The sequence below is a fragment of the Lissotriton helveticus genome, chromosome 3_1 (assembly GCF_964261635.1).
Source record: "Lissotriton helveticus chromosome 3_1, aLisHel1.1, whole genome shotgun sequence".
Taxonomy (NCBI): Eukaryota; Metazoa; Chordata; class Amphibia; order Caudata; family Salamandridae; genus Lissotriton; species Lissotriton helveticus.
This window is the reverse complement of record NC_136061.1, coordinates 187,028,377-187,172,555: the sequence shown is the minus strand read 5'-3', so window position 1 is coordinate 187,172,555 and position 144,179 is coordinate 187,028,377. Positions and strand designations below refer to the sequence as shown.

General features: G+C 45.8%; 1 protein-coding gene across 2 annotated transcripts; it reads right to left on the bottom strand.

Moving 5' to 3' along the window:
* Window positions 1–26,379: 26,379 nt before the first annotated feature.
* On the bottom strand, window positions 26,380–100,158 carry BCL7B (BAF chromatin remodeling complex subunit BCL7B). 2 transcript variants are annotated; one of them, XM_078679574.1, is made up of 6 exons: window positions 99,959–100,158; window positions 75,218–75,293; window positions 73,027–73,129; window positions 72,643–72,813; window positions 65,197–65,282; window positions 26,380–27,803 (listed from the first exon to the last, which is right to left on the bottom strand). In XM_078679574.1, the coding sequence occupies exons 1-6, from the start codon at window positions 100,048–100,050 to the stop codon at window positions 27,708–27,710; spliced, it is 624 nt and encodes a 207-aa protein (XP_078535700.1). In that variant the 5' UTR covers window positions 100,051–100,158; the 3' UTR covers window positions 26,380–27,707. The 2 variants fall into 2 exon arrangements, with proteins under 2 accessions (XP_078535700.1, XP_078535701.1); XM_078679575.1 differs by lacking the exon at window positions 99,959–100,158 and adding an exon at window positions 99,541–99,598.
* Window positions 100,159–144,179: the final 44,021 nt, after the last annotated feature.

The window sequence follows — 144,179 nt, the reverse complement described above, 5'->3', positions numbered from 1 at the left end:
TAATCGTTCGCTTTCCAATTCATGCATATTATCTTCCCACTCAACTAATGCTTCAAACTGAGTTGGTCTTGGTCTCGGCTCAAGCTGCATCATTCTTTCTCTCAAATTTCTCCAAATTGCCACATCAAAAGATCCTCCTTCTGGAAAAGCTAACACACCATCATTTCTGGTATATCGTGTCCAATTCTCCAACCAAACGCATGTATGGTAACCATATTTTGACAGCATTTAAGAAGCAGGCGTTTTTGGCGAAGGAAGTATTTTTCCCTCCCTTGTGACTATCTCTTTGTCCTTTACAAACATATTCTTCAATTTCTTAAACCATTAAGGTTTTTTCTTGTCTTCATCTAAATAATAATAAGCCATTTTTCTATAGATTTCCTGTCTTACAAAATATCGCATACTATTCTGTTGCTGTTCTGTAACACCAACCTCGCTCAGCGCGGTTCACACTAACGCACCAATTAGAATAAGATACGTCTAGGTAGTACTTAACCAATAGCTTTCTCTGCTTTCCGTGATGCACCAATCAGTCTTTTCCCTGTATCGGTCACGCGGACCAATCCCAGCGCAACACTTTTGACGGCACCAGCGCTCCGGCTTCTGCAGCGCCGACTGACCCCTCCTTTACAGGATTTTTCAAGAAGCCGTATATACAAGATATTTCGACGAAATCAGTTAGTAACTCACAAAAAACAACTCCATTCGTCTATTTCGCTAAATAAAGTGATAGAATTTTTCTCAATCACGCAAGTATTCCGTATTTCCAGTAGACATCGCATACCTCTTCTCTACCACAGAATTTTTACACTCGCCAATAAAGTAGCACCACTTCCTCTACTTTACCCTTCTCTCAAACTCGGGTTAAGCTATATTACTCTACCAGCAGTAAGTTTTAAACCAGTCCTCACTATACATTTATCCTTTCACACGGAAAGTACCTAAACCAGTGATGTGTGACAACACCACTTGTGATATACGACGATACCACCGCAGTATACGACAATGCTACTTTTTGAAACAGACTATGTGATGTGCGACTTCATTGCCACACTTCCTCTGCCTGCAGACAGAGTGACCAGCTTCACGCAATACTCTGAAGCCTTTTCTGGACCACATATAACGTAATACAAGCTCCACATATGTTAGTCATAATTCTGTACACCAAAACCCTTATATAGCACTTTATACATAATCCTAGCTAATTTCTATAGCAACCACTACTCTGCTACCAAGCTTATAACTGATGCAGCGCTACTCCCAAAAAAATTCTGAAACCATATCACTTATCCCTGAAACACCAGACAAACATTCACTCAGCATTGGGGCCCATATCACTGTGAGCTACGTACACACAATCTTCTACCTCACTCTAGGGATCAGTGAATTTCAATGGAGAGCTGCTGTATCATAGCGAAATGTCTAAATTAAAACTAAATGTTTATACTATTTACATCTGCAGTTTTATCGAGTTTACCATGGTTTTATCATCAGAAAATATACATTTAGACATATCGCCATATGGGTCGGCTAGTAAAAATTAGGCGTAAGAAAACACAAGACCAGTTTAATTCTTCATTTATCTAGTTTTTATTTAAGCAAATTTAAAATGTCTAAAAGTTTCTTCTCTTTAGTTACTTATTTAGTCTTCAAATGACTTTTAAACGAAAGCTTAGTTCAAAACGGTTAATTTCATTTATTTTAGAAAATTTCAGAAATAACATGAACATTTTTTGGTTCAGAACGCAAGTATTAGCAAATAGACAGATAGTTCCCAAAATCCATTCTCCTAACTCCCTAACTAAAATCCCTCTCTAAAGTACCATTCCTGCAAAGAAAAATTATAAGTCAGAAAGAATCTTACATCACAGGAACATCAGCAATTCAGCAGCATCTCTGGTAGAAATCAAGAAGAAGTTTTTTACTCAGTAAAATCAGCACTTTTATACCTTTTTCACTAGCTCTATCTATCTATCTAAAAGAGTAACTTTTAGAGAAAAGTCGGGTCCTCATTGGTCAGTTTGGGGATGGATGAGCATAACCTCATCATTACATTATACATTTTCTTCCTGCCTGGGGTTTTTAATGACCCAATTGTCTTTCATAGTCAGGCCTAGTCGAGTTTCCTTAATTTGCAACTTCAAATAAAGTTCCCACGTTCCGAACCATTGCTCTCATCACTTGGCAGCCATCTAAACTTCTAGGCCACAGCAGCCTTTAACCGCCTTCCGTACAGGCCCAGGCAGCTCGCATTCATTCTCATCTCTTCTGCTGCGCACGCGCTCTGCCTTTTGGTGTCACAGTAAACCAGTGACTCCATTTTGTTGTAGGTCTCTCGAGTCAGAATGGGAACTATCATAGAAACAAACACAAATAAACGTTAATTTAAGAAAAGTAGCCTTTCTGTTTACCTCCCCCTCACTAAAGTTTTCCCTATTAGTAATTACCTAGAAAATAAGCGACATTTATGCGCGGTATACTCACTTAGGTCCAAATTTGTGGCCACAAATACATAGACAAAAGCACGTCTATGCTTCATTCCATTATATCAGTGCAGCATATTAGTACAGGACACAACAAAATTACATAGTTAGTTAGTTATAATTGCAACATAAGCAGAGATTAATTCCCACGTGTATGTGTATGTCCAACTTTTTATTCTAGGTTGATTAGTCTCATGCACCACTCCATTAGTTCAGATTACATGTTATCGAAGTGTGATTTCACAAGGGTTACACAAAATTTTGTTTCTCCACCATGCTCCATCAACCTCACCACCCTTCACTTCACAGGTTCAACCAGTAATGTGTAGGGTACTGCACAGATTCTAAATTTCACCCCCCTTTTGAAATCTCTGTCAGGTTGCTTGCTGTCCTTATCTATTACCATCATGGACTGCATGGCTATATGTGTGTGTATAACATCCAGTTCTACTCAAACAAGGTAATCGCAAAGACGTTACAATACTTACTGGATATTCAGCACTAAATGGGAAGGCTTTGGCATAAACCCAAATCAGACATGGTAAATACTGAAGCAGTGCTTGCAGCAATTATATTTTGGTCCTTATGGTTTGGCCTTCACATATAAAAGTCTACTCATCCACATCAAGTCAGTAAAAAAAATAGACTGGATGCAGAACGGATGTAACCTATGTTTTGCATCCCAGATCAAGACCTGTTTCAGTAGTAATTGCAATCATTGGCTCACAACGTTGTCAAGAAAACAAGCTATATCTGGGAACACCAAAGTACTCAACTGGATATGGTTCACAATTTGGCAGCCTGTCCCCTAATGGGGGAATGTGACCTGTCCCTTTCGGGATTTACAGGTGTTCCCAAATGAGTAGTGAATATCATCCAATGTGGTGTGCTTATGCAGTATGCCATTTACAACAGGTTCTGTTTAGTTTGTAAAGGATATAAAAGACAATTAGATACTCCATTCAAGGAGACTGAATAAACTACAATTAAGTCTGCTAGCAAGGATGCTGGGCACTGTGTAGGTCGTGGCCAGATATGTTACTTTTAAATGGGCTCAGCTCCAAGCTGTCGAACCAGTTAATAAAGGGAGATCGGATGGAGTCTACTTTTCTCATTCAGTACAGAGCTGGCAGGTCAGTGTGGAATACCTCCTGGGTTTTCCTTAGTATTAGTAGGATGTTGATCAGTGGCACAAAAGCAATCTTTAGGTTAAATAGCATAATTTAAGATAATTGTTTTCAGTTTGATTTTGCTGAAAAGGAAACCATAGTCTCAGCTCCATCCAAAATCACAGTTTGTGTTTACCAATATGTGTTATGCAAGAGACAGCCCAAATAGACAAAGAGTTATGATAATGATAAAGCTGGTTCTAAACCAATGGACAAACTTGGATAGATGTCACCCCGAGGTAAGCATGTGGGACAATGTTCACACTAGAGGCGTGCAATTACAGGCATCTTTGGTAAAGTCATGGAGAGGCCTGCGGGTGAAGCGGCATATGATGAATTGCGTCTTTGAGTGCAGAGATGTTTTTGGATGGAAGACAGACTGTGGGTTAGGTTGTTGGCCAGAATGGCAACGATAAACTAGACTCTTCAAAATGGTGCTAGTTAGGATTTCAGAAGAACCCACAGATGAAACAGATAGAGAATAAGTTGCACAATGGACAAGCCTAACTTTTGAGGGGGAGCGTTAACCAATCAATCATCTACACATGGGCAGTTACGCCCTTCTGATACCAGAGAAAGGTAGCTATTGGAAGTACCATCCACCTTAGTTCCTCTCCCTGGCTCTGTTCAATAACCTTTGCTTCCGCCATATACATTTAGATGCTTTTGGTTTCTCCTTTCCTATAGTAACCCCCTATGTGGAACAGTCTACCTGTCACCTTTCCCTCAGTTTCAGCCACCTGGCCACCTGGAAATAACTAAAAGCATTCCATTCAACAATACACTCTATTTTTATTGCATTATTTGATGGTTTGGTCTGGACTGAAGACGAGAGGCTTTGCCATTGATGTTGAATTAAATTTGATGGTGGTTTTGTGCACCGTGGAGGGAGGGAGGACAATGACAGGGGCATGGTTCAAAGGTCAGATGGGATGTGAGGCGTGTTAGATGTGAGTCAATTTGATTGTAACCTATTTCTTCCTAGTGCAGATCCACATCACCTAACGGGATATCACTACAGTATTTAACAATACATTTTTGTTTCATTAAATATTTTTTATTGTTGGAAAAAAAAAGAAAAACATAAAGCAGCAATAAAGCAGTAGGGGAGTCCACAGTATACATTTACATATTTCAAAGCTGGTGTCTCCTGGGAATCACAGTACAAACCCCCATGTATAATCACATTGGTATTATCAGACATGTCTCGTAATAATAATTCACACACATTAGATCAAGATTGCAAGGCAGATACTTGCGCCACTTAGTACTCGATATGCAAGTAAGCGCATTATTAATATCAGATACATCCATTAGCTTAAGTCGTTCACGGTGCAATTCAACTGTAGGGGATAGGCAGATGTCGCCTCTGTATCTTTTCCAATCCCCTCCCCCCCCCCCACATTTGCGGTCCCATATTTTAGGGCATCCCCTGTGTTTGAAGTTATCCTTTTCGGCAATCATTGCCCTGTCCATGTTAACTGCCCAGTCGCGTACAGTCGGGACCATCCCTATCCCCCATTTTTGTGCAATATTGCGTTTTGCAATGGCCCATCCCAATGAGGCCCATGTTTTTTCGGTTTGTGTTAGGTCAGTGGCTTTCCAGATATTCAGGAGACATAGTTGAGGGATTTACCAATACATTTGAGTGAATATGTCAGAGTAGAGCAGTATTGGGATCCAAATCCGCATGAACCAGAACAATTCAACAATTCCGTGTGCTTGTGAGAACTGGTGGGAGGGCGTTCACCTTCCCCTGGTCTGGGGGGCCCACAGCAAAGCCCACCCAAGCAAAGCATCCAGCAAAGTCTTTGATACACCTAATGTCAGTACAAGAATACAAGAGACTGTAAAACTGTCCCCTTACTTGCTCCCACTTTGTACAGAGGCTGGCCTGTTTGTATGCTCTCCAAGGTATTGTCACTTATTGGAACTAATACCCTGTAGCTGTAACAATTAGTCTAAGGTCACACATTGGTTTTAAATGAGGAAGTCAGGACTAGCACTCATGTATCCTGGTTTCACAGTTTTTTATTGCATTATATTTAAGAACTTCTGGGGCATGGAAGTGGCATGCTGGTAAACGCCCACTGTACAATTTTATGTAATTTAAACACGTTGAAATCTAAATGGAGACTATTGAGAACAATAGGGTGAAATACAAATGTTTCAGATGTGAAAGAAGAACATAATTTCAGTGTAAAACAAGAGTAACAGAATACAGTAAAAAGAAAGTAGAACACAAACTGACTATTCACGTCTGAATCCCAACAACTGAATATGTACTAAAACATCAACTATATTTCTCAGGTTGTCCTGGAGACAAAGCCTTTGTGTAAAGTGATGTTTCTCACAGCAGAAAGCATTAGGGTTGACGCTAAATTGGACCATCCACAACATGAGATGACGAAATGTGAGATCTCCATGAAGTAGTAGTCTGGGACAGACAAACGGCAAGACCAGCCTAGAAATGTCCTCTCCTAGAAAAACCAAAACTGTAATCCCACCCCTAACTCCTGCCATCCACTAAATGATAGTGCTCAGAAAGACTAATCTGAATCTCTTTGTTAAAAAAAGGTCTTATGAAATTTCTAAAGGTAGCCCTATCTCCCCCTCCTCACTCCAGTGTATCGGTCTGGGTACAGAAATGTAGGCAATACACTCCACTGTCTGAGAAGCTACCTTCACCCCATCCTCACCACCCCTCTCGCCCTGTACCATGCTAAACCAGACGCATCTCAAGGGATCCCACTTTGCTTTTGGTTGCTTTGGATACCAAGCAAACTTTAAGGGTAAACATCAAGATATCCGGCTCCAGCATTTGCAGAATCTCCTTTCAATATTTGCATTCAATATTTGCATTACTTGCCGTGTATTTTCTCTCATGTTGCTTCATCATTCTGTTATTACTTTATTCAAGCTCAGTCCATAGCTCTCAATATTTTGCTATATATGATTAAGGCCACTACTTTACACTTTCAACCCAGGAGCTGATCAGCTCTCCTATTGAAGCCTGATAGTGGGCCGTCAGTACGCCTGATTGCAGGGTCGGTCAAAAATGACCTAACATAGTATTATTTCACATGGAAATGGTGTTTCCTTCTTCAGACTGCAGGATATCTCAAACGTCTATGCGATGCTCCGAGAACCCTGTATGAAAATGTTGACTTTGTCTTAACACGTCCGATGTGTACAGCCTACTCTAAGTCTTGTGCATGCCTAACTCCTACTAATTGTTGCTTACATGTTCGATACATTTTATAGAGTCCAAGGCAACTCAGCAAAGACCCCTAACTTTTGCATGTTTCTGAGGACATCCCCATTACAAGTGTATAGGTTCTTCGTGTTTCATGCAGCAGTCCATTCCAGACCATCATTTAAATAAAGAGGGAGGACCTGCAGAGTTCCAGTGTTTGGCAAGCTCTCTTTTAGAAATCACCCTTCCTACTCCCTTGGGGGTGCGGTCTCTGCGGTCATCCCCCATATTGTTGAGGAAACCTAAATGTGCAATTTGTGGCAATGATTCTATCAATCTCCCATGGACCATGGAAAGCGTGGTCAAAACTCACTGCTAAAACTGGGCATCCCCATACCACATGGAAAAAATCCCCATTGTAGTTGTGGCAACAAAAGCATTTAAGGTTCAGGGAGCATGTAGGCCCGCCACAGCCATCAGGTTGTAAAATAGGTAAGATAGAGGAATTTAGGGCCATACGTATCAAGTAAAATTGCATTCTCAAATGCTGAAATTCGCAGAATTTCGGCGTTTGCGAATGCAATTTTGCCAAATGGTATGTATTAAGGCAAAATAAGGAATCGCAAAATTTGCGATTCCTTATTTTGCGATTGCATTTAAGGAATTGTAAATTTTGCGATTCCTTAAATGCAATGTAAGAAGCACCAAAAAAGTGCAATTTGGCCTTAAGGAATCGCAATTTACCACCAATTTCAAGTTGGAGGTAATTTGAGATTTCTTTGAAAAATTAACTTTTTTGCATTTTTCAAAGTGCAATGTGAAGCACATAAATGCCCTTAGGGACTGTATGTGCGCCACATGTGCACCCATGCTTATTTCAGGGTTGCAACAGGGTGTCCTTTTGACACCCCTGCACCCTTGAAATTATTCTCAATTTGCGATTCTCAAATTGTGAATCGCAAATTGAGAATAACTTCCCATTCATTCCTATGGGCATCCTGGCCCATAGAAATGAATGGGAAAGTATTCCTTAATTGCGATTCGTAATTTACTAATCGCAATTAAGGAATATTGGGGCATATGCATCAAAAATCGGTATTACATGTCCTTAATAGCGAAAAATAAGGAATCGCTATTAAGGACATGCAAACCGCGATGCATCAATGAATTCGGTATTAATTACCGAATCGGTAAAAATCGGTATTAAATAGCGAAACAACGTCAGCGAGACTAGCAAATACCGAATTAGCAAATACCGAATCGGTATTAGTGAATCCGGTAATTGCGAAATCGGTAATAGCGAAAACGGCAAAAATACGCGATGCATCGGAAGCAGGTTGATGACATCACTACCAGGAAGTAGGACAGTCCATGCTCCATTCTGTGCCCGAGGAGCTCAGAGGAGGAGGCAGAGCACAGGAGCGGAGGAGCCAGACTGAACCAGCAGCAACCAGGACTAGGCAAGCAGGTCAAGATGGAGAAGGAGGCCCCCCAGCAGGGAAAGGACACACACAGAAAGAGGAAGCGCAAGTTCTCAGACAAGGAACTCGAAATCCTGATAGAGTGTGTGACCAGCAACAATGACAAACTGTTTGGGAAGTTGTCGCTGAAGGTGCCTGAGGCTGAAAAACGAAAGATGTGGCTGCGCATCAAGGACAAGGTCAATGCCTGCGGAGTCACCCACCGCAGCATCGACGATTTAAAAAACGCTGGTATGACCTGCGGAAAAGGGCCAAGGAGAGGATTGCGCAGAGGGTCAAGGATGCTGCAGGCACAGGTGGGGGCACATCCAGTGTGACACATAACACAGCCCTGGAGGACCTAGTGGAGTCTACCATAGAGCCGGAAGCTGTTGTGGGGGTCACCCATCTGGACACCTCAGGTGCTGCGGAAGGAGGACAAGGTAAGAAGCATGGCAGCGTAGCAATGCAGCGTGTAGTCAATCCCTGCCCACTCCCCCATGGCAGACCCAGTGCACATGTAGCCGTGCCTCAAACACATAGCCTCACCACAGTGTTGCACCATGGGAGTTGTAGTCAATACATGAATGAGTGCATGTCTGACCCCAGAGGTGAATGAAATGAATACAGCAGCAAAGGGCCATATGTCTGTCCAAAAAACTGCTTTATTTAGAGACAACAATGCTATATCCACATAGAATATATTTATATTAACTATGCACTGTTTCACACACAGATGCATCCCCCATGGATTCTGACGGCAGTGACCGCCTCGTCATCTCGGAGTCACCAGTGCTGACCGATGCGGAGTGCTCACAGGGACATGAAGCCATGTCCTCCCCTTCACCACCACCGCGGACAACACCTCCACCATCCATGCGGAAAAAGACACCACCACCACCGCCATCCTCACGGAAAAAGACACCACCACCACCACCACCACCACCAGTGCGGTCAACTCCGCAGAGCCGCAGGGCAGATGTTCCCTCCCTGGTCGAGATGGAGTCGGAGCAGAGTTCAGCACCCCAAAATGTCCCACGCCAGGCTGTCGTCACTCCAACCACCCAAACTGCAGCACGTCAGTGGGTCAGACAGAGGGCTGTGCCCCTGGTCAGGGCAGCAGCAAGACAAGTGGATCCGTCCGAAGGGTACGGAGCTGTGGAAGCCCGGATGCTGCATGTCCAGCGCCTGCAGGGGAGACACATGGTTGCAATGAAACTCTCCATGACAAAACTGTGCAACAAAATAGGCAACATGACTGACGCTGTGCGTGAGCACACCACTGCTGTTGCTGCTGGCAACAATGAGATCAAGCTTTGCCTGCAGGAAATGACACGTGCCATAGTCACAGGCCAACAAAGTGAGCGCCGGCGTCACAAGCAGGTCATGCTCGCTTTGAATTCTACCAACAAGGCCATCAATAAGCTGTGCAACAGCACAGCTGTGCTGTCCCGCATGTCCCTGTCCCTGCAAGTGGACCTAGGGCATTATTGTGGGGATGTGGCAAAGGCCCTTGAGAGGGTGACCACTGCAGTGGAGCAACTGCAGCCTGGGTCAGCCAGTGTCAGCAGTGTGGGAGTGGATGAGGGGAGTGAGGCAGCCTCCAGTGTGAGCAGCGTCTCCCTGTCGGAGACTAGCGGGAGGCGGCGCAGTGTGCGCAGCGCAACTGCCACTGACACCCATCGTAGAGAAGCAGAGGAGTCACAGGACAAGAGACTGGGGGTACGCGGCAAACGCAAGTAGACATGTGGCAAAGTCAGACTATCCATGGTGACGTAACCATGGCCCAATTATAGTGCCACATGCATCACCCGTGTTGAGAAGGGACAATTTAAGTTTTACTTCTACTGCAGCTGCATCATGTTTGAGTTACATATTTCTGCACCTGTCAGGTGTTCATTTCCATTAAACTCTTCCAAATCAAATACTGTTGTCAAGGCACTCTCTTACCTGTCTCAGAAATGATGCTGTGTGATGTATGTCCGCCTCCGTTGCCCTTCTGCTGTGTTGGGCACATGCACCTGTTGGTGTTGGGGGGGGGGGTTGCTGTGCACGTAGTTCATCCTCTCCGTCCACCTCTATGGGTATCCCCCTGCGGGTGGCGATGTTGTGCAGGATGGAACAGACTGCTATGATCTGGCAGCAGGTCACTGGGTTGTACTGCAAGGCACCTCCAGTCTTGTGCAGTATTTGGAAGCGACTTTTGAGGATGCCGAAAGTACGCTCAACCACATTGCATGTGCTGATGTGTGCTCTGTTGTAGCGCTGCTCTTGCGGTGTAGCTGGGTTGAGGTAGGGAGTCAGTAGATATTCACGCAATGCGTAAGCGCTGTCACCTGCAGGATGGGGAGAGATAGGTCATCAGCATGAATGCAATGATACATGTGGGGATGGAGTGGACGAAGATGCATTAATATGTACCTAGTAAGTGTCCCTCTCCAAATTCACCGTTGATCAGGCGCCTGTGGAGGCCACAGTGACGGAATATGTAAGCGTTGTGTGTGCTCCCGGGGAATTGTGCTACAAGGTCCGTAATTATGTACTTAGCATTGCACACAACCTGCACATTAATAGAATGATATGACTTCCGGTTGCGGTATATGTATTCAGTGGCTGATGGAGGACAGATGGGGACATGCGTGCAGTCAACACACCCTATCACATGGGGGAATTGTGCCACCTGGTAGAATTCCCGTTTGGTGCGGGTCAGCTGCTGGGGGGTTGTGGGGAATGTGATGTGGCGATTCATGAATGTCAGCATGGCCTCTAGGAACCGGTGGAAGAAGCGTGATAATGCGCTTTGCGACACGCCTCCAGTCTCAGCTATTACCCCCTGGAAGCTTCCAGACGCCAGCAGGTGCAGGCAGCATAGGACCTGGACATGGGCTGGTATGGCGTTGGTCCTACGGGTCTCATGCTGCAGTAATGGTTCCAGATCTGCTATTAGGCGCATGATCATGGCACGGTTGAGTCTGTACTTATCGTACACCTGTTCCTCGGTCTGCCCCAGCAAAGTGATTCGCACCCTGAAGACCCTGTCCTGGATCATCCTCCTGCGCTGAGCCTGGGCGTTGATCCTCCTCCTCCTAGCAAGCACGTAGAGGGCAGCCATTTTGGATGACTTGTGGGGTTTCCCAGGGCATATGTGAAGGGTTACTGATTGTCAGCACCTGATGAGATAATTAATTTTTTTTTTTCTATCCTTCAAATAACTTTACCTCCTGATTCAGATTCCCCTTATTTGGTCATGCTAAATAGCGATTTTTGCGTTTTTCGGTATTAGCGATTGTTCATGCATTCCATTGCGATTCTTTAATAGCGATTCGGTATTACCGAGGTCAGCTTTGGTGTTCGTTATTTCCGATTGTCTTACTAGCGATTCGGTAATTTACCGAGGGGATGTTGTTAGCGATTCTTTATTTTTTACCGATTTTTGGTTGATGCATGGCATTTTCAGGTTTAGCGTTCGGTAACGGCCTGTTTTAGCGATTCGGTATTTTACCGGGAGGTATTTTGCTTGATGCATCTGCCAGATTAAGAAATCGCAATTTTTTTTTGATTTTTTACATACATCCCTATTTGTAATTCTCAAATAGCGATTTCTAAAAAATCGCTATTTGAGAATCGCAAATCAGGATGTTGATACATATGGCCCTTAATTTGGATGAGCCACAATGTTGACAAGATGACAACAGTATGCCGGGCCATACAAGAATCACACCAGTCATCCAAGGGGTCCGCCACCCTTCCCAGCGTTGTCTTCAGTCCCTGCATTAGATCAGGTGAACTGATAACCAGCCTTTTATAGATCCGGGATACCACCCAGTCCCCAGTGGTCCCATAAGGATCTTGTCTGGAAGTTAGCTGCATTCAGGTATATTTAGCAAGAGATTCCTGGTGGTATGTGAGAGCCTGACAACTGTAAGTAGTGGTAGAGATTTGCACAAGGCAAACTCCCTGGAAGTATTGTAAGGATTTAATCCGAGCCCCTTCCCAGATGTATCCTGATAATGTTCCACCCTTGAATATCCTCTAGGCAAGTGGAGTGTGCCAGTCAATGGCCTTTCCAAAGGGGCGAACAAAGCGATACAAAAGGGGATGATGGACGGAGCATTTGTACAAATCAAACACTCACCCCCAGTCAACTGATCTGGGTTTAATCCATCACCATTCTTTAGTTCACTCAGCCACCCCAGTTCAGACATGGCTATATGCAAATCAGTCTGACCCTGTGCCTTCTGGGAACAGTCCAGCCCGAACTGCCAAGCCATGTCTTCCCTGGACCGGAAACAAGCATCCTGGGACTGGTTTCGGATTCATAATCCTCATCAGCCAGGCTATCTTGAATCCAGTGGCCAAGTGAACAAGGGACTCACGTCTGAGCATACCCTGCCACACTTAGGGCGAACAAAGCGATACAAAAGGGGATGATGGACGGAGCATTTGTACAAATCAAACACTCACCCCCAGTCAACTGATCTGGGTTTAATCCATCACCATTCTTTAGTTCACTCAGCCACCCCAGTTCAGACATGGCTATATGCAAATCAGTCTGACCCTGTGCCTTCTGGGAACAGTCCAGCCCGAACTGCCAAGCCATGTCTTCCCTGGACCGGAAACAAGCATCCTGGGACCGGTTTCGGATTCATAATCCTCATCAGCCAGGCTATCTTGAATCCAGTGGCCAAGTGAACAAGGGACTCACGTCTGAGCATACCCTGCCACACTTAGGGCGAACAAAGCGATACAAAAGGGGATGATGGACGGAGCATTTGTACAAATCAAACACTCACCCCCAGTCAACTGATCTGGGTTTAATCCATCACCATTCTTTAGTTCACTCAGCCCCCCCAGTTCAGACATGGCTATATGCAAATCAGTCTGACCCTGTGCCTTCTGGGAACAGTCCAGCCCGAACTGCCAAGCCATGTCTTCCCTGGACCGGAAACAAGCATCCTGGGACCGGTTTCGGATTCATAATCCTCATCAGCCAGGCTATCTTGAATCCAGTGGCCAAGTGAACAAGGGACTCACGTCTGAGCATACCCTGCCACACTTAGGGCGAACAAAGCGATACAAAAGGGGATGATGGACGGAGCATTTGTTCAAATCAAACACTCACCCCCAGTCAACTGATCTGGGTTTAATCCATCACCATTCTTTAGTTCACTCAGCCACCCCAGTTCAGACATGGCTATATGCAAATCAGTCTGACCCTGTGCCTTCTGGGAACAGTCCAGCCCGAACTGCCAAGCCATGTCTTCCCTGGACCGGAAACAAGCATCCTGGGACCGGTTTCGGATTCATAATCCTCATCAGCCAGGCTATCTTGAATCCAGTGGCCAAGTGAACAAGGGACTCACGTCTGAGCATACCCTGCCACACTTAGGGCGAACAAAGCTCACTTGGCCACTGGATTCAAGATAGCCTGGCTGATGAGGATTATGAATCCGAAACCGGTCCCAGGATGCTTGTTTCCGGTCCAGGGAAGACATGGCTTGGCAGTTCGGGCTGGACTGTTCCCATGAGGCACAGGGTCGGGCTGATTTGCATATAGCCATGTCTGAACTGGGGTGGCCAAGTGAGCTAAAGAATGGTGATGGAATAAACCCAGATCAGTTGACTGGGGGTGAGTGTTTGATTTGCTCAAACGCTCCGTCCATCATCCCCTTTTGTATCGCTTTGTTCGCCCTAAGTGTGGCAGGGTATGCTCAGACGTGAGTCCCTTGCTCACTTGGCCACTGGATTCAAGATAGCCTGGCTGATGAGGATTATGAATCCGAAACCGGTCCCAGGATGCATGTTTCCGGTCCAGGGAAGACATGGCTTGGCAGTTCGGGCTGGACTGTTCCCATGAGGCTCAGGGTCAGGCTGATTTGCATATAGCCATGTCTGAACTGGGGTGGCCAAGTGAGCTAAAGAATGGTGATGGATTAAACCCAGATCAGTTGACTGGGGGTGAGTGTTTGATTTGCTCAAACGCTCTGTCCATCATCCCCTTTTGTATCGCTTTGTTCGCCCTAAGTGTGGCAGGGTATGCTCAGACGTGAGTCCCTTGCTCACTTGACCACTGGATTCAAGATAGCCTGGCTGATGAGGATTATGAATCCGAAACCGGTCCCAGGATGCTTGTTTCCGGTCCAGGGAAGACATGGCTTGGCAGTTCGGGCTGGACTGTTCCCATGAGGCACAGGGTCGGGCTGATTTGCATATAGCCATGTCTGAACTGGGGTGGCCAAGTGAGCTAAAGAATGGTGATGGATTAAACCCAGATCAGTTGACTGGGGGTGAGTGTTTGATTTGCTCAAACGCTCCGTCCATCATCCCCTTTTGTATCGCTTTGTTCGCCCTAAGTGTGGCAGGGTATGCTCAGACGTGAGTCCCTTGCTCACTTGGCCACTGGATTTAAGATAGCCTGGCTGATGAGGATTATGAATCCGAAACCGGTCCCAGGATGCTTGTTTCCGGTCCAGGGAAGACATGGCTTGGCAGTTCGGGCTGGACTGTTCCCATGAGGCACAGGGTCGGGCTGATTTGCATATAGCCATGTCCGAACTGGGGTGGCCAAGTGAGCTAAAGAATGGTGATGGATTAAACCCAGATCAGTTGACGGGGGTGAGTGTTTGATTTGCTCAAACGCTCCGTCCATCATCCCCTTTTGTATCGCTTTGTTCGCCCTAAGTGTGGCAGGGTATGCTCAGACGTGAGTCCCTTGCTCACTTGGCCACTGGATTCAAGATAGCCTGGCTGATGAGGATTATGAATCCGAAACCGGTCCCAGGATGCATGTTTCCGGTCCAGGGAAGACATGGCTTGACAGTTCGGGCTGGACTGTTCCCATGAGGCACAGGGTCAGGCTGATTTGCATATAGCCATGTCTGAACTGGGGTGGCCAAGTGAGCTAAAGAATGGTGATGGATTAAACCCAGATCAGTTGACTGGGGGTGAGTGTTTGATTTGCTCAAACGCTCCGTCCATCATCCCCTTTTGTATCGCTTTGTTCGCCCTAAGTGTGGCAGGGTATGCTCAGACGTGAGTCCCTTGCTCACTTGGCCACTGGATTCAAGATAGCCTGGCTGATGAGGATTATGAATCCGAAACCGGTCTCAGGATGCTTGTTTCCGGTCCAGGGAAGACATGGCTTGGCAGTTCGGGCTGGACTGTTCCCATGAGGCACAGGGTCAGGCTGATTTGCATATAGCCATGTCTGAACTGGGGTGGCCAAGTGAGCTAAAGAATGGTGATGGATTAAACCCAGATCAGTTGACTGGGGGTGAGTGTTTGATTTGCTCAAACGCTCCGTCCATCATCCCCTTTTGTATCGCTTTGTTCGCCCTAAGTGTGGCAGGGTATGCTCAGACGTGAGTCCCTTGCTCACTTGGCCACTGGATTCAAGATAGCCTGGCTGATGAGGATTATGAATCCGAAACCGGTCCCAGGATGCTTGTTTCCGGTCCAGGGAAGACATGGCTTGGCAGTTCGGGCTGGACTGTTCCCATGAGGCACAGGGTCAGGCTGATTTGCATATAGCCATGTCTGAACTGGGGTGGCCAAGTGAGCTAAAGAATGGTGATGGATTAAACCCAGATCAGTTGACTGGGGGTGAGTGTTTGATTTGCTCAAACGCTCCGTCCATCATCCCCTTTTGTATCGCTTTCCAAAGGGGCGTCTCCAATGTTACCCTGCAATCCCAACCAATCCACTGCAGCGTCAACTTCCACGTGAGAAGGACCACTCTGGTGACTTCCGGGAGAGCCCGGGGATAGGGTCGCCATAAATAGTGCGCCTCAACGTGCAACTCGCTGCTCTCCCACTGAACTCCCAAGGAGTATACAAATGCTATTAATGTGGTTTAACCAAGGGCGTAGCCGTTTATTCACATAGTCACATAGCATCAGTGAGGTATAATAACCATAGTTAAGCATATGTTATTGTAATGAGAATAAAGGACATCAGATCGGCTTAAGACATTGTTATGAGAATACAGGGCGCAAGATCAGTAAAACAACTCAAACATTGCACAAGCAATAAAACAGTTGACAACACTTTGGAATGTAAAAGTGCCAGCAGGCTCCTTTTCCATATCCATTGCCCACACCCTCAACCAAGGGCATACAGGGCATAACTTAGTGACAACTTGCCCTCCATCACTCAGAGGGATGGGCTATACCCACAGTTCCACATACACCAGGGCACCGCATGGTGCTCCATCCCTGCCAGGGTACCTGTCACTAGGCAAACCTCCAAAATGTTCAACTTCAGGAATCCCCAGGTAGGGCAGGAAGGTCCAGGACCACCAGCAGGTCAGTCCCCCCTCCTGCCTGCCCAATGCTCACACAAAACACCCCTCCAAGGAGCAAGTTCAGTAAATCAGTCCAAATTTTAGGTAGCCTCCTTTTTCAGCTGCCAGAAATCCCGCCACAGGTCACTGGCGATCTCGCCCTCCCCCAACCACCGCCAGGGGGCCTCAGTAATAGCCTCTTAGATAGTGCGACTGTCAATGCATCCTTAATTCAACCTGACTTGCCCTGTGTCACCGTCTACCCCTTGAAAATTGTCAGAACAGGAATATTAATTCCGCCTGGAGCTGTGGGAACTCCTGCTCAGGCTATAAAGAGTCCCCGCCTTGCTGGGTTTACAGAAAATAGTCAGCCTCGCAACCTGACTGAGGCAACTCTTTATGTGGGAGGTGGAGCTTTTGCCCTACCACAGGTAAGATTCATTACCAGAGGTCCCTCCAAGCTATCAAAATGTCTGACCCCCCGTATGATGATGTAGTGCAGGTTATCTAAAACATCCAGCACCTGAGGTGCAGTCTGAAAATTGTAACTCCCTGCTGACTCCAACACAAACCACTCCTTAGACGCTGGACCACCTGTCCAACCTAAAACTTATACTGACACATCCAGTTATCAAGTTCAAGACTAACTGACTCATTGTGGGCCTTGCTAAGTCATCCACCTTGTCCACTATGTTAAGTTCTAATGCGTGGGGGTCTGCAGACCCCCAGTTCGTCTTCTACGCATATTATCCCCTACCTACCCTATCCCAAGTCATGGTCCTTAAAATGAAAAACAGACTTGAACCCCCCGACTTGTTAGCTGGACGAGTATGAGCAAACTGGACATTGTCCTCCCAGCCCACTTGGCATATTAAAATATGTAACTAACTCCTGCAACACATGCTTCCTAAGTTACTCATTGTGAGCACCCTACTTGCATAATGTGGCCCTTTTTGCATGCATAGTTAGTCAACCTTGCTAAGAATTTGGTATTTCTCCGTCCAGTCAGCGGCCCCGGATAAGTGACCCCCTCAGGCTCCGCCCTTCTGGCCTTAACAACAAGAGACTTCAGTGCATCCCGCACTGGATCTGCAGACTTCACTGCATTCGTAGGACCATGAGAACCAGAGAGACCCTCTCTCCTTGCCATAATCTATCCACTCTCCCTGTCACCTCCTCACCGTGGTTAGATGCAAGCCATGATGTGTAAGTGATAGAATGTAGGTGTTCCCAGGACTTGATAGAGCGAAGGTTTCCGGATAACCGTGATGCGACAAAATTGACAACTGGTTGCTTATCAGAGGATTATTGCTCGAGAGCCTGGCCCTGTGTGAAACAATTATGGCTTACTGCCCTATCTGCATCTTCCTGCACTTTGCAACCAATAGTCATCATCGCCACTGGTGGGAAGACAGGGACCGAACGAACCCTAAATAACTGTGACCACCAGATGATCTGATTAGCCCTTGAGTGCCAGGCCTTGTGGGAATTAGTGATCAATCTCCACGATTACTGCAGTCACTTTCTCTTGGGGAAATAGCCATCCTTGCCCCTGCAGGAGGATTTGCCTGGACTTAATTTAGATCAACGTGACCCACAGCTGATCGGAGGGCAGCATGGGATGCGCCACAAACCTTCTGTAACATGGCAGACTCCATAGTTACTGGCAGGTATACCTGTGTTGGTGTTGGGGGATGTCAGGGCCTGAACTGCCTGAATTCAGGAAATGCTGCACTGCCTGAATTTATGAAAAACCCCTTGAAGCCCCTGTGGTCATGCCTCTCGCTGGCTAGCACCTGAATATTGTTGGCATCCCCCAGGCTCTGCATGAGAGCCACAAAATTGTTTGACATGTGTCATGCCCATAGAAGTCAATAATAGAGGAACTGATAGGGACTCTAGGAGGAGTACCCGGCAAGATCCAATGTAGGTAAAGCCGACAAATGAGACACTGGGGACCAATCAACCATTTGGGGGGACGCCTGGCTATTATAGGCCGACAGGGCCATGGGCTTCTGTACAATCCCAGTGTTGGCTATAGAGGATGCCAGCGACAGACACCCGCCTCATGTACCCGACTCCGACCAAAATTAGGGCCCTGGAGGTCTATGAAATAACAGCATATACCAAGGATAAATGTATCCATGTCCATGGAGGCCTGATAAATACCTTCCTGCTAAATGTAAATTCAGATTGCCTTACCCATACAAACTGAAAAACAATGTGTGACCTGGGAGCTTTTTACCCATGCACGCTGCCACCTCGATGTTCTTCCGAGTGTACTCGCCATGCTTGGTGCCGCAGCGCGCCATAGCCCTCTCCGATTTTCTGATACATCTTCTTGTGGTCATGCTGCTGCCATCTTATCCCAGTGGAGAAGTGTGGCTCAATGGTTAGAGCGGCAGACCCTGATGCAGAGGTCTAGCCCGGGACCAGGGTTCAATTCCCCGCCTCGGCGGGTCTTGGGCTAAAAAAAAAAAAATCCACGGACCTGATAATTCTCGCCTCGGTTCCTATTCCAATCACTCTGCAACTCTGGGCAATAGCTTGCTTAATCTCCACAACGGCCCCCACAACGCTAAGGATGCCTGGCCTCCACCTTGGGGGTACCCAGGAGTGGACACCTCACAGGGAAAGCCACAGCGGTATTCGTACAAGCACCTTGAGACCCCTGCGGGTGAGTAGTGCGCTATACGAGTATCAATTTACATTTACATTTAATGCAGCACTACGAAATTGCATCTTCTATCAATGCATCTTGGCTGGTACCGATGCTCAGGTCACTGATTTAATGTCTAAACGCACCATGGGGCGCTGTACCACATTAGGGGTGGTGCAGGAAGTTGCCATCGAGGGTTTCCTTCGCCATAGACACTCTGTTCACTCCATTACACTGCTATTAGGGTCTTATGGCGAGAGGTCAGGGACTTAAGACTCCTGACATGGAATGTCAACGGTCTAGGGGACAAAATCAAGCGTAGTATAGTGCTACAATATATTCACTGTCAGGGACTGGATATAGTGATGTTCCAAGAAACTCACCTAATAGGTAACTCCTGTAAGGCCCTGGATAGGAAGGGTTATCGTATGGTAGCACACTCGGGTTTTACCTCGGGGTCCAGGGGAGTGGGGATCCTCCATCGAAAAAGCTGCCCCTATGTGATACAAAATACGTTGACTGACCCTAAGGGCAGATATGTGGCTTGCTCAGGCATATGGGAGGGCAGAGTCCTCAATGTTGTCTCGGGGTATGTCCCACCGGGTCTTCAACGCATGACTCTAGCCGACATTGGGGTGCTATTATTGAACTTACCCGTGGGTGCACTGGTGATGGGTGGCGACTTTAACCTGACGATGGATGGCCAAATAGACCGATCCCCGCCCAGACGTGACGCTGGACATGGCTCGCACCTACATGACTTTATTAATACCCTGGGGATGGTGGACATCTGGAGATGGTCACACCCCCATGACACACTCTTCACGTTTCAATCTGGCGTACAAGGCAGCCAATCATGACTAGACTACCTATTTACCCATGCACAGCACATTCGAGACTTCACAGATTCCGCTTGCCTTGCGAGGGGAGTGACAGATCATTGCCGGGTCACAGCAGTCTTCGGAGCTCACCGCACAGTGAAATCAGGCCCCATCATGATCCAGCCCTGGGTGCTAAAGATTCCACACCTTAGAGATACTTTGCGGAAGGACACGGACTACTACTTTGAGGAGAATATAGGGTCTGTTAATTCAGTGATAACGCTCTGGGGTGCATACCGGGCAGTGATAAAGGGGAGAGCATTGTCTATGATGGTGGGCCACAGGGCGAAGCGCAACCAGCGAGTGAGTGAATTGGAAACAGAGATTTTAAATCTTCAACGAGCCACCTCGCAGAACCCTGATCAGGATACCCAACATAACCTCAATGTTAAGAGACAGGATTATAGACAACTGCTTTTAGAGGATGCCAACAGGCGTGCTCTCGCCACCAGTCATAGAATATATGAGCAGGGCGAGCGTACCGGCAAACTATTGGCGTGGCTGGAACGCAATGAACAGTCAGTGAGGTGGGTGAGCGCGATTAAAGGGCCTGATGACGTTCTGATCACTGACCCTCAGGGCATTGCGGAGACGTTCGCAAAACACTATGAGCAAATTTACACCACAACACTCACAAGCATCATGGGCGGCAGACCTCCTCGCTACTATCGAGGTAACATGTGTCTCCCAACAAGACAGAGAAGTCCTAGACGTAGATATCTCGGTCGAAGAGATTCAGAAAGACATCCGTGCTGGTAAGGCGATGGGCCCAAATGGGCTTCCGATTGAACTAATGAAACCTATGTCTATGAAGCTTGCTCCCCACTTACTGAATCTATACAAAGAATGCTACAAGTCTGACCTGCTTCCGGCCGATATCCGCGCGGCCACAATTGTGGTCATCTGCAAGCCCGGTAAGCCGGAGGACGAGTGCACATCACATTGACCCATTTCCCTCATAACGGTGGAGGCCAAAATCCTGGCTAAACTTTTGGCCAACCGTCTACTTCCGTACTTCACTGACCTGGTCCACCCCGACCAGTCTGGATTTATGCCGGGTCGCAATACGTGTTTGGGTCCCATGCTGATCCCAACTTCCACACTGATCTGTGGTTAATGGGGAAGGGAGGCTAAACAGAGCGCTGTACTCGAACCCCAAGAAACTAGGTTTGACTGGCCCCATGGCCCGTACAGTAGAGGTGTGGCACGGGGTCCAACGAAGGATGGGATGGCGTGGGCGATTGACAAAGGCTACCCCCCTGTGGGAACCCGACATCTTGTGACGACAGTGCTTATGCAGGGTTCGACAAGTAGGACATGATCGGCATTTCTATGGTGGGGGATGTGTGGATTAAGGGCAAGAAGGCGTCATTTGCAGATCTCCAACTCAAATATCAGCTAGCACCATCAGAGCACTTCCGATACCTTCAAATTAGTCATGCCATAGACTCTGCCCTCCCTGCAGACACCCCCCTCCCGGACTCCTCACCTCTGGAGGATAGGTTGTTGCTGGACCAATGGACCGCAAGGCCGTCTCGTTAACATAAAAGAAATTGATTAATAACCGGGCTGATCCAATGCAGAAACTGCGAGCTAGCTGGGAGGTGGATCTGGGGGCAATGACCGACCAGGACTGGATTGAAGCGCTGGCTCCCCCCCCCCCCCCCCACCCCCCCGAGAGGTAGCAATCCCGATGAGACTCCGGCTCGTCCAGCTTAAGATTCTACATTGTGTATACTTTGATGCTAAACTGTTATTTAAATTAGGAAGGAAACCAGACAATCTCTGTCTTCGACACTGCAACCAGACAGGTCCATTTATACAAGTCCTATGGGCATGCCCCCACATTCAACACTACTGGATAGACGTCACCCAACAAATGGCGAGGTCTATTGGTAAACCCATACATCCATCTTCCCGACTATGCCTACTTAATACCTGGGAGGCAACAGACCTCACTCAAGCTGAGCAATCGTGGGCCACCATGAGGTGGAGTATAGCGAAAAGAAACGCTGCCCAGAAGTGGGGGGTGGACAATGTACCTCATTTGCGAGATTGGACTAAGGATATGGACCACGCTATGGTAGCGGAGAAAACGGTGTAGAGGCTGCCCACGAAAAGTGGGAAAGCTGGAATAAACACAGGGGAAACATCTGTATTTCTCCCACGGTGGAAATGAGACAGGAGAGACATGCACTATTGGAGGCGGCAGGTGCAGACAGGTTGACATAAGGCGCCAGGCCAACAAGTATAGTGAATACGAGGGGTGTTCCCGGACCCGGAGACGCAATTGTAACCCTCTTTATATTGACCAGCCTTTCGCTCCGTGTTATCCTTGGTGCCCCCGATGGACTGTATGCTAAATTGTAATACTTAAATGCATGTACCTCCAGCCGAGATGGCTATGTAATGTCTTTACTGCTGCTGTGTTGTTTCCAATAAAAACTGTTTAAAAAAAAAGTCAGGATTTGAGCCGCCCAATCATGCCCATTGCACCATCAAATGTTCATGGCAGACATTGTTGTGAACGTATCTAGGACCCTATTTAAATATTCCCGATTCATGCCCTTATGCGGTTATAACGAATAATATCCTTATAAAGGCATAAGAATCATATCCATATTTAGTCATAGCCAATGCAGTCCAAATACAGCAAGGCTACTCCCAAAGACTCCTACTGAGTATCCATCTGGTCCCTATGTCTTACCAGGATTCATATCCTTGAGGGCCTCTTCTATCTCTTCCAGTGAGAGGTTATTTGAGGTTCACTATCTCGGTGGAAAACAGGCAGGGTAACGGAAGGTCCGCAATGAATGAAAATTAACGGTCACAAGCAGGACATCCCCTTCGAGAACCATGACTCCCTGTGGCAGTTCCAATAGCAACCCCAAGAGCCTGGAAGGTAGACCCAGTGAGAAAAGGAGGAACATATACTCTCAGGAAGTTACAATAAGTGCCTTCCAAGGATTACCCAATAGCCACTTATCACCCAAGCAGATCAGTGAGGTTAGGGAAACCACAAAGGGGAGAGACCTATGGAGAAGCACCACCATGGAACCTCACGTATACGCTGTCATACCCATAGCGAGATATGAAGGGACAATTGGCTCCCAAAAGGTGAATCTCTTAGAGTAGTAGTACCTCCGGCACATGGTGTCTAGCAAATTGGAGGACGGCCCCACTTTTAATCCCATCAGTCCACCCATTAACATTCCAACTCATAACAGGTGCAAAGGGGTTGCTCTATGGAGGATACTAGTGGTGGTCATGTAACTTACAATTGCCAAAGATGACCTCCGGGTCAGTCACAGGATCTATAAATGTAAGTAATGATGTGTGCGAAGGACCTCGGTCGATGTTAGGGTGGACGGTGAGTGCATACCAAAGCTAACAAAAACTGGAACAGTCAAAGCAAACCCCGTACACCCAATTCCATCGCTCCCCATACCTCCTCCCTATAAGCAACGGTCACCCACAAAAAACTAGAAACACATACTAGGCAGAAATCTTCACTCTTCCCCAGGTTACAGCTCCTGCACATACAGTATGCAAAAGGGGTACTGCTCCGTCAACCAATCTCATGCCGCCTCAAGTGAGTCAAAGAAACAGATTTACAGTTGTGAACAATTCATAACTTCACTAAGTATAAAAGCACATATTGAAGCTTCATGGCACAACGTTTCTGATTGACCTAGTCATGATATTTTGGTTGCTGCTGTACTGCTCATGTGTAATCCAGGAAGATCATGATGTGGCTGGACTGGAACGAGAGCCGACTCAGGCTCTGAACTTTCAAAAGTGTGTCTCTGTGTCTGTAGTTTAACGACTTAGCAAGCATAGGACGCAGAGGTGCACCTGGCAGAGCTTTCTATGCAAGCGACCTGCGATAGTTGATCAATGGGCCTCCATACCTGGAACCACTGCTCAAGGAACCTCACTAGTGATGAACCCTCCAACACCTCCCGGAAGCCAACAAAGTGAAGATTCCTTCTGCGGTCTCTGTTCTCTGCATCCTCCACCTGATCTGACAGAGTCTTGGATGTCGCCAACAAGTGGGAAACCTCAGCCCCCAGCTCTCGCGCCGTGTCTTGGAGTTCCCAGATATGACCCTCTATTTCCAAAAACCTATCCATGGCGTTCTGGAGATTCTGCTGCAGCAGAGCAACATCAATATGCAACTCTCCGATCTGGAATTCAAGTGCGGTTTTAGAATCTTGAATAACCTGATGAATCACGTTGGCGTCTCTGGGTTGTGGGGAATGAGCAGGCTGGACCCATCCTCCTGTGGCCCCATTAAGGCCTGTCACAGGGGCCATGAATCTGTCCATCTTAGTTTGTGTTCGGAAGGAGGACGAGTCGTGCCCCATGGTTCCAAGAAAGAATCCAAGGCTCTCAGAACTCTGGGATGGGGCACACCTTAGTGTCAGAACCACAGTTATCTATTTACTCAGAGACAAAAAGGTTGTCAAGGTCCAGGATATTAAAGCCCCCTTTCATGTTGCCTGTCCAGTTGCAGTGATTGTCAGGTCTTGACATAAGGGACGGTGTAAAGGCAGCTTCAGTCCCAGTCCCAGTCCCAGATGGACATGCTTACACCACTGAGGTGGTCGTGGGCAGCACGAGCAGTCAGTCGCTCTCCCAGAAGGAGCTGATCGGTGGCAGTGGCTGGACTCCCCTTATCTTTGGAGGGCCATTAAGGGTGACAACAAAACGACAGGGGAATGGTAGGGGGCAAGCAAGGAGGAGGGTGAGGGAAGGGGCAAAACGACCCATGCCCCTTTCGAGGGTTGTGGACACAGAACCCATGCCAATAACGGAGTCGAGTCCTGTCCAGATATCAGCGATCGGTGACAGGCCGTACTAGCCTGCAGGGAAAGCTCTACACCCAGGCACGGGTAAGCTGGACCCAACTATCAGGAAGAGGGTGAGTACGGCTCATGGGAGGGGTCTCCAGCCACCTTCCTCCTGCGCCTGGGCTCCTCAGGGGCCGCCAGCAATCATCCACCACTCACTGCACTTATTCAGCTGGGCTCCTTCGGCACCACGTCTAACTCAGTCCAATCTCGCCACAGAAGCATGTGGGCAAAAAAAGGCCCGAGTTCGCACCCAGACAGGGTTCAGTTTATCAATCCCAAGTCTCCCGACTCACTGCCTGGTGTGATCAGGGCCGTTATCGCCGGGCAGCTGCATTTCTCAGGCACCTCCACAGCTTGGACTCGGCCAGTTGTGCACCAAGAGCCCGCACAGTTCCGGGCTACCCACCAGAGCCACTGGTGCCGCACATACTGCAAGCCCTGGGTTCAGGTGACTTGGCCCACCCGGTAGAGAGCACTAGGCCTCGGGTAAAATCTTGCTGTAGTTGCACAGTGGCCTTGGGTCCAAGTCTGCCCAGGGGGTGTTAAGTAAGGGACAAAAATAGTATCCAGTGGCGCTCTGGGGCCACAGGGAAGAAACAGTTGGTTGCCAGCAGGAAGGGTTAATGACGATTAAGCAGGGACGAATTAGAGCTTAGCTCCAAGCGCCCGTTATCTTGGCCATGCCCTCCAACTCCTACTAGTTTAAACCTTCCACCTCAAAGAAAACACTGGAGTAAATGCATGGAATAGTCTCCTTTAGAGTGCAAGACTAATAACAATAACCAAGAGCAACCAATACCCACTGGATTAATCACTAACCTTGGGATCTGAAGCAGTGTGCTCTCCGGCGTAAAGTGCTTCAATATTTCATTAAGGGTAGTAAGCGCTATATAAATGCATTTACAATACAATACAATATTTGCACTGTTCACAAGTTCTCTGAGAGGAAACTACAGGACAAGAGGGTGCTCTGTAGTTTTTTAACCCTATCTTCAAGTGGAGATCTTTCAGTGGATCAGAATTATTTCTAAAAGATTATTTCTAAGCCCAAAATCAAACCTTTTGTTTGGCGACTGGGAGACCAAAAAGTTGTTTAACTTGACATCCAATGGAGAATGTATGAGGTAGGCTGGTGGGATGTAGACAAGAATCCGTTCAAGGCTGCGTCCAATAAACTTGCTTGGCTAAAGGCTTAACGATCTGAACAACGTTCACTGTTGGTCTGCATATATTTTCAGAACTGTGCATTATCCTTGGGCTCACAAAACCTGTATATCTGTGTACGTAAAATGGCGTGTCTGCATTCAACAGAAACTCAGTTGGCTGTTGTATGGCTCTTAACATGGTTATGTAGCTACAGTAATGTGGTGCTCGGCACAGATAGACAATGTAGATTATTAAATAGTAATATTTTATTTTTTAAATTATCTATACAAAAATATCTGTTCACTTAGAAGGCCAGTTAAATTTAACAGTTCAAAAAGCAACAAAATACATCATTAGAGTCTACATGCAGGTGTTAAAGAAGCAATGAGGAAATGGGGAAGTCCTAAAGAGGTCTGTTCCATGACTCAAGGCATCAAAGTACAAATCAGAGGAATTTAAAGTAACATCCGTTATGTGCCTTCCTGATTTCCCAGTTGCAATGGAAAAATCATCAGGCAGCAGAGGATTAGACTCCAAGCAAAAAGGGAAATTCATAACACGGCACTCGAGGTCCTTCTTAAGGTCCCAAGATGAACAAGAATTAAAACAGGTGTTTCCAAGGGAAACAGAAACTAGATCACACAGTAAAATTGTGAATAGGAAATGCATCATTCATGAGGGTCCCCTGTCTTGATCATGTATGTAATAAAATGCTTAACACATTCCAAGATTCAATGACTCCAAGATGAACGTCAGCTTGGCTGTTGTCTCTCCAAGAGACTAGAGGAAAGGCAAATATTTAGATTTTTCATGAAAAAAATGAGCAAGTGGGAGTCTCCACACACCACTAGGTAGAAAAGTTAAGGAGAGGCAGAAGAATGTGCTTGCCCTTGGGAGCACAGGAGAGAAGAGATGGGAGAGAGTATGTGTACTTCGGTCCACTTACAAATCACTTATCTTGCCTCATGATTTTGGCTGTAGGGACCCAATTGGATCAATGACAACTGGCACAACCATCTTTTCAAATTTTCAGCCACCATCTCCTACTGATCACTTACTGCCTACGGGCTTGCCTTGAATTCACTAGCAATCAGCCAGTTTGTGCCTGGTACCTAATACAGATCACTGATGAGTGTTCATGGCATTCTCGATGGATCATTTCTCCACTAGATGCTTGTCCAGGCAGTGGTATTAAGCACAGACCATAATTTTCAGAACTTTAGCCATCACAAACTGGTCCACAGAGCTGCATCAACAATCAAGTTCTCTCTCATTAACAAACTGGACTTGCATGATATACCCACCAAACAAAGATAAGTACAAGACTGTGAAAGAATGCAGGCTTGCAGTTGTGCCAATCCTGAATGCTTGTCCTATAAACTCCTCTACAGTGGCATGTACATTGTACAGTGAGCCGAACACTTCTAGACTTCCCAACATGCAGGTTAGAGAGAAAAAACGATTCTCTCTTCACTTTAGGAGATATATTGGTACTAAGCGATGAGCTTCTCTGTACATTGCATCACTGTTTAAAGTCACAAATGTCACTGTGTGGCAAAGGCCTCAAAGATGGGGGCTAGCTCTCCGAAGCTGTTTGGAAATGAGAGTTCATTTCTTTTCGTATTCTTTTCAAGGGCACAACGAGCGCCTCTTCTTTGTCAACTTCCATTACCTGTCAAAAAAGAATAAAAGATATAGTAAAAAAACATAGTAAGTGACATGTGATATACTGTCTAGGCAACAGGAACACTAGTCGAACCTTTTTATTACAATGAGGGCCCAGTCATTGCTCTATTAACAGTGCCCTCTAGGTTCTACATTACACCAATCTTATTTCCAGCAATACAGTTTCCTTTGATTTTGCTATCCATTTTTGCTAAAGACAATTTCTCAATTTTAGTCACACTCAAAACATACGTACCCATCCACTGTTAATCACAATTCTTTATTTCACAAACACACAATACTGGTAAATTCAATAAATATACGCAAATATTTGATAGAAAAGTATAGCTGATTATAGCTGCTTCATTTCAGAACCAAACTGAAGTAGACATTTGGTGGACAATTAATTACTTTTTTTCACTACATAGTCATTATTTCCAGAATGGGAATGAATGAACCCTGAATAGTTCTACTTACGTGAACAATATACAAGATAATAACCTTTTTATTTTTTTTATTATCCATACTCCCTCCAATGGTACCATATAACCCTTAAAATCATTAAGACAAACGGCTCTGAACCATCCTACTGCTTCTTTTTTTTAAACTGATTTAGGAAACAAAGTGAGCAAATGGGTAGCTTAGCTTTGAAGAAATAGATGCTCCACTGTGCCTTTAAACTACCAGGTTGAACAGCTTCTTCACAAGGGCACAGCTTTGGTACACAACTAATAGTTCATTTTGGAGCTCAAAAGCATTAGAATGTTATATGGAAAAGGCCACCTGCATTCACTTTCCTGGTTTCAGGTTTAGGCATGCGGGTTGTTAAAAAAATGTAGTGACGTTTACCATGATGAAGGACAAGCATTACAACTAACATTTACTTCTCTGTCGTGGGATCTTAACTGATACTCTCCAACATTCAAGGGAAAGCAAGTCCATCCCCCTTTGAAGCAGGAAGTGATCGAGCACTAGGAAAGTGGACAATCATAACAAACGGCAACAAGAGATTTTTCAGATAAACTCGGGGCACTTGGGCACCTGTTCCGGAAATTCTATGACTAACCCACAAGTAGCAGCAATGAGAGTTTCAAGGAAAAGCTGTAGTTGTCACTTTTGCCTTTTCATTTTCAATGGAATTTTATTACATATGTATATAAACAAAATTACATTACTCTTCATGATTAGGGAAAAAAGCAAAACACTGTATTTTCTCAAGCATAAATAAACTTTACCACTGTAGGAAGTGTGGAAAAGGAAAAGGAAAAAATGCACCAAATAACTATAACTTTTGCCATTGTGCACCACCTCATCTGCCCATGGATAAGGATGAGCTGCACTCTTCCTACCAGTATCCACATTCCTCAGCTAACAGCACACACCCCTTCTATAATCCACAAACTTTGTGTTGCACAGAGAAGGGCCATGCTCAGCCTTCCTACACTGCTTATCAGGTCCCTTTGAGGTTTTTTTGGTATTAATATTATCTTCCACCTCTGGAATTTAATGCAATGCCAAAGTGGAGCAGGAATAGGAAGTGTGGCACTGGGAGCTTAAGAAGAAGCATCTATCTTCCCTCCTAGTTTTGCCTCCTCATCTTCCCCATGCCATCTGTTAGACAAAATCCTAGGTCTTCCTGAACAGATTTGTTTGCGTTTAGGAAGAAATGTGATTTACAGTATAAAATCCACCAGACTGTGGAATATTGTTAGGTTGCCAGATGTGAGTAAAATTGACAAACAACTGCTGCTTAGATTTCTTAATCTCGTTTCGCTTTGTCTAAATAGTACAGAAGTATGAGGTACTGACCTTCAGTAACAATGTATCTGGTAGAGACGATTCTGGCCGCAGATTTCTTCACGTAGAATTTTCCCCAGGCGTGAGACTGGATCCGGAAAACTTTTTTTTTTTTGCCCAGCATCCCTTTGTGCCAGGGGGGCGGCATCACGCGACTCCGCCCAGGTGTCGTCCGCAACGCGGAGCCATCAGACAAAACTGTGGGAGCATGGGAACAGTGTGCTAAAGAGCAGAAAAGGGAATAGTGACGAACAACACCATAAGGAGCAGTGCCAACACTGAAGCACCCAAGGCAGGGAAAGAAGAAAGAACAGAGCTCAGCCCTGAGCAGCCACCCTGTCAGCATGTAGACAGGCCCCTTCCCCGAGACAAGCAACATATGCAAAATGTCATGACAACATGTAGCAGGACTATAACCCCAACCAGGAGCTGCGAATGGGGAACCAGTTCCAAGACAAACAGGGAACGACAAACTTTCAAGACACCCCCAGCACAGAGTGCGACAACCCCCCAAGAACAAAGGGCAAGGGCACGGCCAGATGACCCCAACCCAGAGGGTATTAGAGGGGCCAGGACCCTCAGTAACAAGGAGGGAAGGAGGGAGGGAGGGGAGGGACTGGAGGAAAGGCAAGCCTCAATTCTGGAGCAACCAGAGGGGCACAGGAGTACCCAGAAACCCATCCTCCCAAGTGCCAAAGAGAAGGAAAGGAACAAGGCAAATCATCCTGTCAACAAGAATGAAAGAATGCACTCACAGAAGACATAGCCACCCACTGGGAGGCGAGTGCAGAAGACCATGCCAAGGGTCCTTGCAGAACGGGGTTGAAGGGTGGGCCGTGAAGGAATCTGCGGCTAGAATCGTCTCTACCAGATACTTAGTTACCGAAGGTAAGTAACTCGTACATCTGATAGTGACTACTAGCCGCAGATTCCTTCACGTAGAATAGATACCCTAGCCATACCGACGGGGACGGAGGGCCTGCGAAAGAGCCCTACCAGCCTGGACAGAACAGAGGGTCCCACAGGGGACCATTCTACGGACAGGGCGAGGAGCCCCGTCCCCCCAGGCAAGGGGTACCCCTACAGGCAGAACACCACCGACCCCAAGAGGGGTATGGGATGAAGAAAAGAAGAAGAAAGAGGAAACAGAGGAAAGAAGGTCACGGCCAGGAGAGGCCGAAGAACCCCCATGCCCTTACAAGGGGCAGGAAAGTGGAAGAAGAACAACCTAGAGGGCCCAAGGAGACGAGGGAAAATAAGGCAAGCTCCCCACAGTCGGAAGTCAACAGACCCGACAGAACGGCGTCGACAGCAATAAGCAGTCGGAAGCAGGAAGAATAGCCCGGGGCCCCAGGAAGACCGGGCAGGCTGCGTCTGAAAGAAGGAGGAACACAAAACCATCACCGCCCCCAGGACAGAGGACAGAAAGGCGAAGAAGGGCCAGGACACACCTCAGGGACGGGCCGCACACCGGACACAAAAAGAGGAGGAACCAGAGCCATGACGCCAGGCCGCAAACAGCAGGTCAGACGCCCCGGGGCATCACCAAGGCATTCCAGACCAGCAAAAGGGAATTGCACCTGCAAAACACATAAATGCCATGGAGAGCAGAGGCCCGAAGGCAACCACAACTCCCCAGCACAGCATAAGCTATATAACAGCTACCACTACCCCACATAGCGTAAGTTAAGTCCCAAGACATGGGAACCCTCTTTGGAAGAAACTTTCGCAGCAGAGGACAACAGAAAGAGCCGCGGGGAGAAAAAAAACCCGCAGAAGGCTTGTCAAGCAGCCCAAGAGAAAAACAATCTAAGGGCCAACCTGGTGCAGATAACCCAAAGCAAAATCACTTAGTGAAGAAGGGCTGTCCAGCAGCCAACAGAACCACAGTCTCAACAAGGAGGACTCGAGTGGCCATAAAGCACACAGAACAACAACAACGAGGGCGACTCTCCCAAAAGGATGAGCATCATCAAGAGCTAGCCCAACTCACAGGTCACTGAGGGGGAGAAGGAGGAGGAGGAAGAGGAGGAGGAGGAGGAGGAGGAGGAGGAGGAGGAGGAGGAGAAGTGGCCGAAGCCCTGCCAAGAACCTCCGGATGGCCGAGTCTGCTGGGGCATGGAACACCAGAATGCCATCGAAGAGAAGGTCAGCCAGCCGTTCCCTAACATTTTTTGGGAATACACTGTCCCGAAGCCAAGCATAGCGGCGAAGGGCAACCGAAGAAGCCATGGCACGACCAAGCACCTCCGATATGTCCAGAGCAGAGCGAAGAATAAACCCCGCCAACTCCCGGCCATCCAACGCATGGTGCTGCAAATCAACCCGAGCATCCTCATGTGATGCAGCGGACCCCAGGGACTCAGCCAAGTCCCACAAATAAGAAGTGGCCCTAGCTAACATACATAAAGTGTTAAGGGGCCGCAGAGCTGCACTGGTGGAAGCAAACATGTTGTGCCCCTAAGAGTCAAGCCAGTGGGCCTCCTGTGATGGTGGAGACAACAGTGGTGGCAGGGAGGGAGGGAAAGGCAGTCCTGAAAAGGGGGCTCGAGGCAGAGGAGTGGAGGGAAAGACACGCCGGGTCACGAGGCGCTGGAAGGTGCCGATGCAAAAGGTGTTGGGGCACCGGGTCCCCCGTGGTGGAACGTCCCCAAGTCCCCATCAGGGAAGAAAGGAGCGAACCCTCAAAGGGAAGCAGCAACTCCCTCCCACCAGAGCCCTGGTGGAGAACTTCCAGAAGGTGATCCGCGGGGAAATGGGCCACCGGATCACCCAAGTCCCCATCAGGGAAGAAAGGAGCGAACCCTCAAAGGGAAGCAGCAACTCCCTCCCACCAGAGCCCTGGTGGAGAACTTCCAGAAGGTGATCCGCGGGGAAATGGGCAACCGGATCACCCATGTGCAAAATACCCACAGCCGTGGACACAGCGTTATTGAAGGCTGCACCCGCCTCCGTAGGGCCCCGCGGTGGGGAAAGCAGCTCTGTCATGGGTGACAGCTGCAAGCTAAGGCGGCCGTCCCCAAAGCCCACCAGAGCGGGCAAAGGCCAAGTCCGGAAACGCGAAAGAGGGACCGAGGAGTGGGTGACCTGTGGCTCCTCCGGTGAAAACCGCATCCACGGTGAGGAGCCACCCTTTGATGACGTCGGGGAAAAAGCCACGACGCGGCGGCCCGTCACCGGCGAGGACAGCACCAGCAGGCATGCAACCTACGAGAAGAGGGGGCATCTGAAGACGAGACCGCGACCCGACGCCTGTCCGGCGCCGTAGATTCCACAGGCAGGAAGCCGTCATCGTCCGGCGCCGACTCGACCTCCGACAAGGCAGCCGCCTGCGTGGAGGAACGAAAGGGACCCGGGGGATGACAAGGAGCCCCCGCCAGCCTCGGCCCATAATCGGGCGAGGTGGGGCTGCCGACCCATGTGGTGGTGCCGCCAAGGCCGACTCAGCCACCGACGAGGCAGCAGCCTGTGTGGAGGGACGAAAGGGGGTCCGGGGGAGGATGAGGGGTCCCCCGCCGGCCTCAACCCATGACAAGACGAGGGGGGTCCGTCGACCCGTGTGGCGCCGCCATGACCACGATCTGACGGTGCTGTAGCGGCGTCACCTCAGGCAAGGCCACCGCCTGTCCAGAGGGTCGAGGGGGGCTTGGGGATGCAACCCGAGCCCCGGCGACCTCCCGCGACACCACAGGGACTCCCACAGGAGTTTGCAGCAAGGCAGAGGCGCTATGGTCTGAAGGAGGGACCCCCCGAAGGGACGCACCCCAACGGCACCACATCCTCCAAGCCTGGAGCCGAGCCAGCCAGGGCTGGAGTCGCCGGCGACGCTGCGGAGGACCCCGCCCAACGCAAGGGATCCGCCGACGTCCCAGGAGGGGAAGGAGGAGAAGCTAGCGAGGCCTGCAAAGCCGCCGCATATGTCTCCATCTGGGCTCTTGACGCCCCCTCACCGGGAAACAGCGGATAGGGGGACAATACGCGGGGCTGCATCACCAGCGGACAGGCCAGAAACCAGCCCTCGGGGACAAACTGCGACACTTACCAATCGGGAAGCGAAGCTCTTGCGGCATAGGAGAGGGAAGGGCAAGACAGCGACGATGGCTGCTTCGAGATCCCTCAGCAGAAGCTGATCGAGGTGACGAAGCCGACCTGGACAGACGAGCTGAGAGAAGTTTCATCCGGCGCTCCTGCCGTGACTTCGGCTTCAACTGTTGGCACGCCTCGCAATCAGTGGAGCTGTGATCTTCCCCAAATACAATATGCAAATGAGGTGAGGGTCCGTCGCTGACATAAGGCGCCCACATGACGAGCAGGTATTAAAGCCCGAAGACATCCGCACACTGTTCCCACAGATACATGCAATAGTGAAGGAAAAGGCCTTAACAGGCCCGGAGCATGAACCGGATCCGCGTTGCACACGGAAAAGGAAAAAAACTGACGTAGGTGCACCGGGGTGGGACTTATTGGACCTCGCTGACGTCACGTACATGGACGACGCCTGGGCGGAGTTGCATGATGCCGTCCCCCCAGCGTGCAGGGATGCTGGGGGAAAAAAAAGTTTTCCGGATCCAGTCTCACGCCTGGGGATAATTGTACGTGAAGGAATCTGGGCTAGTAGTCTCTATCAGATGAAACATTATGAAATCAAGGGCATCAAGGATTTCTTTCGGAGGGGAAGAAGGATTTGGAAAGAGAATGTGAGAAAAACATGCATGGTTTCAGGGAGGATGGTAAGATGGAGTTGCCGGCGACGCTGCGGAGGGCCCCGCACAACTCAAGGGATCCGCCGACGTCCCAGCGTACAACTTATAGAATATCGCATATGGCTCGACCGAGCAGAGGCCATGAACCTTGCTTAATAGCTTCAGGACAATGGACATAAGGGTACTAGAGAAGCAATCTTCTAGGAAAGATGATCCACGTTGACTTTGTGCATTATGTAAGAAAGCTGAAAAATGGCCTGTGCTAAAAGTAGAAGATATAGTAATAGTGTATTGTTAGTAGAGGGTACTTATTTTATTTGGGTTATAACACAAGGGTTGGATCCTTGAAGTTCAGCAAGGTTGGACCATACATTTATAGAATGAAGAAAAATGCCTAGCCTGAATCTGTTCGAAACCACTGATTACTCATATGAACAAGAATTTAATTTGCATGATCACATTGATTAATTAATATTAATTATCATCTTGTTCATCACTTTGTTATATTGAAGAGGTCGTTAGCATATCATACACCTCAAGACAAAATATGCTTAAACATTTACAATGCACCCTAGGCCCACAAACTACATTTTTGAAAACTTAGACCACAAAGTGCCAAATGTTAAAAACTCAATCAATTATCATGAGCATTACTTCAATCCAGTACAATTCATTGAAACAAAATAGTGGGTCGAAACGTGTCGGCATTTCTAACTAGGAAGCTGAATAAATGAAATTGCACGAGGAGTGAATCCTTGAAAATTTGGGTCTCTCTTTACATGAAGGACGTGTTTCACCTGTGGTGCTTTGTTAAAAAAAAGCAAAAAGAAAATGGAGTACCGACAGTAGAAATGAAAAATTCACTCAGTACGATTTTGTTTCAATTATTAAACTGGATTGGAGTAAGGCTCATGATAATTTGATTGAATTTTAACAGTTGGCACTTAGTGGTGTAGGTTTTGCACAAATTTAGGTTCTGTGGGCCTACTGTGTATTGTAAATGTTTAATCATGTTTTGTCTTGGTGAGTATGATATGCTAAAGACCTCTTATGTAAAAAAAGTGATTAACAAGATGACAACTAATGTTGATTAATCAATGTGATCATGCTAAATACATTTTTGATTGTATAAGTAATCTGCAGCTTCAAAGTGATCGAGACAATCAGCGACTTCAGGGTGATTAAGACAAGGTATTTTTCTTCATTGTATATTTTGTTTGGGTGGCATCAATTGAACTTTCCATTTACCAGATACACTTGAACGTAAATGGGGAAACTGGGGAAACCTTTTAAAATATTCTTACTACCTGGTGGTGGATGCCCTTTCTAGGGGGGATGCAGCAGCCAGGCCTCATGTTAAGAGATTACAAGTTGTAGTACTGTATCCAGCTTAGGATGCTGTATAACATTGCGGTTGCTGTGAAGCAAATTACTCAACCAATGTTGACAAGGTGATTCTGGGGCAATCAAGATCATTCTGGTCTTGACCCATTATATTTTGATGGTCCCTTTCATACTCCGGGGGAAGAGTAGATGGAACAGCACAGAAAACTCTTTTATCTGTTCATCAAAAGCAAATCCCCTTAGATAAAGAGTTTTCGAATCTGGATGGGAAATGTTGGCATTTTGCATTTTCAATTGAAATCAAATCAAAAGATCCAAGGCTTCTCATATGGCTAAAGGCTTTGCAATGTATTGTCCGTATGCATCACCACCAAGTTGTTTTGGGTGAAAGAGTTCAGCTTGAGCATATTTATTTAGCTTCATTCCATGGATTTGGCATGCTCCAAAGTTGGCGCCACACTTCAGTAGAGAGGCATTTGTCACAATGCTCTGAGTCGGGAGTGGTTAGTGGAATAATACTTGTTTCATCATGTTCATCATCCTCGGACCTTTGGCATGACAGGGACTCGGTACTCTAAAAACATATACAGATCTCACATATAGCCTTGTGTACAAAGTCATTAATGCAAAGGGAGGTTAAATATTCAGCTGTTGAATAAGGATTTCTAAGCAGAGATTGATGTCTAGATGGAAATTGATCTCTCCTCCTAAGGATACACTTTACTTCATATATGGATGTGGTTACCCCCACTTTTTGCCAGCTGTTATGCTGTTTCTGACTCGTCTGACTGAGATCCTGCTAATCAGGACCCCAGTCTCTGCTTTCTCCCCTAAATTGAATATGGTGAGTACTTAGGTACACCCAGATTGGCCACTGGTGTACACTTGTTAGTCCCTAGTATATGGTACCAAGATACCTAGGGCATAGGTACACCAGGGGTCTCCCATGGGCTGAAGCATGTATTGTGCCACCCAATGGAGACCACTCAAATTGTGACTACAGGCCTGCCATTGCAGCCTATGTAAACTAGTGCTAGCACCACCACGTACGACAGATATAGGTTTCCCTATATCGGAGGTTACTATACTTAAAACCTGAAGGCAGGGATGAGTGCCCCTGCATGAGCAGGGCACCCTGACAATCTTCCGAGTCCATTCTCCGGGTTGTAAGAGCATCAGCCATAATGACATATAGAGCGGCTTATGCGTCACTACACGATGGCCATCTCTAAACTGGCTGTAACGAACCTGGTCATGTTTGGTATCAAACATGTTGGATTCATACCGTTGTATGATTCCATGTACTGAAAAGCTCTTCCAGAAGGCCCTCAGTGCTCCTGGTACCAGTCTTTCAGAACTGGACAGCAAGCGAGGGCTGCTGCCGAACAGAGACATGTTTCTGCCCTCCTGCTGCTAAGCCATGCTCGAGCAGGGCAAGGTAGAACAATAGATATCCTGTCACAGGGAGGTGTGACTACCTCCCAGACAGGGTTTAGTGTGTTGGGGCAGGGTAGGGGTGCTTGCCAGTGCCACTGAAACTGCTTGAAAGGCAAACTTGGTGCCCTCCTTACATACTCCAGTTCAAACCAGCTCCCGGACTGGCACAAAATTGGACAAAGTACATGGGAGTATCCTTCCTAATGTCCAGCCCCTCCTCTGGGAGGGATCCGTGAATCGTCCTAAACCTTTCCTTAGGGTACTTAAGGGCTTACCTGTGGGTGGGTCCCTACTTTCGTCGTGGGACAAGATTCAGATCAGACACCACTTCATCTGCGACTATCTGGGCACTTTGGAGTTCGCTGGACTTTGCTCTGGACACCGAGGCTGCAACTGGGAAGACTCCTGCTGCACCTGGCCTCGTCGTCCAGCTAGTCTGCTGCAACGTTTGTGCCCATGCTGCATACAGGATCCTCACAAGGCCTGTGGACAACCAAGAGCCCTGAAGAGCCCTGAAGAAATCTTGCTTGAAGTGAAGGAGTCACTTCCCTTCATCTGCAGGCACCGCAAAACAGTTGACCGGCCTGCTGATCCTGGGGTCCGATGGACTCGAAAGACTCAGCAACACAGTTGGTGGTTCTGCAACTCCCTCGAGGCATAAACTGTCTCCTCACTTAGTTTGAGGCCAGTATCCTTTGTCGGAACTGAACCCCAGAGCACAGCGTCGACTTGCTGTTGCCAAGTTTTGTTGACTCTCTTCCTCAGAGATCGTCGGGCTCCAAGAAGCTTCAACCTCAAGCATCTCCTGCAGCCAAGATCGTTGCCCTCAAAGCATCCCATACACCGTGGGCCTGCATCTTTGGTAGGCTGCTTGAGGTCCTCTTGTGAATCCTGAGCCTCCGTCCTGTGAGTCCTCTCGAGGGACTTCTCTGACTTCAGTGGGTTTCGCTGATTGCTCAGGGCCTACTCTGACGATCCTCCTTGTGATGAGTCACTTGGCCCTTGCTAGTCCCGACACTGCACCTTTATCGCTTGCCACGTTGTTTGCAGTTGCCAAGGCTTGTTGGTGCTTCCAACTGACACCGACCCCTCAACTCTCGCCATCTGATGTGGGACAGCTCGTGAACGTCTCCTGGTCTTCCACAGCGTCACCTGGTCCACACAGCTGCAGCTCCAAGGTCATCCGCGACTTTCCTGCATCACCCGACATTGGTGGCCATTCGTCTTCCCTGCCTCCTGGTCCCTCCGGAGGGGCATAGACCCTCTGCTTGCAGGTACTTCTCATCTTGAATCCACCTTTGGGTTCCACAGGACATTTTTAACCTTCTTCGTCATTAGCATCTTCCTGTAGTCCTCCATTGAGTTAGACGGTGGTTTCCGAGGCTACTTCGCACCTATGCACCCAGCTTCCCTGGTGTAGGTATCCTGGTTCCTAATGTATCCACGGGTAGGGTGGCTCTCCAACCTTCTGTCTTCCACAGGGTCTCTTCAGGGTCCAATACACTATTACTTTGGTATTTTTTAACTTTATTATAGTCAGTCCGGTTAGTATCCAGTTTTTGGTGCCTAATTATATGAATACTACAAACGCCTCTATTTTGGTTTTATAAAAGCATTCCTTTATGCTATTTCAGTCGAGGTGACAAATGTATTACCTTCGACTTTTAAAGATGGCCGCCGTTTTCACACAAACATATGGGGCATTCAAGCACCTTTTTTTAATAAATAGCGACGTACTTTTTTTGTATATTATGATGGTGATTTTACCTGTCTTATTGTATGTCTAGATGCGTGTGGCATATAATTAGCTTGTTCTGAATTATTTGTAACTTTGAACAGGCTGATTAACATCTTAATATTTCAGTACTGGATAATTTCATTAGAAACGCGACGGGCCACGATCTGTTTTGATTTCTATATTAACTAATATCTAATGTTATTATTTTTTCGGTGGTGGAATTACTCACTTTTATTATGTTGAAGTGTATATTTTCACCTAATGATTCTTGGACCCTGTAAGATGGCCGCTAGTTTTGCATAATAAACATGGCCTTCTAACTACTTTATTTTCAAATCAGCCCAGCATATTCTGAACAGCTCAACTTTAGTTTATACTGTTCATTGTTTTGTCTACTTTAATCTTCAAATTATTCTCGTAAACGGGTGTCCCGTATAATATAAGAATTTTCGAAGATAGCCATTTACTTTCATGCTTAAAACTGCCAACTCACTCTAAATAGTTCTTAACACCTTATACAGTTGCGCTCTAATGTCGTTGCATTTTGGGCTTTTGAGTATCTTAATCTTTGAAGTCCATAAACTTAAATACTCAGTAATAAAACTTTGTTCAGACTTATACTGTTTTAACTATCATGTTACAAGATGGCCGCCGCCGGTTATGTTCGATACACTAAATATCACGGATTTACTCAAGAATTGTTCATGACGCGAATAATTTCACGTTCTATTTTGATGCATTCTATAGGTTTTAGGCTCCGGTTTATCTTTAATTTTGAGCCTAAACACTTAAATTAATAAGAATAGAACTCTGTATAGATATATACACCGGTATATCTTTCTTGTTATAAGATGGCCGCCGCCTGTCTTGTTTGATTTACGGTCTCCTTTTTGGCGCCAAATAGGATTATAATTAAACTCAGGTGCAACCTATTACACCTTAGCCCAGGGTATATAAGACAGGGGCTTGGACAGCTCATTTAGTTGCTGCCCTACCGTTGATGTGGAACTTCTGCTGGTTACCATACCTTTCTTAGTAAGTGTAGATGGTTAGGTTAATTATGTCTAGCTTGTTTAAATAGGCTGGTGAACTCTATCTAAGTTAACTTTTGCTGAATGGTTTTTTACTAATCTTTCTTCAGCATTTTATCTTTTCAGTTCTATTAATGATCAGCTTTAGCAAAGCTATATATTTTATTTTAATTCTTTTTATATTAATGTATCAGATAGTGGCCTTATAAATGGTTCCTTTATCCCTGTAATATCATTGTTTTAGAGGGAACTAAGGACTAGCATACTCTAAGCAAATCATGGTGAATGATAAAATCATGTCCAATGTCAGCACTTATCAAAGTCTATGTTATATATTATGCACAGATCGACATTTTTGATGTTGGAAAGTTTCTGTACAGATACTAGGTGCTAGTTTAGGTAATCTGTGAAATTGCCATTGTTTAGGCTAGATATTGAGATCAATTCCGAAAAACTTCAGATCTAAGATCCTGTTAGCTCTAAGAGACAGTCTAAAGTTATAACTGTTAATAACCGATATGCCATAGATTAATAGTAACGAAAATATTGTTTTTTCCTTTTTTTCTCTCCACCTGGTCATTTTTCTGTGAACCATGTTTAGATTATCAAGATTAAGCACGACCCTATCCTGCATTTCATCCTGTTCGGGGTGTTCCGAACTCGGTCACTCAGGAAGAGCCGTCACTTACCCTCCTTTTCCGGGGCTCTGGCGTGCAGTGATTCCGGCGTTCTGCCCTGGTCACCTAGCTGGCCTTCCCGGCCCTGACGCCGGGGCCTCGAGTGCTGTGCCTGCCCGGAGATGTTCGGAGTGCCGGCGGTCCGGAACCGGTGGAGAGACCCGATGGTGGGAGCCTGAGAGCCACGGGCCGGGACCCCCGGGGCGGACCCGCCCCCGCTGGTGGGCCACCCCGCATGTCCGTTTGCCTACCGGCCCGAAGAAGAGAAGCCGCGCTGTCCGGCACCCCTACAGTGAGAAGCCCACTCCTGTTGTTAGTCCCGTCCGGGGTCCGGTGCTGGGCCCCCCCCGAGTGCTGTGGGGAGCACACCCGTTCTTCTGGTGACTCTCCTTTCTCCGCCGAGCGCCGTCCGCCGCGGATTGGCGGTGTGCCCTGGGGCCGCCGGTGCTCCTGGTGAACTTGGAGGCGCCTGCGGCGGCAGCGGAGGGCGCTGTGCTTAAGATGGCGGATGGCCCCTCGGAGTGTCTTTCTCCTGGAGACGGGGAAGTAGCCGCATTTGCTTTCTCCAGCCCTCGTTTGGTTCGGGCGGCCCCTACTCGGAGTGCTGTATGGTTTGCCCTGTCTGCTCTGCGGATCGACCTGTCCTTGAAATGTCGAGTCTTGGAGTTGCGGATCGCTGCCATGGTTGCTCCGCCATTTTGTGACGAGCTGTCGTCTCCCCGAATTGTGCTGGCTGAAACTTCGCCGGCGGCTGTGTTGGGATCTCCGGCTGGATGTTCGATTCTATGGGATCAAGCGGACCCGGTGCCGATGCTGCAGTGTTTCCTACATCCTGATTTCTTTGCTTCGTGCTGGACAGCCCAGACATTGTGCTTGGCCACGTGGATTTTTGAGGAACTTTTGCATTCTGACTGTTGCCGAGTTCTCCTGGTTGCTTCTAGTTGGCCGGGACGGTGTTTTGCGGAGATCCCGCCGGCCTTTCCTGACTGGTATGGACCCACTGTGTTCTGCTGTTTTTTGGCGGTGGCGGGGTCTGGAAGCTCGACTCTTCATAAAAGTGGACAGGGGTGATCGTGCTCGGGTGCCTGTGAGACCCTTTTTGGATGGCATCTCTGGGCCTCGTCATTCTGGATGGTTCCTGTTTACATCCCTGTGTAGGCTTTTCCTGACTCTCCTTTTCGACCTCGATTACTGATTTCTTGTTGCGGAGGGGGTAGTGTTCTATGTCTCGATCGCTGGCTCCTCTCCTCTCTCTTCCTTCCTTTCCCTCTCCTCTTTTCTTTCTCCCCTCTCTTTCTTCGTTATTATTCCCTCTCTTCTTTTTCTATATTTCGGGTGACTCTGGGCGACAGGCACGCTGTTTAGTGGGGTAGGCCGTAGCCATTACAGTGATGTAGGGTGGGGGGGGTGTTTGTTATTTTAGTTTGTTTTATTCTATGGTCCCTTTTTGCCTTTTTCCAGGGGGTGGGCTATGTCCCTTTGTGTTTACTCCTTTGTTTCGTAAGCGTCTGCACTTTCTCCTTTTTCGGGGCGGGTGGGCTGTACCTGTGGCACCCACTTTATTTGTTTGCTGGTATTCTTCCTCTATTTTGCACCTGATATGGCCGTGAGAGGTCTTTGGGCTTTGCCCTACTGTGGTCGTCTGCTTGCGTGGGGGGCTGTTTCCCTCCCGCCCCCCCCCTCTTTTTCCGCATATGTTGCATGACGCCCTGGTAGATATGGTTCCTGCCTCCTTTATATAATGTAAAATGAAACCTTTCTTATCCTGGCGCTGGCTGTATAACGACTTTATTGACATCCATCCTGTATTCCCTCTATCGTACACATTGCTTTGTTTTTTTGACTCTCCTGACTTTGCGGCCGGCCCCTGTGGTTGTAGGCCGGCGCCTGTACTTATACGTGTCTTTAAACAAAGGTTTTAAAAAAAAAAAAAAAAGATTAAGCACGACAAGAACAGGTAGTTCTTTACTTTTAGATGTGTCTATTGACTATAAAAACCTCACTATTTTAATTCAACAAGTAAAGTTATGTTACTAATGTAAATATGGGATTTATTTTCAGTGTCAGAAATACAACTATCCTATATACAGGAATTCCTGATCATGTAAGGGTTCCATTTCTTTTAACACATCCCGTCAGGATTAAGAGGTAATCAAAAGCCTATTAAAATATATCACGTTGAATCCAATCTAGCATAATAGATGATACTTTGGCACAACAGTATTATAGGTATGGGGAATACCACAGTGCCTCATATTTTCTCTAGTCTCACCTTTGACCTTTTTGATGAACATCGATAGATATTTTTTCACAGGACTAGATTGTTACCTGGACAACAATGTGCCCTTCGAGTTGAGACACAGAAAACCCATAGAGAAAAAAGAGAACAGAACCGCCATATGGTGTTGAAAGGGTTTACTAACAGCCCTTCTACGTCCTCCGTTACAGATGGAGAAGAGGGAACATGCTGTAGCATCGGGGCGGTTTAGAAGGAAGATCCTACCTTAGGAAACGCCTGGGCACAAACTTGTGTCAGAAGACGACAACCAGGTAGGCCCTTGTTTTTATATCTCAAGGGGATTACTGTATAGAAGGATCAGGAAAACCACAAACGGCTGTCCAACTCCTAGTCCCCCTTTTATTCCGAGATCATGTGTTGCACTTAGCCCATAGCCAGGCAGGTGGGGGCCATTATGGTAGAGAAAAGAGTGAGGAATACCTTTTGCGCTGATTTTATTGACATCATATGCTTTTGTGCGGCTTGTGCCCTGTGTCAACGGCTTAACCCCCTCCCATATCTCTAAGGCCCATCATTGAGGTTCCCTTTTCCACACCCAGTCCTCAACAAGGTTTAGTCCATTTGAGCTTCTGTTTGGGAGGCAGCCCAGGATCCTACTAGATATGGCAGCAAAGAGGTGGAAGGACGAAGAAGACGAAGGGACTACTTAATTATGCTGCTCATCTCAAGGAGAGGTCATCTACATTAAGGGAGGCGGTACGGCATAATCTTGAGACAGCCGAAGACAGTCAGAAAAGTGGGTATGATGCCAAAACAGTGTTGATCGGACATAAGGCTCTCCTCCTCCTCCCCTCTATCGACAACAAGATATTGGCAAAGGGACAGGGACTTTTTGAGGTTTTGGCCCAAGTAACACCGGTTACTTATAGGGTAGCAGTACCCCATTCAGGAAGGGCGGGTCATATATATCACATCAACCTCCTGAAGACATGGGTAGAAAGGACGGCACCAGTGGTTGCGTCCTCTACGAACTTGCTGGTAACCGACACCCAGTCCCTGGCCATTTCCTTTCCCTCAAATGAGAAGATCACAGGGACAGGTATCGTCCCCGTGAGTTCCCTTTTGACTACACACCAAAAGAAAACCCTTCACCTTCTAGTGGACGGCTATCAGGACGTGTTCTCCCAACAACCAGGCAGAACCTCCCTTATACACCACAACATCCTGACTGACGGGGCCAAACCTATCAGATTACGGCCCTACAGAATACCTGAGGCTAGACAAAGGGTAGTGGAAAAAGAAGTAAGGGAGATGTTACGAGATGGTATTATAGAGCCCTCCCAGAGTCCATGGTGTTCCCCGGTTGCATAGGTACCAAAACCCAATGGGTCTCTCCACTTTTGCATAGATTTCAGAAAACTAAACGGGATCTCACAATTCGACACTTACCCAATGCCACGAGTTGACCAGATAGTGGGCACTGCCAGGTTCCTAACCACTTTGAATTTTACTAAAGGCTACTGGCAGATACCCCAAACACCAATGGACGGGAAAAGACTGCTTTTTCCAACCCCCTCGGGCTGATATCAGTTAAAAGTCCTACCCTTTTGGTCTTCATGGAGCCCCAGCTACCTTTCAATGCCTGATGGATGTGGTATTACGTGCCCATCAGGCGTATGCAGCTGCTTATCTGGATGATATTGTTGTTTTCAGCCAGACATGGGAACAGCATGTCACCCATCTACAGGCGGTTCTAGACTGCCTCAGACATGCGGGTCTTACAGCAAACCGTGAGAAATGTATGTTAGCAACTAAGACAATACAATACTTGGGTTATCACATACAGGAGGGGATGATATGGCCTCAGGTGGACAAGGTAGAGGCCATCAGGACCCTGAACCGTCCTTCCACGAAAAAAGGCATCAATGCGTTCTTGGGTTTGTTGGGCTACTACCGTCGATGCATTCCCGGTTTTCAGAGGTGGCTGTTCCATTGACGGATCTGTTGACTAAAGCACGTCCCAATACGATCAGTAACTGGTCGCCCTGTCAGAAACAGAGCTTTGAGACATTGAGGAGTTTGTTGTGGGGTGGCCCGGTTCTTGTTTGCCCCGACTTTGCTAAGGAGTTTCCATTGCAATCCGATGCCTCAGATAGGGATTTGGGGGCTGTCTTGTCATAGCCGGACGAGGCTGGATTGTTGCACCCCGTGGTCTTCATGAGCAGGAAACTAGTCTCGGGAGTCCCGGTACTCCACTGTGGAGGAGGCGTGCTTGGTCATTAAATGGGCAGTCCAAGCCCTTCAGTACTATCTCTTGGGTCGCCCATTTCTGCTGTATACGGATCATGCTCCCCTGGTGTGGTTGGCCCGAAACAAGGACTCCAATGCCCTCATCCTTAGATGGTTTCTGGCACTTTAACCTTTTTCGTTTCAGGTGCTACACAATCCTAGTAATTACAAAAAGGGGGTGGTGATGGACAGAGTATCTGAGTTAATCAGAACACTCCTGCCCAGTCAACAGATCAGGGCTTGATCCATCACCGTTTTTTAGCTCACTGCACCATCCCAATTCAGAACCTGGCTATATGCAAATTAGTCTGTCCCTGGCCCAGTGCATCATGGGAACAGGGCAGACCAAACTACCAAGCCAATTCTTCACTGGAAAGGAAACAAGCTTCCGGGGACCGGTTTCTGGCATTACAGCCGTCTTCGGCCCGGCTTGCTTGAATCCTGATGGTGCAATGAGCAAGGGACTCATGTCTGAGCATACCCTTCCACACTCATGGTGGCCAAAATAATTACAAAAAGGGGGTGGTGATGGACAGAGTATCTGAGTTAATCAGAACACTCCTGCCCAGTCAACAGATCAGGGATTGATCCATCACCGTTTTTTAGCTCACTGCACCATCCCAGTTCAGAACCTGGCTATATGCAAATTAGTCTGTCCCTGGCCCAGTGCATCATGGGAACAGGGCAGACCAAACTACCAAGCCAATTCTTCACTGGAAAGGAAACAAGCTTCCGGGGACCGGTTTCTGGCATTACAGCCGTCTTCGGCCCGGCTTGCTTGAATCCTGATGGTGCAATGAGCAAGGGACTCATGTCTGAGCATACCCTTCCACACTCATGGTGGCCAAAATAATTACAAAAAGGGGGTGGTGATGGACAGAGTATCTGAGTTAATCAGAACACTCCTGCCCAGTCAACAGATCAGGGCTTGATCCATCACCGTTTTTTAGCTCACTGCACCATCCCAGTTCAGAACCTGGCTATATGCAAATTAGTCTGTCCCTGGCCCAGTGCATCATGGGAACAGGGCAGACCAAACTACCAAGCCAATTCTTCACTGGAAAGGAAACAAGCTTCCGGGGACCGGTTTCTGGCATTACAGCCGTCTTCGGCCCGGCTTGCTTGAATCCTGATGGTGCAATGAGCAAGGGACTCATGTCTGAGCATACCCTTCCACACTCATGGTGGCCAAAATAATTACAAAAAGGGGGTGGTGATGGACAGAGTATCTGAGTTAATCAGAACACTCCTGCCCAGTCAACAGATCAGGGCTTGATCCATCACCGTTTTTTAGCTCACTGCACCATCCCAGTTCAGAACCTGGCTATATGCAAATTAGTCTGTCCCTGGCCCAGTGCATCATGGGAACAGGGCAGACCAAACTACCAAGCCAATTCTTCACTGGAAAGGAAACAAGCTTCCGGGGACCGGTTTCTGGCATTACAGCCGTCTTCGGCCCGGCTTGCTTGAATCCTGATGGTGCAATGAGCAAGGGACTCATGTCTGAGCATACCCTTCCACACTCATGGTGGCCAAAATAATTACAAAAAGGGGGTGGTGATGGACAGAGTATCTGAGTTAATCAGAACACTCCTGCCCAGTCAACAGATCAGGGCTTGATCCATCACCGTTTTTTAGCTCACTGCACCATCCCAGTTCAGAACCTGGCTATATGCAAATTAGTCTGTCCCTGGCCCAGTGCATCATGGGAACAGGGCAGACCAAACTACCAAGCCAATTCTTCACTGGAAAGGAAACAAGCTTCCGGGGACCGGTTTCTGGCATTACAGCCGTCTTCGGCCCGGCTTGCTTGAATCCTGATGGTGCAATGAGCAAGGGACTCATGTCTGAGCATACCCTTCCACACTCATGGTGGCCAAAATAATTACAAAAAGGGGGTGGTGATGGACAGAGTATCTGAGTTAATCAGAACACTCCTGCCCAGTCAACAGATCAGGGCTTGATCCATCACCGTTTTTTAGCTCACTGCACCATCCCAGTTCAGAACCTGGCTATATGCAAATTAGTCTGTCCCTGGCCCAGTGCATCATGGGAACAGGGCAGACCAAACTACCAAGGCAATTCTTCACTGGAAAGGAAACAAGCTTCCGGGGACCGGTTTCTGGCATTACAGCCGTCTTCGGCCCGGCTTGCTTGAATCCTGATGGTGCAATGAGCAAGGGACTCATGTCTGAGCATACCCTTCCACACTCATGGTGGCCAAAATAATTACAAAAAGGGGGTGGTGATGGACAGAGTATCTGAGTTAATCAGAACACTCCTGCCCAGTCAACAGATCAGGGCTTGATCCATCACCGTTTTTTAGCTCACTGCACCATCCCAGTTCAGAACCTGGCTATATGCAAATTAGTCTGTCCCTGGCCCAGTGCATCATGGGAACAGGGCAGACCAAACTACCAAGCCAATTCTTCACTGGAAAGGAAACAAGCTTCCGGGGACCGGTTTCTGGCATTACAGCCGTCTTCGGCCCGGCTTGCTTGAATCCTGATGGTGCAATGAGCAAGGGACTCATGTCTGAGCATACCCTTCCACACTCATGGTGGCCAAAATAATTACAAAAAGGGGGTGGTGATGGACAGAGTATCTGAGTTAATCAGAACACTCCTGCCCAGTCAACAGATCAGGGCTTGATCCATCACCGTTTTTTAGCTCACTGCACCATCCCAGTTCAGAACCTGGCTATATGCAAATTAGTCTGTCCCTGGCCCAGTGCATCATGGGAACAGGGCAGACCAAACTACCAAGCCAATTCTTCACTGGAAAGGAAACAAGCTTCCGGGGACCGGTTTCTGGCATTACAGCCGTCTTCGGCCCGGCTTGCTTGAATCCTGATGGTGCAATGAGCAAGGGACTCATGTCTGAGCATACCCTTCCACACTCATGGTGGCCAAAATAATTACAAAAAGGGGGTGGTGATGGACAGAGTATCTGAGTTAATCAGAACACTCCTGCCCAGTCAACAGATCAGGGCTTGATCCATCACCGTTTTTTAGCTCACTGCACCATCCCAGTTCAGAACCTGGCTATATGCAAATTAGTCTGTCCCTGGCCCAGTGCATCATGGGAACAGGGCAGACCAAACTACCAAGCCAATTCTTCACTGGAAAGGAAACAAGCTTCCGGGGACCGGTTTCTGGCATTACAGCCGTCTTCGGCCCGGCTTGCTTGAATCCTGATGGTGCAATGAGCAAGGGACTCATGTCTGAGCATATCCTTCCACACTCATGGTGGCCAAAATAATTACAAAAAGGGGGTGGTGATGGACAGAGTATCTGAGTTAATCAGAACACTCCTGCCCAGTCAACAGATCAGGGCTTGATCCATCACCGTTTTTTAGCTCACTGCACCATCCCAGTTCAGAACCTGGCTATATGCAAATTAGTCTGTCCCTGGCCCAGTGCATCATGGGAACAGGGCAGACCAAACTACCAAGCCAATTCTTCACTGGAAAGGAAACAAGCTTCCGGGGACCGGTTTCTGGCATTACAGCCGTCTTCGGCCCGGCTTGCTTGAATCCTGATGGTGCAATGAGCAAGGGACTCATGTCTGAGCATACCCTTCCACACTCATGGTGGCCAAAATAATTACAAAAAGGGAGTGGTGATGGACAGAGTATCTGAGTTAATCAGAACACTCCTGCCCAGTCAACAGATCAGGGCTTGATCCATCACCGTTTTTTAGCTCACTGCACCATCCCAGTTCAGAACCTGGCTATATGCAAATTAGTCTGTCCCTGGCCCAGTGCATCATGGGAACAGGGCAGACCAAACTACCAAGCCAATTCTTCACTGGAAAGGAAACAAGCTTCCGGGGACCGGTTTCTGGCATTACAGCCGTCTTCGGCCCGGCTTGCTTGAATCCTGATGGTGCAATGAGCAAGGGACTCATGTCTGAGCATACCCTTCCACACTCATGGTGGCCAAAATAATTACAAAAAGGGGGTGGTGATGGACAGAGTATCTGAGTTAATCAGAACACTCCTGCCCAGTCAACAGATCAGGGCTTGATCCATCACCGTTTTTTAGCTCACTGCACCATCCCAGTTCAGAACCTGGCTATATGCAAATTAGTCTGTCCCTGGCCCAGTGCATCATGGGAACAGGGCAGACCAAACTACCAAGCCAATTCTTCACTGGAAAGGAAACAAGCTTCCGGGGACCGGTTTCTGGCATTACAGCCGTCTTCGGCCCGGCTTGCTTGAATCCTGATGGTGCAATGAGCAAGGGACTCATGTCTGAGCATACCCTTCCACACTCATGGTGGCCAAAATAATTACAAAAAGGGGGTGGTGATGGACAGAGTATCTGAGTTAATCAGAACACTCCTGCCCAGTCAACAGATCAGGGCTTGATCCATCACCGTTTTTTAGCTCACTGCACCATCCCAGTTCAGAACCTGGCTATATGCAAATTAGTCTGTCCCTGGCCCAGTGCATCATGGGAACAGGGCAGACCAAACTACCAAGCCAATTCTTCACTGGAAAGGAAACAAGCTTCCGGGGACCGGTTTCTGGCATTACAGCCGTCTTCGGCCCGGCTTGCTTGAATCCTGATGGTGCAATGAGCAAGGGACTCATGTCTGAGCATACCCTTCCACACTCATGGTGGCCAAAATAATTACAAAAAGGGGGTGGTGATGGACAGAGTATCTGAGTTAATCAGAACACTCCTGCCCAGTCAACAGATCAGGGCTTGATCCATCACCGTTTTTTAGCTCACTGCACCATCCCAGTTCAGAACCTGGCTATATGCAAATTAGTCTGTCCCTGGCCCAGTGCATCATGGGAACAGGGCAGACCAAACTACCAAGCCAATTCTTCACTGGAAAGGAAACAAGCTTCCGGGGACCGGTTTCTGGCATTACAGCCGTCTTCGGCCCGGCTTGCTTGAATCCTGATGGTGCAATGAGCAAGGGACTCATGTCTGAGCATACCCTTCCACACTCATGGTGGCCAAAATAATTACAAAAAGGGGGTGGTGATGGACAGAGTATCTGAGTTAATCAGAACACTCCTGCCCAGTCAACAGATCAGGGCTTGATCCATCACCGTTTTTTAGCTCACTGCACCATCCCAGTTCAGAACCTGGCTATATGCAAATTAGTCTGTCCCTGGCCCAGTGCATCATGGGAACAGGGCAGACCAAACTACCAAGCCAATTCTTCACTGGAAAGGAAACAAGCTTCCGGGGACCGGTTTCTGGCATTACAGCCGTCTTCGGCCCGGCTTGCTTGAATCCTGATGGTGCAATGAGCAAGGGACTCATGTCTGAGCATACCCTTCCACACTCATGGTGGCCAAAATAATTACAAAAAGGGGGTGGTGATGGACAGAGTATCTGAGTTAATCAGAACACTCCTGCCCAGTCAACAGATCAGGGCTTGATCCATCACCGTTTTTTAGCTCACTGCACCATCCCAGTTCAGAACCTGGCTATATGCAAATTAGTCTGTCCCTGGCCCAGTGCATCATGGGAACAGGGCAGACCAAACTACCAAGCCAATTCTTCACTGGAAAGGAAACAAGCTTCCGGGGACCGGTTTCTGGCATTACAGCCGTCTTCGGCCCGGCTTGCTTGAATCCTGATGGTGCAATGAGCAAGGGACTCATGTCTGAGCATACCCTTCCACACTCATGGTGGCCAAAATAATTACAAAAAGGGGGTGGTGATGGACAGAGTATCTGAGTTAATCAGAACACTCCTGCCCAGTCAACAGATCAGGGCTTGATCCATCACCGTTTTTTAGCTCACTGCACCATCCCAGTTCAGAACCTGGCTATATGCAAATTAGTCTGTCCCTGGCCCAGTGCATCATGGGAACAGGGCAGACCAAACTACCAAGCCAATTCTTCACTGGAAAGGAAACAAGCTTCCGGGGACCGGTTTCTGGCATTACAGCCGTCTTCGGCCCGGCTTGCTTGAATCCTGATGGTGCAATGAGCAATGAGTACTCTGCTTAATTCAGAGACTCTGTCCATCACCACCCCTTGTTGTAAATAATTTTGTCCACCCTAAGCGTGGAAGGGTATACTCAGATGTGAGTCCCTTGCTCATTGCACCATCAGGATTCAAGCAAGCCGGGCCGAAGACGCCTGAAATGGCAGAAACCGGTCCCCGGAAGCTTGTTTCCTTCCCAGTGTAAGAATTGGCTTTTGTAGTCTGGTCTGCCCTGTTCCCATGATGCACTGGGCCAGGGACAGACTAATTTGCATACAGCCAGGTTCTGAAACTGGGATGGTGCAATGAGCTAAAAAACGGTGTTGGATCTAGCCCTGATCTCTTGACTGGGTGAGAGTACTCTGCTTAATTCAGAGACTCTGTCCATCACCACCCCTTGTTGTAAATAATTTTGTCCACCCTAAGCGTGGAAGGGTATACTCAGATGTGAGTCCCTTGCTCATTGCACCATCAGGATTCAAGCAAGCCGGGCCGAAGACGCCTGAAATGGCAGAAGCCGGTCCCCGGAAGCTTGTTTCCTTCCCAGTGTAAGAATTGGCTTTTGTAGTCTGGTCTGCCCTGTTCCCATGATGCACTGGGCCAGGGACAGACTAATTTGCATACAGCCAGGTTCTGAAACTGGGATGGTGCAATGAGCTAAAAAACGGTGTTGGATCTAGCCCTGATCTCTTGACTGGGTGAGAGTACTCTGCTTAATTCAGAGACTCTGTCCATCACCACCCCTTGTTGTAAATAATATTGTCCACCCTAAGCGTGGAAGGGTATACTCAGATGTGAGTCCCTTGCTCATTGCACCATCAGGATTCAAGCAAGCCGGGCCGAAGACGCCTGAAATGGCAGAAACCGGTCCCCGGAAGCTTGTTTCCTTCCCAGTGTAAGAATTGGCTTTTGTAGTCTGGTCTGCCCTGTTCCCATGATGCACTGGGCCAGGGACAGACTAATTTGCATACAGCCAGGTTCTGAAACTGGGATGGTGCAATGAGCTAAAAAACGGTGTTGGATCTAGCCCTGATCTCTTGACTGGGTGAGAGTACTCTGCTTAATTCAGAGACTCTGTCCATCACCACCCCTTGTTGTAAATAATTTTGTCCACCCTAAGCGTGGAAGGGTATACTCAGATGTGAGTCCCTTGCTCATTGCACCATCAGGATTCAAGCAAGCCGGGCCGAAGACGCCTGAAATGGCAGAAACCGGTCCCCGGAAGCTTGTTTCCTTCCCAGTGTAAGAATTGGCTTTTGTAGTCTGGTCTGCCCTGTTCCCATGATGCACTGGGCCAGGGACAGACTCATTTGCATACAGCCAGGTTCTGAAACTGGGATGGTGCAATGAGCTAAAAAACGGTGTTGGATCTAGCCCTGATCTCTTGACTGGGTGAGAGTACTCTGCTTAATTCAGAGACTCTGTCCATCACCACCCCTTGTTGTAAATAATTTTGTCCACCCTAAGCGTGGAAGGGTATACTCAGATGTGAGTCCCTTGCTCATTGCACCATCAGGATTCAAGCAAGCCGGGCCGAAGACGCCTGAAATGGCAGAAACCGGTCCCCGGAAGCTTGTTTCCTTCCCAGTGTAAGAATTGGCTTTTGTAGTCTGGTCTGCCCTGTTCCCATGATGCACTGGGCCAGGGACAGACTAATTTGCATACAGCCAGGTTCTGAAACTGGGATGGTGCAATGAGCTAAAAAACGGTGTTGGATCTAGCCCTGATCTCTTGACTGGGTGAGAGTACTCTGCTTAATTCAGAGACTCTGTCCATCACCACCCCTTGTTGTAAATAATTTTGTCCACCCTAAGCGTGGAAGGGTATACTCAGATGTGAGTCCCTTGCTCATTGCACCATCAGGATTCAAGCAAGCCGGGCCGAAGACGCCTGAAATGGCAGAAACCGGTCCCCGGAAGCTTGTTTCCTTCCCAGTGTAAGAATTGGCTTTTGTAGTCTGGTCTGCCCTGTTCCCATGATGCACTGGGCCAGGGACAGACTAATTTGCATACAGCCAGGTTCTGAAACTGGGATGGTGCAATGAGCTAAAAAACGGTGTTGGATCTAGCCCTGATCTCTTGACTGGGTGAGAGTACTCTGCTTAATTCAGAGACTCTGTCCATCACCACCCCTTGTTGTAAATAATTTTGTCCACCCTAAGCGTGGAAGGGTATACTCAGATGTGAGTCCCTTGCTCATTGCACCATCAGGATTCAAGCAAGCCGGGCCGAAGACGCCTGAAATGGCAGAAACCGGTCCCCGGAAGCTTGTTTCCTTCCCAGTGTAAGAATTGGCTTTTGTAGTCTGGTCTGCCCTGTTTCCATGATGCACTGGGCCAGGGACAGACTAATTTGCATACAGCCAGGTTCTGAAACTGGGATGGTGCAATGAGCTAAAAAACGGTGTTGGATCTAGCCCTGATCTCTTGACTGGGTGAGAGTACTCTGCTTAATTCAGAGACTCTGTCCATCACCACCCCTTGTTGTAAATAATTTTGTCCACCCTAAGCGTGGAAGGGTATACTCAGATGTGAGTCCCTTGCTCATTGCACCATCAGGATTCAAGCAAGCCGGGCCGAAGACGCCTGAAATGGCAGAAACCGGTCCCCGGAAGCTTGTTTCCTTCCCAGTGTAAGAATTGGCTATTGTAGTCTGGTCTGCCCTGTTCCCATGATGCACTGGGCCAGGGACAGACTAATTTGCATACAGCCAGGTTCTGAAACTGGGATGGTGCAATGAGCTAAAAAACGGTGTTGGATCTAGCCCTGATCTCTTGACTGGGTGAGAGTACTCTGCTTAATTCAGAGACTCTGTCCATCACCACCCCTTGTTGTAAATAATTTTGTCCACCCTAAGCGTGGAAGGGTATACTCAGATGTGAGTCCCTTGCTCATTGCACCATCAGGATTCAAGCAAGCCGGGCCGAAGACGCCTGAAATGGCAGAAACCGGTCCCCGGAAGCTTGTTTCCTTCCCAGTGTAAGAATTGGCTTTTGTAGTCTGGTCTGCCCTGTTCCCATGATGCACTGGGCCAGGGACAGACTAATTTGCATACAGCCAGGTTCTGAAACTGGGATGGTGCAATGAGCTAAAAAACGGTGTTGGATCTAGCCCTGATCTCTTGACTGGGTGAGAGTACTCTGCTTAATTCAGAGACTCTGTCCATCACCACCCCTTGTTGTAAATAATTTTGTCCACCCTAAGCGTGGAAGGGTATACTCAGATGTGAGTCCCTTGCTCATTGCACCATCAGGATTCAAGCAAGCCGGGCCGAAGACGCCTGAAATGGCAGAAACCGGTCCCCGGAAGCTTGTTTCCTTCCCAGTGTAAGAATTGGCTTTTGTAGTCTGGTCTGCCCTGTTCCCATGATGCACTGGGCCAGGGACAGACTAATTTGCATACAGCCAGGTTCTGAAACTGGGATGGTGCAATGAGCTAAAAAACGGTGTTGGATCTAGCCCTGATCTCTTGACTGGGTGAGAGTACTCTGCTTAATTCAGAGACTCTGTCCATCACCACCCCTTGTTGTAAATAATTTTGTCCACCCTAAGCGTGGAAGGGTATACTCAGATGTGAGTCCCTTGCTCATTGCACCATCAGGATTCAAGCAAGCCGGGCCGAAGACGCCTGAAATGGCAGAAACCGGTCCCCGGAAGCTTGTTTCCTTCCCAGTGTAAGAATTGGCTTTTGTAGTCTGGTCTGCCCTGTTCCCATGATGCACTGGGCCAGGGACAGACTAATTTGCATACAGCCAGGGTCTGAAACTGGGATGGTGCAATGAGCTAAAAAACGGTGTTGGATCTAGCCCTGATCTCTTGACTGGGTGAGAGTACTCTGCTTAATTCAGAGACTCTGTCCATCACCACCCCTTGTTGTAAATAATTTTGTCCACCCTAAGCGTGGAAGGGTATACTCAGATGTGAGTCCCTTGCTCATTGCACCATCAGGATTCAAGCAAGCCGGGCCGAAGACGCCTGAAATGGCAGAAACCGGTCCCAGGAAGCTTGTTTCCTTCCCAGTGTAAGAATTGGCTTTTGTAGTCTGGTCTGCCCTGTTCCCATGATGCACTGGGCCAGGGACAGACTAATTTGCATACAGCCAGGTTCTGAAACTGGGATGGTGCAATGAGCTAAAAAACGGTGTTGGATCTAGCCCTGATCTCTTGACTGGGTGAGAGTACTCTGCTTAATTCAGAGACTCTGTCCATCACCACCCCTTGTTGTAAATAATTTTGTCCACCCTAAGCGTGGAAGGGTATACTCAGATGTGAGTCCCTTGCTCATTGCACCATCAGGATTCAAGCAAGCCGAGCCGAAGACGCCTGAAATGGCAGAAACCAGTCCCCGGAAGCTTGTTTCCTTCCCAGTGTAAGAATTGGCTTTTGTAGTCTGGTCTGCCCTGTTCCCATGATGCACTGGGCCAGGGACAGACTAATTTGCATACAGCCAGGTTCTGAAACTGGGATGGTGCAATGAGCTAAAAAACGGTGTTGGATCTAGCCCTGATCTCTTGACTGGGTGAGAGTACTCTGCTTAATTCAGAGACTCTGTCCATCACCACCCCTTGTTGTAAATAATTTTGTCCACCCTAAGCGTGGAAGGGTATACTCAGATGTGAGTCCCTTGCTCATTGCACCATCAGGATTCAAGCAAGCCGGGCCGAAGACGCCTGAAATGGCAGAAACCGGTCCCCGGAAGCTTGTTTCCTTCCCAGTGTAAGAATTGGCTTTTGTAGTCTGGTCTGCCCTGTTCCCATGATGCACTGGGCCAGGGACAGACTAATTTGCATACAGCCAGGTTCTGAAACTGGGATGGTGCAATGAGCTAAAAAACGGTGTTGGATGTAGCCCTGATCTCTTGACTGGGTGAGAGTACTCTGCTTAATTCAGAGACTCTGTCCATCACCACCCCTTGTTGTAAATAATTTTGTCCACCCTAAGCGTGGAAGGGTATACTCAGATGTGAGTCCCTTGCTCATTGCACCATCAGGATTCAAGCAAGCCGGGCCGAAGACGCCTGAAATGGCAGAAACCGGTCCCCGGAAGCTTGTTTCCTTCCCAGTGTAAGAATTGGCTTTTGTAGTCTGGTCTGCCCTGTTCCCATGATGCACTGGGCCAGGGACAGACTCATTTGCATACAGCCAGGTTCTGAAACTGGGATGGTGCAATGAGCTAAAAAACGGTGTTGGATCTAGCCCTGATCTCTTGACTGGGTGAGAGTACTCTGCTTAATTCAGAGACTCTGTCCATCACCACCCCTTGTTGTAAATAATTTTGTCCACCCTAAGCGTGGAAGGGTATACTCAGATGTGAGTCCCTTGCTCATTGCACCATCAGGATTCAAGCAAGCCGGGCCGAAGACGCCTGAAATGGCAGAAACCGGTCCCCGGAAGCTTGTTTCCTTCCCAGTGTAAGAATTGGCTTTTGTAGTCTGGTCTGCCCTGTTCCCATGATGCACTGGGCCAGGGACAGACTAATTTGCATACAGCCAGGTTCTGAAACTGGGATGGTGCAATGAGCTAAAAAACGGTGTTGGATCTAGCCCTGATCTCTTGACTGGGTGAGAGTACTCTGCTTAATTCAGAGACTCTGTCCATCACCACCCCTTGTTGTAAATAATTTTGTCCACCCTAAGCGTGGAAGGGTATACTCAGATGTGAGTCCCTTGCTCATTGCACCATCAGGATTCAAGCAAGCCGGGCCGAAGACGCCTGAAATGGCAGAAACCGGTCCCCGGAAGCTTGTTTCCTTCCCAGTGTAAGAATTGGCTTTTGTAGTCTGGTCTGCCCTGTTCCCATGATGCACTGGGCCAGGGACAGACTAATTTGCATACAGCCAGGTTCTGAAACTGGGATGGTGCAATGAGCTAAAAAACGGTGTTGGATCTAGCCCTGATCTCTTGACTGGGTGAGAGTACTCTGCTTAATTCAGAGACTCTGTCCATCACCACCCCTTGTTGTACACAATCCTAGTAAGCAGCAGGGCAACGTGGACTACCTTTACCGTTCAGTGGTTGTCTCATGGCCAGATCGGCCATGCCTGGTTGGGTGCACTGTGAGAGGGCACCCTTTTATTTATTTATTTATTTATTTTTTACACTTATATGGCGCTCAGCTACCCAAAAAGGGTTTCCCTGCGCCTATGACATGTGGATGAGCAAAGGTATCTGGTGGTCATGATTTAGCGTAGCTGTTTCTGGAAAAGCCAGGTTTTTATGTTCTTTCTGAACCTGGCGTAGATTTCTTCTTTATGTATGTGATGGGGAAGTGAGTTCCACAGAATAGGCCCTTTGACAGAGAAAGATCTTCCTCCCATTCTTGTCAGTCTGAACCTGGGGACAGTGAAATTTGCTGCTGTTTGGGAGCGCAGAATTCTCGCTGGTAGATAGGGAGTGGCTAATGATTGCAGATAGTTTGGTGCTGTTTTTGATTTTATCCTGAACATATAGCTTAGGGCCTTAAAGCTGATACGGTTCTCTACCCTGAGCCAATGCAGATCATTTAGATGTTTTGACACCCTGACGGTTTTTGGTATTCTGCACAGGAGTCTCGCAGCTAAGTTCTGAACCATCTGTAGCCGTTTGATGACTGCCTGATTTGAGCTCAGGTAGAGAATATTGCCGTAGTCAAGACGCGATGTAATCAGTGCGTTGACTACGGTCTTTTGGGTGGCAAGGGGCAGCATCCATAGGATTTTTTTCAGCCACTTTATGATGGTGAAGCAGAGACCTGCTACTTTGTTTGCCTGCTGTTTCATTGATAGGGCATCATCAATGATGACTCCTAGGTTTCTTACCTGGGTTGCCGGAGTGGGGAGATTTCCCAATTCGAAGGGCCAATGGGAGGAGTTCCATAGCTCTTTATTTTTTCCTAGCAGGAGGATTTCCGTTTTATCACTGTTCACTTTCAGCTGGTTGGTGGACATCCAGCTGAAGATTTTATGGAGCCCGTGTTTGAGAAGAGAGGGAGCTGAGGGTTTTGAGTCGGACAATGAAAAAATAATTTGGGAGTCATCAGCGTAGGTCATGAGGGTGAGTCCTACGCTGTCAGCTAGATCCGCTAAGGGTCTGAGATAGAGGTTGAAAAACAACGGGCTCAGTATGGAGCCCTGAGGTACTCCATGTGGGGCATTGAAAGTGTCAGAGCAGGCGAGGGTAGATTTAATCTGGAAAGTCCTATCTGTAAGGAAAGACTTGATCCCTTTCAATGCCTCGCCACGGATACCGTTCCTCTCGAGAGTGGCCAGGAGTTTACCATGGGAGATGGTGTCAAAGGCCGCACTCAGGTCTAATAGAATGAGTGCGACCGTTTGACCATCATCCAAGAGTCTCCTGATGTTTTCGGTCACCCCCAGCAGGGCGGTCTCCGTGGAAAATCCAGCTTTGAAGCCAGATTGTGTCAGATGAAGGAGATCGTTTTCCTCGGTGAAAAGAGTGAGGGCAGAATGTATGTGCCTTTCCAAGAGTTTGGAAAAGGCCGGGAGCAGAGATATGGGCCGGTAATTAGTCAGTATTGCGGGGTCAGCTGAGGGTTTTTTCAAAAGTGGGTTTACCATCGCATGTTTCCAGTATGATGGAACTGTGGAAAGTTGGAGGGAAGAATTTAGAGTGTTTGCTATAATGGTCCCTTGGAGGAAGACTACAGGTGTCCTGGGGGAACCGTGCAGATGTGCTCGGCGTCTGTGGAGGGGCGGAACATTGGACCTCAGCGTAACCCGGAAGTGGGTAAAGGTTCACTAGGTGGAGGCGAGGGTTCATTCGGCTGTCGAGGCGGAGAAGCGTGAGCAGGAGAGGGAGAGGAAAAGCTGTAAGAGCTGAGTGCGGAAAGGAGACCAGAGACGAGGAGGCATGAGTAGACCAGCAGCGTTGGTTGTCCCAGGGGTAGGCACTCTAGACGAGGCAGCCGTGGCTCTGTCATTGAGATACGGCCTCAGGCAAGTGGCCCGAACTGGCCAATTGGGGGGCGGGTGGTTTCTCACACACGCATTTCTCACAGGGCTGTGAAGGGAACCGAACAGGGTTTTGGAGAAAGGACAGAGATTCCCTTTGCTTAGAGGGATGTCCCCCGTTCTGTGTCTTACACCCTATTTGTGGAAATGTACTTTACTTTCTTCTCCCACCCCCTTATCTTTATTGTTCAACTGCTGCAGAAGGTAGTTCATTGGCACCCACCTACCCCGTGACTCTTTTTCCTGGGGACTGTTAGTGATGTAACAAACTTTTTAAGAGGTATCCGGATAACTGATTGCCTTTCCCCTTTCTTTTTACCCAAGGGAGAAACTAACCCCAGGGAGAAACAAACCACAGGGAGAACTCAACCAGAGGGAGAAACCAACCCGAGGAAGAAACCAACCAGAGGAAGAAATCAACCAGAGGAAGAATTCAACTCAGGGGAGAAACCAATCCAAGGGAGGACAAACAAAGAGACCCGGCCCCTAGTCCTAGAAGTATAGCCAAGAGAGGACCTGGTGACACTGAACAAACTGTTAATAAATCCCTTTACTACCAACCTACCGCCTGTTCTCGTGGTTTGTCCTGTAACAATCACCTAAGATGTTACAGGTCTATTTTGAAAAGCATGCCTTCCTTGACCACTTTTATGAAATCTTGACACTAGGAAGGTCCTTTGAGATCTCAGTAGTGCATACCACAGTGAACAGCATGATCTTCCTTAAAGAACAGTGAAATGTGCCAATGTTATTTTTGCAAAACCTAGAGATAGCACCCATTTATTTGGACCAATAATCTGCTTGACCACTGCCATAGATCAATCGACGTACGTACTCAGAGGTGTTCTGCTGGTCATTGTGTCTATTATCAACATCTTATGTGTAGAACTGGACCAGGCAATACAATTGTCTTTGTCCTGTTGGCTGTAACAGCAGTGCCTGCCAGGATGGACCTCTTGGCATTGAATGAGCACTTACCAAACTTCGGGGTTGGACTAATGGTGCAACTGTCTCTCAAAACCATTTCTTAGCTAACAATCTGCAGTCCTATACATCTTCTTTTGCCAAACTGCAATGATGTGCCCCATCAAACATTGATAGGCCGCCAGTATATAGTTATAGTTAGGACCATGTTTCCATTGATAAAGTGTTTTTGACTTGCCTATACTTTACAAAAAAAGTGCGAAGGTGATTCTTGTTGTGCTTGGAAAATTACTAGACGAGCCGTCAAGCAGGGGCTATGAAAAGTGGATGGATGGGTGGGTTGGGGTGTCAAAAAACAGTTATTTCCACTGTTAATTCACATAGGGATTTTACAGAGGACTGCAGCCCAAACCGCTGGATGGAATTACCACAGATTTCGCAGAAAGGTACTTCTTGGTCCAGAAAGAACGCTTTTTATTATTTGGTGTAAATCCATACAGTAGTTTTGGAGATATTAAATGAAATCCAAATGTATATATCTTGAGGTGTGAAGGCATGTCCTGAAAATAAAGAAAACAAGCTAAAATGGGGCAGGTTAGGGCTGCCCTGCCCCGCTGGTTCTTGTTGAAAGGGTCCCAAAGGGACCACTCTCCCTCCCCCAGGACATATTCCTGTGTTGTCCAGATGCATTCTCATAGAATCCAGTGTGGCCCTCCTGTGTAGTCCCCCTGGGCCAAAAATAAATAAAATAAATAGGAAATGATGTTGATGTCCTGGGTTCTGACGATGTTTGCTAGTGGCGCCATGTAGATGTTGAAGAGGGCTGGACTGATGGATGAACCTTGAGGGACGCCACAGAGGGTGCGATTGAGTTATAAGGTGAAGGGAGGGAGGTAGATTCTCTGGGTGCACCCCGTGAGGAATGATGCTATCCATCTAAGAGCGCTATCTTTGATTCTGATCTGGTCGTTTGACGAGTGTTGCTGGGAGATGATGTTGAAAGCTGTAAGGAGGTTGTGCAGGATCAGGGAGGCCGATTCTTTTCGGTTGAGTAGGGTGCGGATGTCGTCTGTGGCACCGATCAGGGCCGTCTCAGTGCATAAATAGGTAATCTCCAGCAGAACCCTTTCTGGACCTGCTGAAGTTCAGAAGAGGACTGGACCTGAGAGGAGCCCTGAAAGACTGGACCTGATCCCTCTTGAACCCAGGAAAAAGGAGAGGACTCCCAAGTGTCAGTTGGCTGACCTCCTGTATGACTATGGAAGGGTCAAGCTGCAAGAGGCCTTTTTCTGGAAGTACTGAGCTGACCAGTGACAACTGGACTTGAACCTGGTGTTGGCCCCTGCAAAACAACCTGTGAGTCTCTACATGGCACCCCTGAGGTTTTGGGTGCCTTTAACATGTATCGAACAAACAAAGGTGGCTAGTGGACCCGTTTGTAGCACAAATAAAGTGTTTCTATGAGTATCTGATTATACAACAGAACTACAATTGTCCACCTCAAAAAATGGTTCGCTGCCCAGTCAGAACACTCGTTGCTCATACGCTGCATGTCGGATCCGAACACAGCTTGTACTGGCGATGCAGATAACACTTCTTTCTTAAACTCTAGTCGTGCGGAGATACTCTAGGTCGCACAGTCTTGCGCGGAAGACATACACTGTCTGCACATTCGGATTTTAGTTGTACGGAGTGATACCAGATCGCATAGGTTTTGACTCACTAAACATATACTGCACTGGGATTAGCCAAGAAACTAGTCAACTTGTCTTCTTGGATGCCCTGCAGAAGCCCAGATACGGGCAAAACGCGTTGGTTGTATTCAAGTTTACCTCTTTGTCATGAACATGAAAAACATGATCAAATAATCAAAGATATCACATCTCTCGATTCATCTGTTGGTACCTGGCAATTTTGCTGTTAATCCAGTGTATGTTGGTTTAGTTGCCTCTCAGATCTTTGAGAAACGCCTTAGACATGTGTACCTGTAGTTGGCTTGGACTTAAAAGATTAAATCAGAAGGCAACATCTTTGACCAGAACGAACCTGGTTGGTATACTCAACCAGTGCTCCATCGCAGTCGGCTTCAAACTGCTCATAGGTTTCTACCATGACTATTGACGCTTTTTACTTACAATTTTAAACATCATCATCTCAGGTTCCCCCTATTGATTTTTGTTTGATGTCATTTTGGTTTACTAATTTTTTATTTACTCTATTTTTCTAATTTGGTTTGGGATTTTTCTCTTCTGACATTTTGACTTTATTATTGTTTTTTACACACTGCCCCGAGTTAAGCCTGTGTGCTCTGTTATGTGCCCAGGTTAGGCCCATGTAGTGAAGCTGCTCATTTCTTACATTATCCTATTTTTCACAAATAACATTTCTGCTGTGACCTTTTGCAAATATTTGCATGCACGACAATGTTGAATTAGTTCTCCGAAACTACTTTGTTTACACATCTAGCTTTGCACAACATATTGACAGTGCCTCAAACATCATGTACAAGGCCCTTCAACGCACTATGTACCACACGGTGACAGGGCTGTCTACATACCTATAAAATTGCTAATCTATTCGCACATCGCGAGGCTGCTTTCTATTATAAATAAAGAACATCCCGAAGGAGTAGCAGAGGAGGCACTTCAGCCGATACCTAGAGTCCCTGCATGCGGAGACTTGAGGGGGTGTCTCAGTTCGTGACCAAGACAGACTTCTACATTCTCTCACGCCAGGTAATGGGGTTGGATCGCCCCTTGGGGGAATTCATGATTTCAAACATACACACACTCTAGGTACACTTAGAGTAGGGTGTTGCACAGTAGGAGTACGACTGATTACTGCCTTGTTCAAATGCCAGCATATATATACTGTTTTAGCACCATGGAGGAATTGTATCTACTATTTACGCTTTGGTGCTTGTAATCGATTTCATCTGCTTCGGTCTGATTATTGCAGCACATGCATTCTATAAAAGAATAACGTTGGTTCAATAAATACATAGAAAACATCCCACTGTCTATTCTCTGTACATATCTTTGAGCACGAGAAAGCACGAGCGACTGAGCGAAAAGTCACGATTGGTGTCCACGATCCCCAAAGGGTCAGATTGTCATATTCAGAGGTTTTCAGAAACCATTTGCTCCCCAGTAAGGTTAGTGGGGCTTACGGTGGCACCATGAGCTAGCTGGTCTCTAGGCCAACATATCCTGCGGGTGCCCAGAATCAGCCTAGGCACCTCATCCAAAGTTTGTTGTCCAACAAATGCGCAGGTCTTACGGATTGGCAGGAACTACACAACACTGTACCATGGCTACCGGTGGGCTGAGCTCAGGCTAATTTGTGACTTTGCGGGTTCACCCTCACAAGTGTTGTGATTATTGCTTGAGGTGGGTATTGACCCGACTGAAAATCGTCAAGAGTTGATACTGTGACTAGTTGCAAAATACACCGACAGAAGAATATATTTCATATAGAGACTGTACCACATAGAAGAAATAACTACTTCTCAAGGCAAAATAACACACATTTAAAAGATACTTTAACGAACACCACAAGAAATAAAAATGCATTTTGTTTTCCAAGTGTGAGGGCTTTACTCTGGACCCTGGAGGCAGCCAGTTGTTACTGGGCAATAGCCACGGTGTGTATTGTTTAACAATGATGCACCAAGGATCTCATGTACTACTGCACTACAGTTGGACAAATGTAACTCGCTAATGATAGCTTGGTGGATAAGTTAAAACATATCTCATTGATTTTATAAAGGAACTGTAGGTAAATTAAAACAGTGAACAGCAATACAAACCAGGATGGACTTATCCCATCTGTGGCCAGGATACTCCCCAAACAGTTTTACATTGCTTCTCCGGTAAAGCACAGAGAATACATTAATATTTGGGCCTATGGACAATTTTATCACATGGTGAAGGTTTGGTGTTATTGACTATATTGTCAGATTAGAATCTTTGCCTCCATTTTGTCCTGCGTTCCTTCACTAAAAATGATTCTCCCCTTGAAATGCAGATTCCTGGGACCATGTGGTTCCTCCTCCCATTTCCTTTGTGGAGAAAGAGTTTTATGTTGTACGAAGCTATGCTTGGCCAGAGTTAAAGAGTTTAAACATATCACATCTACTTTATCGATCATGGCTTCCACCTGACCTGGATATGGTTTGATCCTTCAGGATTGTTTCCTTGTGTTTGTCTGAACTTGCATAGACATTCTGCAACCTCAGCACAGAAATATTAGGGACCAGCACACCCTGTGATACTGTTTCCCAAACCACCACTCTCAACCCACTCCTTCACTCTTCTCACTCCCAAGGATGGAGCCACACAAAGGACATCGTAGGAGCTCTGCTTCTGTGACCAGTCAGGAAGATTGTAGTAAGCTATGGAGAGGAACTGCCTAATCTTGAAGGACAAAGAGCAAGACAGATCTGTCAAGACAACCATGAAGGACAACTTGAGGAGCTGCGCTTATGCCATTTTGCATTGGGATGTATCCAGTTGATTGACACTGCAGGCTTTAAACCTAGATCGTTTAAGCCAGTCATCTACAAATAATGTTCCTGTGATATCCTAGTTTGCAGGTGTGATAGGACGCTGAATTCAAATTCCAGCTCCTAAATTGCCAGTGAAATCCTCTTAATCAACCCCGCTCCTCCCCGCCCCCAATGAGGGAAACGTATGACTGGGCTCAGCAATTTAATCAATGCGGGCTCAAAAGATTTTGTACCCTACCGTAGCTACTTCAACAGCTCCGAAATTTGGAGCTCCAATAGTCTGTATGGTTGAACATTGTTATCTGGCCTTTCTGTAGAGGACAGTTGACATTTGGGTCCCGCTGGAGTGTATCTGGTATCTCTTAAGCTCAGTCTAGGAACCTCTGTTCAACAACCACTAGATCCCCGATCATCAACACTAAGTGGACACTAAGATGGAAACCACAAACCTATAAATACTATTTGTTTACAGATGGGAATAAGACTTTATGATGGTGGAAATTTGAGTGTTTCAAACATCTGTCTTTTTTTATTTTATTTTTTGACACATTTTCAATGTGACCTGGGAGGAAACTCGCTGTGCCATCCTTTAATATACTGAGGACCACAAACTTGATGAAGCTGCAACATTAGTCTGTGTCACACCTTTGATATATTGACTTGGGCTTCATACAAGGCCCTACTGAAAGGGCTGAGAACCAAATGTGTCTGCTACAGAGCTCTTATCCGTGAGATGTTCACTATATTATTTCGCAGCAGTGCATTAAAACCTCAACAGGATAATGACATCAAAAAATAAATGCCATTCACATACCCGTAACCTTGCGCCCTTGAATCCCATATCCTCCTTGATGAGAGTTGGAGGCTCTGCTCCGTGTTCCAATGCTGGCTGCACGGATTCTGAAAGAATTAAAGGAAACATACCAACTTTTACAAATTACAAGGACATGCACACATAATATGTATATGTAAATTTTTTAATGAGAAATTAACCAAGATCTATTCCCATTTTAGCAAATAAGAGGAGGCCACAACTCCTGTAGCTAATACTTCTCCCCCTTATGAGAATGTTGACAGGGCAATCTCGCGGGAGAATGTATTAACTAGTTGGCAATCCATGGATATGGTGACCTTTGTAGATATACTTAACAGCATTAGGTCAGGCTCACCTCAGGACCCAATCCCTGCGTCCATCCTAAAGCAGTTGGATTCCTCGATCCTGGGCGTAATTAGATCTTTATTAAACGCTTCGCTAGAGGAAGCCGTGATACCCGATGACTGGAAGCATGCAATGATAGTCCCTCTGCTAAAAAAGGCAGATGGTGACCCAGAGATTCTCTCTAATTTTCGACCAATATCACTACTACCTATCTGCTCGAAAATTCTAGAGAAGCATGTAAATAATCAGTTATCACATTTTGTCATTAATAATAATCTGCTGCATTCCTCACAGTCAGGATTTAGAAAGGGACACTCTACGGAATCAACCCTACTAGGGGTCACGGAAGCTATCCAAAAGGAATTAGATGGTGGGGGCACGGCGGCACTCATTCTTCTAGATTTGAGTGCCGCATTTGACACCATCTCCCATAATACACTGATTCTGACGTTGGAGGACATAGGAGTCAAAGGGAAAGCCTTGAGATGGCTAGAACAATTCCTTTCGCACCGGACCTTTCAGGTCTTTTCCACAAATAACTCATCTGATATTATGAACTCCTTGTATGGGGTACCTCAAGGCTCTATATTGAGCCCACTTTTATTTAATATTTATGTAACCCCACTAGCTAAAATTGCAGAAGACATGGGTCTCATTATTTATTCCTATGCTGACGATACGCAAGTAGTGTTCTCTCTAGCATCCACTGACAAATCCGATATTTCCCCTCTCCGCTCTGGTCTCGTGAGAATGGCCGATTGGCTTTACTCCAATAAACTAAAACTTAATGGAGAAAAAACAGAGCTACTTATCTTTGGTGATCATAAGGATCTCTGGGGTCCCGCTCATTGGCCGACTGAAATGGGCCCAACCCCGGTCGCGGTACCATCTGCTCGCAATCTAGGAATTATACTTGATGACAAATTATCAATGCGTGCACATACCGCAAAAACGACCTCTACCTGCTTTGGAATCCTTAAATGGCTAAGGAAGATACTTTGGCAACTTCCCGAAGGGGCACAGAGGACGGTAATACAGGCCCTAATAGGATCTCGACTTGATTATGGAAATATCTTACTCCTAGATTCTAATAAAGACACTATTAACCGTCTGCAGATTGTGCAGAAAAAAGTAAAGTCCACATTTGTAAAGCGCACAATCACCCGTAAGGGTCTCTAGGTGCTGGGGGCCGTCGGGAAGATTAAGCAAGCTATTGCTCAGAGTCACATGGTGCTGGGCTAACCTGCCGCCGGAGCCGGGGATCGAACCATGGTCCCCAGATTCCAGCGTCAGTCGCCCTGGCCGCGGCGCCACACCTCTTCCTCAGAATGCCGCTGCTAGGCTGCTTCTCCAACTCCCAGGGCGCACTAGCATTTCAGAACATCTCAAGAAACTGCATTGGCTGAAAATCGCAAACAGAGTGAAATTCAAAGCACTCTGCTACATGTTCAGGATCAATGCGAATGAGGCATCTTCCTATTTATGTAGGCTGGTTCAGAAATATTTACCCTCACACGCACTTCGGTCCATGACACAAGCCAAATTTGCTGTCCCCAGATTCAAGCGAGTACGTCTGGGTGGACGCTCGTTTTCTTATTTGGCCCCAGTCCTGTGGAACTCTCTACCACTTAAACTTCGTCTGGAATCAAGCTACCTCCAATTCCGGAAGGGAGTCAAAGCTTGGCTTTTTAATCAGTAGCACTTACAATATTTCAGTTCACTCTCACAGATCCAAGGCGCCGGGAAACCCTCAGGGTAGCTGTTGCGCCATACAAATGTAATAAATAAATAAATAAATAAATAAATAAACCTTCCACGTCTGCTCACAAACAAAAGACAATCTCTGGCCCTGCCTCTGTCCCGCTCCTCCATCTACATCAGGTTTTACAATGAGAAGAATCACCTCTCTTCTGACGGTGACTCTAAATTCATTTATTCTAGATTTGAGGCATGCCGAGGCCTGCCACCCTTACTTGCTTACCCTGAGAAACGTTGTCCTCAATGCTTTTTAGGAGCTACATTACTGCTATATTATCTGTCATAGTAATGAATAGCTTACTCCATTTGAAAAGCTGATATGGGAAGTGTAACAGCTCTGAAATATTGTAAGATAATGTGCATGCAGCCACAAAGACCCTATTTTGACAGGTCCCCAAAGCATTCATCACTACGGCTATCTCAGAAACCGGCTTCTTGAAAGGACACACTTAACAGGTTTAATTTAGTAATACCATTCTGCAGAGGCTGCTATGCAAGGAAAGGAGAATGATCTGATCATCCCATACTTTAAAAGCCACGATTTGTGGAAACTCCTTCTGAGGTAAGTGTTTAGAATAGGAAATTAATGGAAGTTATGTATACTGCCTCTTTTGACCCATCTGAATGCAAGATCAAAATTAGGTGTGAGAGTTTCTGATGCCACCCTTAAGAGGCTGAATGCTAAATTTAGATGGGAATCGACGGGTCCTGCCAGTGTAAAATAAAGTTCTGTACCTAGAATTTCAAGAAATTGAACTAGTGAAGAAATGCATCTGAAGAAATTGTAATTTGTGATGAAGCAGAATTGTCCTTTGCCATCCCTGAAGAATATAAGATCACACGCAAGGACCGTACCGGCCACACAGGAGGAGGAATCGCTATCGTCCATAAAAAATCAATCCACATCTCTACCAGCTCTGACGTCAACCTCGCCAACTCTGAACACCTTCACTTCCAGATCCACATCGACCCCAAGACCACACTCAGAGGCACCCTCCTCTACAGACCACCAGGACCCCGCGCAAAATTCAGTGAAGACATCACGGACTTCATCACTCCTCACGCGCTCCCCTCCAAAGATTACATCCTTCTGGGAGACCTCAACTTTCACCTTGAAAAGAACAACGACCGCAACACCGCCACCCTCCTGGACAACCTCGCAAACCTCTGACTTAAACAACTGGTCACTTCCCCCACCCATATCGCAGGTCACACACTCGACCCCATCTTCACCTCCAGCGATCATGTCTCCTTCAGCCATACAACGGCTCTCCTCTGGACTGACCACAGCTGCGTTCACTTCACCTACAACAAGCCTAAACCCATCATCCACCCCCAACCAACTCTACAAAGAAACTGGAACAAAATCACCATCGACCAGATCTCCTCATCGCTCCTCCTAAACACCCCAGCCCACTCTTCTAACCCAGACCAAGCCGCCGCCAACTTCACCCTATGGTTATCCAACACCGCCGACACCGTAGCACCACTGAAAAAACGTCAAAGCAAACCTGGCAGCAAGAAAGCCTCATGGTTCAACGATGATCTTAAGAAATCCAAGAAACTCTGTCGCTCCCTTGAAAAGACCTGGAAAAAAGACCCAACCACTAGCACCAAGGACGCCTTCAAAAACGCCACCCGCTCACACCACCAACTAATCCGAAAGGCCAAGAAAACAGCATTCAAGGATCGACTAGACAACAACGCCCACAACAGCAAGGAACTATTCAACATCGTCAAGGAATTTACCAATCCCTCGGCCAACTCCAACGACATCACCCTCTCCCAAGCCCTCTGCGACTCCCTAGCCTCATTCTTCCACAACAAAATTGCAGACATCCACAACAGCTTCGACAACCAACCCGGAGACCATCCCACCCAACCATATGATGAACATTCTCCCTCCTTGAACATCCTTAACGACTGGAACCCAATCTCCACTGAGGACACCATCCGCCTGATGAACTCCATCCACTCAGGATCCCCCACAGACCCATGTCCTCACCACATCTTCAACAAAGCAGACTCCGTCATAGCACCGCACCTCCGCGACGTCATCAACTGCTCCTTCAACTCCGCCACCTTCCCGGAAAGCTGGAAACACGCTGAACTCACCGCCCTTCTGAAAAAACCCACAGCGGACCCCACCGAACTCAAAAATTACCGCCCAATATCACTCCTTCCTTTCCCGGCCAAAGTCATCGAGAAAGCTGTCAACAACCAGCTCGCCACATTCCTCGAAGCCAACAAATCCCTCGACTCCTCACAGTCTGGATTCCGAGCAAAACACAGCACTGAGACCGCCCTCATCGCAGCAACAGACGACATTCGAACTCTACTGGACAATGGAGACACAGTCGCCCTCATCCTCCTCGACCTCTCTGCAGCCTTCGACACAGTCTGCCACAGCACCCTCTTACAACGCCTCAGAAACATCAGAATACAAGGAAAAGCACTTGAATGGATCACCTCGTTCCTCACCGGAAGAACCCAGAGAGTCCGCCTTCCACCATTCAAGTCCGAGGCCACTGAAGTCATTTGTGGCGTACCACAAGGATCCTCACTCAGTCCCACCCTCTTCAACGTATACATGAGCCCCCTCGCGGGCATCGCACGCCAACACAACCTCAACATCATCTCTTACGCGGATGACACTCAACTTATCCTATCTCTCACCAATGACCCCAGCACCGCCAAAACTAACCTACACGAAGGAATGAAAGAAGTTGCCGAATGGATGAAACACAGCCGTCTGAAACTGAACTCAGATAAAACAGAAGTCCTCATCTTAGGTTCATCCCCCTCTGCATGGGACGACTCTTGGTGGCCGGAAGCTCTTGGAAAAGCACCCATCCCGACAGACCACGCACGAAACCTAGGCGTTATCCTGGATTCTTCACTTTCAATGAACAGACAAGTCAGCGCCGTATCCTCATCCTGCTTCAACATTCTTCGCATGCTCAAAAAAACATTTCGCTGGATCCCCACCGAAACCAGAAAAACAGTCACCCATGCTCTGGTCACGAGCCGACTGGACTACGGAAACACCCTCTACGCAGGTACTACCGCTAAACTCCAGAAGAAACTCCAACGAATCCAAAACGCCTCAGCCAGAATCATATTAGACATCCCGCGTAACGGACACATCTCTGGTCACCTGAAAGACCTCCACTGGCTACCCGTCAACAAGAGAATCACGTTCCGAATGCTAACCCACGCACACAAATCACTCTACGACATCGGACCAGAATGCCTCAACTCACGACTGTCCTTCTACACCCCCTCCCGCCAACTACGTTCCTCCAGCCAAGCCCTCGCCACTGTACCTCGCATCAACAAGTCAACCATGGGAGGCAGATCCTTCTCATACCTGGCTGCTAAAACGTGGAACTCACTCCCCACCTAACTTCGCCTTACCCAGAACCACCTAGCATTCAGAAAGCAACTTAAAACGTGGATATTTGACAAGTAACCCTCCTCCCCTCCCTAAGCGCCTTGAGACCCTATGGGTATGTAGTGCGCTATATAAATTCTTTGACTTGACTTGACTTGACTCCTTTTGGATAGGGCATAGCAAACTTGTCTCGAAGGACTGGGACTACAGTCATCTTTAATCAGTGTTAAACCAATTCATCCTCTGTGAACGTAATTGGGAAACTACATTTTACACAAAACTGTTAAGATGTCTGGGATTGGTGATGGCCATTTTGAAGATAACAAGCACAAGTTTCTGCATGTTCCAGAACATCCTTCCTAGACAATCTGGATACTCTGTTGCAACCTTGCAGACTGTGGGCCCAATTTAGATCTTGGAGGACGGGTTCTCCGTCACAAGGGTGACGGATATCCCGTCTGCCGAAATATAAATACCATATGGAATTTATATTTCGGCGGTCAGAATATCCGTCACTGTTGTGATGGAGTAACCCGTCTTCGAAGAACTAAATCAGGCCCTTATTGTTGAAAGAGAATACAGAGAAGCATTCTACAGGAATGAGGTCATATTATGGAAACAAACTTGAATAGTTGAAGTGCTGCTTTCAGAGATAAATGTGAGGCAGTATAAATATACATTTTTGTTGCACATTTGGATGCTAAGTGAGGAATGGACTGGCAAAGACTGTTTATATTTTCACCAAGCATGTATCTATATATAAGATAGTGCATGTGTTAAAAATATTCATAGATATTACAATGAATTATTTAATCTTTATGAATGTTTGTTTACGTTACAGTTTAGGAAACAACAGTGAATATATATCAAAACGAGGGAATGCCAATTCCCAAAACAGAAGGAAGTGACGTTTATCAAAACCGAAGTAAAATTAAAAACAAGAGCCTGTTTATATGTCAGTTCCATCAGTTCCAGGAATGGAAGACTTTAAACAATTTCCCAGAAAATCTGAGGCATAGAGTGAATCTGGAGGTGTATCATGTGTTATAACAAGTGTCTGATAATTCTATACAGAGATAAAGGTATTTAAGATATCACTCGACAACCCGTAAACATGGATGCCAGCAGACTGATATGTCAGAGTGGTGTTACCCAGTTTCTCCGTTTTCTCTATTATCCTAACCCTTTTCCCTGGGTGTAATCTTAACCATCACATTTCTTTTGGGCATGGTTGGTGGTGGATACGAAGAAGTGCCGAATATTTAATCATTCTCACTGGATTTGGATTTCAGGTAAGTGCATTCGGACAACACACAGCACCTGCCTGTGTTCGGTAGGGAGGTACCAGCCCCCATTTTGAATTACTGCCAGTCGGCTACCTTTGAAATTGACCCTCATTAGTTACAGCAGAACTATCCTCAGAGCAGTCGAGTTCACAACTAAATTCAGTGTGGCACATTCTTTAGTCATAATCAGATCTGCTATTTCAATCTGCACAACTGCACACACAAAAAGGTGTGACTGTGACAGTATGCCCGATACGTAATCGAGCCTCGGGAGAGCAGTAAAAGAGAGTTGAAGAGGGTGAAACAAGAGGCCCACCTATCTTTTCTAAAGGTAGGCAATCGTGCAGCTACTAAGTCATCAGGTGAACAGAATATAAAACTACTCTAATATTCTACTCTCTCTTCTAGGGGGCAGTCAGATGACAGCAATTGTGTGAGATGCAAAAATACAATTATGAGCAAAATACATCATGCAAATATCTAAGAATGTATACAATTGTCTTTAAAAGAACTCTGTACTGTATTTGTCAGCAAAGGTAACGGCTAATAACAAAGTTAATTCCTTGTAATTCCTTTTGACACGGCGAGCTCTGCAGCAGCAAGGCCTAGTTACTGGGTCCTGGAGTGCCTTTCTTTCTACACCAGATAATGAGATACACTTACCTTCCAGGGTCTCCTGTCCAAGTGTTGGTGGCTGGGAGTCATCTGTTCGGAAGTCAGACATGTGTGGAGGACTTGACGACTCGCTGAGCTGGGGACTGGGGCTAGAGTTAGTGCTGCTCTCCACTTTCAAATGATACCCATCTGACAGGGAGCTGTGGTTACTGTTTTCATCTGTAATAAGAAAAACATGGGTGATCAGGATCTTCTGGCAGCAGTCTCTCCTGAAAGGACAGGGGGGAGCTACTATATTATAATGTAAGTGTACAATGATCTCAATTGGAGAAACAAGTGGTGGACATTAGCACCCCTGAGCTGATGACAACGATTTTAAAGCAGACAAAGGGATATAGCAACCCCCCAAAGGACTAAATGGGAAAGACGTACCATGGAATTCCAGTAGAAGGGAAGAATTGGCAGATGTTGCTTGGTCTGCTGTCAACCCATTACATTCACTCACTGGGCTGCTGCTTGACTTGGCCTTAACCTTCTACAAAAAAGAAATACAAATTACAGGGTTGCACTAGCAGCAGTCCATAGAACCAACTTTGAATATAATTAACTTAGCATAATTGTAGTTGGAGGGGCTCAGAAGCTTAGTGAAATGGTAGATGAGCTGTGTAAAAGTAGTTGGTTGGGGTGGGGTCAGTCGGGAGGTGGGGGTGGTTGTCAGCTGAGAAGTCACTTCATATATACAGTCCTAAACTTGGGCACATAGCAGGCAGTAGTGATAAGAATAAGAGCCATGAAAGAAAGTTGTTATTAGAGCACTTAATTCAGGTACTATGACTTATGATAGGCCAAACTATGGGCAATAATTGTGATCATCGTAGTACAAACACTTGATGTGGTGATAATCACAGAGCCTAACAGTTGAGACACAATGATGATAAGAGGAGCCCATAGTTGAAGCACGATTATGAAAAGAGACCCTCTATTGAAGCTCCAAGGCAGCATTTATTGAAAATGTTGAATGTTTGATGAAAATCCTGGGACTAAGAAGACCTAAACACTATGCCGGATAACTAGAATTAGAAATAGCGATACACAGAATGTAATCCTTTTAAAAAAGAAAGGATTCTGAAAGTCAAGTATCGAAAATTTAACAAAATGTTAGAAATTGCTAGAAGAAGATAAATCCAAAGGCTTCATGAAGGCCAGGTTTTATATTTGCTGATAAACTGTACTGTAAAGTATCTGTTCTATTTATGTATAAATTATATTTGTGGTTTGGGGCAAAAGTGGTACTAGATTAGGATACGGTAAAAGGTAAAACTCTGTTACAGAATAGAATACTATACGATTACAACCAGTGACCCATGCTCAACAGAAGACCCTCTTGAATTTCTTAAGAGATTAGTTTGCTGCATCAGAAATCAATATGTTTACAGTATGCTTAAAGAGGAGATGAATCAATGAAGACCTTTCACAGAGAACATTATTGCTTTCAAAATGTAAGTAGTGGTCCAACTTAACATCTTTTAAATTTAAAATTACTTTCAAATACTCCGAATTACTCAATTTTAAGATGATTCCAGAAAGCTTTGTGACCGCATTCGAAACTGGTTTCATATTAAGCATCATGAAAAGACAAAAAAATATTGCTAATCTTCTCCAGACATTACTTGCATTTTCTGCCCTACAAAAAACGTTCACTCTAATGGAAAATTAATCTAGTAAAGTAAGGTGGTTGTTGGACTTCAGAATATATATGCTGAAGAAGGATACTGTGATTGGACACTTCGAAAGTTGGTCAGAGGTGTCCACATTTGAGGTGCAGAGGTGGTCATGAGTCAGCAACTGATGCAATGGTGGTTGGAGAAGCCCACGGCTGAGAAGCATGTGGTGAGCAGAACACAGAGTGTAGATCAAGTAAGGTCTCCATTGCCTCTGAGCTGTGGTTTAATGGTGGTCAGAGGATCAGAGGCATTATTATGATTAGAGGAGCCTTGATCTTGGATGTAATGATATTCAGAGGTGCCTAGGGTAGTGGGTGCAATGGTGTCTGTCACCATTCCCTGCTCTTTAAATTTGCACCTCAACTTATCAATGCAAGTACACTATGGTTAGACAGGCCTATAACTATAGTTTAAAGGTGATCAGTGGAAGCCCAAATGTAGGGTATATGGTATTTAAAAGGGCAAAAGTGTTAAGTCTTGAGATCATTTGCAAAACAGCTAGGGGAACGCATAATAGGGGCTTAATGATGGTCCGAGTTGCGAAGAGGGCAGACACAACATGTACAGAGAAGCCCAGAGGTGGGGGGTTCAAGGGTTGTCATAGAAACACAGACTGCAGTATAGTCAGATGAGCCTACGAACAGGGCGTAGTGGTGGTTAGTGGGTCTCAGAGCCTTAGTTCAAAAGCAGCCACTGGAGCACTTAGTGGTGGTGGCTTGGTAAGAGAAGCTATGAACTGGGGTGTGATGGCAGTCAGAGCGGACCAGAGGTATTTACCTTGACCAGAGGCAGCCAAAGCAACATTTTATCGCAGTCTCCTTATCAACCCACAAGATTTTCTTTTACCCCGTAACTGCTAGGGAAATCCTTTAGGTGTTCAATGCAAATGCACCACTCACCTCCTTCCGATCCACCACAGGAACCCACTTGAAAATCCGCAGTGAAGTGTCTCCAACTGTCACCCATTTCTTCTCCCTGTTCATTAAAGAAAGGTCAGTCAGAAACAAGATGAAAGCTGTAGGAAAAAACCTGCCTATATCACCCTCAGACCGAAGATTCCCATTTGCACTTGAAGCCTTGCTAGATAGTCTGATCGGATTTGAAAACTCATCTACTTAATTCTAATGTTCCTGACAGAATAATAGTATACATTATTTACTTGCTTTAATAGCACCTGAACTCTTGCACCTCTGTTTCTTATGTAAGAACAACTCTGCTTCTTGAGCTAGAAACATAGATGAATGTGTTGCTCCCTGATATGACTTGGCCCCAATTCATATGGTTTCCCTTCTTGTCTGTTATCCCATTCATTCCTACAGCATCAATGATCAATAGGGTATCTATTCTGTATCATATTTGTGAAGATAGAGCAAGCTAGGGAGTGGTGTCATCATAAATAGTAGGAGTCACCATCTGATATTACAACAGCTACTCATTCTTCACCCCCTACAATTCCCTTCTTTAACTTCGTCCCCTCCGGCACTGATACCCAAGCCAACCAAATCATTATCATTCCCAGAAAAACATTACTCTACAAAGTTATAGTCTAGCAATGTCCCGCTTTGCCAAACCTATCCCAGAAGTAAACTGCATTCAGTTGAGTCCAGTCTATTAGATGACATTGCTCAGATCCCTTCTATGTTCAATATATCTACACCTCACACAAATGTGAAGGTAGTCAACGGGGCCTTACTCCTCTTGTACCAACATCATCAACACTACCCTATCCACGAACATAATATTACAAAGACGTCAACATTCCATTGTCACATCCCTCCTAAAAAACTAATTAGGGACCTCGCCATCTAAAGGCCTCTCAAGCATCACAAAAGCACTGAAATTAAATCCATCTCAAAATTCATGAAGCTCTGAGTAACTTCAGTAGGCTTTAACTCCTGCTGTGTCACAGAACGCACCACCATTCAAATCAGATAAAGAGATACTCAATGCTAGATACCATGGGCTACCATACTCATTAAGTAAAACTGAGCACTCTGAACTCAAAGACAAAATCTATTAAGTGTGGAGTCAACAAATCTCAGATTTGAAATGACCATTACATTTGCATAGACATACAGTTTTACTAATAAAACAATACAGCACACACAAAGGATAATGTGTGGAAATGGCATCACCTAGTATACTGATTTATTTTAATCATAGAAAAGTATTTGTTTCCAACACACTGCAGAATTAAGAAAAAAAATTGCTTAATTTGTGCATTCCTAATTCGGATATATTCTGAAATACTTGTACAGTTCATTTAAAATGTTGTTGTGAGCTAGAAAAAAACCCTTTTCTACTCCCAGTATCCATTAAAAATTTCACATAAATGCTATCACTTTGAAGTCAGAAAAAGAAAAGTAAACACCAAGCACCCTTGGAAGGCAGAGCTGACATTTCTGTCTTTGAAAGCACGCATGGGTGACAAGTTAAGAACAACATTTACAGGCCTGTTTACAGACAGGGGCACTGGTGGAAGAATACAAGGGTAGTTGGTGTGAAAAGGCTTTGCTCCTTGGGAGGGACAAACTCGCCCTCGACAACCTAAAACAAATAAAGCCAGCAAATAGAAAAGCAGAAAATGAGAGTTACAAACCACAAAGCTAATGGTAAGCAATTGGCGGAATGCATCCCCAGAGAAGCTTTCTGAACGTCCCCAAGACGTCTTCAGCAAACGAGACAGCTGCATTGTTTGGTAGGCTTTGACTTAAAAAGGTTTTCTAAAGAAGAATGGGAACAGTCCAGTTCGAACTGCCAAACCAAGTTCTCCCTGAACTGGAACACAAGCAACCTAGGACTGGTTTTGCCCTTGTTATGGGCCCACCAGCCGGCTACAGCTTGGTTCCAGTAACACAGTGTGCAAGGGACCCACGTCTGGGCATACCTGCCCCACTTAGAGTTACACACTAAAGTACACAAAAAGATAATGGATAGAATGCTTAAATTGATCTCAGCCTCTGGTTATTACTCAGGCTGCATCCAAATTAAACATTATTTTGCACACCATAACACCTCAGTTTCGATCCAGTTATATGCCAATCAGTCTTAACCCAGATTTACGTACGACTGGGTCCAAACTGAGGTGCCATGGTGTGCAAAATGAGAAGTGACCCTGAATAATTACTAGCGGCAGAGATGAATTAAAGCATTCCATCCATCACTTTTTGCATACTTCAATATGGGTTCCAGAATCGCCCAAGTCATGCAGATGGTGCAAATCTATGCGACTTGTGCTCTCAGTCTGTGGTTCCAATTGTTTAAACTTGCCCATTGCTGCCCTGGCTCAAATGAGTGACTGATAACCCAGACTCTTGTGCATGCATGCAAGGAGAAAGGAATACTTCCATTCTGAGTCTCTATGGTACCAGAAACCCCTGGCTACGGATGTGAGTGCCCTAGCGATAGATGTAAGGTTTTATGTGCTGTAAAGAATTACTTCTAGAGATCCTGGCTAGAATACATATGAATATGGATATACTGCAGAGAACATGCCTTCTACTGAATCTGTGTTAAGACAGGTTGTTAAAGCACAGACACCTTCCTGTCTTATCCATTCATCAACATGGAACGGATGGCATTCTAAGGGAATGGAAGGATCCCTACAAGATTATAGTACCACATTTCATGTCCAAACATTATGCCTAGAATACAAGGAGAAGACGACTGATAAATGTAATTCTGTGGATTCTTTGTTAGCCAGTCTTCTGTTACAAAGGTCCATTAATGGGGAGAACATGATTAAAGATACTACAGATAAGATAACAGATTCCTTTACGAAGAAGGCGGAAGAAGGTGCCAACCTGGCTATTAGAGCTCATACACGAAACTAGTCCATCTATCAGGTCTGATTTTAAAGAACTTTTTAAAGCAGTTCAAGAAGTTGAGGTGTTGATCTTTAATGTACAATTGTTTCTCTGAAGTTTTTGTCAGATATTTCATTCAATGCTGTGAGATCAGCTGCACTGTCGGAAGGAGCTACTATTGCAGCAATAAGAAATATTTTCTAGAGGGTTTGGCATACGGACTGTCCTCAAAAGAAAGCCACCCTACTTATGCCCATCGAAGGAACTTAAATATTTTGTCCTGAGCTTTATAAGCAACAACCACAAATGAGAGAAACATCTCTTCTCATTCTGGCAGCACAAGTCTTCTTCAACATCTTGACATAAGGCAAACAAATCCTCATTAAGACAATCTGCAAGGTGTCAATATAACCAAGTGGGGGGCTAAAATAAACCCACTAAGACCTAGTCTGAGAACAAAAACAGATCCTCTCCACCATGGAAACACAGAGGTCCTGACTATACAGAAATGGCCAAGAATGCCATATTAGAGGAAAGCTAGCACCTTTTCTGGGAGAACAGAGACTATGTATGATTCCTGGGCCCTGAAGATAGTGAAGAAGGGTTATCTAATAAGAGTTTCTCTTTTTTCCACAAGTGATTGGGGCCATTTGTGTGCCAGATTCAACCAATACGGAGAAAAGGGATGCATTGAAGACATCTATTCAAGCTCTAGTAGACACAAGAGCAAAAAAGGTGGTGTCAAGAAAGGAACAAGATAGAGGCACCTACTTCAGAATTTTCCTAGTCCCAAAGAGAACAGGATTCTGTTTAGTAAGAGGCTCAAGGAATAACAAAATTACTGAGATTGTACAATTTACGTATCCATTATCAGTTCCAGTTGTTGCTATTGAGATTCAAGTCTGTCTCAAGAGTCGTCACAAAAAATGATGGCCCGGTTAGTTGACTCCCTTCACCTTCAAGGTCTTCAAGTCCTCCCTTACTTCGATGACTGCATTCTGTATTTAAAGCAGAATAAGAATCTTTGAGGGAAGAGAAAATAATGGAGGATTGGTTTAGAAGCCCTGGCCTGATTTTGAACTATGCAAAATGTCAACTAAATCGAGCTCAGAATTTTCTTCATATAAGCTCATTTCAAGACAAACAAGAGTGTGGTGTTCCTCCCATAGGATAGTGGAACAACAAACCCATAGAATCTCTGTGGTATTTCCTGAAACAGAAGGAAGCAACAGCAAGGCACTGGATGAGGATACATGGTCACATAGCCTGCCAGGTGGCATTTAGTTCCATGGCTAGATAACTCCTCAGACCTCTCGTAATTCACCTTCTAAAGTACCGAAGACCTTTGTCAATAGAATACGGGAATAAAATTCCAGTAACAAAACAGATTACACTTCAACTTCTATGGTGGCTAAATAAGTCATCATTGTCCAGGGGATTCCTTCTAAGGAACAGTCCTCACTATGTTTTTACAACGTATCAAAGTCAAAGTCAAAAAGTTTATTTGTACTGGTACTCAACAGAGGACCACAAAATATACAAGTTACATATAAAATGAGATTCAACATTATCAATACAGAGATAAGAACGATTTAAAAAAATTATAGAAGTTAAAACAAACAAATTCATTCGGAGGTTGCTTACAAAGAGCAATAAGTTCACTTACTGTCGTGATTCTACATAAGCAATATATTGGTGCTAAAAATCTAGTGCGTGCAGAAATTACAATCTGGTTCGGAAATACAAATAGAACATGTTCCAGAGTCTGATCACCCCCAGCGCACAATGTACATAAAGCAGATCCCCCCGGGGACCATCTTGAGATAAATGAAAGTAAGGGAAGAATGCCTAGTCGAAGCATAGTGATTGATCTCCTAGCTCCATGTGTTAGGGTTAGCCCAATATAAGGCCGACTTTGTTTAAATTCTAAGGAATCAGCAAATAGTTTATAAGTGGGTAATTTGGTGCAGTGTCGGGAATCCATTTCGTAACTGAGCTTTGGGGTAAAGCATTTTAAGAACAGTTTTAGTTGTGCTGGTGACCAATTTTGCAGCATATCAACGGTAATATTTGCTACACGAAATGCTTCAGCCATGTTCCCTCTAAAAACTTGCTTTTTAGCATCGGACTCAAAGGTTTCTTTTTTCAACAGTGACCTTAGTGTGTTCTCTTTTGCGTGCAATAAGTTGTAGGCCCACCTTATTACATTTGCAATTGCTACTGCATAAGAACTGGTCACTGATAGTTCCAGTCTCAGTGCTTGGACAGGAACTGCATCTGACAGTTTCATAATTTTCCTTAAAATCTTCCCCTCTTTCCGATCCATAAAAGCCCATTGTTTTATGGGGATGTACTCCGTCGCGTAAGAAAGTACAGGAGGTATTTTTACTTTATAAATGTTTATCAGAGAAGAAAAATGTCTATTCCCTGTTGCGCTATATAGTCTCAGGAGGGCCGCTACATGTATATCTGATTTCCTTGACAAATTATTCAATTGCGTGATGTTAGATACGTTTTTTGAAAGGATCCTGCCAAGGTAGGGATAGTTCTTAACTTCTTCTATCTTTTCCCCTCCTAATCTCCAGGTATATTTCGCACTTTGTTTCCTCCCTGAAAAGGCCAGCACTTTTGTTTTTTGTATATTTGGGACTAGATAGTTTTCTTTAGAGTATTTGTGTAGAATATCTAGTGACGTTTGTAGTCCAAAGGGGGTAAGATCCAACAACACTATGTCGTCAGCATACAGTAAAGCAATTATTTTTTGATCAGCAATTTTTGGAGGCAGGTTAGAACCCAATTGCAGGTAATGGCACAGGTCGCTTAAGTAGAGGGAGAATAATATTGGGGCTAGAAGGCACCCTTGCTTGAGTCCATTTTCCGTTTTAATTCTTTCCGTATAACCTCTTTCTCCCCCCATTTGGACTTGACACCAAGTATTGGTGTGTAAGCTGATTATAGACTGTAATAGTTGTTCATTTATGCCAAGTTTCCTCAATTTTTCCCACAAGGTTGGTCGGTCCACCCGGTCAAACGCTGTAGAATAATCTATGAAGGCAGCGTATACAACCTGATTTTTTTGTGTTATATATTTGTCGATGATGGTTTGAATAACTGCGATGTTGTCAGTTACCGAATGTTTAGGCCTAAAGCCTGCTTGAAACATCGGTATCCGGCCAATCGTAAAGGCCCATTCTTTTAGACGATGTAAAATTTCTGCTGCAAATACCTTGCCCACGGAGTCCATAAGTGCTATTTGACGAAAATTGCTTGCCCGGGTTTTGCTTCCCTTTTTGTGGATCGGGATGATTATACTTCCCTGCCATGATTTTGGGATATGGCCAGTATCTAAGATGTAATTAAAAAGGGGATGTAACAGCTGACTCCATTCCTTTGGGGCAATTTTTAGTGCTTTGATCGGGATCTGATCTGGGCCAGACGCTCATGTAGATCTTGCTTTACGTATGTTTAATTCCACAGATGTTGCGGTGATTTTATTTAATGAGAGTTTAACTTTTTCTTTGTTGTAGACCCCACTGCTTTCTGATGAAACTATTGAGTTTGGTCTGTAAAGGTCTGTCAGAAAATTTTCCCAGGCATCCGGAGGGACCGGTATTGGTTGTAGTTTCTTTTTGGATCCAGTAAGTTTTCCTATTAGGTACCAATATTTGCGCTGGTCGTTCTTGTTCGCCGCTATCTGTATATCTACCCAGTTACGATCTTGTACAGTTTTTTTATGTCTCAGATTCTCACGTCTTAGTTGATTTTTGGTTTTATTTATTTCCTTTTTTATTTCTGGAGTAGGATTCATATATTGGGCGCGTATATATTTGTTTAGTTTTTTCTTTACCTCAGAGTTCTTAAGGGTACGATTATTTTTATCTTTATTCTTACTGTTACCAGCTGAATCCTTTACTATCATCTTAAGGATAAGAGATCTGTACTCTATTATGATGGATTCAAAATTTTCGATGGGATTTTCTGAGAACGTTCTCGTTAAAAGTTTTGAATGATCAATCAGAGACGTAATTTTGTCGATGGTATAAGAGTTCCAGAATATGCGTCTCTTATCTTTATTCACAACTACGTTGCTTTTTAGATATGTTATATGACAAGGTGCAGAAGATTTAGGTAACCAATCTGTTGTCAAGTGCATTTGGGTATGATCGCTCTCTTGACAAAACTGGTTAAGCAGATATGAAACTGTTTCTAGCAAGTCATAACTTGTGATTACATAATCAATTATAGATGGAGTCCCGTTTCCCCGTCTGGTATAGTTTGCAGGGATATCCCCTTCCATGCTACCATTCAATATTACTCCATTGATGTTTGTAAGAGTTGATAATAACAGTTTCCCTCTTTTGTCGGTCTGTATGCCCTCCGGGAATTGTGGAGATATTATGTCTAGACCTTCATCTAAATATAGTTTTGCCCATTTATTAATTTCAAAATTAGAAATTTTACTGTTGAAGTCGCCAACAATTAAAAAGGATGAGTGAAGATGGTTTTCTGTTATACTCTCAATCCTTTCCATGATATTTAAGAGTGTTATATCATGCTTTTTTCCTGGAGGAGCGTATACATTAAAGATGAGAATTGTTTTAGGGTGAGCTGTACGGTGTGTTTTAACGGAGATTTTAATGCACTGGAGGTTGTCTGAGTTGGTATCTAATATTTCCTGGGCCCACAGATATTCTTCCCTTAACAAAATAGCTAAACCGCCTTTAGCATGACCTCGATGTGTGTTTATTGCCGGGATTTCGTAAACATAATAATTTTGAACAGTTGTAGGTTCGGTTGCCCATGTTTCTTGTAAAATCAAGATATCCGGCCAATTTCTGGTGGCCATGGACAATTTGTTCTTTATTCCACCTGCGATGTTCCAGGAGGATATTTTTATGCCAGTGCTAAACAGATTGTTGTTGAGATCTCTTGGGTTTGTTGCTATTTAGAGTCTCTGATACCCAAGCCCAAGACTTTATGCTATTACCGTTCTCAGGTATTTTGGGAGCTTGATACCAAACGGCCCGTTGACCTTTGTTCACCAGAATTTTTAGTTTCTCTTGCCCTATAGAGTAGATGTCCGAGTGCTTGATTGCTAGGTCTTCCAACGCTCCATTATCTCTTGGAAATTGATTCCTGTATGAATTGGAGAGTGCACTAATTTGGGCATCATACCCAATTGAAACTGTACTGACCATTGGTTCTTTTTTTTCCACCACATCATATCCTTGTTTGTATAGTGTCTCCTTATCATTCAAGATGATTTCTGGGATAACAGACGACCAAAATGTTACCCTTGCTAATTTATTCTTGTCTTTAATAGGAAAAGTTACTAAATCAAGTTCGTGGCTACTCAGTGATTGTAGAGATTTAATATGACGTAGTAATTGTATTATCCTTCTTCTGTTGAGTGGGGATGAATCACTAGGAAAAAGTTCTTCGAATTGTATAGTTTTGGGAGAAGACTCTTTTTCTCTTTGTTTGTTCCTATCCAGATTTTCCAATGTTTTATTTTTAATATGATTTTGAGTTGGATCCTCTAGGGGTCTAAAAGAGACGAATTCTTGAGCTCTTGGATCTAGTTGTAACGACTTCTCTTCAAAGTTTTTCCTAGTTACTGATTTTGATATACTTTCAGATGCTGTCATTTTTCCAAATTCTTCCTCTTCCAGGTTTTGTTTTCTAGCCGACTGTCGAAATTTTAGTTTGTGAGCTTTCTTTTTTTGTATCCTCCTTATTGGTTTTTTTCTCCTTCTTTTCCTTCCTTCTATGTTACTTTCCAGATTCTTTTTTTCTGTAGATTTTCCATTATCTTGTGCTGATATATTAGACATTGGTATTTCCTGGTTATCAGATATAGAATTATTTACCGGTGTAATTGTTTCGCTTCTTTTTTTAAATATTGGAAAATTGTTAATTTTTTGCTGATGTTTTTCTTTGAAGAGTTTTTTTAAGGAATATATTGTTGAATCGTTTGGATGTTTCATCTTTTGTTTTTGTTGTGTTTGAGTCTTAGAAGTTTGAGTGCCGAAATCACGTGTACTTTTCTTCTGTTCATTATTATGTTCTTTCAATATATCACTTTCCTCAGATCTTGTTTTCGTTGGTAAATTGTTTGCCTCTGCTAAGCGGAGGTCTTTTTTCTTTTTCTTATTAAACTAGATGTTTTAGTATCCCTATCTGAACGTCCAGGGTTTGATCAGAATTATCAAGAATATTTCCCAGAAAAGAGAGAACAGATTCTAGAATCTCTTGCAATGAAAACAGGGCTTTTGATATGGTTGGTGTCGAGTCGATAATGTTATTATTTGTTTTGGAGTCGATATTGAAGGGATCAAATGAGAGATCAGTTAAGGTAATTGGTCGAGATGTTTCATCTTTATTGTTCTGGCTTATTGCATGATCCAAGTTTTGCAGTCCTAAAACAGATTTGTTGACATTTAAATCAACCGATAGCGCTGAGCTCCCTTCAATTTTAATAGGAGTAGAAGTTTTTAGAGTAGTCTGGTCTTGTTGAGGGTTAAGTAGATCAACTGGAGTGCAAAGTAATTTACTACTTAGATCAGTGACTAGAAGACACAGTTGTGATTGTTGGTTAGGAATCGTTGGAGTGCATTCTAATTCCCTTAAAATTACGGAAACGTTGGAAGAGGTTTCTCTGACGGATGTATTCAATTCTTGAGTGTCTTTCGTTTTAAGTGTGGTAAAGTATGTACTAATTGCCGGTGTAACCGTTATCCGACCAGGTTTAATTGCCTTGTCGGTAGATTTCCGAACAGCATTTTCTGTCCCCATTCTTTTCATAAATATCGTACGGGAACGTAATTTTTTGAAACCCATGTATTTGCCTATGTACTTTAGATTGTTACGGGTTATGGGTTCTCAGACGATAACACCGATGTAGGTTCTGATGTGAACTACAGGTTATAAGTTGACTTACCGAGTTCTGTGTTCTCTGTAGTAATAATCAGGGCGAAAAAGGGGGGGGGGCCCGGCCCGTCCTCGGACGTCCCCGGACGGCCACAGACGGCCCGCCCTTTGCCCGGGCTTATCCCCGCGCTTGGTCCCGCGCGCGTCCCGCGTCGCGGGGATCGCGATGTTCTTTGAACGTTTCGTTGGGGGCGTGTCCGTGGGCGGGTCACCTGGGGGAAGAGGAACCAGCTGACCTTCGCTAAGGTTTCTGGTCCTCGCAGTCCCCCAGGCTAGGTGCTCTCGCTGTAAGTGCCCCGGCCTCAACCCCTCAGACTCCAGCTGGGAGCGACAGGCAGAGCGTGCCGAGTGCAGCTCGCGCTCACACCAGCGAGTCAGGGGGAGGCAGCACCACGACGCGGAGAACTACAAGCGTCAGCCCCAGACAGCCAACACAGGCTTCAGACAATGAAAAAGATTTTCTTGCACAGTGGTGCAGAGTACGACGATTCAGCAACAGTTCTCAGCTCCAGTGAGTGGCGCCCACAAAGCGGGGGTCACGAAGCTATAGCCAGCTCGTTGGGGGCGTGTCCGTGGGCAGCTCGTTGGGGGCGTGTCCGTGGGCGGGTCACCTGGGGGAAGAGGAACCAGCTGACCTTCGCTAAGGTTTCTGGTCCTCGCAGTCCCCCAGGCTAGGTGCTCTCGCTGTAAGTGCCCCGGCCTCAACCCCTCAGACTCCAGCTGGGAGCGACAGGCAGAGCGTGCCGAGTGCAGCTCGCGCTCACACCAGCGAGTCAGGGGGAGGCAGCACCACGACGCAGAGAACTACAAGCGTCAGCCCCAGACAGCCAACACAGGCTTCAGACAATGAAAAAGATTTTCTTGCACAGTGGTGCAGAGTACGACGATTCAGCAACAGTTCTCAGCTCCAGTGAGTGGCGCCCGCGAAGCGGGGGTCACGAAGCTATAGCCAGCTCGTTGGGGGCGTGTCCGTGGGCAGCTCGTTGGGGGCGTGTCCGTGGGCGGGTCACCTGGGGGAAGAGGAACCAGCTGACCTTCGCTAAGGTTTCTGGTCCTCGCAGTCCCCCAGGCTAGGTGCTCTCGCTGTAAGTGCCCCGGCCTCAACCCCTCAGACTCCAGCTGGGAGCGACAGGCAGAGCGTGCCGAGTGCAGCTCGCGCTCACACCAGCGAGTCAGGGGGAGGCAGCACCACGACGCGGAGAACTACAAGCGTCAGCCCCAGACAGCCAACACAGGCTTCAGACAATGAAAAAGATTTTCTTGCACAGTGGTGCAGAGTACGACGATTCAGCAACAGTTCTCAGCTCCAGTGAGTGTTTTTACAACGTATGTTAGCAATGGTATTGGCTCAACCTAGGTGTTGGACCTGGCCCTTTGGCAGGGTTATCCCCATTTTTTTTTAACCTTGTTCCTCCTATTTTTTCTGACCTATTTTGGGGGTATTAACGGCCACATGCATCAATGTTGCCGTTTGCAAATCCTTAATTGCGAAAATTAAGGAATCGCAATTAAGGATTCGCAAACGGCAATGCATGATTAATTAGCATTTTTTTAGCGATTCGGTATTTTTCCTTAATTGCGATTCACAATTTGCGAATCGCAATTAAGGAAAACCCTTCCCATTGATTCCTATGGACCAAGAGGCCATAGGAATCAATGGGAAGGCATTTACAATTTGCGATTTTCAGTTTGCGAATCGCAAATTGAAAATGCAATTTCAAGGGTGCAGGGGGGGGTCCAAAGAACCCCTCCCTGCACCCCTGAAATTAAACTTAACTGCAATTTACACACACACACATGTCCCAAGGACATGTGTGTGTGTAAAATGCAACTTTCAAAAATGCATTTTTGTGCATGTTTGAAGGTTTTCGGTAAATTAGCACGAGGTTCAACCTCATGCTAATTTACCCCTTCCAAATTGAAAATTTGCAATTTATAAATGATCATGCATTGCATTTCAGAAATCTGAAATTGCGATTTCTGAAATGCAATCGCAATTTTAGAAATCGCAACATGATTGCGATTCCTAAAATTGCGAAATACATGATGCATTGCAATTTTGATAATTGCATTCGCAAACGGCCGAAAATTGCGATTCGCACCGTTTGCGAATGCAATTATCGTTGATGCATGTGCCCGTAAGACTCTTGGCACTTTACCACTGCTAACCAGTGCTAAAGTGCATATGCTCTCTGTCTAAATTGTAATGGTGATTGGTTTATCCATGATTGGCATATTTGATTTATTAGTAAGTCCCTAGTAAAGTGCACCAGGTGCGCCAGTGGCCTGTAAAACCAATGCTACTACTGGGCCTGCAGCATTGACTGTCACACCTACATGAGAAGCCCTGCAACCATGTCTCAGACCTGCCACTGCAGTGTCTGTGTGGGCAGCTTTGACCTACCATGTTGACCTGCAACCACTTTCCGGGCCCAGACCTTTCCTTTTCCTATATGTAAGGCACCCCTAAAGAAAGCCTACGGTAGGCGCAAGGTAGGCCCATGTGCCGGGTACAGAGTATTTAAAAGTACATGGACCAGTGTGTTTTACATGTCCTAAAAGCAAAATGCTTCTTAATTTTTTTTACACTATTGCAAGGACTATCTCTAACATAGGATATCATTGGAGCTTCCTTGTAACCTCTTATAAGTGTAACTTCCAATTGGGAAGAGATATAACTTTGGAGTTTGTGGTCCCTGAACTCACAATTTAAAAACACTGTGAAATTGTTTTTTAAATTGTGTGCTTCAAAATACCACTTTTACAAAGTGGGCATTTTCTTGCTTTACCATTCAGTGCCTCAGCCTGCCTGTTGAATCCTCGTTTGAGGGAGGGTGACAGTTGGGGATCTGGGTTCGAGTCTTGGTAACAATGCCAAACATCCTGTGATTCTGGGCAAATCACTTAATCTCCCTGTGCCTAACAAAAATGAATGTGTTTCCTCATGTAACGTAACTGGTGCTATGTAAAGCGCTCTGATACCCGATTCGGTTCAAGTTCGCGCTATATAAAACTCTGAAAAGAAAAAAAAATGCAATGTACAAGCATTATCCTTGAGCAGGACATTTGGCAGGCTTGCACTTGGGCGGTTCCCCACACTTTTTTTATCATTGTATTATAGAATTCAGGGTGTGGGAATTTCAAACAACAGTTTTGGACTCAAAGTTTTGTAATCAATGATATCTTAACTGAAAGATTTGTTTGATTTCATGATTACATTTGTTGTTCACTATTGGGTTGATGTGAGCCAAACAGTGAATTTAGTAGTTTATTTATTTATTTAATTTGAAAGTTTTATATAGCGCGAACAAGATATTTGCAGATAACAGAGCGCTTTACACAGGCAAGTGTCAGGGTAGGGAAACGAGGGAGCATAGTAGGAAGGTAGGTCATCACGTTAGTGTAAATAGTACAACTATTACAGATAGTACAGATATGAGGTAGCATGGTATAGTGGGAAGGTAGGTCATCAAATCAATGTAAATAGTACAAATATCACAAATAATACAGATATGAGGGAGCATGAACAATTAGGTAGCTCAATAAAACAAGTAAAACACATGTGCCTAGGAATAGGACCAGAGTAAATCAAACGCAGTAGTTCAAGTGTATTTAGCCATGAGGATACTTTTGACTTCTTTCTTAAAAAGAAGAGTGGAGGAGATGAGTCTGGTTTCAGGAGGGAGTGAGTTCCAGATCCTGGGCGCCATTCCTGAGAAGGAGTGTTTGTAGGTTTTTTCCTTCCGGAATCTTCGAGGCTTCAGCAGAAGATTGTTTGTACTACTGGTGGTTCTGGACCCGCCGGAAATTGTCAACTTCTGCGTGAGGTAGCCGGGTGATTTCAGGTGTATAGACTTGTGCGTCATGCAGGCAATTTTCAGCTGTATTCTGGCTTCAAGAGGCAACCAGTTCAGGGCTTTAAAGTCAGGGGAGATATGCGAATGTTTTTTAGATCCAGTGATGAGTCTAGCTGCCGCGTTTAGTGAAGCTCTGAGGGGTGCAGTTGTAGTTAGAGGGAGGCCGCAGAGGGCCACGCTGCCGTAGTCTATGCGAGGGATGACTAGTGCTTGTTCTGCAGTTTGGAAGTCTTTGGCTGGGAGGAAGGGTTTAAGTTTCCTCAAGGTATTTATTTGGAAGTTTGCCCCCTTAGTTGCCTTGCTGATATGCTGCTGCATGTTGAGGTTGGTGTCAAGTGTTATGCCTAAGGATTTTGCTGAATCCACGATGGTCGGTTGGACATTGAGTGCTGTTAGGTGCTTAAGCCATGTTTGTGTGGTGGATATTTTCGTGGGAGGTGAGATCAGGAGGAACTCAGTTTTCATAGCATTGAGTTTGAGGTGGTTATCGGCCAGCCAAGATTGGGTGCTTCTGATCGTTGAGTTCAGACGCATGATGTCTTTGGGGGATTGTAACTTGAGATATAGCTGAGTGTCATCGGCGTACATGTGAAAGTGTACATTGGATGCTTGTAGCAGGGTGGTGAGTGGTTCCATAACTAAGTTGAATAAAGTGGGGGATAGGCATGAACCTTGGGGGACACCTTACGTAACAGGTACTGAAGAGGACATCAAGTTTTTGCTCTTGAATGTTTGAGACCGGTTGTGTAGAAAGGAAGTGAACCACTGAAGAACAGTCCCAGAGAAACCCATTCTTGTTTTTAAGAGTTCGAGTAAGTTCTCATGTTTCACCGTGTCGAATGCTGAAGAGAGGTCAGGAAGGATGAGGAGGCAGGTATCATTTTGATCTAAAATTTGGAGGGCGTCGTCAATTATGTGAGTCATAGCGGTTTCAGTGCTGTGCCCTGCTCGGAAGCCTGATTGATGAGGGTTGAGGAGATCAGACTGTACTATGTGCTTTGTCAGTTGTAGTTGGACGCATTTTTCCAACAGTTTGGCGAGAGTGGGAATGTTGGTAATCGGACGGTAGTTGTTTAGATCAGTGGGGTCGGCTGTTGGTTTCTTCAGTAAAGGTGTCACTTGTCCAACTTTGAGGGAGTCAGGGATGGTTCCTTGTTGAAGTGAGCTATTGATAATTTTAGTCCAGAGTGGGAGGAGCAAAGGGGTGAAGTCTTTTACAGCGTTAGCAGGAAGAGGGTCAGTGAGGTGGTTGGATGGTTTCAGGGTGCTGAGTACTCTGTCAATTTCTTCTTCAGAGTAGGTGTCAAAGGATGACCATGTCGCATTGTTTTTTAGTTCATTGGGTGTTATGCTGTGGGGCTTTGAGTAAAGGCTTGCGTCAATGAGGAGATCGCTCCTTATGTTGTCCGTTTTTTTGTTAAAGAAAGCAGAGAAATCTTCACAGGAAGGAGCAGTGCCCATAATGTCAGCAGCTGGGGGTTGTTCCTTAGATTGTGATCGGATTAGCTCGAACAGTTTACTTGGACGGTTTTTTGCTTGGTCGAGCTGGAGTCTGAAGAATTCTGATTGAGCGTTTTATTTTCCTGAAGTAGGCGTTTCTCTTTTTCTTCAGAATTTTTAGGTGCAGTGCCGAGGGAACAGATCTCCAGGTGCGCTCTGCCATTCGCATAGCCCGCCTGTCTTCATTGAGACTCCCGTTGTACCAGGGGTTGGAGATCTTGGTGGAGACTCTTTTCAGTTGCATCGGTGCAGCCTCATTGATTATTGAGGCCATGGTGTTGATCCGTTAAGTACTGAACGTCAGTAACGTCGGTAGGGGGGAGTAGGAGATTGCAGCTGTTAGGGGGTGGAGAGTTTGGATTGAGTTTCCTCAGGTCTCTTTTCCAAACTTTGGGCATGGAGTATTGGACCGGGATACGTTTAACTTTTTCCTTGATGAAGAATGTGACAATATGGTGGTCTGACCAGTCACAAGGTTGGATTGAATCAAGTTGAGTAGTGCCTTCTTTGGAGATGACAAGGTCGAGGATAGAGCCTTTGTCATGTGTCGGGCTGTTGCATATTTGTGTGAGGTCAGAAGCGTTAAGGAAGTTTTTGAGGCTATTAACCACTGCGTCACTGCAGTCATTCCAGTGAAGATTGTAATCGCCAAGGTAGATTTGTGTGTTTTGCCGTCCTGAGTTGATTGACATTGTGTCCATGAGTTGTTGGGAGAAGATGAGGTTGTCCCCAGGAGGGTGGTAAATGATGTGTAGTGAGCATACAGGTTTGTTTTCACTGATGACATCAAGGCAGAAGTATTCACAGGAGGTAAGAGAAGGGGCGGTGACTTTATTAATTGAGAGGTTGCTCTTGTAAATGCATGCGATTCCGCCGCCTGTCTTGTTGGGCCTGTCAAGTCTAATGATGCAGTAGTTGGAGGGGAATAGGATATCCATGATAGGAGTAGAGGATTCAGCTAGCCATGTTTCAGTTAGGATGGCTAGGTCAAGGTCCAGATACATGATGAGGTCAGCGACCTCCGACGAGTGTTTTTGGGCCGATCTACAGTTGAGAAGAGTGCATTTGAGTCTGGGGGTGCAAGGGGAGGAGGAGGGGTTTATAGTGAGAGGGACTTTAGTGTGGTTGTTGGGCACGGAGCCTCTGTTGTTATGCGTGGGGTGTCTGAGATGGTTGGAAAGAATCGTAGGAATGGACAGGTGTGTGGTGGCTAAGACGTTTTGGGTTTCCGGGACATATGTGCGGAGTAGGGTATGTATGTAGAGGTCCGAGAGAGTCTTGATAGTGCGCTGGGGGCGGTTGGAGGTATTGCGAGAAGGGATAGAGGTCCAATGTAAGGGGTGTGTAGGATGTGTCTTGATAGTGCGCTGGGGGCGGTTGGCGGTATTGCGAGAGGGGATAGAGGTCCAATGTGAGGGGTGAGTAGGATGTGAGGGGGGGTTGTTGTTTCGTTGAGGAGTGGTGGTGAGAGGGGGGTGTCTGGGGTGCGTGAGGAGTAACTCTTTGAGGGTGTGGAGTTCTTCTTTCACTTGGAGGAGGGTGGTCATGATTGTGTCCAGCGTGCAGTTGGGTAAGGAGTTGGGGGGGGGGGGCACTGAGGGAGAGCACGTGTCTGAGCGACTGGAGCATGGGGGGAAGGGGTGGGGGTGTTATTGAGGTGATTGGAAATGGATTTGGAGTTGGGGGTGTTAGTGAGTGTGTTGGAGTTCTCGTAGGTAGCAACGATGTTGGGGGGGGAGGAGTGAGAAGATAAGTGACGGTGTTGGTGTTATTGGACAGGGAATCAATGAAGGGAGGGGTGAGGCAATTGCGAGACGTGTGGAGGCTGGTTGTTGCGGGGGTGTAGTAAAAGGGAGTGAGAGTGGGGGGGGGAGATGTTGAGGGAGGAGTGGGGGCCAGGAGTGGCGGGAGTGCAAAGAGTGGGGGGGAACGGTTGAGGGAGGAGTGAGGGCTAGGAGTGGCGGGAGTGCAGGGAGTGGTGGGAAGATGTTGAGGGAGGGGGGACGGTCAGGAGTAGCTTGAGTGCAAAGAGTGGGGGGGAGATGTTGAGGGAGGAGTGGGGGCCAGGAGTGGCGTGAGTGCAGAGAGTGGGGGGGGAGAGGTCGAGGGGGGAGAGCAGCGAGTGGCGGGGGTGGGGAAAGTGGGTGGGGAGGTGGGCTGGGAGAGAGTCGTGTTGTGAGGGTCAGAAGCGGTGGGTTGTTCTGAGACGCTGGTTGGAAGTGTGGTGTTCTGGTTCAGTTGGAGTGGGGTATGAGTGGAGGTCCAAGGATTGGAGAGGTGCTCTTTGAAAGTGGGGAACAGGTTGTCGAGTAGTTCCAGGTTCCTGTCTGTGGATTGAATTAGGACAACCCCGTTATTGTAGATAGTAATGGTGGTTCTGCCTGGGAAGAGTTGGGATGGTGTGATGGAGAGTGTTAGGCCATGAGCGGATTTCCTGGTGGTGGAGACGTTGAGTAAGGTGAGGAACGCTTTTCTCCATTGAGCTCTGCGTGTGATGTGGAAGATGATATCGGTGTTCAGGGATCCATTGACCGGTGAGAAGTAGGTGTCGGCAAAGGGGGTTTCAGGGTGGGACCTCAGGAAGTTGTGTTTAAAGCGTTTAGCGGCTTTTTTGGTGAGTGCGGGTGGGTAGTTTATTTTATATGTGTGCTTGCCGATGGGATCCATGTTGGGATGGCGGTAAAGGTGGGTGTGGGATGGTGAGCAGTAGAGATATACAAGAGCAGAGGTAAAAGCAAACAATAAATTACATGGGTCAAAAATGACACTAGTGAGTGATCAAAATATATGAGGTAGCAATCGGTGCCTTACATTAGTACAAGCATTTGCAATGCAATAGGTCTCGCATTAGGAAAGTTTGAGCTATTAGTATTGTAAATGACACATTTTTTTATTTATGTGTTGGTTTTGAGAATAGCGAAATGAATAGCTTTGTCATTTATAATGCCAATAGTTTTATCTTTCGCAAGTGTGACATCTTTAGCATTTGTAATGCAATATGTGTTGTATTTACATGACTTAGATGTATTGATATTACAAAGAACAATGGCTTTTTTTTTTTACAATAATTAATAGTTAAATAAAAGTTATTGTAATTTATAATGGCACTAGCTTAAATTTTTGTAAATAACTTTTGGGAAGATTATGTTCTTGGATTTTCGTCACAATAAAATACAATGAACAGAAGTGAAATATTAACATTTTTTGGTGACATTTGTAAAAAAGCGTGAAACATTGAGCTAACATATTTGCACCAGTTGTTGCGTACCAGACTTCAACATCAGCCAATCGCGCTGATAAAGAGGTTTTAATGCGCACGATTCCAACGAGTTGTGTACGATCGAATTTTGAGCAATATGTTCCTGTGACGTGCAGCAAGTTTTCCCTGTTGCAAAACACGATAATGGATGCCTATATAATGCGATATGTAATATTGCTCCGAGCTCAAAACTGGATTTTTGGCCCAATCATAAAGAGAGCGTCGGGGTTAAATTTTTGGAAGCCTGATTCTTTTGCTATGAATGTATTCATAACCTCATCACAGATGAACTTCCAGTCCATGTTTATTGTTTAATTTCTACTTCAGGAAGGCACCTTTGGGAGTTCAAAGTCTTGATCAGAAACGTATTACATAAAGATGTGGAGGGGTCTAGGTGTGGCAGAAACCAGGTTAGGTTTGGTGCACTTATGCACTCAGAAGCCTATATAGAAGGTTTTCACTTTCAAGATGCGAGCACCGCCTCAGCTCTAACAATGAGCTGTTTAATTTCCGGTTTAGCAGATGCAGTGGCCATCACGGCGACCCTCTGCTCCAATCCCTATTGGTGGTGTCATTTTTATACTCATCGTACTGTTTGTAGTTTTCTGTGTTGCTAGGAACAATAGCCAGTCTTATCTCATAAGTTTTCAGCTGAGGCCACTCATCAAGCAAAGATGCAAGCCACAGCAACATCTCTGTTGGTGGGTTGTCCGCGAACATCCTTACACGTACTTTGAGAATTAGGAAAATATGCAAAAAGAACCGTGGAACCCTAGCCCCCCCGAATTCATACATCCAAATACCAGGGGGATGGATTTTCTACACATTGCCAGCTCTCTTTGAAGTTCCTCAAACACGACACCCCGTGGTGACCACAAAATCATTCACTGCACATGGTTTCAGATCAGTTTGCCTACCCGATTCATGTTACCATGTACCCCTGTGCAGCCACACGTAAACAAAAGTAATTATTAGAGGTCCATTACTTTCTTCTGCGAACACAATCAATGGTTGTGCTCAATATAATCACAGACCCCCCCCCTTGCAGAAGTCAGTAAGCATCAGAGTATTTTCAACCGACTATGTTCAGATAGAAGCAAGCAAGTTAGTAAAGCCTCATAAGGCTTGAGGGAATAAGTGGAATTTGTAATGCCACCATCCGATCCCTGTGTAGAACGATGCTCCATACCTGTGGCTTGCCAGGGTTTGTTGTCATGGTCCTGTTAGCTGTGGGTGAAGAAGCCAAAGGCGAAAGTTTGATAATGAAGCAAAAGGGCACATATGCCCACAAAAAACACAATACTCCTACTACAACAGAAGAATGTTGGAATTCAAAAAGTTCTATTCATTTTTGGGGGTGATTTTTGTAAAGCGTGACAAGTAGCTTCAGAACTATTAACTGCTTCAGCGCTACCGCGTTTACCTGCTGTGCGCTGAGAAAGGAGTAAATGGCTTGTTTGTGACAAAGCCAGCTCGTCATGAGCGCAGGGCAGGTAACGCCCATGACGAGCTGGCTTTGTCATTAGCGTCGAAGTGGTTAAAAGCCTCACGCATCCCAGACAGCAGGTGACTGGTTGTGTTGCCCAGATACTCCATTGATTCCGTATAACATTCATAAATCTCTTTAAAGTTAATTCGATTTTTGGAAGGAGGAGTCATTGACATCCATGAAGACTGTGCACGGTTTATCCAATGACACTGTACTTCTTGCCTCCCTGCAGGCCCATGTAATTATATATAGTGACATGTGTGGAGTCCTTTTAACACAATTGCCACCAAAACAACGCATCCTCTTCTCACTGAAACACGCTGATGCTTCAAAACGTTACTGCCACTTCTCGTGGAGGCTATCCACCGCGGTTCAACAGTGCCGGCTATGAGCATGGACCCCAAACTTGGCATCACCTCCAGCCTAAGCAGTCTGAGAGGCACTAAACGGATCTAACCACATTTTTCTAAAGCGTTTCCACAAATGTTACCACACAATTAAATCACGAGTCCCACAAGAGGAGTGTGTGCAGCTGATGGAGCAAGCGCAGCCTTTCACAAAACAAGCTGCAGTAATTACAAACAGATCCCCCGGTGCAATTCAAACAATTTAAACGGATCTAACCACATTTTTCTAAAGCGTTTCCACAAATGTTACCACACAATTAAATCACGAGTCCCACAAGAGGAGTGTGTGCAGCTGATGGAGCAAGCGCAGCCTTTCACAAAACAAGCTGCAGTAATTACAAACAGATCCCCCAGTGCAATTCAAACAATTGATTTCTCTAAGCGAGAGCCTACCTCGCTGTACTGTGGACGGGAGACGCTGTGCCCGCCTCCCTGCTCGGGCCGCGCTGTCATTGGCGGCCGCCAAGGCAGAAAGACAGGCAAACACGGAGGAGACGTGGAGCCACTTCCTTTGGGCGGGACTTCCGTCTTCTGAAGTCCCGCGCACACGCCCACGGACTACCTGAGAGCGGGGCTCCCATGCCCGAGGGAGAGCCCCGGCTACCGAAGTCCCGAATGCCGGTAAGTGGGGCTTAGTTCTAGGGGGGAGGGGAGTGCGCTTGTGTGTGTATGTGTGCGATGGCGGCGGCGAGGGGAGTCTTTGTATGTGTGCGTGCATGTGTGTAGGTGCGCTGGTGTGTGTGGGGGGGTCTCTGTGTGTGCGTGTAGGTGCGCTAGTGTGTGTGTAGGTGCGGCGGCGACGGGGGGTGTGTGTGTGTGTGCCTGTGTATTTCGTGTGGCTGTGTATGCGTGGGGCTGTGATGTGCGCATGCGTGAGTGTGAGTGTGGGTGCGCGTGCACGCAGTGTAATCCAGCCGAAGAGAAGCGTGTGGCAGTTCCTTGTCCTTCATTCCCCCGAGTCAGCTAACTATAAGTCTCCACCTGGACGCATCCTTCGGATGCGAATTCCAGGCTCGACCTAAAAAAGTGAAATGGGTGCAGTTTACAAAAGAAATGTACAACAATATATGAGGTAGCAATAAATGCATTACAGGAATAAAGAGAAATGGGAGCAGCTTACACAAATGTGCAGTAAACAAATATAAGCATAATACTGATGAAATACTGGAACAAAATACAGATGCCAACAAAAAGTTAAATAGTCAAAAGTGACACTAGTGAGCAGCCAGGAATATATGAGGTAGCGATCGGTGCAGAAAGTGAATTGGGTGTAGGTTACAAAAAAGAAATATCCAAAGTGCAATTAGAAGTATAATACTGCAATAAAAGGCAGACATTCTATCACAAGAGTATACACATATATACCCATATGTATAAGGGTATACATGTATATATATATATACACACAAGAGTATATGAGGTAGCGAGCGGTGCAAAAAGTTATACTTATAAATATAAGAGTATATATGTATATATATATATATATATATACACAAGAATATATGAGGTAGTGATCGGTGCAAAAAGTGAATTGGGTGCAGGTTACAAAAAAGAGATATCCAAAGTACAAGTAGAAGTATAACACTGCAGTAAAAGGCAGACACTCTACCACAAGAAGGTGTAATTACAGAGCTATGTAAAGTGCGCAGTAGTTGATATAAGCCTAGAAAAGACCAGTTCTTATGGTAAGGTCAGGTATAGAGCATGACTAGTCCATGATGGCCGCCAAAGAGAGAGACCAGTCTAAAATGGCAGCCAAATAGGGGAGATAGAGACAGTAGTCCTCTGTTTGTTGTTGTTGCTTCGAGAACAGGGAAGGTTAGTTTCACTTTCTATTTGAGCAAGCCCAATTCCTAGCTTGCTGGAAGGGAGTCTTATCTCTATTTTTGGTGGTCTTGAGTGGAGGAGTTAAGTTGAGGAGCCTCGTGGGTGGATTTATTGCTACAGTTTTATGACCCCAGCCATTTTGAACAAAGGATCTTTAACAATGTGAACAATCGAGTGGGGTGAAGTAAATACCTTTTTGTAATATCTGCTCAGCAAGTACGTTGATGTAGACAGTAGAGTTTTGCAGCTATCCAGGGTCTAGCCAGGGAGTGCACAGCTGCGGTGTGCATTGACTTCTGGCAGGTTGAGGGCTAATCTTCGTCGAGCGCGGCCAGAGCGACTGAGCTGCAGCCCCTCCTGCCTCGATAGTGGATGTTGTGTGTTTCCCGTCTGCCTCAGCTCCCCTGGGCGGCGACACAGCACCGCTGTTCGCGTCCAGTTCCCGGTGCAGCTGGGGGCAAGCTCGAGTCGTCCGTCGCCCCCAGAGATCCCGTCTGCCTCAGGGCTCCACTCCGGCAGCCCCACACCTCCGACCGCATCCAGCTCCCGGTGCAGACCAGGCCAGAGATCCGACCACTGCAGCCGTTGCCGGTGGCGGTGCTTACAGGCGTACCGGACGCCTCTGTTGGCCAGAACCGCAACGGTCTCAGCCTTCGGGGGGGGGGGGGGGGGGGGGGCGGTCAGGGACCCCTAGCCGGCTCCATGCCCGCCACAGCAGGCTCCTCAGGCAACGATGGTCTCAGCCTCCGTAGGGGCGATCAGGAACCCCTAGACGACTCCATGCAGCGCCACAGCAGGCTCCCGGCAACGACGGTCTCAGCCTTCGGGGGGGGGGGCGGTCAGGGACCCCTAGCCGGCTCCATGCCCGCCACAGCAGGCTCCTCAGGCAACGATGGTCTCAGCCTCCGTAGGGGCGATCAGGGACCCCTAGACAACTCCATGCAGCGCCACAGCAGGCTCCAGGCAACGACGGTCTCAGCCTTCGGGCGGACGGTCAGGGACCCCTAGCCGGCTCCAAGCCGCGCCACAGCAGGCTCCAGGCAACGATGATCTCAGCCTCCGTAGGGGCGATCAGGGACCCCTAGAAGGTTCCGGGCAGCGCCACAGCCGGCTAACCCGCGACCTGCGTTCACAGGCGGTGGCAGGCAGCGCTTCTCCACTGCCCCCGGGCTGCACGGTAGTGGCTGCAGCCCCGGCAGGCAGTCTACAGGCGCTCACAGGCAATCAAAGCAGGTCGCACGGAAAGCAGTCACGCCAGCATCCACAGCAGGCTCTCCCCCACCGTCCAGGGCTCCGCCGATGCTCCAGTGAGAGTTGCAGGGGTCCAGCCGCCAGAACTGCAGGTACGTGATAACATTCGATCAATCCAGTTACTTTTTAGAATCCAGTTACTTGTGGTACATCCAGTTACTTGTTATGACTCCAGTTACTTGTTTTCCTCGCGTAGATGAGTGCTATCCGGGATAATTTCATGAAAGGGATCCCCAGCACTGGGAGCTCTGGACTAGAGCTCCTACCAGGCGGCCATCTTGCCTTGGTCAAAGTAGTAGTAAATATATTTCTTCGGTCAGCACAGCTTAAGTATTCCTCATACCCAATGACGAGGACGTAGAACACAGGAATAATTGCCCTTGTTGCTTACTGGTAATCTTCATTATCCTTGGTCCTGAACATCTTTGTCACAGTCATTACGGACCACCCTTCCTTTCTTGACCTGCTATCTTCAGTTGCGCTTGTAATCGTGGAAGGATTATGGTGGACTACGCCTTTATACCACCACTTGAGTGTGTGGGTTTAGGGAATATTCATTCCCACTTAATGTATTTTTTAACTGTTATGAGGTGTGATCCACCTCATGTGTATTAACTGTGACAAGGAAGAGGCGAGAATGAGGTGTAAAGGCCAGAGCTGCCAAATCTCTAACTGGGGATCCGGGTTCGAGCCTTAGCATCGCCTTAACATCCTGGGCTTCTGGTCAAATCACGTAATATCCCAGTGCCTAAAAACAAAGAAAATGAATGTGTCCTTGTATAAAGTAACTGGTTGGTGCTCATGTAAAACGCCCCAAATACTTCGGGTCGAGTTCGCGCTGTATTAAACTACCCTTCACCCTCCAAAAAGAGGACGTTACAGAAAATAAAAATCACCTGGGCATTTGTTCTAAACGCCCGTCTAGTGTCGTGTAAAATACGGACCATCTTCTCTCAACAGCCATAACCTTGTCAGGCAAACACTAATCTGCCTTCAAAATTCTTCACCCTCCTCTTACTTCTAAGTTCAGAATCAAGAGGCATTGACTGACTTTACTATGGCAGCTGCTGTGAATGACTACGCCCCCGGGGAGGGTACGGTAAGGCAACGAAGCACACGTGCTTCGTCAGATACCACCGAAACTGCCATTGGCTACAAAAACACTCCATCACAGAGCTATAGTGCCATAATTGGCCACAGCTGCTCTCAGTCACAGGATAAAGGGGGCCGCGCCGACTGTCACTGCAAGCTTAGGCACATTACCCCCAGGTTTGGGAAACCTGGCAGCCACCGGCGCCTTCACTCCGGTCTTACCATTTGCGCACCTTCCCGATGGCCGCCATCACTTTCTTAACGTCATCTTTGGCCCGGCTACGCGTCTCGGCTCTGCCAGAGCGCCCGGACATGGTGGCGCTGGACCACTGCGACCCGTGACCCTCTACTTTTCCCGGGGCAGTCCCGTGGCCCTCTCCGCTCGTCACTCACTCTCAACGCAGAGACGGGCGGGCGGAGCATGAGGGATGGTGCGTGCTGACGTAAGCCTTAATCGTGCCACCCTTCAACCCTCCCCAAGAGGATCAACTCGTGTAGCCGTAGTGAGGAGTGGTGGTGGCTCCTGGCTAATCCTTGCCTCCTGGTTTCTAAAAAGCTTAAACAAAGCTTGCTGAATATGTTCATTAATTATGCGTGACCGCACGCGTACCGCAGGAAATAACATTTTGCAACTCTGCTTTTCTCCGCGCGCAAAAAACCCTGTTATAGACGTCAGGGCTTTAAGTGGGATGGGAAAACCTGTGGGTCTCTCAAAGGGGCGTGGCCATGTAATTAAGGGCGTGGCTTAAAACCTCGTAAGCTAAAAATCTGTGCTTAGTTAGCATAGTATACCTCCAGAGAGTCCAGACTTGTATTTGGCTGTTTATGTCCTTGCATCCAGATATATGATGCAACAAGTAACATCATACCTACAAGAAGTCAGGTCTAGTGTCTTTGTCAATGGTTGTTAGTTGCATAAGATAAATAAGCAGCAACTATGTCTTGAATATAATATTGAAAAAGCTTCAACTTAAAGCCCTGATGACACCACCACAATCTTGATGATCCTGAGTTTCAAAAAGAAGGGTGAATCCAGAGAGAAAATGACTCTTTAAAAGGTTTCCCTTCCCCCTACAACTCTCAACTGCATAGCTGCCAAGGTTTCAGATTGCGATGTGTGACATTTTCATAATTTCATTGTAATTATGAGTGACATTTCAACGTCTATGAGTGACACTTTATTACGAGCAAAATCATGTGATAAAGATGAGGGAAACATATAAAAATCAGAAATTACACTCGTTTGAGTGACGGGAACCTCTAAAAAGATCTTAAAACTACTACAAGCACCAGAAATGGAAGGGCACTAACCAGAGACATACTGCGTGACTGCAGTTCTCAGTAACAGAAGGCAGGCAGGCATTGCAGCTGCTCAGATCTAATTGATTTGATCATTGGATGGATGGATGGATGGGTTTTTATATAGCGCAATATCACCGCCAGGTCTCAAAGCGCTTTGCATTGGGAACCCGTCCTGGTTTTTCCCTGTGAGATAGCCCCTACTGGGTATCCCCAAGGTGAAAGCCAGGCATCCCGCCGCGGGGGGCCGTAGTGGAGATTAAGCAAGCTATTGCCCAGAGTTGCAGAGTGTGAACCTGTGATTCGAGTAGGCACCGAAGCGAGAATTACCGAGTCCGTGGACATTTTGGGCTCAAGACCCTGCCGCGTCGGGAATTGAACCCTGGTCCAGGGTCTGATCTCAGCGTCCGGGTCTGCCTCCTCTAACCAGTGAGCCACACTTCTCCATCATTGATGACTGGATGCTAGCCTAAAAAACAAAGTTCATAGCATAGCAAGTGCCACTAGGAGATTATACCATAAATCAGGCCTCTCCGAGACCGGCCAAACTAACTTTGTTTTTCATTTCTGTTTGGGATTGACTAGAGAACATGCTGAACATTTAACACAACAGACACCATCCCAAATGCATACATTTGCTACGGTGCCACTTTCAGGGCTGGCAGCCAAGTGCCCCTCTTCTACTCTGTTGGTAAAGAGGGTATTGTTGTACCCTGCCAAACTCAAAATAGTCCCTGGTTATTTGTGCACATTGTTATCATAGCCTATTTTACATTCTGTGTTATATTATTTTAAAATAATGGCATGCATATTCATAGTGCTGCCAGAGGCTAGGACTTCATAGCACTTCAAGAACATGTTCCTAATCTCCAATGCATCAGCAAGGGTTAAATTCTGTGTCGATGTTACAGACACCTGTAGTGATCCCATTAACCAGCTGAGCTTCCACGACCTAACAGTGCATTTCCCACCTGCTAGTTTAACTTGCATTTATTGTCTTCATTAAATGTGTGTACATTTTTTTTTATATGTAGTTACCTGCAGGTAAAAGGCAAGCAGAAGAGTTAAAAAATAGTTTGTTTTTAGCCATGTCGCTGGCTCCATCCCCATTGCACTCGGGATAGCTTCATATTCTTACTTATGACCCACTGGTGAAAATACGAGCTGTATGAGCTATGCTGCGCTTTTTGAACTACACTGAAGTCTCCCTCTGACTTTCCCCACTGAATCTAACACCTGTTGTGCATTTCCTAAGGACGGCACCCTTCACCCTGGGGTTAGCAGCCTGTGAAGAAAAAAAGACATTGAACTAAGGAGGTCAGGTTTGCCTATTGAACAAAAATATACTTTGAGGTACCGCACGACAATGCCAACGTAGCGTGGAAACTGGGATTGCTGCAGCTGGGCTGCGGCAGACCATGAAGCCTGCCTGAAGAAATAAATGATAGCAGCCGATCGAAATGTCTTGCACTGGGGCAAATGGAACCTCCGGATCTTGGCGGCCGTTTGTTACGGTGTTTACAGTCATTCCAGCCTCCCTATAGCATTTCAGTTACGCATATAGTACACAGTAGTGTATAAGTGTGACAACACCGTACTGAAGTGCCTAGAAGTACTTACTGCCTCTCTGTGTTCATTTAACAGTTGGGCAGCACCCAGACAGCTGTGTCGACTGTGACTCTGCAGCCGAGCCAGGCTTAGAATAGAGTCAGTCTCATGCGCCATACCGCTGATCATTCTGCCGAAGGTAGTAGTACTACTGTTTTGTGCACTGTATAATGCGGTGGGTCGACAAGACTGTGTGACTGCCGGCACGCCTCCAGACAGTACTTCTTGAATTCCACCACCTCACTACCTTCCAGGACAAGGAGGATGTGAGGTCACATCCCCAGCTAATCCACAGCCAGTTATCACAACCACTGAGGGCAGAGGTCCCGCCCGGGTGTCTCTCTGTATTGGGCACTACCTCGGCCGGGCCGGGTGACGTCATACCTGGCTCAGGCTGTAGTCAGTGTGCGACTCAGCCCCGCGGCGCCACACGGCCCGGGCGGGAATATTAATACAGCAGGCAAGTAAGATAAATTGTAGTAGTAGTGCATAGAATTAACTGTTATTGATCCTGTGCTTGTGGCATCTGAGCGCCCGGGTGGCAAGTCTGCAGGGAGCAGCAGAGCCGGCGCAGGCCACAGGTGCGCACGCTCCAGCAGCCTTCCGTGGCCAGTACTTCATTGCTGGTACAGTCCGTGGGATTAAAATGCGTGACACTGCATTTCAGTGCGGTGATGCGGAACACCGCACTGAAATGCGTTAATGTCACGTTTGATGCGTGATACTTGACAGGGCTGCAACTGGCATGACGCCATGCCGTAACTTCTCCACGAGTGAGCAGTGCACGTAGATGTACATGCTGTCACTGCAGTCTGGAAAAAAACAGGCCGCCTGTGCCAGGGCACAAAACCGAGCTCGATAAAGACCCGTTTCGAGGCCTCCTTTAAAAAACTGCCGGTGCTCAGCACTGGTGAGACCCGGCCCACTTAAAGCCCTGCTTATAGTATACATTATAATCGCCAAACACTAAAATGAATCGGGTTGTGGATGGAAACCCGAGTTCTTGCATTCAAATAGTCGAGTAATCAGTTTTTTACCTAGAGTCTCGCCTCATTTTGAACCTTATGCATTCTGATAGTCAATAGAGGGCTCATCACCAGTGCTAGTAAGCGCTTTATAAATGTACAACACCATCGACAACAAACAGCCTCTAGCAGTCCAGAAACGTTCACTGTATCGAATTCATTATGTTTCCTACCAGTGTTCGATCTCTTGCTAACATGAAAGACCTGTTACCCAAAACAACACTACCCTACCTCATCTTCTTTGGCTAAAAGCAATCCTATGGGAAATACCAAGCTAAAAAAGATAAAACAAACAGCCCCTGTTTTTAGGTCTCACTCTAGCAGCACTTGCGCTGTCTCTTCAAGACATACTGTATCTAGGATAGGGGCTTGAAAACCCGCCCATCTTTTTCATTGGTTCCGGCTGCTGTTCTTTAGAAATGCTGGCTTATTATTGGTAAATACATTTAGTAGTCCATTCTTTTGGAATTTTGTATCCTCCCATGAGGACGCCCCTCTTACATGTGTTCTTACTGTTCAGGGTATTTATACTTAGAGAGAACTCCTTAAAAAAAAATGGTTAGGTCTTGCCGAGGCAGTGCTTGTTAGTTGGCCTGCCTCTTTGCCTACTTAGCTGTTCTGTTTATTTGTGCAATGAAACTTTTGTCACTACATTTGCTTACGGTCGCTTTATTTCCCCTGCCTCCCATAACACTGCTTACAGGCCCCTACCACCCCTCCAAGGCCACTACTGTTTTGCAAACATTTGTGGTTACTTCATGCATAATTTGCAATGCAGTGCCGTCGTTTAATATCCCTTTGCCGTTTAGTCCCAGTCCAATGCACACCACCTATTGCCCACCCCAAGATCGCGACATTGACTTCTTATGGTTTTTTATATTAAGTACTTTTATTTATATAGCCCACCTATGGGCTCGGGGAAATTAAACAATTGCTCGTAATTACAGGATGTTCGAGCCGACAGCCGACTCGAACATGGATCCCCAGCTCACCAGTCGGCAGCTCTCACCGCTGCGCCATATCCTTTGCCTAGCCATGTTGCAGTACCATATGTGGCCAAAAGAGATCCCAGAGGACACTTAGTGACACCTTATGTTACGGCACTTGTTTTCTTTCTGTCATCTGTTCCTCTTCGTCGCTGCTTGTTTATTATATAGCAGCAACTTGGTCCTATCTGTATTTGGCACGCTTTACTTTGAGCACCAGTTATATTGCTCACAGTCATATTTTTTTATTCACTTGGAGAGTGAGTTGTCAAGAATAACAGGATGTTTGAGCTGACAACAGGAATCAAACTCAAGTTCCCTTATTCCAAGGTCAGCAGTTCTGGGGTAAATCCACATCCTCTGCACGCCCATCACTCTATGTATTCCACATTGCCTCCATGTGTTTCTGACATCGTTGCCTCCCTTCAGCCACACACCTGTGTTGCTTTCCCATCCCACCTTCCCCTGATACAAATTGGAGCTATTTCCATTGTATATGCTATTGTGCAGCAGAAGTAAACATCTGAGGGGAAGGATGGCACTGCTTCCCTTATTGTTCATTTCGACTCATCTTTCCGAGGTAGCCTGTTGCCCCAAGCTTCCTGTGGAGAGGCCTCTGTAAGGATGAGAAGCCGACAAGGAGCTGCTTAGAGCGATAACAATGTACTACACATCTTCTTCCTTTCTTTCAAAAGAAAACAGAAAACATGAAAGTAAAAAAATAAAATAAAAATTAAATAGATAAAGAAATACAAACTAACAAACAAAATCCTGTAAATAAGCAGGTGCTCTACGAAACCTTGGAGGACGTACATTTGACAAACCACTCTCAAATATATTCTGAGCTTGAGGAGTGTGATTTTGAGAAAGCGGAGCATCTCCACCACCTGAATGATTGACTTCACTTTGAGGCAAACACTGCACCTGAGAATGAGTAGCCAATAAGTAACCACTGGTAGTAGAAGAAGGAGAATCAGCATTAACTTTGGAATCATTGCTAGTTTGAGAAAAAGAATGAACATTCTCAATGGATACAGCCCTACTTCTTTTGTAAAGAGCTACTCTTCTAAAGTTCCAACACTCCCCATTGTTGAGAATAACGCAGTGGTCAAGAACTTTCATCACTTTGAAAGGCCCTTTGAACTTAGATAGCCCTCTTTGCACCCTACCACTTTTAACTTTAACCAAGTCTCCAACAATGAAAGAAGATGATCTGCTCGCAGTGGGAGAAGAAGGGAAGGAAATGACAGATAAAGGGTCACAATGCTTAGTTTGCAATGTGACCACTTGTTTCATCCAGGCTGGGAATAATTTCAAGCCAGGGTTCCGTCCCGTCATCATCTCAAAAGGAGATTTCTGCCCATGAGCTAACGGAGTTGTGCGATAGGCCCACAACATTTCATTGACCATTTTCCTGACAATACCCCCACTAGAAGATGCCATTTGGATAATGCCCTACAACCTTTTTGGCTCTTTCACATACCGCATTCCCCTGAGGTTTGTACAAGGAAGTGCGATGATGTGATATGCCACACCCCTTCAAGAATGTTTGCATGTCCTTTGATATGAGTTGTATGCCGTTGTCAGTGATAATAACAGATGGTAAGCCCTCATCTTTAAAGAGATTACTCAAAAATCTAATTGTGCTCTCAGTGGTGATGTCATTAATAAATTGTACAACCAACCATTTTGAATATACATCCACCACCACTATCGCAAACCTGTCTCTCTCATTTAATTCACCCATAGGACCGATGAAATCAAGAGAAATTGTATGCCACGGCAATCCTGGACTTTGTAGATGTGCTTCCACAGATTTCGGCCCCACTTTCAAACGCTTTTCACCTTCCCTGCACATATGACACAGTTCTCCACCCACTCCACTACCTGAGCATCAATGCCAGACCACCAAAAGTGGCTCTTAATGCGACGCTGTGTGAGAGTCTGACACATGTGACTCTCATGAGCTAAAGCCAACAATTTGTTTCTAAGACCAAATGGAGGTATAAACTTCTCATCTTTCAACAAAATATTATCATTGATGATGGAAAGATCATTCAAAACCTTAATAAAAGGCCTGACTGAGACAGAAACAGAACTTGCACGCCTAGAACTAAGTTTGATGTGCTTAACAACCTCTTGGAGCGTATGATCATTAGTCATCTCCCTTTCCCAGTCACTTGCCAAGAAGGCACCCTCTCCAACAAAAACAGCATCCTCAACAGAAGCAACAGCAATATCATCCAAACCCACATTGAGCTCTGAAGTGTGTGCCAGTCCAAAGACAACCTGGAAAGACAGTCGGCTTGCACATTCTTCCACCCCTGAATAGACTCCACTGAATACTGAAATTCGTGAAGTGTTGCAGCTAATTTCATAAGTCTAGCAGAACCCTTACAAGCCCCACGCAGGGAAAGAACTTTAATGAAAGGCTTGTGGTCCGTCTTTAAGATAAATTTCATACCCCAGAGATACGTTCTAAAGTACTCCACTGCCCATGAAGCCGCTAACGCCTCCCTTTCAATGACTGAATAGTTTTTCTCAGACTCAGTCAAAGTCCTTAAGGCAAAGGCCACAGTAAATTCAGAACCACCCTTTATTTGTGGGAGCATAGCACCCAGACCAGTCGCGCTAGCGTCAACTGTAACAATAGATTTGTTATGTACATCAAAAGGTGATAATACATTGGCATTACAAATTTCTTTTTTAATGTTGTCAAAGCACTCTTTCTGTTGAACATCCCAAACAAAACTTACACCACGCTTAAGCAACGACCTCAAACATACCGTTTTATCAGAAAAACCCTTCACAATTTTCGAGTAATACTCGATAAGTCCCATAAAGGAACGTAACTGCTCTTTGTCTTTTGGTTGGGGTGCAGAATGAATAGCTCGACACAAATCCCTTTTTGGTTTAATGCCCAATGGAGTGATGCTATAACCTAAATAGTCAACCTGATCAACCAAAAACAAACGCTTATCTCTGCAAAGTGTAAGACCAGCAGAAGACAATTTGTCCAACACAGTTTTGAGAGTGGAATTGTGCTGTTCCACAGACTGGCCATAGATCGAAATGTCGTCTTGAAAGTAAACAACATTCCCTACACCCTCAAATATACCATTCTCTGAAACACACTAGCTGCGGAATTGAGTCCAAATGGGAGGCGAGTAAACTGAAAGGTGCCCCATGGGGTGATAAAAGCAGTCAAGCTTTTAGAATCTTTATGTAAGTCAATCTGGTGGTAAGCACTGCGGAGATCCAGTTTAGAAAAAACTTTAGCCCCTTTAAGTGTAGTAACTAGTTCCCTGATATTAGGCAAAGGAAAAGTGTCTGCCTCTACACATTGATTCAAAGACCTGAGATCTACACAGAAGCGGAGTTTTCCGTCCGATTTCTTCGTGATGACAATCGGAGAAATCCAAGGAGATGCCTCCACAGGCGCAATCACTCCAGATGACAACATATCATCAATACGTTGTTTAACTTCATCTCTGACAACAATAGGAATTCGCCTGACCTTGTGTTGAACAGGAATAGAATTTTTTTTTAAAATAATTCTGTGTGAGTACCCTTTAAGGCGACCTAGACTCTCTCCAAAAACATCTGCCGCACCAGATAAAATCGTATGTAACTCTCCATCTTCAATTATCATCACCTGTAGGTTGGCACGGGGATTAACTATGATACTGAGATCATACTGGTGAACCCACCCCAAAATGGCTGGACCAGACACAGATACATAAACCTTTCCTTGAATCTCCCTGTTAGAGAACCTAATATGTGCCTCAAAGTAACCCAGAATGTCTAAGGGCTCTCCTTGATAACCCCCCGGAGAAATATATTTTGGAAGAAGTGGCCCTGTGCCCCATACCTCTACAAACAAATCGTTAGGAATGATTGTGTAGCGTGAACCAGTGTCAACCATAAAGTGAACAAACTCTGTCATTAATAGTGAAAGGTGCTTTGGGCCTATTTTTCCGTTTAAGTTCCTCATCAATACTAAAATTATCCGAGCCCACCACTAAAATCTTGTTATTTTCGTCAGACACATTGGTAGGGTCTCCTATACATGTCAAGAATCGTCTCAGCCGTGCCTGCCTAACATTTCAACTACATATCCCAGAAGGCTTCAGCCGGGTGTACCTGATAAATAGTGGGCGGAGCCTTAGCACATTGTGCGTGATTCTGTTTTGTTTGCCTGCACCGTTTCCCTGATCCAGTCCCTGGTGAGCGTCTTGCTGGTTGGAGTTCCGGGTTCTTTCAGCTCTGTGCTACACCGGAGTAAGGTACTGAGAGCGTTTTCCGCTGAGAACGCTGGTTTTCTTTTCTGAGCAGGGAGCGTGGGAGGGGCTCTGCTTACAGCTCTTCTGTTTTGAAGCGGAGAGACTTCTCCATATTTGTGTCATCTCTTGGTTAGTGACGAGGGCGGAATGCGGAGGTGAAGTCCTCGCATTACCGCCACGAACGAGAGCCTTAGAGGGTATAGCTATCGCGGAGGGCTGTAGTATTCCGCTACGCCTTGCCGTGATAGTAAGTCATTTGCAGATTATAAATACCATGGCGGAGGACAGTAGTAGAATTACTACGTCTTACCGAATTGGGGGGCATTATTAAAGGAGTATGGATTTGTGAATTACGACTGTCTATGCTGTATGGAACATTTAAGTGCCAAAGCGGAGAACGGTGGTGAGGTCAACTACGTTCTACCGTGTTTGGAGTTTGTTTGAGAATAAGGAACTGTACTATTGATTGTTTGGTTTCGTGGGGATCTACGAGACGACATTACAATATCTTGAACTTCATTATTTTCTTGGGTCTCTGCCTGATGTCATTGAGAAATTATCATATACTAGGAGAGCGCCCTCTTCTTTATTCATTTGAAAGGGAACAGACAGGGTATGTTCCCAGAGCCCTTATCTCACTATTGGGAATTGTCATTTGTTCCGTTGCCAGCCTTGACATATATGTTTGTGTTCCTTAGGTAGAAGAGACATATGAGTTCTTTCAATTTCTTTGTTGGGATTGGGAGCATAGAGAAAGGCCTTCAGGTGAATAGGTCTTCCCTTAGTGAGAATTCATGAGAGTAGTAGTTTATGTAAGTGCACATTCATAACCGTGTGTTTTCCTTTTCAGCCTCCCTTCCCTGCTGTTCCCTTCCCTACCCGTCCCTCGCTCGATCGCTCGAACACCCTGTGTATGGCTATATCAGGGTTTTTGGTGAGATCAGGAGGTGGACATTCTTGCTACATCCTGGATCCCGCGGAGTGTGTCCTGACAGAATCACGCACCCAAGTATTTCACTCTGCCCGGTCCAGGGGTAGCAAGCATGGCCTCCATGGAAGATGTGCTGGATGCCTTGGTTTTGGTTCAGCAGGAATTGGCGGCCTCTAAGGCAGAGACTGCCGCATTAAAGGACAAGGTCGACCAACTTAGCAGAAGCCCCTTTAATGCCTCTTCGCCCGCATCATCAATTAATGTAACAGTGCCCCCCCCCCCATTCCTTTGGCCAATCCTGAGCGTTACTCTGGGGATCCGAGAAAAATACAGGTGTTCCTTACACAAGTGTTATTACACTTCTCTTGCAAGCCTGCTTCTTTCCCTAACAACCACTCACGTGTTGCCTTTGCCATCTCGTATCTAGTTGGGGATGAAGCCAACTGGGCGGTACCATTGGTAAAAAACAATGATGCCATACTATCAGATTGGAATGCTTTTAGAACTGAGTTTGAGAAAGTATTCGACAGACGAGCCACAACCTTTAGTGCCGATCGAGAGTTGTTGGAATTAAGACAGGGTAAGGGAGAACTAATTACCTATATGACATCTTTTAACCGTTTGGTGGCAGAAGCAGAGTGGCCCGAGGAGAAGCGGATATCTCTTTTCTACCAAGGGTTGCGGGAGGAGTTGAAAGATGTTGTGGCGCAGATTGATCCTCAGCCCACATCCTATGTGGACATGGTTAACTTAACATTGAGACTGGATAGCCGCTTGTCAGAGAGAAGAGGTGATAGGAGGAAGTGGGAGAGGGGTTACTATAGACCTGAGAGTGTGACACGTAAGGCTCTAGGAACACCTGAGGTGCCTTCCAAGCCTATGGAGATAGGAGCCATCAGACCTCCTTTGTCCAGAGAAGAAAGAGAGAGAAGGCGAGTCCAGGGGCAATGATGTACTGCGGAAAAAAGGGACATTACGTAAGAGAGTGTCCATCCAAACCAAAGAACCCCAATACTTGGAACTGAAACAAGAGGATAGCAGTATCAGCCACGAGTATGGAGGTAGAGAACAGGGCAGGTCAGACACAGGAGGCAGATACAAGACAGGACTGGAAACTTACTTCTCTTTCTACCATTGGGGTAAGTGAGACTGAGTCACATGTAGTGATCTCTATGACGTTGGAATGTAGGAATCAATGCCACCAGATAATGGTTATGTTAGGCTCTGGGGCAACCGGCAACCTTATAGACGATGGGTTGGCTACCTGTTAACAGTTACCTAGAGTAGCTAGAGATAACCCAGAAGAGGTCTTGGCAGTTGATGGTCAGCCTTTAAAATCAGGGCGCATCACAGAAAAGACTAGTGAGATAGTGCTATCTGTGGAAGTCAGGGGGAGCAACATGTAGAGAAGTTGTCATTGAATATCATTGAAGCCCCGCAGTATGAGGTTATATTAGGTATGCCATGGCTAAGATACCATAACCCAACTATTGATTGGACAACCAAAACCCTTCAGTTCTTGTCAGAGGCCTGTAAAGACCATTTCTTTCCCTGTGTTACATCTCAGGTAGCTGTGTTGTCCTCTCCGTTTTTTGTGGCCACCGCAGTAGAGAAAGCAGTGGAACTGCCCGAGGACTATGCATCTTATGGGAATGTATTCAGTGAAACCAAAGCGGAATCGCTGCTCCCTCATAGGGAGTACGACTGTCGTATTGATTTAATAGAGGGGGCTACCATTCCTTCTTGCAGGATTTATGCTTTGTCAGTGCCCGAAACTACACATTTGAGAGAATACATTGACCATTACGTGAAGATAGGTTTCATACGTCCTTCCCGTTCTCCTGCAGCCTCTCCTTTGTTTTTTATTGCAAAAGCAAATGGGGATTTACGGGCGTGTGCGGATTACCGCATGCTGAATAGAAACACCATTCGGAATAGGTATCCACTTCCTCTCATTTCAGTGCTCCTTGACCAAGTGAGGGAAGCGAAGATATACACCCGGTTAGATCTGAGAGGAGCTCATCACTTGGTCAGGGTGCGAGAGGGGGACAAATGGAAAACGGCCTTTAAGACGCGCTATGGTCTTTATGAGTATTTGGTTATGCCAGTCGGGCTGTGCAATGCCCGGCGGCTTTCCAATACTTCATAAACGACGTCTTGAAGGACTTTGTGGATCACTTTGTGGTGGTCTACATAGACAATATTTTGGTCTATTCGATGGATGAGTCATGTCACACTGATCAAGTATGTCAGGTGTTGGATAAGCTTCGTGAGCATAGGCTCTATGTGAAACTGAGCAAATGTGAATTCGGAGTGACAGAGGTGGAGTTCCTGGGGGTGATGTTGAGCCCTGGGGGTTTACACATGTCAGAGCGGAAAGTACAGGCTGTGCAGTAATGGCCTGTTCCCAATAATGTGAGGGAAGTCCAATGTTTTCTTGGCTTTGCGAATTATTATCGCAGGTTTATCCTGCATTTCTCGCAAGTAGCAGTTCCCCTTACGAAGTTACTGAAAAAAGGAATGCCTTTTGTGTGGTCTAGCGAAGCAGGGGAGGCTTTTGCATACCTAAAAAAGGCTTTCGTCACTGCTCCAGTGCTCTCTCATCCTAATCTGGAACATCCGTTTATAGTGGAGGCTGACGCTTCGGATGAGGCTATCGGAGCGGTATTGTCCCAGAGAGATCATAACACAGGACCGCTCCATCCGGTAGCTTATTTGTCCAAAAAACTGAGCCCTGCCGAACACAATTTTACCATAGCTGAGAAAGAACTCTTGGTTATAAAGAAAGCATTCCAGGAGTGGAGGCATTACTTGTGGGGGGCCTGTCACACCATCACTGTATATACAGACCACCGCAATCTGCAATACATGAAGGCAGCCAGACACCTCACACAGAGACAGATGCGTTGGATGCTCTTCTTTGCGGAGTTCGATTTTGTGGTAACCTTCAGATCAGGTAGTGAAAACCGTAAGGCAGACGCCTTATCCAGACAGGAAACATCAGAGAACTACACAAAAGAATCAGCGCAGGCCATAATAACCCCTGTGAAGGTGATCTGTGTGTTAAGAGCTGAGACATTCCTAGAGGAGGTGAAGAACAACAAAACCCCTGCTGCGTGGTTGTCCTGGGCAGCTCATAACAGGGTACGGAAGGTGAGACAGGGGTTGCCTTTCCATGATAACAAATTGTATTTGCCCACAGTAGAGTTGCAGAAAAAGGCTTTTACTTGGTGTCATACCGTACCTTTGGCCGGACACCCGGGCATTCGTAAGACAGTGCTATTGGTCCAGAGATATTTCTGGTGGAGGCTTTGGTTAGAGATGTGACCTTTTGCACGTTGTGAGGTATGCGCCAGATCCAAGGGAGAAAACACTAGGAAAAGAGGCAAACTCATGCCCATGCCTACCCCTCAACGTCCCTGGCAAAACATCAGCTTGGATTTCATCTCAGGCCTACCTACAGATCAGGGCTGTTTGGCCATCCTGGTGGTGGTGGACAGTCTGACCAAGATGGGACACTTTATCCCGTGTAAAAACCTCCCCACGGCTGGGCAAACAGCTCAATTGTTGGCTAGTCATGTCATACGATTACATGGGGTCCCCAAGGTAATTGTTTCAGACCGTGGTCCACAGTTTATAGCTCGTTTCTGGCGAATGTGGTGTAAAGCGTTGAGGATTGATTCCTCACTTTCCACTAGTTTTCATCCTCAGACAGACGGTCAAACGGAGCGGCTGAATCAAACCCTAAAAAAATATTGGAGGTGTTATTCTAAGGAGTCTCATGCATCATGGGTGGACTTATTGTGGATGGCGGCACTAGCCTACAACAATGCGTGGCATTGCTCTACTGGGATGTCTCCGTTCAGAGCTAACTATGGATATGATACAAACACTCTGCCTGTGGATCTGCCTGAGGATTTAGGAAACCAGCCTTCTGTTAGAGGACAGGTTCTGTTGTTACGGAAGGTGCATAAGGGTGTGCGGGAGCATTTGTTGAAGGCCAAACAGACATACAAACGATGGGCAGACCGTCACAGATTGTGAGGGCCTAGTTTCGCCTTAGGGGATAAGGTCTGGTTGTCCACCACAAAACATCAGGTTTAAACTACGAAATGTGTTCCACCCTCGTTTCATTGGCCCTTACCCAATCATAAAAAAGATCAACCCAGTGACCTACAAACTAAGGTTGCCTGGGTCATTGCGGATACACCCAGTGTTTCATGTTCAGCTGTTGAAACCAGCCCATACGTCTAGGAGGAAGGCTCCTTCGCCGGTGGTGGGTGACGGGGGTCTGGAATATGAGGTGAGAAGCATTAGGGACTCCAAACTACGTAGGGGTGTCCTTTGGTATTTGGGTTCCTCGAAGGACTATTCTGTGGAAGACGACTCTTGGGAACCTTGGAGCAACGTGCATGCTCCCCGTGCAGTTTGCTCCTTTCATGCTAGGTTCCCTACGAAGCCTGGTCCTAGAAGGCGCTGAGGTGGGGGGACGTACTGTCAGGAATCGTCTCAGCCCCGCCTGCCTAACATTTAAACTACATATCCTAGAAGGCTTCAGCCGGGTGTACCTGATAAATAGTGGGCGGAGCCTTAGCACGTTGTGCGTGATTCTGTTTCGTTTGCCTGCACCGTTTCCCTGATCCAGTCCCTGGTGAGTGTCTTGCTGGTTGGAGTTCCGGGTTCTTTCAGTTCTGTGCTACACCGGAGTAAGGTACTGAGAGCGTTTTCCGCCGAGAACGCTGGTTTTCTTTTCTGCGCACGGAGCGTGGGAGGGGCTCTGCTTACAGCTCTACTGTTTTGAAGCGGATAGACTTCTCCATATTTGTGTCATCTCTTGGTTAGTGACGAGGGCAGAATGCGGAGGTGAAGTCCTCGTATTACCGTCACAAACGAAGGCCTTAGAGGGTATAGCTATCGCGGAGGGCTGTAGTATTCCGCTACGCCTTGCCGTGATAGTAAGTCATTTGCGGATTACAAATACCAAGGCGGAGGACAGTGGTAGAATTACTACGTTTTGCCGAATTGGGGGACATTATTAAAGGAGTATGGATTCGTGAATTACGACTGTCTATATTGTATGGAACATTTAAGTGCCAAAGCGGAGTACGGTGGTGAGGTCAACTATGTTCTACTGTTGTATTTCTATCTAGGACCCTAATTCGATATTCCCGATTTATGCCCTTATGTGGCTATAATAAGTAATATCCTTATAAAGGCATAAGAATCATATCCATATTTAGTAATAGCCCATGCAGTCCAAATCCAGCCATGGCTACTCCCCATGACTCCTAGAAAGTACAACGCGTTCTTTAAACAAACCAAACCTCCAGCAACCTGGGAATTCCCCATGCTTTTGTTTTGATTTGTCCTAGAACTCCTGCGAGCACTGAAAGAACGACCAGTTCTTAGTGACCTCTTTTATTGACGTCTTATGTCCAACCTTACGTCAAACCCGGCACCTTTCAGGTATAAATATACCAACAGTTGCTTTAAGCAAACACACGGTGGTTTGGAGCAGAGCGGCTATCTACTTGCCCGAGAGCCCAGCTGTTGCGAGAGCCCACGGACGCCGCCCCTCCCTTTTGACGCACTGAGAAAGATGCTGTCTTTTTCTCCAGCCGAGAAAATCCAGCTCCGGTGTTTCCAGCCGCCCTTGCGGGTTGCTGGGATATCGAGTCCTGAGAGATAGATACCAGACCTCCTGCTTTCTATTATCCAGGTACGGAGCTGACTAAACCCTTGAGAGAATTCTTGATTCAGATCCTTGGCAAAACCCAACTTAACTTAAACTGCTACTTACTTACTCCTTCCCACGTATTAGGCTTAGGTCAGGTACACCGGGGTAGGCGTAGACTAGAAGCACCAGTTGAGTATGTTAGTCAATGTTTTTATGTATGTATATATTTTATCCATTTTAAAGTATCATATGGCTAAGAAACCATATCAGTGCTTTTACAGTATTATTTCATAATACTCATTTTACTGTACACTCTTTACTTCATGTTAAGTATTGCAATTGTGGCAATTCATTTCTCTTACATGAGAAAGAAGACTGCTCAATAAATAACACCTTTTATTGAAAACGCCCGTCTCTCTATTTCTCTGCACTCTGGTGAAACTAAGTGTGCACGATTGACTGAGTAAAATAGCTGTCTATTGTTTTCACACGACTCTAGAGATACACTTTTATTCTGAGGGAGCAAAGTTGTCATGTTTATGGTTGTCAGAAGCTAATCCCTTCTTGTCTATCCAGGGAAGTTAAACTCCTCCTTGTTTACTCGAGAAAGTTTCTAGTGACCTCTGAGCTAGCTGGCAAAACGAATTAAGTCTAATATAGTCAGTAGAGACCTAGTCGACCTCAGTCCTACGTCTACACTGCTGTTTATATTATTCCAATGCGCAGAGCCTATTGGGAATATAGGAACTACACTACATGGCGCCCAACGTTTGGTAAGGCGATAATCTAACGCAAGACACTAGAGTAACTCAGTCGTGCTTTTTCACACAAAACCCTTTTCCCGTAAAAACTCCAAAAGACGTCTGGAGTGGGTAAAAGGTTAAAATCCGCCGGAACTTAGTAGGAAGAGATTCCTATGTATAGTTTTTTGTTTAGTCAACGTTGAAGGATACAGTGTTCCAAAATATTGTGCACCTAATCTTTGTTTCCCTTGAAACTTGATCTGCAACAAAAACTTTCTGTCAGTCAAAATGGTAGAAAGTGAAGACGAAAGGGAGGCAGCTAGAATAGCAGCTCAACTCCTAGTGGATGACACAAGTCTCCAAGAAAATGACCCGAATGCTATAATCATTCCGGTAAATGTAAGAAAAACTATAACCCTTAAACTTATAGAAAATGGACTAACACCAAGAGGTGGTACAGTCATATTCGTGGTAGAGGCCCATGAATATCGGCAGACAGAGGTATTCTATTCATGGATAAACTTTCCAGCAGCAAACGCTGTAACACACGAATTCCACTATTACAAGATAGAGGAACCTCCGGATGAATACACTCCTTTCGAGGATGTTGAAATCCCACTAAATTACCAAGAGCACCTGCTCTGGTTTAAAGGCGTCCTAAAACATAAAAATCACATCACCAGGATCGGTCCACTAGGTAGACCAGGAGCCACGTGGCCGGTTCTAGCCAGTTACACACCACATCCATACAATGATAAAATGTCAGGCGGGGAACTTTTAGCTCAGCTAAAACTATTAATTAAAATACATAGACAATTGGTCCAATATGTAATGCGGACTTCAACAGTCCAACCAGCAATTAAAATTCCAGAGACCACCCCTCACCAGGGGAACACAAATAAAATCACACCACAAAATATACAATCAGCCATTGGCAAAGTACCTACAAAACGGGAACAAATTCCATTCTGGTGCTCAGAAAATCACTCAAATAGAGGCAGTATTTCCTGATACTACGCCTACTGAGAAACACAGAATTCTGACTATCTGTCTTCCAATGGGGATCGCACCACATGTGGAGGACTGTGACACTTGGGGCACAGTCTTTGCTTCAATTTACACAAAAACACATGGTGTTCCGTCCATGGCGGTTATACCAGACGTACTAGGACAGATTCAAAATGAATACGGTCCAGAACCTGCTTTAACTCTGGGTATGAAATTACTGAAAGACTTCAAACAGGTCTCGGCTATATTATTAGCCAACATAAAAGGAGAAGCAGCATCTGTGGCAATCCGCCAGAGATTGAAAGAAACAGATATAGCAGACCAACCATTTGAACTTGCCAGAATCATAGAAAAATCCTATGAAGAATTAGGAAGAGATAGTTTGGGTGGGAAACCAGTAAAACCCCAACTAACTGAAAATCCTGAAAAAACATTTATTAAAAATAATCTAATTACTCCAAAAAAGAGTTGGGATGGTAATAAACAATCCACTCCCAAAGAAAAACGTTTCCAGTCCAGAGGAAGGTCTCCTCAACAGAGAGATAGATCTCCAGAACGAGGTGGCAGGTCTCCCCAGAGGGAGCCCTCAGAGAAAAGATACAACCTTAGAGATAGGGATAAATTGAGAAAACCTGATAGATATCAAGATATTGGTACACGTCCCTCTCGATCTTTTCAGACTTCCTCACAGAAATCGGAAAGAAGAGGACGGTCAGAACACAAGGAAGAGCACGTCAAGTCCAAAGACAAAGAACCTGCTCATCAAAGTAAAAAATTACAATTTCCAAGAAAGAAGGTAGCCAGTATTAAAATAATAAAACATGCCGAGGATACTGAGGACACAACTGAAAAACGGAGAGTGGGCCCAGACGATGCTAGACAGCGCAGCAGAAGTGACAATAGCTCGCAAGATCTTGATGAATCTTCTGGAGACAGTGGACACGAATGAATACATTCAGGTGGAAACTGCAGATACCAGAGTTAGCAAACCTCATAAAATATACGAAATAACACTGCGTATAGAGGGGGACAAGACTAGGAAAGTAAGGGGTCTCTTTTGGGATAACCTTTCGAAAGGCTATGACATCCTGTTAGCTGAGAAAGACTGGCCACCAGAGTTTGTCAGGGAGTGCCCTCATGGCGAAGAAATAATTATGCCTGCCTTTTCAAATCATATTCCAATTCATAAAAAATATACATTAGCAAGAACATGGGCAGTAGCTCAAGCTCCTGCATTATATAAAAATTATGTAGGATGGGACGAGGACTCTCCTCACCATAAAATCCAGTTAAAGAATCAACCCACTGCACAAAGGCAGTACCCAGTTAAACAAGAAGCTAAAAAGCAAGTCAGGGAGATCTTAGATCAACTTGAATATCAGGGGGTGATTGAAACATGCACCTCACAAATGAACAATCCTTTGTTTCCTGTCTCCAAGCCAGACGATTCATATCGTCTAGTTTTGGACTACAGACACCTAAACTCCTGTTGCAAAACATTTGCAGTACAAAACTCACACAGTGCAGCACTAATGAATAACATCGTGCGCAAAAAATATAAAACGACATTCGACATCTCTAATGGATTCTTTTGTCAAAACATTGCACCTGAAAGCAGGTATTTGACCGCTTTCTCAATAATGGGGTCGCAAAAACACTTCTGTCGACTCCCACAGGGATTCAAGAATAGCCCAGGATTATTCTCAGCAAGCGTAACAGAGTTACTACAAATATATGAAGATGAGGCATTATCCTATGTCGATGACATCTATCTCACAGATGATGACCTGGAGACTCACTTGAAAAGAGTGAACACCATAATACTTGGTTTCGCAGCTGAGGGTTACAAATTCAACTTTAAAAAGTCAAGAATTGCCCATATAACTGTCCTATTTTTAGGATATGAATTATCATGTGAAGGCAAAAGCCTAGCAGATAACTTCTTAGAGAAGTATGCTGTACTCCAAGCACCAAAAACGCTGTAGAATTTACAATCAATACTAGGTTTCCTGAATTTCGGAAGAACATACATTCTAAATTATGCAGAGAGGGTAAAACCTCTCTATGAATTAATAAAACCTGATTTCAAACCAATCAATTGGACTCAGAAACACACAGAAATTTTAAGATCATTGCAAACAGACATGTTATCTAAAATAAAATTGCAAACACGCGAAAACGTACGCAACCTTGTAATCCGAGTCATCCCAGGAAGATGCGGATTCACGTACCTAACCTCTAATGAGGGAAAAACTGTACCAATAGCTTACAAATCACATTTGTACACACCAGCTGAAATGAAATTCAGTTCTACTGAAAAAATTCTAACTGCGGTTCAAACTGCTGTAGCAAAAGAAAGAGCCCAAGCTCAAGGCAGAAGAATAACTGTTTTAACAGCAGAATCAGCCCTTGAGGCATTAACAAGCCCACGCAATTTGACTGCCGTGGCATTAGTTTCAAAATGGATACAATGGGAAAATTCTCTTGCTGCAGAAGACGTGAAATACTATTTCGACCCGAAAATGAAAAAACTAGAAAATCTAGAATATGAAGAAGAATATCCTCTGCCAATCGAAATTCTGCCTCTCGAACAGTACACATGTGTAATCTACATGGACAGATTTGCACAACACTACGATGTAGAGAAAAAATCCTACAACGCAGCGTGCACGATTGTTAAAGGTCGCTGGCGCATTGGTAAATTCAGACCATTAATTACCAAAACTGAATCACTCAGAAACTGTTCAACTCAGCGAGCTGAAATAAGATCTTTAAAAATGGCGCTTGAAAATGCCGATCGCGAATTACCCACACTAATAGTGTGCGATTTGCATGACTGCGTCAAGTCTTACAATAATAACTTGCAGAACTGGGTTCAAAACGATTACAAAGATGACACAGGTGCCACAATAAAGCATAAAAAGCTTTGGGAACAGGTAGTTCTTTTGCAGAAAGAACTACGAAAGACTCACGTGATACATACACTGAGTCATCAACGTGATGGCGTTCACGTTGCAGGGAATTCATAGGCTCTCAGAGCCACAGCGGAAGCGGTCCAACCGGCTTCCGAAGCCACAAAAAAGCGTTCTAAAAAATACATTACGGAGAAACTATGCTGGCGGTAAAAGCGTCTTTAAAAGGCGACAATGCAGCATTACCTCTGAACTATCCACTCAGTAATACATACATAATTGATGTAAACTCCGTTCCTTTTGCTCAAATCCCTGGAGTGGGGGATAGAGTAATTCCAAACACGAACAGGAGAGTTTTTTTAATAGCGGACGCACATATGGGATTGGGTCTAAGGCACCGAGAGATCATGGAATCTCTAAAAGAATTACAATCAGAATACTGGTGGCCGGGGATGAGCCTGCAACATTACAAGTTTGCAAAGGATTGTCCAGACTGCAACCGAGATCGCAGTGGTGAACCGACCGGAGTATTGCCAGGACCCTTTTATTAGAAAGCATCAGGCTATCTATACGCAGAAATCCAACAGGAGAAATGCCTCCCATTAATATGTAAGACTAGATTCACTTAAAATGCAGACACCGGCACTCGGCTGACCAGAACTGTTATACAAAGATTTGCGAGTCTTTATCGGCATATACGCAATTGGCATGCTACATTCTGACCAGGGTCCTGCGTTTAGCTCTCGAGCTTACAAAGAGGCCATGAACAGCATGGGCATTGCATTGCGGTACTCTTCTCCATTCCATCCTGAGGGAAATGCGGTAGTGGAAAGAAAAAAACGTGACATAAAGCAATCTATAACGGCGAGGGTATTAGGTTCGGGTGATGGGTGGGTCAAACATTTAACAAGTGTCCAACGTAGTCTTAATAATCTGCCAAGAAATTCTCTAAAAAGTCTCCCTCCGTACGAACTATTGTTCGGTACTAGAATGTATATTCAGGATCTTGATAGTCACACTTCAGTGGTAGAAGAAAAATGCTTTGATATCAAAGACCGTTTGGCGGTTTTACAGGACTTAAATGAAACAAGAAGAATCCTGAGAAACATAAAATTAAAACAACAGCCAACAGCCACTGAAGAAAAACCACCTGTCCCAGCAAGACCTGTCTGGATTTCAAAGATTGGGGATCTGGTCAGAGAGAAGATCGCGGTGAAGAAGGAATTTGGGCCTTCTTACAGAAAAGCAGTACCTGTCTTAGCTGTCAGCGGAACAAGATCAGTAGTACTACCACACCTTGCTGGTAAAAAGGAGAACCGAGTTGTATCCATCGACCTGGTAAAACCACAATCATGTGGCCAATAATAAGTAGTAGGCCCAGTGGACTCCCAAGAAATAGCAGAATACCACAATTTGCTACAATCGAAGAGGTTCAAACTGAGAGACTAATCACATTTGATAAACCTGCAGTGAATAAAAAAGGACTATGCAACAAAGCCATGGAACTTGTGCCTCTTGAAACCCAAATTGCAACAGTTCGTCAAGAAACACCAGTCTACAACGATGTAGCCTCAGACTATGCTAGTGAAACAAAGAAAATCCAAAAACAAATGAAAATACGGAAGCAATTCCAACAATAGACAGAACTGCATCTGGCTACTTCATCAATTTCGATGACTTTTCTGATGATGCAAGTGAACATGAAGAAACGCCAGCAACAAAAACTTTCATAGACAAAGTAACTGAACTCTTTCATCAACGCAAAGAAACCTATCTGATTTCTCCATGGATTGAATTTTGGATTGTGTGAGGTGTACTTTTCCTCCTGCTTTGGCTCATCATGGTTCTTTGTTTGGGAAAATTCATTGAAGGAAAATACAGTACAATGGACACAGCAAGTCAGAACATCAACTTGGTCCTAAAGCCTCACAAGTCATCTCACATCGAGAAAAGAGAACTATCATCAGTGAACATCACAGCCAATCCAATACCCGGTGGGGTAGCATGGGACAAAACGGATTATGAAATTTATGGCCGGATTGAGCTCTTGAAATGTCCACACCAGTTTAAAGTTTCATTAAGTGACTTTGTAAAACCAAGTACTTTCTCTGATGATTGGGACTTTGAAAATATAAATAATATGATGTCAGATTTAGTAATGTCAGCAAAATTTACAGAACATGATTATTTACAGGGTTCATCAAATTATGAAGAAATGTACTGCTATAATCACTTTGGTCATCACTATTTGCATAAATCTGCACAGCCTAGATATGTTTATAATTATAATCAATGGGAATATTGTGCAACACCGCCTAAAAGCAGCTCAAAAACATTTTATGAGAAATTCCCATACTTCTCAGGGTTTAACACAAGTGATGCAGAAACGTTATATTTTAAAATGTTAAATAAGACAGGAATGAAAACAATGTTGACAAAAACTAAATTGATTTATTCTGAAACATTTTGTGAAAAAATGACTACATTTGGTTTCGAATTCTGGAAAAACAACATTGAAACAAAAACCATCTGGGGTACAAAAGACTGGCAGGTCCAAGGTTTTGAAACATTATTTAGAGCCTCCATGATCCCAGAACCATTAATATTCCTGAATGACACCATTCAGCAGACAACCTGTCTTGGCCTAGCCAGGATTAAAGACTTAAACAAACCGTCTATTCCGAAGCCCATACCTGATAGTAATAGCACTACAGATGTGGAGATAGACGTATCCCATATTTTACTCCAAAACAGAACACATCCTGATTGGAAAAAATGGTTGATCTGGCCCACAGACACAAATAACTGTCAATATAGATTCCTGAACAAAATACAGGGGTTAATACTGAACAGGCCAGACCCAAGATACTCCCAGAGACAACATCCAGGGTTAGTTACAACATACAGTGTAGGGAAACTATGCCTCAAATGGCTACAGAAATCCACACTGGCTGAAATTAAGCAACACTTGACTTTACTTAAAGACGGTGCTGACTTGCGTGATTTCATACTGGGACCACGCAAACAGCGTCAAAAACGTTTCATAGCGGCCGGTATATACGCTGCTTACAACGAGGCTTGGAAAGAAACACAAATTGAAACAGGAGAAAAAATACGAGAAATTGATCGTATTAATTTGGAAAAATCACTTTCTGTTGTGGACAATGGGTTAACGACTCTGTCCTCCAGAATATATTCACTGGACAGTATCGTATCATCTGCTATTGATATAATAGAGCAGGACTTACTAATGTTACAACATGGTCAGTCCCAATTACGTTCTATTGTACACCTTGGCTGGACGTTGCAAAATCTGCGTTCAGGTTACGTACCATGGCGTTTAATCTACACAACGTCATTATTCTCTATCTTTAACCTTACTGATAAACAAATCAATTTGGCACAAAAAGGAGCAGACTATACGATTCTGAGCATTGAAAAACTTGAGAGATTACCATTGACAATGTCAGAAAGACCTGTCATTGAATGGATAATACACGGAATAATCACAATTCCGATAACAACTTTCCAGTTTAAATATTGCCAAGAGTATATACCAGCGGGCCAGTATGAAAGGTTGGGTAAAGGATACATCAAGTCAACATGGAAATTACCTTATACACACAAATGTTATAGTGAAAAAAAAGAGGTATTTCTTAGTGGGAAATAATTGTAAAAAATCGCTAAGTGGTACACTTCTGTGTCAAGGTATTAACTTACATGGAGCCTGCGAAGGGTCTTCGAATAACCTTTCATGTCACCTGCACAGCACTCCTACGACTCAGATAGAGCCATTTTTCAGACAGATTTCCAACGGCAGTTATGTTCTAATAAGTGACCACAGCTGTTGTGGCATGGTGCCAGGAAAAGCCTATCTCGTGAACGTTAGTTCCATGGTCACTTGCTGTATGCAAGTATTGTATCCAAACAGCAATCCAGACATGGAGGCGGCAATATGGCCTTATTTGAATATCTCTTCTATTTGAATTGATACTTTAATCAGAATGAAGTCTATTCTTTTACAGAAAACTGTGCCTTTGACCTCGTCAAAAGAAACGTATGATCTGCAAGTTGTAAGGACAGCGGCAGAGATACATTCCCTATTATCAACAAATTGCCCCGTGCATTTTGTAGAAATGTTAAGTCAAATCTTAAACATGTCTGATACCAGTGGCATCGCACATGTATTTAAGACAATTTTTTCGGGACTGGTAACACCCTTTGAAACAGTTCTGGGCATCATCCCGAATTTTGTGCATTCCATTTTTGGCGGTCTGCCTCTTCTTTTGGGACTCGTAGCAGGAATTTTATTTTTGATTCTTGCTCCGATATGGCAAGCCAAGCCACAGACAAGACTCCAGCAACGATGGAAGAAACGATCCTAGCAATACGCTACCGGGACCGCATAACTAAAGTCCTTGGATTAGCCCGGCTAAGAGATCTGAATATGACCTGGTTTCTTTCATTCAGACCAATCTGGCAAGATTGCATCTTACCTGTGCTTCGATGTATGCTATGCGGAGAAGAATGCGTGTTGGACATCTGTCTTACACTACCATCAGCAGTACCAATGGATACAGATACCTTGCTAGGTCCGGTAACGGCTCATGCATCGTGTTGTCCCCAGCGGCTACCTATTCTGATGACGGCATTCGTTGAGACTTCACCACTACGAGTATGTGGTGGTGGGGTACGAGATGAAAGCAGCACCACACAGGTACAACCTTCTGTGAGCATTGCTGATCCTGACATCGATGATAGCAATCATTCTCACACATGCACTGTTACAGCATTTTCAAACTTGGTCGAACTTTCACCTGATGTCGTAGACCAATTTTTTGCAAGCCTGTCTGAAATGATGTTCTCCCCTGAACAAAAAGAATAACTTTTTAAACAACGAGCACACAGCATTCCCTGAACTCTGAATTCGGCCTTCAGTTTTTGATAAACACAGCTACTGAAAACAATTGGAACTATTTTCCCCCTGAAAGCAAAATTATTTTTTTTTCACTTCCAAAATATTTACCCTTGTTCTGGCACAAAGTACTCTGCTTAAAGTAGAACTATTCTTAGAGAACAGAGCTTCTATTTTAGGAACTCTAGAGACAATATTTTACCTCAGCCTCTAGTACATGTACATCATTTGTATAAATATGTGATGGAATGGTCTCGACCTTCTTTTCTGTATTAAGAGCCATTTCATGTGTAAATTTCGCAATTCATTCAGCTGATATATATATGCATTTTTAACTGAATGATACCACTGTTTGAAAAATGTACAGTACCAATACTCATCTTCGTGTATTTACCAGATACCATTTCAAATGCAATTTATGTATTTTGGGGTGGGTTGGAAAACACACATGCTTCATTATATGTTTACTATTGCTTAGTTTTAGTAATGATGGACATTAGATCGTGGAGTGGGTGTTGTATTTCTATCTAGGACCCTAATTCGATATTCCCGATTTATGCCCTTATGTGGCTATAATAAATAATATCCTTATAAAGGCATAAGAATCATATCCATATTTAGTAATAGCCCATGCAGTCCAAATCCAGCCATGGCTACTCCCCTAGACTCCTAGAAAGTACAACGCGTTCTTTAAACAAACCAAACCTCCAGCAACCTGGGAATTCCCCATGCTTTTGTTTTGATTTGTCCTAGAACTCCTGCGAGCACTGAAAGAATGACCAGTTCTTAGTGACATCTTTTATTGACGTCTTATATCCAACCTTACGTCAAACCCGGCACCTTTCAGGTATAAATATACCAACAGTTGCCTTAAGCAAACACACGGTGGTTTGGAGCAGAGCGGCTATCTACTTGCCCGAGAGCCCAGCTGATGCGAGAGCCCACGGACGCCGCCCCTCCCTTTTGACGCACTGAGAAAGATGCTGTCTTTTTCTCCAGCCGAGAAAATCCAGCTCCGGTGTTTCCAGCCGCCCTTGCGGGTTGCTGGGATATCGAGTCCTGAGAGAGAGATACCAGACCTCCTGCTTTCTATTACCCAGGTACGGAGCTGACTAAACCCTTGAGAGAATTCTTAATTCAGATCATTGGCAAAACCCAACTTAACTTAAACTGCTACTTACTTACTCCTTCCCACGTATTAGGCTTAGGTCAGGTACACCGGGGTAGGCATAGACTAGAAGCACCAGTTGAGTACGTTAGTCAATGTTTTTATGTATGTATATATTTTATCCATTTTAAAGTATCATATGGCTAAGAAACCATATCAATGCTTTTACAGTATTATTTCATAATACTCCTTTTACTATACGCACTTTACTTCATGTTAAGTATTGCAATTGTGGCAATTCATTTCTCTTGCATGAGAAAGAAGACTGCTCAATAAATAACACCTTTTATTGAAAACACCCGTCTCTCTATTTCTCTGCACTCTGGTGAAACTAAGTATGCACGATTGACTGAGTAAAATAGCTGTCTATTGTTTTCACACGACTCTAGAGATACACTCTTATTCTGAGGGAGCAAAGTTGTCATGTTTATGGTTGTCAGAAGCTAATCCCTTCTTGTCTATCCAGGGAAGTTAAACTCCTCCTTGTTTACTCGAGAAAGTTTCTAGTGACCTCTGAGCTAGCTGGCAAAACTAATTAAGTCTAATATAGTCAGTAGAGACCTAGTCGACCTCAGTCCTACGTCTACACTGCTGTTTATATTATTCCAATGCGCAGAGCCTATTGGGAATATAGGAACTACACTACACTACCGTGTTTGGAGTTTGTTTGAGAATAAGGAACTGTACTATTGATTGTTTGGTTTCGTGGGGATCTACGAGACAACATTACAATATCTTGAACTTCATTATTTTCTTGGGTCTCTGCCTGATGTTATTGAGAAATTATCATATACTAGGAGAGCGCCCTCTTCTTTATTCATTTGAAAGGGAACAGACAGGGCAGGTTCCCAGAGCCCTTATCTCACTATTGGGAATTGTCATTTGTTCCGTTGCCAGCCTTGACATATATGTTTGTGTTCCTTAGGGAGAAGAGACATATGAGTTCTTTCGATTTCTTTGTTGGGATTGGGTGCATAGAGAAAGGCCTTCAGGTGAATAGGTCTTGCCTTAGTGAGAATTCATGAGAGTAGTAGTTTATGTAAGTGCACATTCATAACCGTGTGTTTTCTTTTTCAGCCTCCCTTCCCTGCTGTTCCCTTCCCTACCCGTCCCTCGCTCGATCGCTCGAACACCCTGTGTATGGCTATGTCAGGGTGTTGGTGAGATCAGGAGGTGGACATTCTTGCTACATCCTGGATCCTGCGGAGTGTGTCCTGACAATGCATGCAACAGAAGAGCGACTTTTGCCTCTACACACTCTTGCATAGTGGCTCAAGCCTCCACACTTAAGACACTCTTGCTTTGCAGCAAAGCAGAACGTAGAGTCAGATGCATGACCAGCACTGCCACACCTATAGCACAATTTGGTATTATGAGCTCTAACAGGATTTTGAATTTTCACAGATGGAATTTTTTTGAAGAACTTCTTGTTCTTGACCGCAGCCACATCACTTTGATCCTCATCACCCTGAAGCCCATCCAATGAGTCATGCAGAGCTACTTCGTTTACATCACTAGTGACTGCTCTCTTCTCGAGTTCCTTCATGCAGCCTTCAGACTGCTCAACTATTTTCGCTAAATCAATGGCTGTTTGCAGATTTGTATTTTTGGCTGCCCACAAGCGTTCTTGAATTTTTTTATTGTTGCACTGAACAATAAGTTGGTCCCTGATCAGATCATCAGTCATATTCCCAAATTTACATTTGACTGACAACTCACGAAGTCTCGAAACAAAGTCATCGATAGACTCACCAACTTTTTGACTTTTGGTGTAAAATTTGTACCTATTCATGACTAGGTTTTCTTCTTTTGAGTACCTAATCTCCAGGCGTGAAACCGCTTCTTTGTATTCGTCTAAGGGAGCTTGTGACCCAGCTTGTAGGACCTGAGGTAAAAACTTGAAAACTCGCTGCCACTCTTTCCCTAATGAGCTTAATAAAAGCGCTTTTTTTCGCTTGGCTGAGAAGTCTTGCGCATCAAGTGCATCTAAGTAATTATCGAACATGGGAAACCAGTCCTCCCAGGATATACTAGGGTGTCCCGGGTTAGGGAGGAAGCTAGGTGGAAGTACAACTGAACAGTTCAGAGGAGTACTTTGTACCGGCATGTTAATAACAATTACATTGCTATGTGAAAATAAAACAAGTAAATATTCAAAGAATGAGTCAACTTTAGGATGAATATGGATGACAAAAGGATACACGACTGGTGTGTGTATCACCGAGTGAAATACTTGAAGAAAAGTAGTACTTCAGTTTAATACGTGAAAGACGTGCGTATCGTCGAGGACCCAACTACCTTACCACATGTTGCTGTCAGACCCACAAGCAGCGTGTGTATCGCTAAAACAGGCTTCGTGTAAATGCGGCGCGTTTGCCGGAGTTCCTTGACTGGATTAGTCTTGACTGGAGTAGATTTCCGTAGAAACAGAAGAAAACACACAAAAAGTGTGTGTATCGCCGAGACAGGGTCCGTGTAAATGCGCCGTGTTACCGGAGTTTGAAGGTTGCTGTGGAAACCGATCGGCGTGGTTAAATTGCTGGAGGCTGATTGGGTGAGACGGGCTGCTGTGGTGATCAAAATGGCTTCCTTCGTGACGTGAGAACGCAGCTGAGCAGGGATTGGTCAGTACCACGTACACAAACGCCTGACCTCAGGAAAGAGCGAAGGAGTCGTGTTGCATAAGATGATTGGAGGCTTGACAGAGCGTCATCAGGGTCTACACCAACTCCCTTGGACATTCTAGGACGTCATCAGAAGTGTGGAGGAGTGCTGAGAGGAAGGAACGGGTGAAGCCCAAAGATACCGTTGAACGTGACCCAGATACGTTGCGAGTTCACAAACAAAGCAGGTAAGAATGCACACCACAGTCAACTTGCGATTGATGTTCAGAGCGTAACCATTTAAATTAGCATGTCCCTCACAGGGAATTATACGCCCATTGAATTAAATTCCTTCACACAGGTTAGGAGTGTGAAAATCCGCCCATCCACCAGAAATTTCTTCACAAGGGCTCAGAGTGTGAAAGGGAAGCTCAAAGTCAATAAAATCTCTCACCTCTCCATCGATACTCACAACGAGTTTGCTAGTGAGGGTGATGATAATCAGATGACAGCCTCAGTTTTGTCCGTTCTTGTCGATATCAGTAGAAGAAGTTAAGGCATGCGCTGAGTTCAAGACATCGTCGCCAAAAAGTTGTAGTAAATGGATTAGCAGGCAAATCCAGAGTAGTAGAATAAGTCCTTTATTAAGATATGGTGCAGGACAAGAACGGACTGTTCTCTGCAGCAATAACCAGTAAACTGCCACAGAACAGAACACAGAGGCATAAGATCACAAAGAACACTGTAATGAAAACATTCCTAACATTAAGCATTCTACTAACATGTTCTAGAAAGACTAGAGCGATAACAATGTACTACACTTTCAACCCTCAGGAGAATAGTGTTGGGTGTGTGCTGGAGATTGACAGCTGTTGGGAAGAATGACACAATATTTTAAGTCTCTGTTAGTCGTTCCTTTCCACACAGGCTATCATTGTCAAACATGGAAAAATCAGGAACTCGACTATTGCTAGTCTATGTGCCACGGCGTGTATGTGCATGCAAAATAATTGAAACTCGCGGATTGGGGCAAGTGGACAGCAGAATGCAATAACACCACAGCTATTCAGCAGCCTTTTGACTGGTAATTGATGCTGCCGACATGTTGGTGAAAGTGACTGGTTTGTATTTCTGAGGGTTTACTACCTGCTTTGTGGTGGAGCTATTGTTATATATTTTCAGTTGTGGAGCCACCATCAGCCGATTGGATTTACCACATACAGCAACATCAGCAAACTTCAAATCCGAGGAGGTGGTCATTTCATGTAACCAAGCTTCTGCAGAACATTGCATACCACCAAACTCTAAATAAGGACCTGATTGGAATTGTAGCGCTGCAGCACCATTGCTCTTAAAAGTAGGAACGCTATATCAGAACAACAAATGTTGCTAAACACTCACCAAATGCCTTAAGCCTCTGGAGTGAAGCACAACAGTCCATATATCAAGGGAGCCATTAATGTTCCGCTTTTCTCTTCTTTAGCTCTTCTACTTTGCAAATAATAGCATGTGTGCGATGTCCCCATTTATGTCAGATGCCTTTAGTATCATCTTTGATGTCCGAAGTCATTTGGGATGACGTTACCTAACAAGGTAGGTAGATCAGTTGTGGCCCAACAGTTAGAGCTACTGACTTTGGAGCGAGGGCAGCAGGTTCGAGTCCCAGCGTTAGTTCAGCATCCCATGGTTCTGGCCAAATCACTTAATTTCCCCCGTGTCTGAAACAAAAAGAACCATGCCCTGCATAATGTAATCGGGTGCCCATGTAAAGTGATCAAATGACTTTGGGCCGAGTCACGTTATATAAAACTAGTTATTGACTCAATGAAGAAATGTGGGGAAGCTGCTGCTTCTATTATTCATACCCCAACGTGGGCCCAACAACCTTTGATCCCTCCAATGTTAATAAATTGAGTAGTGTTGTGCTGAAATTCCACATAATCAACAGCACTAAAAAGTTGGCAATTTTTATTATTTTTTATTATTAACTAAGAGAGTTGCACTACAGACCCCTCACCTATCTCAGGAAACGCCTTTCATTTGTAATGGCTAAAGGACAACACATCCACCAAACCACGATGCTGGTAACCCTAACAACCTTTCCACTGAAGATGTCTTATTGTCTTATCCACTGAAGAAGCAGTATTTTTTAGTGATTGATCATCTGATTTTGGACTTCCAGAGGCTTCTCCTTCTTACACAAATACCTTCAATCTTTCCTTCCAGCCATGGCACCAGACAGACAGCCTCCCTCTCACTACTATCGCAAACTGTGAAAATGAGGAGTTTCACTGCTGCGGTCTGGAGACAAAATCCACACCCATCACTGGGATCTAACTAGCTACATGTCTGCACACCTACAGATCCTGAAATTTGTTCAGTGAAGGATCATTAAGAGACTTATTGTTAACAAAAATAGACCAGATTTCACATACTTTGTCATCAGTGTGATTGAGAAGACGTGGAGGGTGTTAGCCATTATAACATCTACATTTTCTTTCTGTTCTTTTAGTTTTAGTGCATGAAGTCTGCAGGCTTGGAAGCCCTGTTCTCTGACCTTCCTTCTCTGTGTAGTTCAAGAAAGTTGTGTGAAACAAGCACTTGCAAAGCCAATAGGTTTTGCCTATGCAAGATCTATTAGCTTTTTCAGTGTTTTGTGTAACCATATAGTAGAGCAGAGTGGCGTCTGTACAGCACAGGTGAAAGTAAAACATTTTTTAAAAGCGATATGACGCAGACAGCGCAGACCGCGTCATAGTGCTTTGTTTTTTCTTTATTATCAGCTACACTGCATAGCTACTGTGCTGCTGTCTAACATGGATAAAACACTTTAACAACGCCAATAGGTCTTGCATAAAAATAATGTTAACATACAAGAGCTATGCTATATTTTACTACCTAACAGGCAACTACAAGTGCAGTTACCTTGCAGATAACAGGGTCATGATTCGAAAGGTTCAGCAGGTGCAGTAGCACAGGGCCCAAGAGTTGTCAGAACTCCTCTAAACACATTATTTTTCTATATTTGACTACTAAACAGGCAGCCACAATTGCAGTGACCTTGCAGTTAAAAGGGGCTTGATTTGAATGGTGCAGCGGCACCAGGGCCAAAGCTCTGGGGACCCCACTGAACCCAGATTATTGCTAAAATTAAAACTAAAACGGCAGTTACTAGTGCAGTTACCTTGCTTACAGCAGTCATGCTTTCAATGGTGCCACAGGTGCAGTGACACCAGGACCAAAATCTCTAGGTACACCACTAAACATCTTCAATTGCTATATTTTACTACCAAACAAGTGCAGTTACCCTGCAGACAATATGGTCATTATTTGAATGTAGCAACAGGTGCAGTGGCACCAGGCCAAAACGTTGTCAGAACTCCTCTAAACACCTAATATTCCTATATTTTACTACTAAACAAGCAGTCACAAGTGTAGTTATCTTGCAGGCAAAATGGTCATGATTTGAATGGTACAGCAGGTGCAGTGGCACCAGATCCAAAAGTTGTCATGACTCCACTCAACATCAAGGGGCCGATTTACAAGCCCCTTGCACCACTTTTGCGTCACTTTTAACGTGGGAAAAGTGAAGCAAAAGTGGCTCAAGGGGCTTGTAAATCTTCCCCCAAATATTGCTATATTTTATTACTAAACTGGCAATTACTAGTGCAGTTATTTTGCAGGCAACAGGGTCATTATTTGAATGGTGCAGCAAGTGCAGTCGCACTGGGTCCAGAAGTCCATTTGTGTGCTTGGAAGCTATATAACTGAGGATTGGACACTGGAACCTGCGGTGATGCCAAGTTAACATGAGCCAGAAATCATGGTAGACACTGGTTACAGTTTCTGTAACCAAGCAAACACATTTAAAGTCATCTAGATTTTTCTAGCTACTTTTTTAGATTCTGGTCTTTCCAGTTTGATAAGAGTTACTTTTAATCTGCTGCGATCGATTCCCCGTTGTACAGCCTTGGATATAAAGTAGCTGTGTATCAAATACATGTTTAGAGCATGAGATGTCCCCAAAAATTAAATGAAGGGTTTATTCTTCTGATCATAATCAAGACTAGAATTGGTGGAATGACCACCTACTAGACTGGTGAGTTTTGGTTTTGAGTTAACCAGTTTTTAAAGCTGAGTTAAAAGAAAGCCTAATAAGAATCATATTGTAATGTTTACCCTACATACTGACACTACCCTGGAACCAGCCCAACACTTGGACATCAGTGAAACTAGTTCAGATTTTATTTTTTTACTTGATTTGGTCAAAAATGTCATAAAATAATCCAGGACTTTAGGAGTGGCAGGCCCAAATTGACCAACAATATTTTTAAAAAGAGAACCTGCAGGACCTAACCTGGCAGTTCGGACTGGATTGTTCTCATTGGAGCAGGGTCAAGACTAATTTGCGTATTGCCAAACTGAGGTTGCATGGTGTGCAAAATAATGATGTATTGGGATGCGGCCCCAGTAATTACCAATGGTTTAACTTAATTTAAGCATTCCCTCTATCAATTTGTTGTATACTGTAGTGTGCTGCCCTAGGTGGGACAGGTAAAAACATGTGGTTCCTGTGCAAACTTGCGTCGCTGGAACCAAGCAGTACCTGGCTGATGAGTTCTAACTAGAGCAAAACCGGTCCTGGGTTGCTAGTGTTCCGGTTCAGAGACTGGGCCAGGCAGTTCAGGCTAGACTGTTCCTATTAGAGCAGGGTCAAGACTGATTTACAGTTCACTGGGTCCAAACTCAGCTGATGTGCAAAATAACAATGGATTGGGCGGCTCAACGCGGCCAAGTCCACATTGGTTCCACTACACCCCTCGAGGGACTGCTATGACTGGCAGTCGACCATCCCTGTAAGACACCAATCGGTTAAATACCTTGGGATATGGGTGACCCTTCTGCCAGAGCTCGAATGGGTGCTGAATATCGCCCCCTTGGTTGCCTGAACGAAGGCCGATCTTAAAAAGTGGCAAACCCTTCCCCTCAACCCCCTAGGGAGAAGCGCCCTCTTTAAAATGATGGTCCTCCCGCGCTTTCTCTACGTCTTGCAAAACACTTCCATCCCCCTCTCCCGCACCTGGTTCCGCGAACTGGATGGACTTCTGACTCGTTTCCTCTGGGGGGGTGGTCGCCCACATATATCCCTGGCGCACACCCGTATCCTCATAACACAAATTATATCTAGGGGTCAAACAAATGTGACGCTCAACTGAACAAAACTACGACCACGATATGACAAACAAAGATTAAATTAGTAACCAGTTGTTAATTCTGGTGAGAGAGCCAAAACCATGCACCTGTGTGTGACAAATGCTAAGTGAACTCAGGCTCAAAAGCATGGGTAGAATTTTCCCATCAGTAGCCGTTCTGTAAGCCGTTCTGTACCGCCCTTGACATCATATGGGTTCTCCTTGCCCGTATCCCCCTCTATGATGAGGGATTGGGGGTGACTCACCTCTTCCTCTACTATCTTGCCACCAAGCTGATCGTCGTCCACGACTGGAATGCGGGCGGCTGGTCCGACCCAGCATACTGGGTGGAACTAGAGGCGACAAATTTCTCACGGATCCAAGCGTTCTTATATGGCAGCCCTGTGCCGCAAACTATGGCGCCTATTACTAGAACAGTCCTCTTGGCTTGGCGGGCAGCTCTGCGCCACACGGGTTGGAACCGTAAACTCACTAGACAAACACCGCTCTGGCACAGCACCTGGCTCCGGGAGGTAGCGGCCTTGAATGGATTCCACCGGTGGGATCTGGTTGGCATTTCGGTTCTAGGGGATGTCTGGGTTGGAGACCATATCCGAGCCTTTGCGGACCTACAGCGAAACCATGCCCTTTCCCATGCCCAGCACTTTAGGTATCTGCAGATACGCCACACTATCCAAACACATCTCCCATTGCCGGTCCCCCTCCCTGAGTTCAGTCCACTGGAAGCCCAGGTGATGATGGGGAACCTGGGTAGGGGAGGAGTGTCCCGCATCTACCGCTCCCTAGTAAACAATAGCCCTGCGTCCCTAGACATGCTGCACGCTCGCTGGGAGGACTGGGTGGGTCCCCTGGAGGAGGCGGACTGGAGAGATGCCCTTATGGCGCCCAGAACCCTAACCACATCTGCCAAGCTACGTCTGATGCAAATGTACTACCTGCATGCGGTCTATCTCTCCCCAGAACGACTCTTTCGCGCCCGCCTGCGACCTTCCCCGGACTGCCCGAGATGCGGCTCGGCCTCCACGGATTTCTACCACATGGTGTGGCTGTGCCCCGAATTGGCGAGGTTCTGGAGGGGAGTTGAGCGTGAGCTCACGCAGGCCCTGGGTTGGGTAGTCCCCCATGAGCCACTGCGGATGTTGCTGGGGGTCTTTGATGGCCTAGATGGCTCCAGGACGGACAAGCGCCTGCTGGGGACGGCGGTAGCAGTGGCCAAAAGGGACATAGCGAGATACTGGTCCCGTGCCGTGCCACCTACTGTGAAGGGGTCGAGGAGGGGGGTTGATTGGTGCGGTACCCAGGAGGAGGCCCTGTTTGAAGCTCGGGGAGCAACAGAACTGTTCCATAGAGTTTGGGGGAAATGGTTTAATCTAGTTCCACCATGATTTGTGATGTACTGCTTGTCTTATGCCTCTATACCAATTGTCACAAGATGTATTATTATTATTATTATTATAATTGCATTTATTGAGCGCACAGCTACCCGGAGGTTTCCCGGCGCTAAAGGCAAACAAAAGGTGAGCTAAATAGAGAAGGAATGAGCACGCATTTTAAGAATTAAAAAGCCAGGTCTTAATTCCTTTACGGAATTTCAGGTAGCAAATTTCAGATCGCAGGGATTGAGGCATGGAGTTCCATAGGGAGGGTGCAAGTAGCGCAAACGAACGACCGCCCATTTTGGCTTTGTTGAAACGAGGGGTCTGACATTTGTTTTGCGTGGAGGATCTCAGAGTGCGCGAAGGAACATAGTGCTGTACTAAAGAGGACACGTATTTCGGGGCTTTACCAGTTTTGATATGGTGCATTATGCAGAGAGCTTTAAATTTCACTCGGCTCTCAATGCGCAGCCAGTGCAGCTTGCGCAGATGGACGGCGGCCGAGGACCTGGCAGGCAAGTTACAGATAAGGCGAACTGCCATGTTCTGAACCACCTGCAATTTCTTTATGACCTCCTTACAGGCACCCAGGAGCAGAATGTTCCCGTAGTCCATCCGTGAGGTGACAAGGGCCTGGACTACGGTCCTCAGGGTGTCAGCTGGAAGCATCCACGTAATTTTTCTCAGCCACCTTACGATGGTGATGCAGGTGGCTGAGACTTTTACAACATGTTGCTTCATTGACAGCTGGTTGTCAAGAAGGACCCCGAGGTTGCGGGCTGTGGCTGAAGGGGTAGGGATAGGGCCCATCTGATGAGGCCAATGTTGAGGGCCCCAGAGCGATGAATTTGGGCCAAATAGAAGCAACTCTGTTTTGTCACCATTGAGTTTTAATTTATGTCTATGCATCCAGTTGGAAATTTGTTCCAGACCAGACTGCAGGGAAGACGTGGGGAGATGTTTATTTGTGGATAGAGAGTAGACGATTTGCGTATCGTCAGCGTAAGAATAGATCGTGAGACCTGCTTGCTCCGCCAAGAAAGCTAGAGGACTCACATAAAGATTAAAGAAAAGGGGACTAAGAATAGAACCCTGGGGAACACCATGAGGGGAGGTGAAGATGGAGGAGACAGAGGTAGAGGAAAAGACTTGAAAGGTGCGGTTAGAAAGAAAATTAGCAATCCAGGCCAGGGCAGGGCCGTCTATACCCACAGATTTCAAGGTGGACAACAGGATGGAATGGGAGACGGTGTCAAATGCGGCACTCAAGTCTAACAGAATGAGTGCCACTGTCTCCCCGTTGTCCACTTGTCTTCTGATGGTCTCGGTCACACCAAGAAGCGTGGTCTCAGTGGAGAAGCCAGCCCTGAACCCGGATTGAGAGCAGTGAAGAAAATTAAAGGATTCAACATAAGAGGTGAGAAGAGAGTTAACGTGCTTTTCAAGAATTTTAGAGTAGCATGAAAGCAAAGAGATGGGACGGAAGTTGGAGGGATTATTTGGGTCAGCGTTGGCCTTTTTTATCAATGGAACCACCATCGCATGTTTCCATTCTTTGGGAACCGTGGCTTCAACCAATGAAGCATTCAGGAGATCAAGGATGATCTGAAGTATGGATGGATCGAGGGTGCACAGTATTTGTGGAGGCATGGGATCAAGGGGAGAGCCAGTTTTTATTTCGTGTAGATATTTTTGAAAAAGCAAAGGCGAGATCAGCTCCCAGGAGTGGAGTTGGGGAGCAGTGGGAGTTAGACTAGATGCATCGACGGAGCAGGGACTGGGCAATTGAGAATCAGGAATGGGGGAGTAAGTAGAAGGAGCGCTAAAATTAGCATAGATTTTATCTATTTTCTCCAGGAAAAAGTTTGTATAAATGGACTGGAGAAGTCTGACCCGATCTGTACGAACTACTGACTATACACCGCTGTATATGTTGATTAATGAGCTGCAACCAATGAATTTCCTTTGCTGTTTTAAATATCCAATAAAGTTGATTACAAAAAAAACAATGGATTGGGATGCAGCCTGAGTAGTTACCAGCGGTTGAGATTAATTTAAGCATTCTGTAAGGAAATGCCTCTTTTTGCATAATCACCTCCATTTTTTACAGATGCTTCTGGTTTTTTGACTTTGAGAGTCCAGTGAGGCTTTCTACCCAGACCTGTGCCTGTGTTCTAACTCCTTACAAAATGTATGTTGAATTGGCTACCCCATTTGGCATACGCTGACTTACTTACAAGTCCCTAGTATGTGGTACCAAGGGTACCCCGGACATGTAAGACAGAGTGTCTCCCCAGGGCTGCAGAACTGGTTGTGCCACAGTGTATGTGACAAAGTACAAAATGGCTCCCAGCATGCCACTGTAGCATGGAAGCGCAGTTTTAAACTGCAAGTTCAACTTTGCCATTTAAACCAATGGCAAAGTCCCCACTTCCCTTAATAATATATGTAAGTCTCCCCTAAATAAGGCTTATGGAGCCCTGAGGCAGGGCACAGTGTATTAGTAAGTAGGACATTCATTTTTTATTTATCTTGACTGCAAAACTTCCAAATTGTCATTTTTGCTGTGGAAAAGTTAGTAGCCCGTTGGCTAACACAGAGTTCCCAGCTGATCACTCAGCCTGGCTAACTTCTGAATGGGACTACTAAAATGGTCACTTCAAGTTATCACATTAATTGTGACATTAAACCTGACTTGATGCCAAAGTCAGATTTAATGTAATTTTTATGGAAAAGCAACTTTTAGAAAGTTGCCGCTCGGTAGTCTAGTTTGTCCAATGGCCTCACATGGTTGCTGGCCAGCAGACATCTTTCTGCCCTTCTGAGGAGTAGTGTGGATGACTCCCAGGCTCAAAAACAACAGTAGCCTGCTACAGAGGGAGGTGTTCCTTCCCCCTTGCAGGAAGCCATTAAGGGTGTTGGCCTAAAAAGGGAGTTTCAAAGACGAAGTAGCTTTTGGTGAGCAAATATCGATCGTACTCCTGAAGGGTTTCCCCTTTGTGCAGCTAGACATAGTGGCAGGTACAGAGAGGGGAGACTAGTGCTCTAACCGGTATTCCTATGGGCGTGTAGCTCACAGGCAGCCACACCTCTAGGGTGGGTTTCTAAGCTCCTAATATCCAAGGAAGGGTTCAGACATCTTGGGAGTGGGCAGAATAGTGTACTCAGGCAGTATTAGATGTCGAAACATAGCCAGAAGTCGTCACAAGGAGAGAGGGATCCTGGTAGCTCATTTTCCAGTGATCATCCCATCCATCCCTTTCTGGGCATAAATATGGCACCCCAGGCACCCTGAACCTAAGATCACAATGGAACTGAAGAAAGGACCAAAGAAGGACTGCCCAGCTGAGCTCTGGATCTGTCAAGAAAGGCTGCACCATCTGCTGGACTGCACCTGTCGCACCTTGCGCTAGCAATGAGAGGGCTGTGCCTGTGGTTCCTGGCTCGAGGGAAAGTCTCTCCCAAGCCCAATGACCAGAGTAGTGACTCCAAAGGTCAGTTGGTTGACCCCTGGAACCAGCACCAGGGCTATCAATGCTGAAGAGGCCCCGTCCGGCAAGTTGGTAGCCACATTCCTGGAATCGTCACCAACCACCACTGGGCACCCCTTGACCCTAAGAAAGCTACATGTACAGCTGGTTCATTAGTCATTACACTGACTCTCAGCCAGTGGCTAGAGAGAAACTGGTGGTCCCAAGGTGCACACAAATTTCCTGATACAGCTGGCATCCAGGCCTAAAAACGACTAATTAATGGCTGTCTATACAGGATTTGTGAAATGAGTTATACGACTAGGAGTCTGCCTAAGATAGCCCAGATATCCTTTATAATGTTGAGTGTTCCGTTTGGTATGGTGGGAAACATCATTGCTGGTTCCAAGGAGACTCTTAGATCATCAATGAAGATACATCCTTATTGTTATATACCATGCCATCAGGTACCCCGAGGCTGTGCTCTCAAGGAGCACAACTGTCCCTTTGGTCCTGAGTTGATTTTCATATGGTCTGGGATACAAGTAGTGTAAACTGGGTTACCTGTTTTCATAGTTTATTTTTGCGAACTACAGTGGGTATTTTCCAGTATTTATAAAAATTATGGAAGTCCGCAGTTACTGTTTGAATTAGCTACTTTCGGTGGACAAAGAAGAGATGTCAAGCAAATCATTAATTATTTGCCAGGTATTGAGCCCCAATACTGCTTTCAATCAGACCCAAGGCTCATCCAGTTACAGGCAGGGTTGGACTGATCTATAGGTCAATCGGGCAGTGCCAAAAGGGCTAATCTAAGAGGTCAGTGTGTGGGCTGTGTTTCTTGGCTGTTGTTTGTTTTATGGTCTGGTGGGCCATTTTCTACTGTTGATTTCCTGGATATTCAAACAAAGATTGCCCGCTGGAAGCCCAAGTCCATGTAGTCTTCCATTTCTTGCAAAACACATATACAGTGTTTATTTTCAAGTTAAAAACTGCCCCAGTTTGCAGAAATGGACCTCTTTTTTTAGCTATCTAATTCACTAATGGGGGACACTTTTATTTTGGTGACTTGGACTATTTTTTGTCCCAGTTCAGACGTGGTGGTCATAAGGCTCATCTTTTATTTTCCAGTAGCGCTCATATTGGCTTCACCAAACGCAGCACATGTATCCTGTTGTTACTAGCCTTCATTCAGTGCTGTAAGGGATGGGACAACAGTCCTTTGCTGTGTGTAAATAATGTTGCCAAGTGGTTAGTTCTGTCCATAATTAATTTTTTTTAAATTTAGGACCCATGGGGGGGGGGGGGGGGGAGGGCTGTAAGAAGCAAAGTGTCAGCTTGCACGCATCCCAGCACAAAAGAAAGGCCTGCCGGGGGTACCTAGCTTGGCAGGCAAGGCCCCCACAGGGGCAAGGAGCAAAGCACTAGCTTGCTTGAACACCCAGCACAATGGGAATGCCTGCTTTGGTGCCTAGCATAGAAGGCATGGCCCCATGGGTGGAGCACAGCATCAGCTTGCTCCTATGCTCAGCACAGCCCCCCATCCTCTACACCAAATGAGCATGATCCTCCACTGAGTGTTAGCCTATGGAAGAGTGGAAAGAGTGTGCCTGCGGGCAGCTAGTTTCTGTTAGAGGAGTATGGGGCAAGTGAAGACCTTCTCTGCAGCTTGGTACCATGCTCTCCCTAGCACCCCCTTCTGCTGCTGTGATTTTTCCACACTGATGGCCTCTCCCATGGCCCTGACTCTTGTAGGCCCTGTCTTGTGTTTCTAGCATGGCCCATAGTCTTTTTCTCTATATTGGCCTAATTGTGCACATTGTAGGCCGATTTGATTTTGCACACGTTAGTATATATCACTCTTGCCTTCGTGCCACATTGTATTTTCACACAGAACATGCACATGTTTTTGTATTTATTCTTTTCCTGGAATTTAGTCTGAACTGCCTAGGCAACGTCAAACAACATTGCCCCTTGTTATTCTTTCTGGTCAGACACTAGCACCATGACATAGTAAAGGAATGCAGCTGTTGTTTTTGAATACACATATCTTGTCATATAACTGAGCGCATGGGTTCTGAAAAAACACACACTCAGCGAAGGTCCTGAATCAGCTGGGATGGAGAACACCCACCTATGAATGCAAAGGTCCGCCACTAATCCCAGAGATCTATGATATATAATCATTTACCTTCTGTAGAAAAAGGGGGTAGGCTAATCTGTCTTACAACATGTCAGTGCTTTTTATGGTATATAGGGCCAGATGTAGGTAGCTAAATACTGGTCGGTAACGGCCGAAAATCTGTGAATTTCCCATTACCAACTGGTATTTAGCCCTTCCCAATGTAGGAGGCTGTAAATAAGGATTTGGTAATTTACCGATTCCTTATTTTAAGGAATCGGTAAAATACCGATTCCTTAAAACATATGAGGGTAGCACTTAAGTGAGTGCATTTTTGCTTTAAGGATTCGTTATTTACCACCAACTACAAGTTGGTGTTAAATACCGAATACCTTTAAAAAAGCAATTATTTGCTTTTTTCAAAGTGCCATGTGGCAGACAATACATGCCCTTAGGGCATGTATGTGCGCCACATGTGCACACATGCACGATTCACGGGTGCAACAGGGTGTTAATGTGACACCCTGCCACCCTTGAATATGCTCCCGCTATTACCGATTCGGTAATACGAATCGGTAATAGTGAATGGCTTCCCATTCATTAATATGGGCCTTCAGTCCCATAGGAATATTACAGAATCAGTAAATTTTACCGATTTTTACCTACATCATATTTACCGATTCCTAAATACCGAATCGGTAAAATTCGGTATTTAAGAATCAGTAAATTGAGATTACCTACATCGGGCCCATAGTTTGTTAACCATGCTAATGATATTTTTGATTTTAATTGTGGCGCACTGTGGGGAGGAGGAGCGGCAGGAGCACCCTTTCGCCGACGAGGAGGAGGAACAACACCCCACTTCCTGGTTGCCAACAATCCAGAACCAGGAAGACTGCAGCAGCGCTCTAGAGGTTGAGCTGCAGAAGGGGGAGGAGTCGCGTCATCTATCGGAAACAGGAAGAATAAGAGGCACGGGATTAGAACGGACCGTGTGCAAGGACGGAGAGGAGGTAGCGGAGCACCTGGCAACGGAGGACCGAAGTGAGGAGAGCGTGAGAGCAGCGGAGGACCGAAGAGAGGAGAACAGAGACCAACGATCCAGACACTGCTTCCAAACCCGGCGGGCTGAAGGGAGAAGAAGCCACGGGTCCTGCTGCTGCGGTCCGAGAGGCGGGCCGCAGCCCAAGGCAAGTGTTGTTGAAAGGGGCATTCTGGTGGGGTGTGTGGGGAGAGGGGAGTTAGTACGTTTGGGGAGGCGGGAGGTAGGGCACGTCCAGAGGTGAGCCTTGTACAAAAGAAACCCCCCCCTTTGGTGACGGTAGCACGACCACTTAAAGCTGAGAGAAGAACAATAATCCCCGGTTGTTTTCTTTTCCCTGAGGCTCCAAGAACCGGGATATCGGACAAAACCCCTGAGGCTCCAAGAACCGAGAAAACCCCAGAGAAGAAAAGAAAAACCGGATCAATCCTGACCTGTAGTGTGGTGTTAAAGCAATTGGGCTTCTTAATAAAAGTGAACCTTAGAACAAAGTCGCTACTCTGGTCTCGTACTCTGTACACCACTAGCTCCTGACAAAATTGGTGTCAGAAGTGGGATATATCAGTGGCGCCATGACACAGCCCGTGCCTATCCCTCTTGAGAATATCATCACCCAGTTAGCAGAGGGACAGAGACACCTTCAGCTGGTTTTTGAACAGCAGCTATAAGCAGCCAAAACAGAAAGGGATACCCTTCAAGATGCAATAAAAGAACAGGCCACCCTTCTCACTACTAACCAACAGGTACAGGACACAGCTATCCTGCGCCTTACAGATGCTATAGCCACAATGTACCCAGTTCTGTTTTACAAAAATTCCAGGAAGGAGAGGACCCGGACTACTTTTTCACAAACTTTGAAAGAGTAGCAACAACTGCGTCCTGGCCCAGGGAAAGATGGAGCCAGTATATAGCACCCCTTCTTTCAGGCGAGTTGCAGGCGGCATACCAAGCTGCAAATCCTGCAGGCAGAACAGCATACGAGGACGTAAAAAAAGCCATACTCGAGAGACTCGGTTGCGACCAAGAGTACTACAGGGCCAAGTTCAGGAAAGAAAGGTGGAACCCAGGAGACAACCCCCGGGCCCTGTACGGATTCAGGATTTAGGCATCCCGTGGCTGGCTCCCCACGAAACATCCATAGAAGATCTGATGGCAAAGGTCTTCTTAGAACAATTCCTGGATGCCTTACCCCCTTCCACTCGCTCCTGGATTAAGCAACACCCCAATCTTACCCCTACTGTAGCGGTGGACTTAGCCTGTGCATATCACAGAGCACCGGAATTCCGTACTAGCCTTAACAAAGTACCTGTTCCCAATCCCCGGCCAGGAACCACCAGACCCCAAAGCAGACCAGAATCTAGGATCCCCTTCCTTCCCCGCGTTCCATTTAGGCCGGCCACCCCAGGATCTGGTGCAAGCCCACAAGGACCCCAATGTTATCATTGTTCTGAGTGGGGTCACATAGCCCGACACTGCCCACATAGAGCCCAACCAGCCGAACCCATGGAGATAGGGTATTCCAAGGGACGGGTATACGTCATAGGCAAGGGACAGTGCCAGTACAAGAGAGAAGTGCTCCTCAATGGAAAAAAACAACAAGCCCTACTGGATACTGGTTGTCGTGTATCTGTGGTTGAGAACTCTCTAGTGCATCCCCAGCAGATAAAAAAGATGAGACTGTATACGTGACCTGTGTTCATGGTAACACCAAAGGATATCCAGTAGCAGAAGTATTGCTTGAGGTATCCAACGACCCCCAATTGCACCGAGTGGGCGTCATACCCTCTCTGCCAGAGGCTGTCATAATAGGGACAGATCACCCCAGGTTCGATCACTACATTTATTTTATTTATTTATTTGCGGGTTTATAACGCGCTTGAATCAACTCCTGCCGGAGTATCTCTGCGCCCATAACACCAAAAGCATGATCAAGCGGTCAGTGGATAGCAAATTAGTTCTGAAAGAGGAAAGTTTTGAGCTTCTTTCTGAAGCTCAGATGTTCAGAACATTGCCTCAGCTCAAGGGAAAGCTTGTTCCATAAAGTAGGACCAACTACAGATAA

Excerpts from the sequence above, each read along its gene's own strand:
- BCL7B (XM_078679574.1), bottom strand. The coding sequence starts at position 100,050 with ATGTCCGGGCGCTCTGGCAGAGCCGAGACGCGTAGCCGGGCCAAAGAT. Across the intron at positions 75,294-99,958 it reads ATCGGGAAGGTGCGCAAATG|GGAGAAGAAATGGGTGACAG; the intron begins GTAAGACCGGAG and ends TTTAATGAACAG. Across the intron at positions 72,814-73,026 it reads CCTTCTACTGGAATTCCATG|ATGAAAACAGTAACCACAGC; the intron begins GTACGTCTTTCC and ends TTCTTATTACAG.